Raw genomic sequence first — 144179 nt, 5'->3', positions numbered from 1 at the left:
CTATCTAGGTTTTTACTCTCTGCTCATCACTTAGTATCACCAATGCTATAACATCCCAACCAGTTTTCATAATAAATGTTTTAATTAGAACAAGCCTACTCTTTATATAATAGCAAATAGGAGAAGAATCTGACTATCCACAGTGATATTAGTTTGCAAATTTTTGTATTCTTTTTTCCCTATGGTTGAAAATTTCCTTAATTTTGTTTATACAACTAATAACCATACTGATTATGGGTTTTTCCCCCCCCTTTGGCCTACATTTGTAAGCAGAACTGGAGTCTTATGGAATAACTGCTTAAATGAAGTTTAATGTTTAGGATTCCCATGTAATCTCCACAAGAGAAATACAATTTTGGCTGGAGTATGATGGGGTAAAGGCAGGAAAGAACTTTGTTCAAAAGCGTGCCTATTTTTTTTGTTGCTTAAAATATATAATGCCAGGCATGGTGGCACACGCTTGTAATCCCCGCGCTTGGGAGGCGGAGACAGGAGGATTGCACAGGTTCGAAGCCAGCCTCTCTGGCTTAAGAGACCCTTTTTCCAAATAAGAAATATTAAAAAAATAGGTCTGGGAGTGTAGCCTGGAGATAGAAGGGTTTCCAGAAATCTCAGTACCCCCCCAATATATATATATATATATATATATATATATATATATATATATATACACACATATATAATTTTACTCTAATTATTAGAGCAGAGATTAGGAGGTATATCTTTATATTGGAAGTTTGATAACTATGTTAAATACTTTGAAGCTCACAATCTCCTCTGTTTATACTTTTCAACACCACATCCATTCTCAATTCTCAGGAGGAAAAGAGAAAATCATTGCAGAAATTATTGAGAGATAAATACAGAGATGGAGAAAGAGAAAAGATACATTCAAATGTTGTTTGGTAGAGTTAAAGAAAAAATGCTCACTTGGGAGGCTGACAGGAGGATTGCAGGTTCTAGGCTGGCCTCAGCAATATAGCAAGATTCTCAGCAACCTATCAAGACTCTGGTTTAAAATAAAAAATAAAAAGGGCTCGAGGTGTAGCCTTTGAATTCAATCTCAAGCACGGCATGCGTACACACACACACACACACACACACACACACACACACACACAGAACGGGGGAGGGAGAGAGAGAGTGCTCTTAGTTGTAATACTTTATGAATTCATTTCTTTCATTCATTCTCTTATTCACTCTTCAAATACTTAACGGTCCCTTACTATGGACCTGCTGTGCACCAAAGATAGAACTGGATAAACAGAAACAGATGCCTGTTCTTTGAAAAATAGTGAGAGTTCTTTGGGAAGCATAGGAATTGACATTTTGCATTAGTAAACCTAAAATTATAATTATAGTAGTTTTAAGGAAAAAAAGTACATGAAAACTTATACTCCTAGAACCAATCTACTCTGAAAAGCCAGGAAACTTTTCCATGGAGTCAAACTGTAAAGGAAGTTAGTTTATTGTAGAGACTTTTTTCCTTAAATGCATAGAGATGTTTATTTCCCTATTATAGAAAAAAAGGGTCTGGATATAAAATTCTAATCAATGGGTGAATGTTACATATCCAGTATTGTATTTCCTCAACCCATAAAAGGATCCAGTCAAAGCTCTTTTTTTTTTTTTTTTTTCAGGGGCATTCTACCTCTGAGCTATGTCCCCAGCCCTATTTTTTATTCTTTATTTTGAATCAGGGTCTCATTGAGTTGCAAAGGGCCTCACTAAGTAGTAGCTGAGGCTGTATGCAAACCTTGATCCTCCTGTCTCAGCTTCCCAAATGCTGGGATTACAAGCATGCGCCACCAGGCCTGGCAAAGCTCTGTTTTTTGATAAAGTAATTTTCAATAAGGTAATATTGAGTGAGAAAAGAGAATAAATACTTAGAACAGCAGAGTATTAAACAATACAGTTTAATTTCAGAGAGTGGTTTTCTCAATCCAAAGAGAGGGAAGAAGGGTAAAGATTACCTTTCTAGGAAGAAGGAACAACATGTACATTGCGGGACGAAATAGCAAGCTTGAAGAAGGCACAGGGAGCAGGTGTGGGATGAGGGAGGAGGGAGAGATAACTGGTGAAGCTGAGAATTAACCAGGCCTGGTCACGTAAGAGGAGACACTTGAAGGACACACAGCCCTGATGTTTTATGCCTTTGAACCGTTTCCTCCCATGATTGGATATCATCTCTGGGCAGTCCTGCAGAGGACTCAACACATATGAAAATCTAAGACACTATGCCTGGCACAACAGAAATACTCAAGAAGTTCAAGTTTTCCATGTTATTTTCTTCTTCTTTTAAGTCTTCCTCTCAAATGAACGCATGGCATCTGGTTCTAAAATTCTCACCTTTCGAACTTCTTGGTTTTTTAAATAAGTATTTTCTAGCGTCTTCTTATGATACCAAAACATAACAAAATTGTTTGATAATATAATTTAACCTGCACATATCATTTTGAAAACAAATGTCAGATACTAAGAGTAACACAAATAAAAGCAAGTTATAAGAAGGGTACATTGTAGTATATAAATATTCACACACAACTGTACCAAAAGAAACTGTCAGATACTTGCCCTATGGCTGTTGCATAAGGGGAGAATGATGTCCTTTACTGGAAAATCTAAAGCCATTCTGTTAATGTATGATCTACAAAATGGTGAAGAAAATATATTGTAATTAGATTCTTAAAATCCAGTGTATGTTAAAGCTACTTTCTTGAATTTCAATGTAAAACAGAAAATAGCTATAGGTAAGTCTAAATAAATAAATGAATAATTTTACCTTTCTCATTTCTGACAGGAGGGCTATTTGCCCAAGACATCAAATAAGTTTCCATTGTGAAGGACACATTATAGACATTGTTATTCCCTGACCTTCAATACCAGGGAAACTTTCAATTATTGGAATATATTCCAAGTATCCCTTGCGTGCTGGCACACTAAGCACCACAGATCTGGTTGGAAGGCAAGAAACTGGGAAGGTTAAGCTAACTATGCCAAAAACTTCAGGACCAGTACAGATAAATATCTGTTTATGGATGTTTTTAAAATTTATTTATTTATTTATTTATTTATTATTTATTTTTGGTGAGAATGGGGTTCCTGGAAATCCTTTTACCTCCAGGCTACACTCCCAGACCCATTTTTATATTTTTATTTGGAAACAGAGTCTCTTAAGCCAGCGAGGCTGGCTTCGAACCTGAGCGATCCTCCTGTCTCTGCCTCCCAAGCACGGGGATTACAAGCGTTTGCCACTACACCTGGCTATTTATGGATGTTTTAAACTTATACATACGTGGCAGAGAATTATCAAAGGGATTCAGTCTTACTAATTTTAAATAGCCCACACTGGTCAAAGGTGGAATTCGACATTGCAAGAGTAGAAATGGGTCTTCAGTGATGGCCATCTTAAGGAGAGAAGGCAGAGAAAGAGCAAGGAGAGGTCTCCCAGCTGGAGGTTCACTGGGCTGAGCAGAGGTGAGAAAAGGTGTGATGTGCAAACAGACCTCTGTCTGGAAGCCAGTGATGCAGAACTACAGATGTCCCAGCAGATGTGCCTGCAGGTGTCCCTAATTAGGCTTCCCAGAAAGTGCAGCTGGCTCTGGGAGTCTACTGCTGTTCTCATTTCTCTGTGTGTGTGTGTGTGTGTGTGTGTGTGTGTGTGTGTGTGTGTGTGTGCGCGCGCGTGCTCTGTCTCTCTGTTGCTGCCTTTGTCTCTGTTTCCCTTAATTATAAAAACACAATGTGTATCCAAAACCTTGGCTGACCCTTTTTGAAATTCAGCTCGGGTAGTGAGTGACTATGAACAGGAAAAGTTATCCCTACTGGTGTATTTCTTCGTAATTGATACAACATAGGGTAGTAAAGGAGGTCTATGGTTATGTTAATATTGTTGATGATGGAGACTTTTCCATATTGCTATGGTAAGTTACCTCTAAAGATGGCTATTTGTAAATATTCAGAGCAATGAGAAATAGCTAATCACTTTCAGAAGGTACCTTAAATATTTTGAAGGGTATTTAAAAGACAATTATTCTTACATGTCGTATTAAATATTGGTAATGAAAGACTATGAGACATTTTAAAAACTGAATAATTAAAATAATCAGTACTTTATAACAGATATCTTTCATTTGGTACTGGGGATTGAACCCAGAGGCAGTCTAACCTACAACCCCAGCCCTTTACAAAATTTTTATTTTGAAAATGCATCCACTAAATTGCTAAAGATCTTGCTAAGGGTGGCCTCAAATCTGAGATCCTCCTGTCTCAACTTCCCAAGGAGGGACTACAGACATGTGCCATTGTGCCTGCTTGCTCAAATATCTTTCATTAGTTCCAGCTACTTCCTGTCCCTCTACCTAGCTGCATTATTAGGCATTGTACCAGTAAACATCGGCAAGAATTTTGAATTTACTTGTGTGTATTCTAAAAAATACAATCAACCTAGTATTTTCATGTGTCTGATCTGCTCAAGAGAAAGAGAAAGAGAAGAAATGTATTCATGAGATCTAATGAGATAAGCTTATTAAAAGGACTATAATTTTGTTGTTTTAATTAAGTCATTTTGTCTTCTTTTCCTCATTCCCTAGAATAATTTGTTATAATTACCTAATCTTCTACAGACACTTGCAGAGTAAAAAAAATAATTGCCCAGTATTACACCACAATTTTGAAGAATAGAAGAAAGAGAAAGTATAATAATGTTTGCCCTAAAAAAATCCAGTGATTGGGAGAAGAAAAACCACAGAATTTTTATTTATTTATTTATTTTTTTGTGGTACTGGGCATGGAACCCAGGGGCATTCTACCTCCGAGCTACACTCCCCAGCCCTATTTTTTATCCCTTATTTTGAAACAGGGTCTCATTGAGTTGCAGAGGGCCTCACTAAGTATTTGAGGCTGGCTGCGAACCGCGACCCTCCTGTCTCGGCCTCACAAAAGCTGGAATTATAAGCGTGAGCCACCACGCTTGGCTCAGAAAAAAAGTTCTTAATCTGTATTTCCCTGACTTTATTTTCCTCCCACAAATGCCCATATCTTTTTGGACCTTAAATGGTATTTAAGTTGAACACACACATGCACCCATGTCAAGAATTCAGATTAACACAAGATTCCTAGTCATATTATCTGCTATGCCTTATTAATCTTTCCATTAAGCGCCTGGAATGATGTCCATCCTACAGAAAACTCTCAGCAAACATATTGAATTAACAACACTTATATAATCCTTTATGTAACAACTCAATTGTGAGCTATATAAAATGATTATGGTGCTCATTTCAATAGGTTTTAGAGTAGCTTTAAATGAAATGTCATCAGACTAATAAACTATTGTAATGACTTATCCAATGTAGATTTTGCCCATACTGGTAAAAAATTTACTTAACTCCCTCCAAAGTACTTGGTAAAATGTTTTTGATGGGCATATCTATTTTTTATTGGTACATGTGACATTGTTTTTTTATTAGTGGATTTTCTGTCTGCCTGGAAGCTATTGCCCATACTGCATTAAAATAAATATATTTTAAAGCTCTTGAAAGAACTTATGCTATTTTGTGTTTGAATAATGACTGAGACCTGGTAACCAATTGGAGTAGTGATTCATCATATTTCTAAGAAAATTTTGAAGGAATGTTTGATGAAAATAAAATAAGCAACAAAAAAACACCAAGAAGGTTTTATAGAGCTGAGCTTATAAGCGTGCGCCACCACGTCCAGCCTACTTACTTTAAAAAAATATATATTTTACCATCCCTACCATTACCATGCTTTCATATTGCAACTGGGCATGAATACTGTTCCTGACTTTTTAGATTTTTTTTTTAGAATAAGGGATGGAACCCAGGGGCATTATACCTCTGAGCTACACTCCCAACCCTATTTTATTTCTATTTTGAGACAGGGTTTTGCCAGGTCGATGAAAATCACATTACTTGTGGAGGCTGTCCTTCAACCTGCGATCCTTCTGTCTCAGCTTCCTAAGTACTAGAATTACAGACATGTGTCACATAACTTCTTAGAATTTAATGCTGACAGGAACTGTCATCTAGATTAATCATTGTATTATCCTCAGCAGACAAGTCCATATGTTTTAGCTTGCAAGCAGGGCTCTTCCTCACAGCCTGACTTTCAGTGCAACAGTAGTGGCTACTTGCTGTGGGTTCATCACCTATTTGGAGCTGGGATGTTATATGTATGCTTTTTCCTAATTCACAGTTCTTATAACCATCTTAGATAATAAATCTGTAGGTGAGAAAGTGACTCCAAATGTCTTTTATTTATTTATTTTTTTTGTGGGTCTGGGTCTGGGGATGGAACTCAGGGGCATTCAACCTCCAAGCTACAAACCCTGCTCCCCCTTTTTTTTATTATTCTTTATTTTGAAACCGGGTCTCACTGAGTTGCAGAGGGCCTCACTAAGTAGCTGAGGCTGACAGCGAACCGCGATCCTGCTGTCTCAGCCTCCAGAATGCTGGGATTACAAGCGTGCGCCACCACGCCCAGCTTTCCAAATGTCATTTGTAAACTTATCTTCCACCACAAACATGCTCTGACCATGGCTACATCTGTATTGGATATTTATGGTCCTGGGATTTTGGTTTTACTTTCCTGCCTTTCTCCAATTCTCTGCTCTTTTAGTATCTAATCACTTGCCAGTTTTATTGTCCCAGAACGTCTTATCAGCTAGGAATGAACTTCTGTTAGCACTGTTCATGTAACTTGTGGACTCTGTAAGACGTGAGGTCAGTTTTATATATTTCCTTTTACTAAGGATGGAAAACACTTGGCTCAGGGCCTCGTCCCTCTCCACTTACATTTTCCTCTCTTTATTTGCTTTTAATCATTAACATTCTAGTAGATATCCATCTTTATGGCTTCATTTGATTTATTCATGAATATCTAAATACAATTAGACTTCCTGTGGTCACATTTTAATTTTCTAGTTTAAATATTCATCTTATTTAAAAACACACCGTGCATATTTAACGATGCAGTCTCTAATGCTCATAAATACTGCACCTTTAAGAAGCATCCAGAGTGATTTTTGAAGGCTGTGGAAACAAAGCAGCAAATGAGGCACTGCACAGGGAACAGCAATGGAGTCAAAAGATGACCAAGCAGAAGTGTTGAAATGCAAGAATTGGAAATTAGCAGGAACAGAAGAAAGATGAACATGTAAATCAAGGCATTTTCTGCATTGTTTTGAAGAAAAGATACTATAGATCCCAGATAGCTCAGTCAGGAAGCTGGGGTTTGTACTCTCCCGAATCGAATCTTGGTTTTACTTTCTTGCCTTTAGCCTTGCTCAGATGTTTCCGCTTTTAGGCTCTGCAAATTTCCTTCTCAGGTCTAAATTAGCTCACCTGTCAGGGCCCAACACAAACCCTAACAGTCCATCATTCTCTCAATGTTTTATCCAGGGCAAAATATCCATAAAAGTCACTCTAAGGGGCAGTGTTATCTTATGACAATTTAAATATCCTGCCAGAGGCTGAAATATCCTTATTATGAGCCCAAGTTTCATTTTCTCACTACTACGATTCATTGAAAAATATTTAGCTATATCGTGAAGATCGCTTGATGGTACAAGTGATTATAAGCGCTCCTGACATTTGAGAAGTGCGCAAGGAAGTAAAAAAAGAGTCCTTCGTTTTGTTAGTGTTTTATGTTAAAACCAAAATGCAATGTCTCTCCTTCAGCATCCTCGCAGCCCCACTGGGTCCCACCTGGAGTGAGCCACTTTTCACAAGCATTTTAAAGTGTCCTTTGCCTACCAGTTTCTCCCAGGACTGTTGAAAGTCAGTACCAAATGTCTGGTGATGTTTGAAATTCTTTTTTATATAGAAAGATAAATGCACAAGCACTTTTCCTCCCACTTTCTACCTCCTGGTCTTGTTTAAGCCAGGAAGCTCTCAGGCAGCTCGTCGATGGGGTCTGCTTTACAAGCCCCTGGCTGTGGTTATCTACTTGGTGCTGAATCAGCCCTCTGTTCCTAGGGTGGGACAAACCACCTCTGCTTAAACTCTGCGCCCGTGGGCCTCCCCCACCCCACCCCAGGGCATTCCAGAGCCTGGCTGGTCTGATCAGCGCTGCCTGGGCCACACAGCCCCGCTCCAAGGTCCACTTTCTTTCCAGGTGAGCTTGTGTCCTCCTGGATCTCTGCTCGCCCCAGCCCATGTTTGGGGACTTGGCATGGCCTTGGAGCCTGGCAGGCGGGCGGGAAAGAAAGGCTGTTTTTCTATGTCGTTGGTAGAGGACTGGGTTTTTGAGTTCAGACAGGTTCCAAAGCGACGAGACTTCGGACTTGTTGGTACTCGTCGCTGCGCCCGCCCAGTCTCAGCTCCGCACCTAGTCCCGGGAGGCGCGGTCCGGGCCGAGTACGCTTCCCTGCGCCGACCTGACGCTGCAGGTAACTCCCTCCTCCCTCCTCCCTCCTCCCTCCTCCCTCCCTCCCGGCTCCCCGCTTCCTGGGAGGCGAGCTGGGGCGCGGCGCGGCTGGGCGCTCCCGCAGGTACCAGGGGCCCGGGGATGGGCGGCCCTGGGGCTGGGGTCTGCAGCCCTGCCGGCCGGCCGGGGCCCGCAGGGGCCGGGGTCTCCCCCGGGCCGCCGCGGGATTGGGAATTGGCCGGGATCAGCGCTGGGCTCCTTTGGTCTTCTCCACTTTTCTTAAGCGATCGTGGGAGCGCGCGCGAGTTGGGAAGTTTGGAAAGTCAGCGCGGGGCGCGGGGGCTTTGGGTCTCCCAGGACGGGCGCCGCCCACCGCGGACGCTCGGTTTTCTCTATTCCTCCGCCAGCTGGACCCCGGGAGAGGAAGTGGGAGGAGGAAATGCGGGTGGAAGAGGTAGGGCTGGTGGGGGGGGGGCGCTCGGAAAAAGTGGGGGCGCTTCAGCTGCGGAGCGGAGCGGTAGGTGTTCATTAGACGGCCAGAGTGGAGGTGAACCTGAGAAGGAAGACACGAGTTTTGCCATACAAAATCTCTTTTATTTGTGTGGGATCCCGTTCCTGCCTACAGGTTGGTAGAGACCTGTGCTTTTCCAACTGGAGTTGGTCTGAGCCGGGGTCTTCTCTGGGTCAGCCCTCCAGGTGACTGTGGTACCCCCTCTAGGTGGTGGGGACCTTGAGACCTGCAGCGGTCCTGGTATTGGTACTTGGAGACTTTAGGGCTCTCCTGTGTGGTGTGACCTGTGTAAGGTGAGCAGGGCAGCAGAGAGAAAGCGAGAGAGCGAGAGGAGAGAGAGAGAGGAGAGTGAAGAGTTAGTTGCTGGAGTCTTGGATCTCTGAAGACAATAGAGCTTTAGAGGGAAGAGACCCAGCGGTTGGAGATTGTTGGCCATGCTTGGAATGCTAAGGATATATATAGTTTTAGGGTCTCTGACCCAGAAGTGGAGATGCAGACACAAGCCACCAGGATACCAAGACCAAGGCCTGCCGGGGGAAAAAAAAACAGTCAAAGCTAGATTATAATGCCCACCAGCTCACTTCCAAATTTTCCTTGCTAAATACCTTGCCAGGTTCCTGGCAGGCCCCTCCCTTGGCCCTGTGTCATCCCAGAGCACCAGGCCCCGAGGGAATCTGTGACTGATGCTGAATCAGTGCTGATGGCTGGGCTGGAGGAAAGGAGCTCAGAGGAGAAAGCTGGTCGTTGGCTTTTCAAAACAGCGAAAGAATGAGAACAATGTGAAACTGGACGGAGCCAGGGGTTGGGGGAGGGAGGCCTTTGTGTTTGTTGCTTCCTGTCTTCTCAGAGCATCCAACAGGGTGGAAGTCTCCACACCTCAGACTGCAGACTCTACTCCCTGGCTTTTGGGGTTAGGGTCACGTGGTATATATACCTGTATATCCATTAAAGGTGCTGGCTGCACCCTGCAGAGCCTGCCCGAGGGAATGGGTGGATCTGCCTTTAAAGCTGGCAGGCTCTAGACCGCAGATGCTCAGAATTTATTGTGGGAAGCATCAGCAATTGAACAATTGCTGCTAGGGATTGCATAGCTGGAGATGGACCACACCCCTGGTGCTGACTCAGCGATGGCTTCTGTGATTATGCTCTTGATTTTATAACTTTATAAGTGATAAATTGGGGGGATTAATTAATTTTATTATTCTTTATTTATATCCCATCCGGCTACCTCTGCCCCACATGCAGTCTCCAGAGGAGACTCATTCCCTGAGTACTTTCTTAAGGATGTCACTCACCTACTTGGGTCCCATTCAGTTACATTAAGCGGTATCGAGTTCCCAAGATTTGACACTGCTGTACGTTTGTGTCTGCAGAATCTAGTGGTGACACTTGAGATTCCAGTGGAGCAGGCCTCTTCTCCAAGGTGAATCTGGTTGGAGGAGACCTTCTGAAAAGGCCCCCACTGTGCTTAATTTCACTAATTATTTGTAAAATTACAAGTTGTCCTCGTCTAGCTAGTTAGGTAAGTTTGCAGGTTTGTCCCTTTGCAACTTGCAAAATGCAAGTGTCCCTGGGACATTTCACAATTCAGGTCTGTTAAACACAGCGTTGTTGGTAATGCTAAATCTACTTTTGTTCCTTTCGCTTGTAATCTGGAAGCGCGATGTGTTTTAGAGCTGTGTGGGTTAATTTATCATTTGACAATCAGGGTACATCCCTCCTTCTCGTAGAAACAGAGTTCTAAGCAGAGTCTGGCTTTGAGGATGCTATGGATACAATTTTGTAGCCCTTAAGCTTCCTCAAAATCAAAGCCACCAACATTGCTCTGAGAAGGTGTTCAGAGCCTTTAGAGTGATCTACCTTCCTGCTGAGTTTGGCTTCTGGGCATGGGGGGGGGATCTCAGCCCCCAGAATTAGAGCAGGGTTCCCAAGTAGGTGGTCACTGGCAGCCGTTAGCCGGCCAAGTGCTGTAGTCTCCTGGGACAGGGAAATGGAGGCTCCTGTGGAGAGAATATGTTATCAACAGGGGTAGAGTGAGGACAGTGTGGACAGGTGCAGTGATGTGGGAACAAGTTGACTCCAGATTGGGGAGTAGGGTATGTTAAGAAGTCAGAGGGCTAACCTCTACAGGAGGTAGAGGTGTGGTCCCGGGTAGGGAAGCAAAGATGTTTGCAGTGGCTGTGGCGCTATGGAAGAGGACTCAGGATGAAGAAATGATCCCACTAAAAGGAGTATTTATGGGGCTCCGCTATGTTGTGTTGAGTTATATGATCCTGGATGATATGAGGAAACTTCTCCTCTGGGGGCATCTAATTACTGACCAATTTGTACTTTATTTTTACACTGTCCTTAAAAGTGGGGTCAGACATCCCCTACAGGTACCTGGCATTTATCTTTTGAGCTGTGTGTCCAGCAATTTGTAGATTACCCATTCCTGGGAAAGTTAAAGGTAGCCTCTTTTGAATGCTGGCATGGGGTCAAATGTCATCTCTTTGTGACTGATAGGGTCCTGTTTTAAAGAGTTTGCACAAAAGCTTTGCAATGATGGTACCTGATAGCTATAACTTCTGTTCTTTATAATATCTATTAATTATACATGTTTATTTGCTTTCATGTGCCAAGCAATGTGTTTCCCTCTGGGGACAGGAAAGTAACAAGTTCTATTCCTGGACCTCAAAGAAGCTCCCAGTTTATGGAACTCAAAGTAATTACAAATACATAAAGAAATTGATTGATCAAGTTCATTCGTTTATTATGTCCTTAATATTCTCGGATGGTCCTATCCAATACTGTATATGTTTATTAATCTTTTGTGAGGTTGAACATTAGCTGACCTGGCTTAGTCATGATTTTGGACAAGGCCTTAAATTCTACTGGCCTCTGAGGTTTTTCCACTGTTAGGGTGAACGATTTGGACTATGTGATCACTCCAGTGTCTCAGCCTGCTCTGAAATTCTATTCTCTGTGACCACTTCTTATTAGAATACCATAACATAATCTTAACTAAGGTCTCCCCAACGCCTCGCTGGGAAGCTCGTTATTTCCACCCCCATTGTCAGAGTTTCATTGCAAAGGGTTTTACTTCTCTGTTTAACTGCTTCTCTGATTGTGTAAACATTACTCACTTGGGGGAAGAACAGGCAGTATTCAAACCACGCACCAGTGGCATCTTCCACTCGGATGGTTGTAATGAAAACATTGAACCTGGGGTGTTTGTCTAGGCTGCCATTTTAAATATACATGCCTAGCAGTGGGGACTTTAATTCTTAACAGCACATTACTTCAAATACTTAGTCTCATCTGACTCACTCAGCAGCTATTTCCTGATGTTTTAAAAGAATTGTACTATATATATATATATATATATATATATATATATATATATATACACATTCACATATATGTGTATACATATATATAAATATATATATAAACTCTCAATTATTTGCTAGAAAAGGTGAAAAATACTAAGTTGTTTTTAGACAAACAGTAGACAGTGTCCCCCTGTGACTTTTTTTCAGCCTCAACCCTTTCTTTCTTTTTCTCCTTTATTATCCCTCTCATATTTCTTACCCCTTCTTCTCCTTCTTAGTCATCTTTTTTCCCTATTGATATTCCTTTCCTTGGTTTTCTTCTTTCTGCTTTCCCCCTTTCCTTTCTCTTCATTTTTACCCTTTTTCTCATTTTCTCTTTCTACCCTCTTACTCCTTTTTCCTTCTCTTCCATCTGTCTATTTATCTGTTCACCTGTTTAATTTTAGTTCTTTATTTCTGTCATCTCTATCAGCAAAGTTCTACTTTAATACATTATGTGTTTCTAAAAAATCTTTAAAAATCAAATTATGTGAAAGTCAAATAATAAACATATATCACACAGGGAGGTTTTTTTTTTTTTTTTGTGTGTGTGTGTGTGTGGTACTGGGGATGGAACCCAGGGGCATTTTACTTCTGAGCTACACCCCCAGCACTATTTTTTATTCTTTATTTTGAAAGAGGGTCTTACTGAGTTACAAAGAGCCTCACTAAGTAGTAGCTGAGGCTGTCCTTGAACCGTGCTCCTCCTGTCTCAGCCTCCCAAATGCTGGGATTAGAGGCATGTGCCACCACCCCTGGCACACATAAAGTTTTATTCCCTAATGGCAAACATATATTATAAATAAAACTGGCAGTTATACTCTAGCTGTTAAATACAGCATTCAACAATACATTTGTATATTTCAAATTCCTCTTTGTATGTACAATAGAACATGTATACAGTGATCATTTAATATAAATATAAACAAGATTTGCTTTTTTGACATGTTCAAAGACTTTCATATTTACTTCAGTTATATTCAATATATCAGATAAACATCACTGAAATCGGGGCTTTGATTTTTTTCATTATCCAGGAAACTTGATTATAGTATTCAAATAAGTGTTAAATAAAAAGTAAAAAGGAAACATATTTTTGAAACTACATGACACACGGATAGCCACAGCATGCAGGAAGTTGAACTGTTTGGTACTTGATCGATTAAAGACTAGAATTAGCAAAGGGATGGCATTTTGAATGTATCAGTGTCTGTGTAGGAAACTCTAGGCTGTTCAAAGATCATGAAAACTTAGTATGAATATGCTTGCACTTATAATTGAAACTGTTAAAAAAAAGTGTCAGTAGGAAAACTGTACTGAAGAAAATTGAGATTATAGTTTATGCCTACATTTTCCAGGTCTGTTGGTTTCAAGCAAGAAATATCAATCCATATACATTGAAAATAATGCCAAAAGTGCTTTATTGCAAAATAGCCGATTCATGCAATGCTAGACCAATTCATATACACTCACATTTAACGTAGTCTCAGAAATCAGTCACCTGTGCTTCAACCTCATAGCTATGACTCAGTCCGGTTACTATGATAGGATCCTCAAACTGAAATTCCATATTTTGTTGGTAGAATAAAATTATTGCCATTTATCATGAGTTAAATCTTGGATGTGGAAAACTTAGGATAAGAAATTTTAAAGAAAAAAAGAGTAAAACCTCTTCAATGTCGCTGGATTCAAAATGTGGTTCTAGGAAGTTGAGACAAGAGCCTTGAGCATCCTAAGTAAGTGTGTGGATGTATTGAACATAAATGACTTAATAAAATCACTGATTATTTGAGTTAGAGAAACTAATCAGTATTTTAATTTTAATGTAATAGCATAGTGATGCCATTTTCCCAAAAATGACTCAATTTATTTTGTGTATATTCTGTATGAGTAATTTCCTTGATTTGTATGGTGGATTGTTAAGACTGAGGCAAAAGACAGATTGCTTTAGATAACATAATCAATCATGAAACAATGGGAAAACTGCGAAGGTGTTTCCATTTAAGCATATGCAATGTAGTAGGAATCACTAAGCACCAGCCACATCTCTTTGGCGAGAGCTAAATTGGGAGATAAAGAGAGTGCTTTTAAAATCAGAGCATTGAGCTTCAAAGGAGTGGGAAAGGCTTGGTTTACACACTTGCACACACATACACATTGGGCAGATGGTTCAGAGAGGAAAGTTACCAGTGATGATCACAGTAGTATGTGGCCATATTGTCTCTTCCTCACTATTACACTGACTTAGACCTTAATGACAAATGAAAGTGAAACAGAGGAGCTGCTGGGTACATTCTCTGGTTCAGGCGTGGCTTAGGCATCTGTGACTAGACTCCTGTCAACATCAACTTGGTTTCAGCATTACCATTACCTTACAGCCTCCCAGGTTTGCTCCACTGTCGCGAGCCCAGGTTGCTGGTTCCTTGGGTTCCACGAGACCTAGAACTCCATCTATATTAATTGAGCAGCATTCCACATGTTGAAAAGATATATTTATTTGTCCTTTGTTTACTAACTTCCAAGTATACACGTGGTCTATCAACAAACGAGAGGAGTTTATTTGGAAAAGAATAAAAGGTTTCAGGTAGGAGGGGCTACTTCTTCCATCAGATTTTTGTTAAGAGTTTCTGGGATAGGAGGAAATAAAAAGAAAAACAATTTTCTTTAGTTATGACAGCCACCTCTGCGAGCTTGATTAAAAGTGAGTCCCAAGGGAAATGCCTAACAAAGAACTGATAGACACTGGAGTTACTTTAGATATTCTGATAATTTGCACAGCTCTTTTTACAAGTTAAACTAAAATATTTCCCGGCTAGATATATAAATCACATTTGATATTTTTGGCACTCTCTATAAATTTGTCCTCCCTTATACACTTTCCACAAAATTATTCCTGTTTTTGCACTTCTCATTAATATCTGAAATAATTTTTGCACATATATATATAATCTTTGACTTTTGGTAGAAGTTCTCAACATAACTAAGAAATACATTTTCTGAAGGCATTTTTTTTTTTTTTGTAGACTTTCACTTGTTAAAAGTATTTGGGAATCCATTTTTGGAGTTCGTATTGGAGGATATATTTATTGTTTCCCTATAGCATTTGCGCTATAAATGTCAACACATACCAAGAGTGATGTATTTTCTTAAACAAATTTAAAAGGTGGCACAAGAGTTCACATGACACATACTTAATAGTTAACTCCCTGGGGTGCCTTTGCCTGTGGTGTTTCTGTGTAAATATGTGTTTCTTATAAATTGTACTAAGGTTCTGAAGCTGAGGTTGAAAGATACTTGACCCTGTTAACTGTGACATTTGGGAGTTGTGGGTGGGTGATGTGAAATGAGGAGGGGGAGAGGCCAGGCCAAAATACTTGAGGAGGTAGGTAGATAGGTCTTGCTGCCTCTCCTTCCAGTGAGGGTGGAGCTGAGCCCAACTTGTCAAGTAAGCGAGTCATCCTTATCTGAGACAGATGCAGGAAGGCGCTGAGAAGGCAGAACTTGCCAAAATGGTGGTTTCTAAGGAGTTGCCTTTCTAGCAATGGCAGTAAACAAATGAATGCCTTCACTATTTCACATTGGAAGTACTATCGGTCAAATAAAATAGGGTGAGGGGAACAGACACAGCAGAGAGGGTGAGTGGTCTGGAAGCTCTCCTTGAGCAGATGGCATGAGTGATCCAAGTCAGAAAGGAATGGGAGCACATTGTATTCAGGGGTGGAGGAAGCCAGTGGGTGGTCTTGAGGTGGGAATCAACTGGGAAGGTTAGGCTTAAAGCAGGAAACCATGCTGGGTATCTAGGGCAGGTGTCTGCAAAGCAACTGCCCTGTGGGTCTAGAGTTCAGGGGGACAGAGCAGTCTGGGGATTTAGAGGTATCCGTGGATCTAAGACTGGACGAGCTCCTTCAGGGCCAAGCTCTGGGAGAGAAGGGTGAAGACAGGGCTAAGCAGAGCAGGCACGTCCTTCCACACCCTGACAAGAAGATGAGTTGCTCTAATGACACCTGAGGGAAATCCTTAGACTTTCCTGGAACCCAGCATCTGGATATCTTGGCGATGATTTTTCAGATACCGTGGGCACTAATAATAGTCACCATTTAAAAATCACTTTCCCACCTCTCTAGTGTTTTCAGGAAAAGGATATCTTCATCCTGTTGCAAGTTTTCCTGTTTGGGGGTTGAGAGACAAGGCATTCTTTTTTGAAATGAGAATTGGGTTCATATCTGAATGATTTCTTGGGTAAACTCACATGGCATTGCTGTTTTGTCAGGTTGTAAAATACAGTCTTGTCAACTTCCCAGGAGCTGTAATACTATGTAATACTATGTAATACCCAATGTGTCTTTGTCCTTTTAGAAGCCCTTTACAGATGGTTAATATTTGTTATTATCAAACTACTAGCATCCATTTAATAGAAACACATGTGTGCTCAAACCTCAAAAAGTTTAAGTATTTTAATTTTTAAACATGCGTGTTTCAGCATTTTCTGCTTTCATATCCTCATCAACTCTCATTCTGTTACCTTGAGTGATTAAGGCAGTATGTTATTAGTTTATTATTGAGCAATTATGTACTGAACAAAAACAGTTGTGTGAACTAGGTGCAATCTCTGCCCTTACAGAGCTCATAGTGCATGGAGAAGGTAGAGAAGGACTTATTTATGTCACCCTTGAGAAGTGGTGACCTATGCGGGGCAGTGTCTGCAGCACCAGCCCCTGAGGCTAGGGAGGACACCCTCTTAGCTCTATATCAAGTCCCGGTTAAATGTATTTGGTTTTATTTCTTTTTTCTTTCCTCTATGTCAGTCCCTGTATCCAAATAGCTTTGGTTTCTGGATATTCTATATGTGTTTGTCTGTTACACAGCAACACCATTAAACTGTTTTATATGTAGAGTTTTGATTCACCAGTTTCCATAAGCCTAATGCATTAAGGGAGGTGGCTCTCCCTATTTCAAAATAATACATAATCGTTGATAAGCATGTGTTAAGGATAGACAAGTGCGAAGAAGCTTCAAAAGACCACCTATAAAACCACGACTCAAAGAAAACCACTTTCATTCTGTGTGAGCTTCCCTTTTTGATACATTCTGCCTCTGAGCTATATCCCCAGACCTATTTTATTCTTTCATTTGGAAACAAGTTGCTGAGACATGCTGTGAACCCGCGATTCTCCTGTCTCAGCTTCTCAAGTGCTGGGATTACAAGTGTGTACCACCATGCCTGGTTGATTTTTTTCCTGTTTTAAGTTTGCTCTTTTATAGTACTGTAGCCTGCTTGTTCTCACATAACATAATAACAAGCATTTCCCCATGCTGTTCAAACCACTGGAGGCAGTTTTGATATTATTTTTTATGCTTTTAAACACGGGTGTGTAGAATGTTGTTAATAGAAAGTGAAGTTGATACTTGAGGTTGGGAGCCCACTGACTTGCGGGGAGGATGATGAATGAATGGACGGCATGGAAGCTCTCCGTTCTTCTTGCTCTTCCGTACCTGGCCCTGTGCATCTCTTCCGTTTGTTGTTCCTTAGTCATCATATTTAATTAAAAAAAAATTGGTGAGCAAAATATCAAGCTGATTCTAAGATGTTTATGAAAATGCAAAGGAGCCAGAATATCCTAAGCAATCTTAAAAGTGGAAAACAAAGTGGCTAAATTACATAATGTGACTTTAAGACTCTTAAGCTACAGTAATATTATTGATCGATACCAGCATATGGATCAAAAAAAGATCTATGGAAACAGATAAAACATAGATCTTTTCTTATATAGTCATAGAATTTTCAACAAAGGCATGAAAGCATTTCAGTGGGGAATAGAATGTCATTTTAGTAATAGTCCTGGAACCATAGGGTTTGTATATAAAAAAACCAAATCCTACCTCACACCATATACCAAAATTATTTGAGATTTCTTTTAGACTTAAAATGTAAAAGTTAAGGTTTAATATTCTTTTTTTTTTTTTTTTTTTTTTGCAGGTCTGGGGGTGGAACCCAGGGGCATTCGACCTCCGAGCTACACCCCCTGCCCTATTTTTTATTCTTTATTTTGAAATTGGGTCTCACTGAGTTGCAGAGGGCCTCACTAAGTAGCTGAGGTTGTCCGCGAACCGCAATCCTCCGGTCTCAGTCTCCCGAATGCTGGGATTATGGGATTACAAGCATGCGCCACGCCCGGCTAAGGTTTAATATTCTTAAACAAAGAAATTGTTCATCAAAATGTAAAATTCTGTATGTGTTCACTGTATGTTCAATGCAGACCTCACTAAACTTTGACGCATTACTTGGCTTGTCCTTGATATTCTCCAGGGATTCATGAGGGTATCAAGGTGGTTTGTGTATAGGAAAAAAACTTACATAAGATGAGAGATTAATATTTCATTCTCTGAATTATTAAAATATCCCAGTATAGAAGTGATCTTATCAAAATGTTCATTATTTATAAACTGAGAGGATTTGTCCACAATGTGATTTGAATTCTTTTTGGTTCTAAATGTTCTGTGGATTCATTAACTGATGGAGGAAGTCATTGAATCCTAGGTAAAACATTCAAGTCCCAGAAGAAACGGGCTCAGAATCTAATCTGAGCCACACGTTTTAAGAGGGTGTGCTCCGATCACGTGACCACTGCAGGGTGAGCACAGGGTGACAAAGGAGAAGGTGTAGCCCAGACCTCCAGCAGCTTTGGGTTTGGTTGGGGTGATCCAATACATTCCCTGACCCATAGGTAAGGAACGCCCCTCCCCCCAAGACTGGTTGTAGGAAGAACTCTAAATAGCAGTTAACAGTCCTGATGGACCGCTGTGTTCCTTTGTGTCTGTAGCCCCTGCTGGACCTCAGTTCCTCATCTATAAAACGAGGAGCATTACTTTAGCAGTAAGTGGCTTTTCTTTTTTTATTTTTTTTAACTTACTATATTTATTAAATATCTTTAATTAAATGCAAGAAAAATGAAAGTTAACTTTGAAAGCCAACTCAGGAGAATTTAGGAAGAAGGATAGTAGGCAGCTTTATGTCACACCAGTGTAGGAAATGCTATCCTAACCACCTCCTCCCTCCCAGCTAATGTCTGTGAGCATCGCATATCTTTTTGGCAGGCAAAATAAATATCATCTGCACATGTTGAAGCAAAGAGTGCCCTAGGAACCCAACTTGTCATCTTACCTGTCCAAAACATTATTTTCTGTTTGATTATACACAAGAAGGGAATTGGTCAGAGAAAAAATAGAAGTTGCTCATTCTCTTTTTACAAAGCTTTTTCTTTATTAAATAATACTCTATTCTAGATTAGTACCTACCACATTTTTAGCAGTTTTTTATGGTAGAAATAAAGTTGAAGAGTTATATTTCATTTTGTCTCCATAGAAACCCTTTGGGGCCAATCATTTTTTATCTTACCATATAAACATAACAATATGTGTTTTAATTTTAAGAAGTTGTATCAGCATTTTCTATGATCACAGTCATATTAAAATTATATTACTTTATTTTCTTATTTTAATTACTTTATTTTCTTATTTTAATTTGTTCTTTTTAATTTTTTTTTTTTTTTGGGTGGTACTAGGGTTTCTGGAAACCCTTCTACCTCCAGGCTATACTCCCAGACCTATTTTATATATATTTTTTATTTGGAAACAGGGTCTCTTAAGCCAGAGAGGCTGGCTTTAAACCTGAACGATCCTCTTGTCTCTGCCTCCCAAGCATGGGGATTACAAGCATATGCCACCCCGCCCGGCTGTTCTTTTTAATTTTAATTTCCTGTTTTCTGCTAAGTTTCTGTTCTTTTAATTTTTTTTTCTCTTATTGGTGCATTTTAGTCTCACAGCAAAATGTGAATTATGTTGACACTGACATACTTGCACACAGTATTTGGCTCCCCCTCTGCTTCCCCATTTCCCTCCCTCCCAATACCAGGTACCCAGATTGACAAGGGTATTTTGACATGTATACCCATAGTCTATGGTAATATTTCCATTAGTGGACCTCTTTCTTTCTCTTCCCCAATTCTTCCTCCCTGACTCCATTGAGGTTCTCCCCCATAAATGGGATGACACCAAACTAAAAAAATTTCTGTTCATCAAAGGAAATCGTCAAGAGTTTAAAGAGAAAGGCTACAGAAGGGAGAAAATACTTACCAGCTATCCGTCTGATAAATATTCAGAATATACAAAGCACTTAAAAGACTGTACACGAGAAAAACAAATAACCCAATCAAGAAATGGGTAACTAATTTGACACTTCACAAAAAAAGAGATACAAATGGCAGATAGATACATGAAAAAAATGTTCAATATCATTAGCAATGAAGGAGATGCGAATCAAAACGCCACCGAGGTTCCATCTAATCCTGATCAGAATGGCAATCATAAAGAAGTCAAATAAAAATAAATGTTGGTGAGGATGTGGGAAAATAGGAGATCTACGCTGTTGATGGGAGTGCAAATTAGTTCAGCCTCTATGGAGATCAGTGTGGAGATTCCTTAGAAACCTGGGAATGGATCTACCATATGATACAACTATTCCTCTACTAGATATCTTTGCAAAGGGGTTAAAACCAGAGAACTACAATAATACATGCAGACTCGTGTTCATAGCAGCACAATTCACAACAGTCAAACTATGGAACCAACTTAGGTGTCCATCAACAGATGAATGGATTACAGAATTATGGGAAATATACACAATGGAATTCTACTCGGTAATAAAGAGTAACAAAATTATGTGATTTGCAACAAGATGAAAGGACCTGGAGAATATTATGTTTAGTGAGATTAGCCAAGCACAGAAAGTGAAGGGGCGGATTTTCTCAAATATGCATGAGTTAGAGAGTATTTGGGATACTTTGATATTAATTCAAAATCCTATATTTTTGAAGTTGAGCTTAGCAGTATTTATTACTTCACCCCTTTAACATCATTTTGAGTGTTTATTCTGGCCTGCAACAAATATATTCTAGTTTAGTTCTGTAGATTTTTATTGAGATGTTTCTACAGATTCATCCAGTGATTGTTACACTTGCTGAGGAAGGTCAGCACTTGCACAGCATGATACAACTGTATCCAGGTGGCCATGACCCAATCAGATAGCCTCTGGAGAAATAATACAATAGCATTTAATTCAGGAATAGCTTATATGTTGGTAAAGGAGTATTTGGCATTATGACCTTTTCTTGCATTTGATGCCACACATGGAAAAAAAATCCTCTAAATTTGGTCATTCAGCATAAGCTGTATCAGTAAATGGTGGTTTTTCTCATGCATTTGTTTACAGGAATCACTCAGTATTTGCTTCCAAATAACAGTGAATGAGTGTGTCTTAATGTCATTACCATTTATTTGAAGACTTTCCCCCAAGTGTTTGAAGTTCCTACAATTTAGATTAGGGATGGCAAATGTCTTGAATAACAACCAGTATAAACACACCCTGAAGTTATATTGATATGAAAGTGATATAGCTACTTTATATCTTCTAATTAAGGAAATTAAATAATTAGATATTGATCAAATTGGAATTTCCATTTGGCATTTGTAAAATGAATTGGATGAATTTAGGTTTGGTTTTTTTTCCCCCCATGATCTTAATGAGATGAGGGCTTCCACTGGTGATTCATAGATGGAGGTGTTTGTACCCAGTAACCTGTACTATGTGGGCCAGATGTGTCCCTCCCTGCTGAAGATTTTACCTTATAGTTGACTTATTTTGAGCTCTTGGGCCAGTTTGTCATAAATGTTATTAGGAAGCCAGCTTAGAATCTTAATGAGATTGGATGTCAAAATTTGATATCAACTTATATTTGACAGCTTGAGTATTGCAGCAGATTTTTAATTTAATAATAGCTTTTTTAATGTTTTAATTGTCATCTTAAATTTCTGATAATCAAATCTGAGGACAAACACAATCTTGGCAGCTAATAATTTAAAAAATAGAAGAGATATATGATTTCAACTGTCATGGGCCATAGATTATGATTTCATAAGGCAGATGTTTTGAAAAATCTTTTATGACACATTTCCTCACATTCTGTGTGTAGGCATTTTGATACACATCATGAAGTTGATTAACAACAAAAAGATATTAAAATTTTTGTTAATATTTGAAAGATTGAAAAAATATTCATTGAAGTTATATCAGAGAAATAGTTCTATAACATCTTTTTTTATTTTTTTTGTGGTGCTGTGGATTGAATCCGGAGATATTCTACTGCCAAGCTATACCACCAGCCCTATTTTATTATTCGGAAACAAGGTCTTGCTAAGTTGCTGAGGCTGGCCTCAAACCTGCAATCCTGTTGCAGCCTCTGAAATACTGGGATTACATTGTGTGCTACCATGTCTGTTTTTTTTTAAACATCTTATATGCTAGAAAATACTTGAAAACATTTCTAAATGGTAAATTTAATTTTTGTTTATGAAGTTATTTTCTTTAAATCATTTTAAGTTTAAAAACAAAGGTAATGATGGGGTCCACTGGATGCCTTGCCATTCTCTTTAAAGTGCTCTAGGGGACAGATAATCTGGTCCAGGCCATTCTGTTATCACTGAGGTTGCTGCATCCTTGGCATCCCATCCTCAGCGTCTGTAATCACTTGAATCTCTCCCTGTGTGCCTGTATCTAGGTTTCTTTTCCACTTATAAAGACAAGAGTAATATTGAATTGGGACCCACCTCAATTCCATATGACTTCATCTTAATTTTACCATATCCAGGGAGACCTATTTCCAAATAAGGCCATTTTTGCAGGTAATGAATGATAGAACAAGATCCTGTCTTGTTCCAGGACATAGTTCATCCTGTAATAATCTTCATTAGTTGAAGAAAAATAACATAAGACAAAGATTAGGAAAGGGACTGCAGCAGTATTAGCACCCTTTTCTTCCTTTTGTCCCCCTCTTTGGTATTAGGGATTGAATCTAGGAGCATCCTACCTCCAAATTTTACCTCCAGCCCTTTTAATTTTTTATTTGGAAACAAGGTCTTACTAAATGAATGATGGCCTCACTAAGCTGCTGAGGCTGGCTTAGAGTCTGTGATCCTCCTGTCTTAGTCTTCTAAGTACTGGTACTACAGGCTTGTAGCATCTGCCTGGCTTTCTCATTTTTTAAATTTGTGTGTGTATGTGTGTGCGTGTGTGCGTGTGTGTGTGTGCGTGTGTGCGTGTGTGTGTGTGTGTGTGTGTATAATGCATCACTATAAGCATCATGTTGATGGGGATATACATGCACACAGCACCGGGTGCCTGCCCCCCCCTTCCCTATACAGAGATTGCCATTGGTATTTTCACGTATGTATACATAGCCAATGGTAGTAATGCCTTCAATGGATCTCACTCCCCTTCCCTTAGACCACCTTCCTGGTTTTACTGAGGTTTTTCCTCCATTATGTGGATTCCCTCTGGTATCCCCATGACTCTCTAGCTTCCGCATATTAGAGAACATATATAGCCCTTCAATTTCTGTTACTGGCTGATCTCACTTAACATAATTTTCACCAGGTCCTTCCATTTTCTTGTAAATGGCATGATTTTCTTCTTCGTTATTGCCAAGTAGAATTCCATTGTGTGTATTTCCCATAACTTTATAATCTGTTCTTCTGTTGATGGATGCCTAGGTTGGTTCCATAATTTGGCTATTGCGAATTGTGCTGCACATTGTTTTTATTTTTTCTCTTCAAGGCTTGTGAAATTGCTCATCAGAATATTTTAATTAAACTTAAGAGATAATTGTAGATTTACATACAGTTACAAGAAATAATACAGAAATATTCTTTTTACACATACCCAGTTACCACCAGTAGTACCATCTTGCAAAAGTAGCAACTGGATCACAACCATTACATTTGCATTGATACTGACAAGACATAGAATATTTCTATCTCCAAAGAAATCTTTCTTGTCCCTTTTCTGAAGCCACAAATACCTTTTCCCCCTACTATGCCTCTTTCTTGTTCCCTAGCAACCACGTATTTCTATTGTACACTTCTGTGATTTCAAGATTACAATGTACTCCGTGTATAACTTTTAAGTATTGGTGTGTTTTGTTGTTGTTGTTGTTGTTATTTTCTTAATCATAATTTCCTAGAGATTTAGCCAGGTTGTTGAATGTATCAATAGTCCCATTTTATTGCTGAGTAGTATGTGGTAGTATAGGTGTACCACTGACTAATATTCACCTGTTGAGAGATGTGTGGGTAGTTTCCATTCCAGAGCTGTTACAAATAGAGTTGCTATCAACATTCATGGACGACATTCATGGACAAACTTAGATTTTTTAGTAAACCTAAGTTTTAATTTTTCTTAGATGAATCCCAAGAGTGGGATTGTTATAAATATGTTAGTTTTATAAATGAAACTGCCATTTTCCAGAGCAGCCCATAAACAGAAATATATCCTATGACTTATTTTTATATCCTTTGTATTTATAAAATTTACATTTGGAATTTCTGCTTACCACAAATGACCTTAAAGATTCTGTATCAAATGCAATTTCTAATGTTTTTGAGGCAAGGGTTTTAATGTAATTTATTTATTTTAGTACTGGGGATTGAACTCAGGGACATTCTGCCTTTGAGTTACATCTCCATCCTTTCTTAATTTTTATGGTTGAAACAACATCTTACTAAGTCACTGCGTGCTGGCCTAAAACCTGCAATCATCCTCCTACTTCGGCCTCTAAGGTTTTGGGATTACAGTTGTACATCACCATGCCCCGCTAAAGGAATAGATTTTTAGAGTTTTATTTATCTTTTTCTTGAAATGAGTCACTTTTTTTAGAAGATGAACCCAGTGGTCTACTGTTTTTATATCATAGTAGGGTTTTATTTTTCTTTACTTATTAACTCCATGTCAAAAGAACGTACACTTCCTAGTAGTTTTTAAGTTTTTAATAGTTATTCTAGCTTCCTATGAGTTTTTAAGTTTTTAATAGTTATTAATAAAATGGTACCTTATTTTTATAAGTTTAAAACCACATATGATTAATTTTGTCCCCTAATAAATAAAACTTCCTAAATGTTCAGCAAAACACATGAGAGTGAAATATTAAGTCTGTAAGTACATACAGGTTCTATTTTATTCTGATACATATTTATGCAAGTACTATGACTTTGTTGTTTTCTGTCATAATTTGTCGGTAGATGTTTTATCCACAAATATTTCTTGTACACAGGCCTTGTGATAAATTAGTATTTGTAGACTGTGGCTAGAGCACAGCCGGGACACTAACCAATGTTTTTATTTTTTACTCTTGTACATAATATCTTAACTCATTGCTCATGGCTGTCCTATTTTTCCTAAATTGTATTTTTCTTCACAACATCTGGCATTGATAGATAGATTAGTCCTATACTATTTTACTTGAATTTTTTTTCAACTCAGGTTTTTCTGCATAGTCTACTTTTCATGTGACTTTGTAGCTTTATTTTATTTTTCTTCATAGTCCTTTTGAATTCTATGATTTTACATATTACACACAGTTCAGGAATGAATGTTTTTACAGTTGCAAAAATATTTACTTGCATAAATCACTCAGAAAGGAATAATATTCTAAGGCACAGGATTCATTTTAACGTTCAAATAGGTAACAGGCATTTTATGCCACATATTGCAGGAATTCAAAAGTTAATTTTTTTTGTGTGTGTGATGAGGGGAATGAAACCAAGGTGCATTCTACTTCTGAGCTCCACCCCAGCCCTATTTTTATTCTTTATTTTGAAACATGGTCTCACTGAGTTGCAAAGGGCCTCAGTAAGTAGCTGAGGCTGGCCGTGAACCGCGATCCTCCCGTCTCACCCTCCCAAATGCTGGGATTACAATCGTGTACTACCATGCCTGGCTTCAAAAGTTAAATTTTAAAAATTAAGTGAAGAAATAAGTGCTCAGAAAACTTGGGCTTTTTTTTTTTTTATGAACAACCAGTAGTTGCCTACCTACTGCTTTTAACAAATAGGAGTAGTATATGTAATTTCTCAGGTAACCTCTGGAATAGGCTGGAATTATCAAAGAAAAGCTAGGCCTCACTAAACCTGAGGAAGCTGAACCTAAGCATATGGATTGATTTTTGTCAAGGGAGTAGAGACTTTTGTTTCTTTATTGAAAATGAGCATTGTGTACACAAGAGAACCTCAGTGAGTGCTTGAAAAGGTTCTGATTAGTTTTGTTTTATATCATGTCTTAGTCAACTCATTTTCCATTGCCATCACAAAATATTGGAAATAAGGCAATTTATAATGAAAAGAGATGTCTTAGCTCCCAGTTTGAAAGGGCCACAAACATGGCATTGGCATTAGCTTGGCTCCTGGTGAGGGCTGCATGCTGGGTCAGCTCTTGGAGGGGAAGTGGAAAGGGAAAGCCAGTGAGTCTGGAAGGATAATGTGTGTAGAGAGAGGCAGAGGGGAAGCTTGCCTGGCTTCATCCATCCCATAAGGACCAGCTTACTCCCATGATACGTAATTCATTCGCAAGAGAACCAGCCAGCCCAGTCTCTCAAGAAAGATACTGATCCATCAACCACTCACCTCCACTAAGCCTCACTTCTTAAAGGCCCTCACACCTCTCAATGTCTTTATATCAGGGACCAGAATTCAAGCACAGGAGTCTTTGAGGGCCACACCATCTTCAAGCCATACACACATATATATGAAGTAGCATTTTAGGCCAGAAAATTCCTTTTTGTGGGTGTTTGGCCTGTGCGTTGTGGTGCATTTAGCAGCTTCCCTGGCTCTCACTACACAATAGGTGCCAAAAACTCTGCCCCTGCAAGTGTTTACATTTGAAAATATCTCCAGATACTGTCCTCTGGGGACGTCTTTCCCATTGAAAACCACCACCAAACTTGAACAAAATTTGATTTGGAAAAAGGTGGCACTTCCTACAGTGAGTGAACATGAGCCTAAAAGTTTCAGTGTCTGACCCTGTTAAGTGTCAATAGATGAAGTTAATTTTAATTGTGTAATAAAAATTAAATTTGATCCCTCCGTACCATAGCTTTCACATTAACAGACGAGCTGGGTGTTGCTACCTTTCCTCTCAGAGGAGCATGTTTTTGCAAAGCTCTGTCATGATGCCATTTGTGGTAGGAAGACTGCATTCTCCGAAATTGTGATGTCGCATCCTTGGGCGAGGATCCAGGAAGAGCTGGTTGTTTAGGCTTAGATTAAGATATGATCCTTACGGAGGGCTCTCCAGGAGACAGAAAAGATCAGGTCTTTCGTGACTTCTCTGAATGAATAGTGAGTGAATCTTGTTACATGTTTTGAGCTAAAAAGTGAAAAACAAAAACAAACAAAAAAGCCATGGTAAGGACCTCCTGGTTCACCCTTCCAAATCAGATTTGAATTTTGTAGGTTTGGAACTGAAAAGGACAAGTAAAGTGAAAAGTTTTAAATTAGTGCAGGGCCATTGACCAAGATCTTTCTGGGCAGATAGCTTTCTGGTGCTCAGTAGCACATCAGAGACTCGTATTTTGTTTGATCTTCACAATGAAAATGTGACTTCAAAAGACTGAAAAAGCCCCTTATCTGGCAGAGATTAAGTGCAGCCCAGTATCTCACACAGTGAAGCAGTGATCCCAGGATGGACATTGGAAGGGTGGAGCTTGAATTTGGACAGGCAGATTTTGATGACGGAGAGAAAGCTCTGGATCATCTTTGATGTCTTCAGTTTCTGCGTCACCTGTCTATGGTCAAGTCACCAGACCTCAGTATTTCTTCTCTGAAGCATCTCTTGAATATTCTTGTCACCTCCTCACTGGATGTTGGACTCCTGAACAGCTCCTCCAGCTGAGTATCACTCTTCCAGTCCCCAGCGACTGCCACGCCAATTGCTTTAGAAATACGTTTTGTAGAATCACAGAGATCTCCTGTTCCTCCATACTAGTCTCCATTTTGTCTCTTTAACTTTATTTCCTACTTCGAGTAAAAGATTCTCATGTTCATTCTAGGATACTGATTCCCCCCTTCCCATATTCATGAATGTGCGTGCTCACCTTCTTTTCTGTGCATTAATGAGGTTTTCATTCTTACGTGGAATAAAAACATTTCTTCCTGACACCTAATCATTTCTTATTCATAGCCCTAGGTTCAGCTGAAGTACACCAACTGCACAGACCTAATCATAACTCGTTTCTTTTTTTTTTTTTTTACTTATCTCCACTTCTTTTATTCCTAATGTGCTAAATATAGGCATTAATTAATTAGTAATAATACATATTTATTTTGGCCCTAGTAATGTATGGCTTTGTTCCAGGTGATAACTGTGTGTGTGTGTGTGTGTGTGTGTGTGTATGTGTGTGTGTGTGTGTGTGTGTGTGTTCATTTTTCTACGTACATCAGCTAATTAGCAAATTCCTGGAAGACAAGTGTTTTGTGCTTTGTATATTTAATCTAGGATATTATTATTTGTAAAACAAGTGCTCAGTAGAGACTTATATTAATAACTAGCCAGACACTGACTGGATTATAATTATATTTTAAAATACAACCCCAAAAGCCTTTTGGAAACTGATAGTACCACATACAGCATCAAACTTAAAAATTCCTGGACATCAGAGAAGACAGTTGTGTTGTCTTAGATGACAAACTCAAAGTAGAAATACCTTGAAAAAAGAAAATCAAGCCACAATTTGTTTATTTATTTATTTTGTTATTGGTGCATTGTGGTCTTACATCTTAACGGAGTACAAATGGTACAGGCATATATGCATAAACCACAATTTGTAAGGGAAATGTTTTTAATTGATTTGTGATTAGTATGTAAATTATGGTGCCATTAATGTCATGTTAGATGTGAAATATGGGTCAGTTTCAACTCCTGGTATTATAAGCCAGTGAAGGTCAGCATAGTATTTGGCCGGTATCATAAAACATTTAAATATAGAACTCTAATCTTGATTTCTTTTTTATTTTTTAATCCCCAGATACCTCTTGCCACAGCATAAATGGACATTTGAAAGTGTCAGTGCTGCACTATTGCAAGCATGGAGACCTCGTCAATGCTTTCCTCGCTGAATGATGAGTGTAAATCTGACAACTACATTGAGCCCCACTACAAGGAGTGGTACAGGGTGGCCATCGACACTCTGATTGAGCACGGGTTGGAAGCATACCAAGAATTTCTTGCCAAAGAACGAGTTGCTGACTTCCTAGCTGAGGAAGAAATTAGTTATATTTTGAAAAATGTCCAAAAGGTTGTGCAAAGCACAGCACATGGTACTGAGAATTCCTGTGATGATACCTCATCCTCAGGGACTTACTGGCCCATTGAATCTGATGTGGAAGCTCCAAACCTTGATTTAGGCTGGCCATATGTGATGCCCGGACTCCTAGGGGGAACCCACATTGACCTCCTCTTCCATCCACCAAGAGCACACCTACTTACAATAAAGGAAACTATTCGGAAGATGATAAAGGAAGCGAGAAAGGTAATGCATTTCTATTTTGAGATGGAACATTTGAAACATAAAAATGTATAGAGAGCAGCCGGGCGTGGTGGCGCATGCTTGTAATCTCAGCATCTGGGAGGCTGAGACTGGAGGATCGCAGTTCGCGGACAGCCTCAGCTACATAGCGAGGCCCTCCGCAAATTAGTGAGACCCTGTTTCAAAATAGAGAATGAAAAAAGAGGGCAGGGGATGTAGCTTGGAGGTCAAATGCCCCTGAGTTCCATCCCCAGACCTGCAAAAAAAAAAAAAAAAAAAAAAAAGTACAGAGTAGTATGATGAATATGCATGTTATTAAAAGAATTTCTACATTTATGCACTATGCCTATTATTTTAGGAAATATACCTCTGGATATATAGGACAGTTATACCTCCTATATCTTGCAGATATTTGAGAACATGGCAGAGAACATCCCTGCTAAAGGTGGAGATTTCTTTTTTTTCCTAATATACCCAAGAAACTTTCTGCCCTTAAAGGCTAAGTGGTATAGACTGGGAATAAGATGATTTGATGTGTTTAAAAGTTGAAAGCACTTAAAATTTTCTTAATCTCTGGAAGAAAATATATTGTGGAGCTGGGGACATTTTCTTTGTTGTCAACTGGATTAAGTACAACAGTTCTGCTCTTGATGTGGTTTATGCTATTACATAAACCATAGTTTTATGTATCTGTTTTCTGAGTTACTTGGAAGCAGGATAAAATCGATATACTGTAATATTCTAAAGTAAGGTCCTAAGCATTTTAGGGGCTTAGTGCTCTGTATCAGATATTTATATTGACTTATAAATCTCACAAATCCTATTTTAGAATTCAAGCAGAGGTGCAAAAATACTCTTTTTTGTCAATCAATAAAAGTTAAAGAAGGTGTGTGTGCGTGGTGCGTTTGTGTGTGTGTGTGTGTGTGTGTGTGTGTGTGTTACTGGGGATGGAAACCCAGAGGCCTTTTACCTCTGAGCTACACTCTCATCCTATTTTTTTTTTTTAAATTTATTTTTGAAAGGGTCTCACTAAGTTGCAGACGGGCTCTCTAGGTAGCTGAGGCTGGCCGAGAACCTGCGATCCTCCTGTCCTAGCCTTCAAGTACTGGGATTACAAGCATGTGCCAACACACCTGGCTTAAAGAGGGTTTTTGTTTAATATACTAAGCACCATGGAAAACACTTTGGAGAATACAACAATATTTCGCAAGCCTGCCAGGTGTGATGGTACACTCCTGAAATCCCAGTACTTGAGGAGCAAAAACAGGAGGATTGCAGATTCTAGGCCAGCCTCAGCAGTTTACCAAGATCTTTAGCAATTTAGTAAGACCCTATTTTAAAATAATAAATAAATAAAATAGTACTTGCAATATTGCTCAGAGGTAAAATGCCTCTGGGTCCAACCACCAGTACCACCACACAAAAAAAGAAAAAAAAGAAAAATCTCAAACTCAACCTCGAGTTTTTAAATATTTGGATAAAAATGTATAATTTTTTTTTGTGTGTGTGTATGTAGTACTGGGGATGGAGCCCATGGGCATTCTACTCCTGAGTTACATCCCCAACTCTATTTATTTTTTTATTTTTAATTTTGAAACAGAGTCTCTCTAAATTGTGGAGGCCTCACTAAGTAGCTGAGGCTGATCTTGAACCTGCTATCTCAGACTCCCAAGTACTGGGATTACAAGCATTTGTGGTGGTGCATGGTTGTAATCCCAGTACTTAAAAATGTATGATTTTAACTCTAGAGTATCTATTTGTTACAGGTTGTAGGAACTAAACGGGACCTTCAGAGGCACACATACATGGCATTGCTTTCTCCCATGTTATTGAAACACAAATACTTGGGAACTATACCTTTATGTAGTAGAAAAATGTAAGTTCTCTTGAAATATCTGGTGACATGATAGTTCGTGAGGCAGGCAGCCAATCGTCTTAACAGTCAAGTTAGAGAGATGCAATGTTCTATGATTAATGTCAAATGCAGGCTTTGCAAAAGTAAATTGGTATATTTTTTTGTGTGTTTAGATGTTTGGAAGTCACATAACCTGACTTTATCTGTGTTAGCCACTTGAGTGGTTTTATATTAATGAGAGCACTAATTTATTCCAGTTGTTAAAAATTTTCCATGGAATCAGACATACAGGAAGTGACAGAACCTTTCATTGAGCTGGTTCAATTTTCTGAAATTAACCATGGGTATTTTTAAAACTATACTATTCTGGGTTCTGTGGAATGTATTGTATTTTCTTTTGTATTTTATAAAACAAAAAAAAATTTCAGGAATTCAGATGAGGCTTTCCAAAGGCAGAATAACACATGTTGAATGCTAGCATTTGCTGATTTCTGGTAGGTGACGTCACACACTTTTGAGCCACAGTGATACAGAATTAGGATGCACATAGGTGCATGTGAAGGTACCAGTGTCGTGGCTTGGTCATGCACATACATGGTAGCCTACAGCTGAGCTAGTTTTCTGTAGAGCTTTGCATTTCCCTGATGCAAAATAGACATGATTCAGGAGATAAATGTTTTTAGGTTAGCACTTACTGAAAATTGACCTTTAGTCATTGCCTTTTTTTTGTGTGTGTGTGGGTCTGGTGATGGAACCCAGGGGAATTTGACCTCCAAGCTACATCCCCTGCCCTGTTTTTTTTTTTTTTTATTCTTTATGTTGAAACAGGGTCTCACACTAAGTTGTGGAGGGCCTTACTAAGTAGCTGAGGCTGTCTGTGAACCTCCATCCTCTGATCTTAGCCTCCCAAATACTGGGATTACAAGTATGTGCCACCACACCCGGCTAGTCATAGCCTTTTGATATAACTTTCCTTCCTAATATGACACTATGTATTTAAGAAGTTTCTACAAGTCCTATGCTCTACCTGGTCATTGTCTCTTGAGAACTCTCGCTTGACTTATCTACAGAGGAAATTGTAGTCCCTACTGTCAAACAATGCACTATTCTGTTTCTCTTTCACAAAGTCAGAATGACATAAAATAAGAAAGATAAGTCTACCTTTTTTTGATTCATGTATACATATGTAAGTTGAACTCATAAAAAGAGAATGATTTGGTTTTATTAATTGAGTATATTTTACTTGAATGTAAATCCCAACAAGTAGCTGTTTTTGAAAGCCATGAAAATGTTCTAGTTTACCACCCAGATGGAATAAATATTCTAAGGCCAGTTGGATCTATATGCATGGGAAACTTCTTACTCAAGTATTTTGGAAGTTTCTTCATATAGCACGATGTCTATGAAAAGGTTTTTTATGTGTGTGTATGTGTGTCAGGGAATGGAGTCCTAGGGGTCGAATCCAGGAATGCTCTGCCACCGAAATACTCCCTCTCTTTATTTGCAGGGTTTCATTAAGCTATCCTGCAGTAGCCTCAAACCTGCCACCCTGTTTCAGCCTGTATATATTGGGATTGCAGCCATGTGCACCTGTTACTGATTACATAAAAAAAAAATTTTGAGGGACCAAGTACTCTGAAAAATAAATGTATTGACTAGTTTTTAAGAAGTTACCATTCTAGCCAGGCACGGTGACACACACTTGTAATGCTAGTACTTGAGAGACTGAGACAGGAGGATCACAGATTTGAGGCCAACCTTAGAAACTTAGCAAAACTCGGCAAGTTAGTGAAACTTTGTTTCAAATATAAAAAATAAAATAAAATAGGGTTATGGGGTATACTTCAGCGGTAAAATTCTCCTGTGTTCAATCCTTAGCATGGCGTGCGCGGGCGTGCGCGTGCGTGCGCGTGCACACACACACACACACACACACACACACACACACACATTTAGCCCATAACTAGATCAGATCCTGTGAAAAAATTTAAAACAAAAGCAAATATTATGAAATAAAAGCTTGTTAGAACACGTTGCTTTTTAAAGATTAAGTATGGTTTTCATGACCATCTCTTACTCAGCAGAAAGTCATGTTTTGGTTTCATTCCGCAGAGTCCCTGTTAGTCATCAGAATAAGCTTCCTGTGTTTCACCTTCTTTAGAAGATAAATTCTCTTTACTGGCAACTCAGTGGATTATAATGGCCATATAAAGGGGTGGATCTCTTTTTTTTCATCAAGTGTTTGAGTAATGTAGAGTCTAGTTGATAGAATAAAGTGCCTGGCCTCCCAAGTCCTCAGGAGAGGAGACTCTTGTGGGAGTTGGCTGTGTACAACTGGGCGGAGATGTGGGTTCACACCCAGAGAACTAAGAAGCAGCAAAGCAGATCCTTGGAACTGGGCTCAGAAAAAGAACTTAAATTTCACTAGTTTGTTTGCAGTTGAGATAAGACATTTATAAAAATAAATGCCATATTGTGAAAAAATCCTAAAATTAATGAAAATAATTTAAATGCCATCTGCTTAGAGTTCCACACAACTGAAGCCTGATCATAAGCACCAAGTAAACTTTCTAATCCATTGAGAAAGAAACTTAAAATAATAGTATATCTCGTCTGTTTTTACTAAAAAATGTTTGATTTTCTTTTTCATTGGGATTTAAACCCAGGGCCATGTGCTCTACCACTGAGCTACCTCCAGCCTTGAAATATTTTGATATTTAATTTAATGATTACACTCTTAAGTCTTTTTTAAAATTTTGATGGGGGATTACAGGGGCATTCTTCGTCTGAGCTACACTGCCAGCCTCTATTTTTAATTTTTGTTTTGAAACAGGTTGTTACTATGTTGACAAGAGTCATCACACTATATTGTTGAGGCTGGCCTCTGAGCCTTTGATCCTCCTGTCTCAGCCTCCCAAGTACTAGGATTGCAGGCATGCCCCACCATACTTTGTTTACACTCTTATTATTTCTAGCTTAAGTTATGCAGTCTCTGAATCATATCTTTTAATAAGTCTCAAAATCATATTTTTAATAAGTAGAAATATAGAAATGGTTTTGTAGCATTTTAAAGATCTACATTTTAAAAGTATGTATGCTTTTTTTTTTTTTTTTGTCCAGTTGCCACTTAAGTTGTTTAGAGGATTTTCCTTCTTTCTTTTAGGTACTTATTTAAATAAGAAGTTTTCTTTGGAAAAATCCAATTATAAATACTATATTCCATGTGCCCTAAAGGAACATATTTTAATTTACTGTCTATTTTTTTTAACCCCTTTCTATTTTTCACTTTGTGGTTGACAGCTACATTCGGGTCAGCTTTATAAAGTCTGATCGTGTCTAGCAAGAATTTCCCAGGTAATTACTTGTCTCTCAAGAAGTGTTCCCAAGATGATATATGCATACATTCCTAATTACTGTGACTCCTCTTATGAAAACATCCCCTCTAATTACATTGAAAAGTCATCTTTCATTAAAGTAATCTTTTCTCACCATTCAGTGATACATATTCACAAAGTTGTAACTTAGGATAGTTCTGAATATGTACGTGTTCAACCAGAATGCTGTTTGCATCTCTCTTTCCCAATGCTAGCCCAGCTTCTTTTGAGAGATGTGAATCTTACTCTTGTGAAATATGGAATTGAGAAGACACATTAGCAGAAGTCTAGTGAGAACCAGGGCAGAACAGTACCTGAGGTGCTGTGCACCCATCACTGGGGTTCAGGTCTTGGTTCCTCCCTGACTCACTGTTCTTAGGTGTGTCTGTTTGGCCTGGGGAGTTATTAGTAATAGAGAACAACGTTAACTCTCTAGTTGGCCCCGTAGATGCAAAAGCGAAGGTGATGGGGCTCTTCCTGGAAGTCAGTTGGGCTGGTGTCATGAAATTAGCCCTGAACTAGTAGGGTCATCAAGGCAACAGTAACTAGTGGCACTGACCACGTCATTGAGCTTTTCCAGGTGTCTTCGTTCTTTTAATCAAAGATGAAGCCGGCAGCCAGGCGTGGTGGTGCAGGCCTGCAATCCCAGTCTTTGGGAGGCTGAGACAGGAGGATTGTAGGTTTGAGGATAGCCTCAGCAGCTTAGTGAGACCTTGTTTTAAAGATAAAAAGGGCTGAGAGTGTTGCTTGGAGGTAGAAAGCATCTGAGTTCAATCCTCAGTACTACACACAAAAGAAGAAACAAAACCATTTTGTGTTTTCTAAAATCTAGTATTCCTATCCAAATCTCTAGCTGTGCTTAAAATAATGTGAGACTCCTTGTGAGTCAGTCCTTAATCTGAATGATTTTCCTCCTGACATGATGTTACTTCTGTCTGCACGCCTCAAGTCCTGCCTTACTAAGTAACATTTATGTGTCTATCAGTGGCTTAGAATCATCTCTTTTTCATGCTTTCAGTTTTTATTAAGAATTTCCCCTCTGCCCCGTCCCTATTCCAACTCTTACGGTGAGTCCTCTCATTCTTTGAATTCAAGTCAAAATTTGGTCCTTTCAAGAAATATGTTTTTCTTAGTCAGACTTAATGATATCACTATCGTGTGGCATTAAATTGAACATGTTTTTTTCTGAATAAAGTTCATTATGTATTAATACATATTTATAATATTTGTGTGTGTGTGTGTGTGTGTGTGTGTGTGTGTGTGTGAGAGAGAGAGAGAGAGAGAGAGAGAGAGAGAGAGAGAGAGAGAGAGAGAAAAGAAGTAGCCAGAGGATAGGAAGAGAAAAAGGAGAAGACAGAGGTAGGGAAATGAGATTAGGGAGAGAGGGAGAGAGAGAAAGAGAGAGAGATTTTCTTACAGTTGTACTGACTTCAATGTACCCAGTACTGTTCTCTCCATATGGAATGATCCTTCCGTTGCAAACTCCTGAGCTCTAGGGAGGAAACAGGTCCCCCATTCTCAGTTCATTCATTCCCTGCTGCTGCTGTCACCAGTAGCCCCGAGGATATTAAGTGCAATAATTTTGAAGTAGCTAATGAAGAGAGAGGATAGAAGAAAGAAGATGTTTTAGGGAACATTTTCACTTTATTACTTGACTTGATATCTTTTATGAGGAAAAAGGTATTCATCCTCTCTCTCATTCTCTCTCCTGGGTATTGAACCCAGTGACATTCTACCTGTGAGCCACACGCTCAATCCTATTTTTATTCTTTATTTTGAAACAAGGTCTCAGAGTTGTGGAGGGCCTAAGTAGCTGAGGCTGGCTGCAAACCAAGATCCTCCTGTCTCAGCCTCCCAAGTACTTGGGTTACAAGCATGCCACCATGCCTGGTTCCAAATAATGCACTTTTTAAAAGAGGCCTCATGTTTCAGTACTCAAGCTCAGAATCTTGGAGTCAGCTTAAAGCCTATGGAAACATGGAAACACTAGTATCCTTGGAAGAACTGAATGACATGGCTGACTTTTAAACATGACGCCTACCATCTTCTTTGCATCCTCCATGATTCTAAGAGTCCCTTTTCTCCTCCTCCTATTTCTTTTCTTTCTTCCTCATTCATTCATTCATTCATTCATCTTGGTACTGGGGATTGAACCCAGGGACATTCTACCTCTAATCTTTAACCCCAGCCCCATTTATTTTTATTTTGACATAGAAACTCTCTAGGTTGATAAGAGCGGGTGACCTCCAATCTGTGATCCTCTTACCTCAACCTCCCAAATCCTGAGATTACAGGTGTGTGCCACCATGTCCAGCTCTTTCTTATATTTTGACCACATTATTCATTAATTTTATAAAATAAAAATCCATCAGCTTATTTTTTTGCATTGCTGATTTGGCATTTTTTGAAATGAGAACAACCCTGACCAAGTTCAATATTTAATAAGGCAGTGTCTTACTGGGAGTAGCAGCTAGGATTATTAGCTGTTTGTACCATGAAGATTCCTGAAAAGGTATAAGCACATGTCTGAAGTATCGTAGTGGTTATATGCAGTAAGTAGATTAGTTGCAGGCCAACATGGTATTTTCCAAGTGTTATTGCTTAGAAGTTTCAAACTGGGAAAATAATTGATTCAACCTAAGTATACTTGAAAATAAGACCTATTGTGAAGGCAGTTTAGATATAAGTATTTTAGCTGGGCGTGGTGGCGCACGCTTGTAATCCCAGCTTTTGGGAGGCTGAGACCGGAGGATCGCGGTTCGCGGACAGCCTCAGCTACTTAGCGAGGCCCTCTGCAACTCAGTGAGACCCGGTTTCAAAATAAAGAATAAAAAATAGGGCAGGGGGTGTAGCTCGGAGGTCAAATGCCCCTGGTTTCCAATCCCAGAACCACACACACACACACACACACACACACACACACAAAGATATAAGTATTTTATATTCAGAATGGATGAAGAGACAGCTTCCTAAAAAAGTGGCATTAAAAAAAATGCTAAAACATACTTTTTAATCTAAATATTTGCAGATCTGAAAATTCTGTTGGAAAACTAACAGAGAGAGTAGTGTCTTCTACAGAGCAGGAGAAAAAAATTATCTAGAATTTTTAAAGTGGTAAAATTTACTGGGTTTTTAAATAAAAATATGCAAGGATTATATACTTATGAAAAAGAATAAGAGTTTGTCAATTCTGATATTCCTATTCATTATAGATAGGCATTCTTACTGTCAAAATTTCTCTTAAGTAACCCTCTTCCATAAAGTATTATTACTTACTGAATATTTCTGGTACAGTTCAAAGGGCTATAAAGAATATTACTTATAGTCTGACCTAATTAATCCTCTTACCTTAGAAAAATTCTGCTTCAGTAATAGTAGTTCTATTTTCTGCTTTGTTGAAACAAAATTTTTGAAAGGTATGAAAAAATGAAAATAAAATGGTATAAGATCTTTACCTTGACTGTACATCAAAATCATCAGTCACTTCTGAGTTTTGGATGTTTTATCAGGCAGCACATTATTAAGTAAAATCTAAAGATCCTCCCTGGCTTTTATTTTTAATAGATTGTCATTTAAAAATGGCAACATGAAAGACTTTACATTATTTGCATGTGACAATAAATTTCAGAGATACTTTTCCTTATTATCATTAACTCACAGCTCTATTAATACTTGGAAAAACAATTTAACATTTGAATCAATTATTTAAGAGTGTGTTTGATTTACCTGATTAAGGAAGGGGAATGTTTTTTTTTAAGATCATTTTTCTTCTCTATTATTCTTTGTTTTTTGAAATCTCTTTTCTTCAAAATAAACTATGAGAAACGATTCCTGTGGAGCCTGCACATCGTGCATGCAGTCTTTCTATTGAACTCTGAGGGACTGTTATTAACCATAATACAAAATGTAGCGCTATGGATTATGGGGCCTCTAAAGCAGAATACCTATTTTTTATGATTACTTAACATTTGCTCATTTTCTTTCCTGTCACAGGCTTAAAAAAAAAAACAACCACATAGTTACTTATTAAAATGTGTCATATTTTTTGATAACACCCATAGAGTAGTTTGTTGGAATGGCAAAGCTGATTGTCATCCTAACACTTTATCATAAAATTTTGCTGAGGTGTCTTAATGCCTAAACAATACCTAAATTCTATAGAGATGGAATTTAGCCGTTTTACAAACCAAGGTGCTTTCAGGGCTAAGCCAGAAGGAAAAGATGCCAAGGGGACTATGGCAGGAATTGCTACACCAGGGAGTAAGGTACCATGGGCAGAAGGGGATAACTTGACCTGAGTCTAGGAATTCTAGTTGAAAGATTATAGAGATGATAAGCTTAGGACCTCTGTTACACTCAGAGGCATTTTATCAAAAGTTAACTTTCGTGAGAACTTTCCTCTACTGGTCTGTCCTCTCCATAAAATTTCAGTAAAGAGATTTGCTCTGAAAGTCTTGTTGAGCTGGTGAGTGTTGTAACACCAGACTGACATTTTGCATTTAAAGGATTTGCCTGCTCTTTTAGAGTTGCTACAAAGTTATCCTGCGGTGTGTGTGTTTATAGAAATGACTGGACTCTTACAACTAGTCACTCTTCAAATGATCCTGAAAAGAGTGTGTGTATTCTTCCTCCAAGCTACACCTCTAGACCCTCCTTTTTTATTTTTTATTTTTTTTGCCATGCTGGAGATTGAACCCAGAAGCATTTTACCTCTGAGCAACACCCTCAGCCCTATTTTTTAGTCTTTATTTTGGAACAGGGTCTCACCGAGTTTCAAAGGGCCTCACTAAGTAGCTGAAGCTGTCCGAGAACCATGATCCTCCTGTCTCAGCCTCCCAAATACTGAGATTACAAGTGTGTGCCACCACGCCCAGCTCCCTTCTTCATTTTAATTTTGAAATAGTGTCTTGTTAGTTTGCCGAGAGTCTCACTGAATTGGTGAGGCTGGTCTTGAACCTGTAATCCTCTTGTTTCTGTCTCCCAAGTACTGTGATAACTGGCATGTACCACCACATCCATTGGTCTGGCATCTGATTTTGAGTTAATGGACTTACCTTGTGTGATCTAACAGTAGTAGATAATACTTAATGAGCACTGAGCTAATTAAGCCCTCCACATGCATTACCTGAAATTGACCTTCATAGCAACTCTATGAAATCAACACTTTTATCAAACACATTTTTCTAGCAAGTAGCTTGCTTTCTCCTGATAGTCAGTGGTAGTAGGGCAGAGTGAAACCAAAATGAAAAGGGACAGTGAGCACGCATTCCTAAATGGAGCTGTCAGAAGACCTGGTTGAGAATGCCTTGCACTGAGGCAGCTGGGGACACACACGTGTTAGCTGTGATTTCTATGTGGACCAGTTCAAGGGTTTCCTGGGGTTTTATTATAAGTCAACTGGAACTGACCTGGAACTGAGGTTATGATAAGTAGATGAGGTCAGGGCTAGAATGCAGACAAGATCAGGAGGTGCTGGAAGGAAATGGGTTTTTTGGGTTTCACTATAGGGGGGACTTGAAGAGGGGAGGGAAGGAGAGCTAGAGAGAATGAAGTTGTCCTGCGACTTCCACTGGGTTCACCTTTGAAAGAGACCAGTCTTTGGCCAGACTTAACAGCTTAAAGGAATGACAGAACATTCATTTATTCAGCACGTATTTACTTAGTGCCCACTGTATAGTAGGTACAGTTCTAGGTTGTAGGAATACCTCAGAGGAAAAAAACTATCAAAACAGCTCTCAGATGGAGCCTACGTAGAAATAAGGAAAGATCAATAATGAACATGATAACTGGAGAGTGCCCTGGAGAAAAACCAGACTCAACTGTCACTGGGTAAGGGCAACTGAGAAACATGGTAAGGGCTAAATTGTGATTTTTTTAAACAGGTGCTCAGAGTAGGCCTTAAAAAGTCACATTTTCAGCAAAGATTAGAAGAAAGAGAAAATGAGCCGTGTGTGTGGGCAGAACAGATAAAACATAAGGGGAAGCTTCATGGCAAAAACACAGACTCTTGTTTGTTAGAGGAGGAGCAAAGAAGCCAGTTGGTGGGTCCAACAGAGTGAAGGGGAAATCAGTAGAAGATGAGTTGAGATAAATAACAGGCCAGGCCGTGGAGGCCTCATAGACCATTCTAAGAGCTTTTCTTTTGCCCCGTGGAAACTGGGGATCTGCTGGACAATATTGGGTAAAAGAGAGGCATGATTATTTTCAAATAGGCTGTATTTTAAAAGGATGTTTCTGGCTGTGGTGTTGAAAATTGATTGTAAAGGCATAAATAAAAGCATATGATAGGTTAGTCATAAAACTCAGGTTTGGGATGATAGTGTTACAGATAATAAGGATGGTGTCAGCGAAGAATATATTTTTGGATATATCTTGATGGTAGTGAAATGTGGGATATGAAGTAAGTTTAAGAATACAAGATATCAGAGCAAGGCATGGTCGCACATGCCTGTAATCTCAATATTTGGGAGGCTGAGAGAGGAGGATTGCAGGCTCAAGGCCAACCTCACTCACTTAGCAAGACCCTCACAACTTAATGAGACCCTGTTTTAAAATTAAAAATATTAAATAGGGCTAAGGGTGTATCTTGGAGGTAGAATGCCCTTGGCTTCAATTTCCAGTACCATAAAAAAAAAAAAAAAAAATGAACACAAGATGACTCCAACATTTTTGTCAGGTACAGTTGGGATGATGTCATTGCCATTTGAGGTTGGCCTTAAAGACCTCACAGAGTGGTAGGAAGAAGGCAAGGGGCTGAGTTCTAGGGTCCTTCAAGTTATTATTTTAGCCTGGGGGTCCTTGATCTAGAACCTCAGGCTCTGAGACCTGGTCTGCAGAAACACAGGGGTGCATAGATTGTGGTACACATTAGAATCCAGCGCGACAGGGCTTAAGGATTAGTGCTGACTGCAGGTGCTAGGGAGAGACAGAGCTGGAAGAAGCTTGCCCAAGATTTTGATGCGAAGGAGTAGGTCAACAAAGAGTGTGTGATAAGAACAAGACTGACTAGCTGCTGAACAAGGATCTGATAAAACAGATCATGTGCCCTGCTGAGAAACAAGAACTCCCAACACATAGGGTTTTCAAACAAACAAAACCTCTATATTGGATCAGGGGAGTGAACTACATAAAATAAGAAACTGGGAATGTTTCATATAGGAGGTATTTTTTTTTGTGTGTGGGGGGGGTCTGGGGATGGAACCCAGGGACATTCGACCTCCAAGCTACACCCCCTGCCCTATTTTTATTTTTTTATTTTGAAACAGGGCCTCACTAAGTTTCGGAGACTGTCCGTGAACCTCGATCCTCTGGTCTCAGCCTCCCGAATGCTGGGATTACAAGCGTGCGCCACCAAGCCCGGCTGGAGGTAATTTTTTTTTTTTTTTAATATTCGATTTGGAATGTTTTAAAATTAGTTTTTGGTTATTTTTTATTTTATGATGCTGGGGGTTGAACCCAGGGCCTCATATTGGATAAATATTGGAAAGTAGGAGCTACATGGTGTTGAGCTTGGCATTTTAGACCCCAGGGAACGTGGAAGTAAAATTAACTGGGGAAAAAAGAAAAGGGGAAGGGTTACTGAGAGGTCAATCTAAAACACTATTTCTGTACAAAAGTAATCAACTATAGACACATACTTTAATTCAACATACGCTTGCTGAGTTCCTGCTCTTATGCAAGACATTTTGTTAGATCATACAAATTGGAAAAGAAATACTTGAAGTGGTTCAGAGCCTGACATTAATATGGTAAAAAAAAAAAAAAGTCATGGAAGATACATAAGTGAAATGCTGTGGGGGTTTCAGCATCAGCCAACTGACCTATATGTTTTTAAGGGTCAGGATATTTTTTGTCCTTTTAATCACTAGGTATCAAGGATTACAGAGACACTTTCTGAAAACTCAGAGTAGGAAAGTTATTACATAGATGGAATAACTTCAGAAGTTATTGGTAAGCATACTAGTATGAAAAATGCACACATCTAAGGTTTGTTTTCTTATTATCAGAGTACATGTGTTTCTTTTGGAAGACATAGAAAAGTACAGGAAGCATTCATGAAATATAATGCAATCCTAGACTCTGAGTAGAGCTAACGACTGCTGCTAGTGTCAGACATTGTCTTCTTTATTAGCTAAAGACAAATGGAAGAGTGTGTGTACGAGCACGTGTGTGCCTGTATGAGAATGCTTTATATGAACCACTGAAAAAGAATGTGAAGATGTAGTATGCATGGAATATATGCCCATGGTATAGAATGTAAAAATTGCCTCCTGCCTTTTTTTTCATTTGTGATTTTTCCCATAATTAAACAATTGGTTTCCTGTACTGAAATATGATGACATATCAGGAGGAGGTTGTGGGAGCTGCCTTCTCCAGGTCAGACAGTAAAGGGAGGTTCCCTGTTCTGTAGGGAATTTAAAAACAAAACAATAATATGACCGACCAGGAGGCTATCTGCTTTTTATGGCCGCACATGCTGGGAATGGTAAATATCATCAGAGGTAAGGATACTCCCCTTCTTACTGTGACCTCCACCCAACTCTTACTCATCTCCGTGCCTATGGGTATATACCTGTGCTGATGTGCTGAGTGCATTGCAGCAGGATTCCCTTAGAAATGAAGAAATAAATATTGCTACTAAAATAATTATTGCCACAAAATGATCAGTTGACTTTTGAAATTTTAAAAGCAGAAAAATATAGGGAATCTACATCTTCTAAAACTTTCCCTTAGGCTCTTTTAGTTTATCATTAATAATCACATTTTGATTTTTTTCCCTGTGAATGCAAACACAGGAAATATTTTAAGCAAGTCCATAAATGGGAGAGACAACAGTTTTGCCATTTGGTTAAATACCAATCCAATACATAATACAAAAATCCATAATCCTGAAAAGAACCAGTGTCTGAGTCATACACATATTTAAGCTGCCTCAAGTTCTAGAGCAATTACTGAAAACAAAATAAAAATACAAACAAATAAAAAAACTCTATGGTTTGCCTTCTTACAAATGGGCAGAGAGAAACTAACAAAGGTCCAAAAGTCCAGAGTCACCCAACCAATCAGTAATCTAAGGACTGATAGTATTCAGGCCTCTGGACTTTTCAAAGAATTTATTATATCATGTTGCTTTCCCTTCAGAGGTAAAAACAAACAAACCAACAAACAAAAACACAGAAGAGCTAAGTAATTGATTTTGGGTTTTAGAAGTAGAAAAAGGCAAGTTTGGAATCTGAGCTTGGACATTTCTTTGCTGTGGTGCATTATGTCTGATAGACCACTCAAGGATGGCTCTTGGCCAACCAACTGAATTTTAACAACCACATGCAAGTACATTTGATTTCTGGTTATCTGAGAGAGATATAGATTGCAAGCGTCACTCAGGAGATTGATGAGGAAGCCTTAACCTTTGTGCTTTTATCCCCTTCACTCTTTTCTCTTGGGTTTTTTCTTTGTTTACTTTTGTTTTTCTATTGGTGTTTTCATTTGTTTTTGGCTTTTCTCTTGGTGTGGTGAGTTGGTCAGTCCTCTAACATGCCTGGGAAGATTAGAGTGAATGCTAGATATTTAGTGTGAAAGGCATGGGGAATTTAGAGAGGACTTACTTTTCTTTGGGTTGGCAGGTAGAGTTAGCATACATCACCTTCTCTAGACAGGACCGAGGTTTTACCAAGACTGAGATTAACTCTTTGATAGTGGATTTTATCTAGTTTTCACTTATTCAATGTGTACATAATCTTTCTGGGGTCTTATGAAGCATTGATTGGGGCCCTTCTTTCTGGAAAGAATCTAAAGTCCTATTTTTATCTTTCCAGTGTGATTATCAGAAGCTTTCTTAAAGCCAGGCATGGTGACCCATGCCTATGATCTTAGTATTTGGGAGACTAAGAAAGGAAAATCTAACCCATATTGGAGGGCAGCCTCAGCAACTTAGTGAGACTCTTAGCAACTTAGGAAAACCATGTTTCCAAACAAACACATAAGTGAACTTAAATAATTAAAAGGGCTGGGTGGGTAGCTGGGCGTTAGAATGTCCCTGAGTTGTTCATTTCCTGGTAACACACATACCACAACACACACACACACACACACACACACACACACACACACACGGCTTTCTTAAACTTTTTATCCACTTGATTTCCCTCTGAATTCTTACTCTTTTTTCTTATTGAGCAATTTATGATTTGGCTAATAACTTAAGGGAAAAACTATAGATTCTTGGGTTTCCTTAATTTTGATTCCTCTTTCTCTGTGACTAAGGATCTTCAAGTCCTTTCTTCTTGGTCATTATCCCTTGGTGATTGATAATATACTCCTAACCACAGCTTATTGTGGCTTCAGAGGTTTGCTCTGGGAATTAGCAAATGTGGAATCATGTGAGCTGAAAGAGGGGCAGAAAAAATGGGGCCATATCTGTGATGTTGAGTCCACAATTATGACTCCGTTTATTTTATTTTTAAAAGTTTCCTGACATTATCATTGTTTTCATTGGGAGAGATGGTAGAGTATAAGCTATCATAATCTGAGGCAGGAGATCTTTTCATTTTATTTTGAATGCATTGATATATAATACAAAATCCAAATATGGATTTAAAAATTATACATATCTTAAATATGTATTAAATCAAATATAAAATACAAAGAGGCAATAAACTACCCACATTGAAAGTTTATAAAAAATTTATTTCTAATACTTTAATATAGCTATTGCTCAGTTAAGGGCTACTTTTATTTTAAGCCTCTCCGACAGTTTTTATGGACAGAAACCATCTTGTAATTCATTTTCGTATGTGTGTATGTTTTGCTTTACCAACATTTCTCCATGCAGAGCAAATCATAGAACTTACTATGCAAATACTGTGCATCTAAGCTACATATGATAAGTCACTGGATTTAAAACAATACTAATTAAAACAATATACATACAGGGCTTTGTGCATGTCTAGATAATCATTGTAAGAATGAATGTGCATTTAGATTTATGAATTTTTATGCACATTGTGTATCAGGGACTTAGAATTTTAAACCTCTAATAATTACTTTGTGTATATTTTTAAATGGCATTATAAGTATCACACATCTATGTATAATTCAGTAGTACAGTTTTTGACACATTATAAATTACCTTCTATCAACTTATATTAAATTTATTGTTTTTGTACTAAGAATGGAACTCACAAGCATTTAATCTTTGAGATACAGCCTCAGCTGTTTTGTTTGTTTGTTTCTTGAAACAGGGTCTTGCTTAGTTGCTGAGTGTCCTGCTAGCTTGCTGAGGCTATCCTTGAACCTGCAAGCCTCCTGTATGAGCCTCTCGAGTACTGATATTACAGGTGTGCCACTACACCTGGCATTAAACTTAACTTGGGGGGGTACTGGGAAGGGAACACAGGGGCATTATACCTCTAAGCTACACCCCCATTCCTACTTTTTTATTTTTTATTTTTTGAAACAGAGTCTCACTGAGTTGCAAAGGGCCTCACTAAGTACCTGAGGCTGTCTGTGAACCAGGATCCTCCTGTCTCAGCCTCCCAAATGCTGGCATTACAAGCATACGCCACCATGCCTGGCTCTAAACTTAATTTTTAACACAAAAGTATTCAGTGCTGGGGCCAAATGTGATGGTGAGATGGTGTACACCTGAAATTCCCATGCTTGGGAGGCAGAGACAAGAGCATCTAGGGTTCCAAGCCAGGTTCAGCAATTTAGTGAGGCTCTTTCTCATCAATCTAGTGAGAGCCTGTTTCAAAATAAAAAGTAAAATAGCCTGAGGATGTAGCTTGGAGGTAGAATACCTCTGAGTTCAATACATAGCACCACAAAACAAATGAATAAAAAAATTCAATGCCGAGCTGGGCATGGTGGCATATGCTTGTAATCCCAGCATATGAGAGGCTGAGACAGGAGTATCGCTGTTTTCGGACAGCCTCAGCTACTTAGTGAAGGCCTTTGCAACTCAGTGAGACCCTGTTTCAAAATAAAAAACAAAAATATAGGGCTTGGGGTGTAGTTCGGTGGTAGAATGCCCCTGGGTTCAATCCCCAGTACTGTGGAAAAAAAAAATATATATATATATATATTCAATGCCATAATCTTTTAAAATTAAGATGAAAAATGAACTGTCATAAATGAAGCCAAATGCAAGAATGTTAAAGGATTATACTCATTATGGTTATTTTAGAAAATAATTTCATTCTAAACAGATTTGGGAACGTGTTATAAAGTGTTATAAAGTATTTTATAGTGTGTATTCATTTAATCTTTTTTTCAAAATAATTTATCATATTGAAACAATAAAGATGTTCCTTGAGTCAAGAACATTAATGTCTTTTTGTAAGACACATTTTCAGATGGTTGATATCAGTTGTTAATAACCTCATTTGAAAAACCATGCAGCTCCATTCTTCAAATAAAATATTAGCTGCTCTGCTGCCTTTTTATATTTTTGCAAAAGTAGAGACATTTGTATTCAATCAGTGGAGTTTTTAGGGTTTATTTACATAGTTTCACAACAGCAAGATCCCTGGAGCTCAAAGTCACAGATTTCCCAGGGCTTAGTTTCATGTTAATGCATATGTCCACACTATTTTATTTTGGGGGGTGAGATCAAAGAAACTCAGAGCCCAAATAATTATTTAAAAATAACACTGTGGAAAATGTGACCCAAAGAATACCTGCATCAGTTCCACATGCAAAGATTCTCCCTTCAACTCTAGAAACAGAAGATGCCCAGTGGTTTTCCTGGTTATTGAAGAAATTTCTAAGAAGCAGAAACAGTGATGGGAAGTTTAAAAGTTATGTGTTTATAGCCAGGTGCAGGGGCAGGCATACTTCTTTAATCCCAGTACTTGGGAGGCTGAGATAGAAGGATTGAAATTCTGAGGCTAGCATGTGGTCACTTAGCCAGACCTTGTTTCAAACTAAGAAATGAAATAGGGCTAGGATGTAGATCAGAGTTAGAACATGCCTCGGTTTATCATGTGGTGGAATATAAGAAACAAACCTTCTTAATCTTCTTTCCTGATGCTTCCTAATTGAGAAAACTCAGGGTGGTGGTGGTATCCTTTAAATGTCCCATCTTTCTTCTTCAGAAGCCTAATTTCAGACTCTCTCTTTCTCTTTCACCTATTCTATTTCTTCATTGACCAAAAAAATAAAAAAAATTAAAAAGCAGAATCTGTGATCACCTGCCACCTGCAATTTTATTACTTTCATCTTTATATGTGTAGTTCGTGTTTATGGTCACTGCTTTCCAACATGACATGCCTCTAGAGTTAGCGGCTTGTTCCTTTCATGCAACCCTTTTGTATTTATTACTTTTTAACTATTATATATGTTTAAGAAGAGTTTCCATCAAGTACTCCTCTCTTTCCTCCAACCCTACAGTTTGAATTTCATTTCTTTTCTCTCCTATCTTGGCATCTCATGGACCACTGGTGTGCACCTGATTAAGACATGCTCCCATCCACCTTCTAATTCATCTTCGTCTCTTCTACGTCTATAAAGAGCATCTGCCTTTGGCTCTCTTATTTTTGGTTTCTATGCTTTTCTCTCTTCTTCTCCCAACTATTGCTGCATCATCTCCTTTGCTGACTCATCCCCCTAGAGTGAATATTTCAAGCCTTATCTGGAGATCTGTTTCTTCTACCTTCTATTCCTTGATTCCGTCTTCTACTTTCAGCCACCACTGTTATTTACAACCCCGGTGTGGCCTGTTTTCTTAATGTCAGCCTATAATTCTACCTGATGGTCCAACATTTTGACTTATGTGGCCCAGTGGCCTCTCAAATACATGTCTAGTGCAGTAGCTAGGGGCTTATGGTGCTCACTCAGCTGTTTCTCATTTTGTCTCTTTCTATTAAAGGCATCACATTTTCAGACACCAAAACTGCCATACCTTGAAATCACATAAAAGTCATCCCTCCCCCTGGCCCTCATTTATGTCATCAGAGACTGGGTTTTGGATTTTTGTCATGTGTACCTCCTAGTGTTTTTTTTTTTTTTTTTTTTTTTTTTTTTTGGCCACCACCCATGGCATGTCCTGTACTTTTCACAATTAATTGCAATGGTCCCTTCGGCTCAACTTCTTGCACAACCACTCTGTCTTCTCCAGTATTTCCATAGCAACTTGCTGTAATAATTAGTGACTGTGCCATCCTTTCCTAATTATTGACTTCTGGATCTTCCCACGATACAGGCACCAACCTCATTCCACTTTCTAGATCTTATGTGCCACTCTATTTCATCTTTGAATCTTTATTGTCCCCCTTTTCCCTTCCAGAAATACCCTGTATTTCCACCTAGTAGTATTGTATATCTTTTAGAGCACCGTGTTTAAATGTTGCATGTGATGATTTTACAATATGTCCACAACTCTTCAACAGTCTTCCTTCCAAAAGGCGGGGCCAATTCCCTTCCCCTTGAGTGTGGCCTGAGCTTGGTGACTTCTTCTAACAACTAGAAGTCACAAGTGATAGCACAGTTAGGGAATAAAGGCATCTTTCTTCCCTCTTGCTCTTTTTTGGATTACTCACTCTGGACAAAGCAGGTGAGTACAACATGAGGTCACTCAGCAGCTTGGGATGAGGAGCTGAGACCTCCCACCAACAACCATGTGAATAAACCATCTTGAACCTGACAGTCCTTTCTGTCAACTTCACATCGCTGAAACCTTGATGTATAAAAGACCCTGAGTTATCGCCAGTGAGCTCAGCTTCTCCTGAACTCCTCAAGCACATTAGCTATGAGATAATAGATGTTTATTAAGTTAGTCAGTTTAGGGAGTTATTTGTTGTGCAGCAGTAGATGATAATACAGTATATGTTTCAGGAGTTGTGATCTTTATTAGTGAAATATTACTCCTGAGAATTCTTAGTTTGTATATATAAAGTCTTAAATTATAAGCCAAATTTTTTCTAAAAGTTCAGTCAGAATCTTAATACTTCATATTTGGGAGATTTCTAGATCTCTACCATCTAGAGGATTAAGAAAAAACTCCCAGCATCATAATTTCACATTTCTCTTATGATATATATCCACACACTTGAATTCCCTAACGCTAAATTAGAGCATCATGATTCTTCTAAATTAAGTTACAAGCAAAAATAGTTTCTAAATTAAATCTAGGATCATTACATGAACCAAATTGAAAGAAAGTAATTCTTTTTATATAGGAAAATCAGAAATTTAGTACCATGGAGTCTCCTTTCATAAAATGTTTACACAGTTAACTATAAAAGAAGCCTTTACAGCACACACATGTATATGTTTTAAGTCTCATTGGTCTTGCTATGTGCTGGGGGTCTAGCTCAGTGGTATAGTGCTTGCTTATCACATGTAAGGCTCTGGGTTCGATCCCCAGCACTGCAAAAATATATCTCCATTCAATTTCTCTCTGTTTTAGAAGTAATTTGACATTCTAATCACTTTAAGTGTTATAAATACCAAAAATTAATTGTTTTTTTTTGTCACCTTTTACTGGTGGTCAAAGAAAGAATGGTATTCTCTAAGCTGTGTTCTTTTCCATTTTATCATGTCTATTTATCCATCGAAGATTAAAGGTTATGGAGAAGGGTGTTCAGGGGTTATGCTTAACAGATTGTCGTTTGTGCTTTAATCCCATCAATGCCATGATGTGGCTTGTTCTTCACTGAATCCCTAGTGCCCATTCATTTAAGTGGCTCTCCCAAGTGTTCTCATCTGAACACAAGAAGCAAGAATCTGTCAAGAATTTGTAAATATACGTTCTAGAAGCCCTTTTATCTCCCAATAGAACATGGTCAGATATTACCTGTATTATATTTGGATTCTGATGAATCTCTTGATTTTGTTTAAAATGATGCCATCATTGGTAAATTAGGAAAATCCGATCTACTTTTTGTAATTTAACATATGTTTTGTCATGTCTGCCAAGAAAATTCATGCATATGCCATACAAAATGTACAAACATAATGTAGGCTATGCAGGTGTCTCATACGGGAGAAAATATACTTGAGGAGATTTTAATTAAGAATATGTGTCATCTTAGGGAACCTAAGAAATAGAACTCCACAGGGGTTTGTCCTCATCCATCTGGTGCTTAAGGTAACACTTTTGTTGTTTTTTTTTTTTACTAGAGTTGAATATGAAGCCCATTTCTAATGTTTTTTTTTTTGTTTGTTTAACAAATGAAAGGGTAACAGGCCCTTGGAATTCAGATTTCACAAAGAGAATGGTTTCATTTTGGACAGACAGACATTAGAAATAAGCAAACACAGATCTAATGGTGTACCCTTTCAATGTAAAATGTATGTTTTGAGGTAGGTCCATGCCTGTGAACGTGACTATAGATCCAGACAACCTGGCTTTGTGTCTCAGCTCTGCCACTTAGCTTTTCTATGTGCTAGGCATGGTACAACTGGCTTAAAAAAGTATTTAAGTTGATCCTTAAAAGTATTTGAGGGGTCAGTATTATTTTTCTTTTCTTTTTCTGATAAAAAAATTAAGTTACACAAGTTAATTAATTCAGCCAAGATCAACAGTATCCAAGATTGGAAACTAGGTCTCTGACTTCAAGGCCTAGGTATTAAGTCATTTATAACCAGAAAGTTTAAAAATATATATATATAGTGGTGCATGCCTGTACTCCCACTACTTGGGAGACTGAGACAAGAGGATCTGAGGTTTGAGGCCAGCCTCAGCAACTTTGCAAGGCCCTCCACAACATAGTGAGATCCTGTTTCCAAATTAAAAAAAAAATAAAAGAAAGCTAAGGCTGGGGTGTAGCTCAATGGTAGAGAACTCTTGGGATCAATCTTTAGTACCACAAAATAAGTAACTAAAATATGAATATCATGTAGACTTTGTGACTCAGAAGGGATATGGAAAAACAGCAATAACATTTGTATATTGGCTCAGTGAAAAGAAACATAAAGAGATGTTGAAGAAATCATTACTACTGAGCCCGGAGAAGATGAGGGCTGTTTAGCTTGAATGGCTACGCTCTCGGTACAGTAGAAGCATGGACTGAACGCCATTTCAAGGTCTCTTCCGTCTTTATCATTTAGCGTTGCATAAAGCCCTATTATACTTTCTATTCTTCTTTGAAACACATACATTTGTTTTTATAATATGTGTGTCTTCTTTTTTATGTCCTCAGATGGATATGCCAGTTTATGGTTCTGGCTTTCACTTTTATAACATTTTTTAACCTCTACAAGCAGTATGTGTTTAAGCACAGTTGTTCCATTGGAGAATTTTAGCACACATTCATGTATCAAGACATCACAAATTCTTAAACAGGTGAAGTTCACGTTCATAGTTTTTTCTCTTTTTCTCTAGTGTATGTGTTGCAACAAAATTAGATTATTTTTGTTTAGTGCTTTTTGATAAGTCAAGGGAAAATAGTCTTTGTTTTAGAGTATTTTCTATTTAAAATTTGATAGAAATGGCCAAGGTATTTTGGTACTTCAAGTCATATTTCTGTAACTATTAGGGAAACTTGCCTGTTTTGAATTTATATATGTTAGCCAGAATTTTTGGTAGGAATTTGTGTAATGAAGCTCAATTATATTTGTGGAAACTTAAACATAGTTGGGTATTATCATCAAGTCTAGCTTCTCAGAAGCCATACTAAAACACCAGGAATGCAAAACAGAATGAAAGCATAGTCGCTGCTGTCTCAGCATTTAGCTAAAAGTTATATCTGTGTTTACTTTGCCAGGATCTTCTTTTGGTTGTGGTCACTGTGATCTTCCTTCCCATGTCTTTTCTCTGAAGCCCTTTAGGCCACGCACTACTGTCCTGTAGAGCCGAGGGAGGGCAGCTTTACCAACTAATACTGCTGCTATTCTTGTATGGCATTAGCCTGTGATGTGACTAATAGGGAAAAAAAAATACCATCTGGAGAGTGAGGAAACCACAGATGGGAGACAGTCATCATAGGTACCATGATTAATATCCACTAACATTTGCAATCTCTCTGCTGATAAGAAAAACCTTGATTGCACTGTTGTATGTTGTAGGAGTTTAAATGTTAAAAGTAGGAAAGCCTTTAAATGAAATAAAATTTTCTATCATTTATTTATATTTCTTATTCTCTAAAAATAGATTCTAGGAATAGAGTGAGGGTTCAGAACATTTGCTTCGAGTTTTTGACAGAAATCCTAACAAGTTCCATCTGGAAAATTCTGCAGATGTCAGAACAAAGGCAAAACACCACAGAACCCGGACAGTTAAGTTATCTGTCAAATCAGGTCAAAGAGTTTAATCTCTCATCTGGTGGATCTGCAATGGAGTTTCTTAGTCACTCTCTTTATTTTTGTCTGAGCTGGTAGGATAATAAAACAGTAGCAAGAAATGTAAGCAACACTAAGATATCCAGCAGAGGAATGACACAGCTCACATACCAGTTCACAGCCAGTCTTCCTTCTGGAAAGTAGGAAGGGATTCATTAAGTATAAACTAGAAATAGTACCTGAACTATTCTCTAATCATCAACCCTAAGATTTAAAGGACTTTGGTGTTGTAGTTAAAGCCCAATCAAATGAAACAATTCTCTGAATCAAAAAGAAGATCTGAATAAATAAGGAAAATACATAAAATAATATCATATTTTAACAAGTATCATTAAAAATTTCAAAGACTATATATCATTTATGTTCCTTGCTTGTATGTAACTAACACATTTTTTCCTCATCTAGATTGCCTATTTGGAGTGACTAATGTTATGTTCTTCCTTTCCCTTGGGGTGGTTTTAGGTTTAAATAAGGTTTACAAGGATCCAACATTGCTTCTTCTGTGATTCCCTTTAGAATTAACAACTGAGAGAAGGCAGGAACATCTGTCACTTTTTTTGAGGGTCTGGGGAAGGAACCCAGGGGCACTCAGCCTCTGAGCTACAGCCCTGCCCTATTTTTTATTCTTTATTTTGAAACAGGGTCTCACTGAGTTGCAGAGGGCCTCACTAAGTAGCTGAGGCTGTCCGCGAACCGCGATCCTCGGGTCTCAGCCTCCTGAATGCTGGGATTACAAGTGTGTGCCACCTGTCACTCTTGAACTATCCCTGGGTTCCATCCCCAGATGGAACTCCCTACTGCTACTCTGTCCCAAATTGGACATTGTATTTATATTTTCCTACTAGAATAATGATATTACCAGCTAACCACTCTTCAAAATAGTAACTTTAAAGTCCTAAGTCCTAGCTGGGCTTGGTGGCGCACGCTTATAATCCCAGCATTTGGGAGACTGAGACTGGAGGATCATGGTTCGTGGACAGCCTCAGCTACTTAGTGAGGCCCTTTGCAACTCAGTGAGACCCTGTTTCAAAATAAAGAATTAAAAAATTGGGCAGGGGATGCAGCTCGGAGGTCAAATGCCTCTGGGTTCCATCCCCAGACCCCCCCCACACACAAAAATAAATAAATAAATAAATAAATAAATAAATAAATAAAGTCCTAAATCCTTCCTCTCCCTATATCTTTTCCTAATTCCATGCAAATTTTTGTCTAGATTTACTGATTCTATTTCCAAAATAAGTCAACTAGTTCTGTCTTCTCTGACTGGAGTGTCACTTGTTTCACGTTAGGCATGGGTGGTCTTCTGCTGGACTGTTCTGGAACCCTTTTAATCCACCCAAGGTTCCCTTTCAGTATTCCTGGCGTCTTTTTCAAGTTAAGAATTCCTTAAACTTTTCCAGCTTGTTCAATATCAACTCCCATGCTCTCTATGCACATTTCCTGCGGTATTCATCACGCAGTAATTCAGATCTTTGTTTCTGCCTCTCTCTCCAACAAAACTTAAAAGTGCTTAGAGATAGGAACTTTATCTTCTACATGTTAAAATTCCTAGCACTTAGTAAATGTTCAGTACATTTCTTAAAAATAAGAAAGAGCAGATGATAATTTTTTGTGGAATCTAAAATTAGTGGTATAGATTGATAAAGTACAAATTGTGTGAATAGAAAAATAATCCAAGTACTTGGGAGGCTAAGACAGGGGTTCGGGGCCAGCCTCAGCAACTTGGCCTAGGCCCTCAGCAACTTAGTGAGACCCTGTGTCAAAGAATGGGAATGGATTTACCATATGACCCAACTAGACCACTCAATCTCTAGAGGATTACTATACTACTATATTAATGCATTCGCATCTATGTTTATAGCACCAAAATCCACAATAGACAAATTAGAGAATCATACTAGACTAGATGTCTACCAACAGATGAAACGATTACAAAATTATGGGTTATATGCACAATGGAATTCTGCTCAGCCATAAAGAAGAACAAAATTATGTCATTTGCAGGAAGATGGATGGAACTAGAAAATCTTGTGCGAAGTGAGATGGTGGATGTTAGAGAGAAGTTGATAAACAAAAAGTATGCTAGGTAAAGGAGGAAGAGCCCTAGGTGGTGGAGGGGGTCTGCGGGCTCATGGACAGCCTCAGCTACTTAGTGAGACCCTCTGCAACTCAGTGAGACCCTGTTTCAAAATAAAGAATAAAAATTGGGCAGGGGGTGTGGCTTGGAGGTCAAATGCCTCTGGGTTCCATCCCCAGACCCGCAAAAAAAAAAAAAAAAATAGGGCTGGAGTATAGCTTGGAGGTAGAACGCCCCTGGGTTCAAGACCTAGTATCACAAAAAAGTAAAAGAAAAAGAAAAAAGAAAGAAAAGAAAGAGAGGGGGGAGAGAGAAAAGAGAAGCTTTTGGTTTTCCAAACTGTTTAAGGGCTGCTAGTCTAGTGGTAGAGTGCTTGTCTAGTATGTATGAAGCCGTAAGTTTAATTCCGGCAAAACACACACACACACACACACACACACACACACACACACACACACACACACACTAAAACCACAAGCAAGGACAATTTTGCCTTGAGATTTTCATATTCTTTAATTGTAGTAATTGTGGCAACTCCAGACCTGACTCAAAATAGACACTTGATCTTTTTTTTTTTTTTTTGGTATCTAATCACTTCAGTGTTCTTTTTAACTTGGTTGTATCTTAGTATGAACAGGTAGCTATCACAATATACCACAGAAACCTACTTCTCACAGCTGTGGAACCTGGGAAGTGCAAGACACGGGCTTGTGTGGTGTGTGGTGAGGACCCATTCCTGCTTCACAGTCAGCCCTCTCCTTGCTGTGCCCTCCTGAGGTGGAAGTGGAGAACAAGCTCTCTGAGGTCTCGTTTCTAAGGGTGCTGGACCCACTTACGAAGGCTCTTTCATCATGGCCCAGTTACCTCCAAAGGCCCACGTTCTAATGCTCTCATCTTGAATGGTGGATTCCAACATATAAATTTGGGGACAGGTGCATGAAAATGAAGGTGACCCCGGTAGTCCATGTTGTGTTTAGTGGCTTAGTGCATACGGCCGAACGCAGTGCAGCTCCAGTGTCCATTCTCAGGTTCTGGTGACTGAGCTTACATCCAGCTTCTGGGGGTAAACATGATGTAGATCATATATCTTAATCCTAATTAAATGATTCTTGTTATAGCATACTCAAATAAAACCTGATAGATGAAACAAGTTCTAATAATTCACTATCTATCATAGTTTATAGATGATTGCAAAAGATAGCACTGTTTAGTAGCTAAGATTTTGCTAAAATTCACTTTGGATATTTTTGATGTGATTATGTATATGAAATCATTAATACAAATCATTACTACAGCATACCTACACTAACTGATGTTTTACTATCTTTGTATTTATACAAGTTCCTGATATGAAGTGCAGAACAGAGTCCTTTTCAGGTCTACTTTTGGGTTGCTGCCTTCCAGTGGGGTGTGGTGATGGGGAAGAGTGAGACCCTCCCAGCCCCACCCCACCAGGTCCCAGCATGAGGACTCTCTGAGGGGCCTTTCCAAATGGCTCCTTCTCCTTGTGCCCAGTCAGAAGGACCAGGGGTGATGTGAGCTTTCACTTGACAGGGCTGTGCTGTTCCTGAAGAATACTGAGGCTGAACAAATGGGTGCTGTTGAAAGACAAAGTCCATAGTTGATGCGATTTCCGTTTCATAGTTCCAACATATCAAAAAATAAAATGACTTCTCTATTTTAATAGTCACAAGGAAGCACTCCTTAGAAATAACTCTGGTGCCAAAGAACCTATCTTTGTTGTTACTTGTTGATGACCAGTGAGTACAAAAGCAAGACCAGCTGAAGGTTTAAGCACACGCCAGAAGCAGAATGCATATAACCAAGTAAATAGGCAGAAGATATCCAGTGCTCTACCTAGAAAGGCAGTTGACGCCACAGCTCCTAGCTCGGTAGTGGCATGCCTCAAGTGATTTTGTTTTATAAGAAAGTGAGAAAAGTCAAAACTAAAGACTGTGATAGACCTTCCCTGCTACTTGGTAAGAAAGGCCAAGGTATGTGGTTACAGAAACACCAAGACTGCCCACATGGGAAGCTCTAATAAGTAAGAGGTGTTAGGCTCATCATGTATCAAAGCAAGTGTAATAGTCTGTGCAGACACTAAAGGTACAAATTTAGTTTTCTCAGTAGAACATAACTGCTCTTTGCCACGGAGAACTTTGCTGAGTTGCTAGACACACAAAATATTGTCGACATGGTACGGAAGGAGCTTGGCACCTATTTCACTGGCAAAACTAAGATTTCTTGAATAGTCTAACAAAGCCAGATGGCTAAATATAAGTACCTTAGAATATATACTTTAAATGGACTTGACTTCTAGGCTATTGCCTTTGAGTACAGTTTCTCTCCTCTTAATACACTGACCATGTGTTCCTATCCTATAAACATCTATAAAACAGGAATTTGAGAAACACCCAGTTCACTATAGAATATCAGCAAGTAAAATTGTATCAGGCTTACAATGTTTCTTATGATTATAAACATTGTTTATTGTTATCCTCTTGAACAGATGTGGTGAAATCCTGCTGTAATAAGGCTAATAAAAGTTTTAATCTTATCCCCTGAACTCACTGTGTTAAAGAATTTGCTGCCATAAGAAAGAATATATAAGTCACATATTTACTGAAATAAGACTTTTAAAATGTTGTGACACAGCATTACTGTGATATACAAATCTAATAAAAATAACTTTTGGAGGATCTTATTAAAATAGCATTGCTTCCTTTATTCATTCCTTTAATATTGAAACATTTTAAAAAAGAAACAAAAATTGAAATTATGCTTCAGTGATCCTAAGTTCTTCCTTGTGATAACCTTGAAAATAATTTAGTATTTAGTGTACAGATCACTTTTATTAACCAGATGTATAGAGAAGTAATTTAAGATAATTAATCACTTTAAGTCTGACAGGTGGATGCTATTTAGTGACAGCTATAATATTTGTATGACAGGTAACTAATTTGAAGACTCTATTTCCTTCCTGCAGACCCTGCTTTGCCTCCTTTTCAAGCTATTAGAAGTCAGCTGTCTTCCCATCTCTGAGTCTTTCTTATTTATGGATGAAGACTGAATTCATATTCATTCATAAAATGTGAATTTGCTCTCATGCTCCTGAATCATTTTTAGCAGTTATTTCTTATGTCATCTAACTCAAAGCAAAGGGATTGACTTTCCGGGTTGAATATTATTTCCTATGCTTCAGTGTTTTGTTTCTGACACTGAAATCAATATGCAGGGTTTCCAGTAATGGCAATCCATGATGTCAACATGGGAAAATAAGGCCCTGTCCCCAATGTCCCAAGATCCATTTAAGAGGCACCTGCAAATCTATAAATAGTGAGCTCATTTTTAGTCATCATGTATCATATTTCCATTGTTTTAACTCCACTAACTTCTTCAGGTAGATTTTTTAAAAGTCTATTATCTACTATATAGAATTTCTTCTTGTTATGGGATTTATTATTACCTATTATCCAGGTTTCATGATTTCAGACTTCCACTCTGTTGTGATCAAGCTATTCTACGAGTACTGATCAATTTGTGTGTGTGTGTGTGTGTGTGTGTGTGTGTGTGTGTGTGTGTGGCACTGGGAATTGAACCCAGAGGCATTGTACCTCTGAGCTAAACCCCAAGCCCGATTTTATTTATTTGGAAACAGAGTCTCTCTAAGTTGCAGAGGGCCTTGCTAAGATGTCGAAGCTGTCTTTGAACCTGTGATCCTCCTGTCTCAGCTTCCCAAGTACTGGGATTACAAGCATGTGCGACCACACCCAGCTTGATTTTCTTATTTTTTAGGGGGGGGAGGGGGGAAGCTATAACACATGCCCTTCTTGATTGCCGTTCACTATTTTTAAATTTTCTCACAATTTTGTTTTTGTCTTAAAATAATAGGCCGATAGAATACCAGAAAAATAATCTCTTTAATAACTAGGTTTATATTTAATATACTTTTTTGAAGCTGGTTGTTTTTATAACAAGTTTCCATTATATGAGTGGTGTACAGAACTATAGTGCCCTGCTATTTATTGGACATGTAAGTCTTACAAACACATGTAGTTGTAGAGTGAGCAGTAGTTAACATGTACCTACATGCATCTTTATATACTTGAGTAAGGTTCCTCCCCTGGGTAAGTCCAGTGAATTGGACAGGTATGATCGCAGGGCATGATTTGCTGGATTAAACCCTACAATCCTCTGAGCCTCTCACTAACAAGGCTTGCGCCACCACACTGGGCTGTTTGTTCTTTAGGGTGATAGACAAAGCAGGATGGTTTGATTTGAAATTTTCTGCTAGGTCTTATACTTTTTTATTATGTTTAATGGCCACATGGATTTGCCCTAAGCATTTTTCTACTGGAGCATTAGTCTTCTTGTCTCCTAAATTCATGAATGTAATACTCCATTTTTCTTCACCACTCTAAAATCATCCTTTCAAAAAGTGTCTTAAGTTATTTATTCCTTCCTTCCTTTTTGATTTTTGTACATTGTTTTCTACGGATTTATCTATATATGCTGGTAATAGAATATTTTCTTCTAGCCTTATACTTTTCAGTATGGTTTTCTCTGGACTTTTCTATATGTTCACACATTTATCTTATCAAGCAAATATCAGGATCATTGCTCTGAATGTTTATATACCACACAGACACAGGCAAATTCTTCTGTCACTTCCCAGCTAGAAATTACCATGGTCACCTCATATTCAGTGTGTCTACAGGAAGTTTCTTTGTTAGACTTAAAACTCTCCCATTTATCCTCGGTTGTTTTCATCTCACTCTGTTAGGCTAAGATAAAATGTTGCTAACATTAAGTTTTTTCTTATTCATCCCAAATAACTTGAAGACTTTGCTTAGATATTGTTCAGTGTCTGATTAAGAAATGAGTGAATTTAAAAAAAAATACAATGAAAGACTATTTCTGTCTTCAAAGTATTCTGAAAAGTTCTTGGTCTTCACAGATATTTAATGGTCTTAGAGAGCGATGATCAGAACCTATGCAGACTTGTCGGCAGATATCAACAAGTTTACCTGAGTAGCCGGGTGTGGTGGTACACACCCGTAGCCCCAGTACTGGAGGCTAAGTCAAGAGGATCATGGGTTTCAGGCCAGCCTCAGCAACTTTGTGAGACCTTCAGCAACTTAGGGAGAACCTATTTCAAAATAAAAGGGGCTGAGGTGTAATTTAGAGGTTGAATGCCCCTGGGTTCAGTTTCCAGTACACACACACAAAAAAAAAAAAATCAGTGAGTACCTTTATCCCCAAGAGTCCAAAAATCCTAGGGTACACTGCTGAATGAACCCAGGCTGCCATCTCTGTCTAGAGAAATATCCATTGTCCTGATATTGGATATTTTTCTACTGGAGGTCACTGCTGCCCCACCTCTTTCTGAGATAACATCATGCAAACCCTTCTCCATATGCCCTGCCCTCTCCCCAGCCAGATTGAATACTTGTCACAGTGTTTGGAGAAAGTGCAAGCTTGGTGCGTGCTATTTGAAGGAGTGGATGTGGCCCCACCGTCGCCTCTCCTTCCCCATGACTGCTTGTTCTGAGTGCACCAAAGTGATTCTGACCATTAAGACACTAGACCTAGAGTCAGAGATGGAGGTCAGCAGATGACCTTGTGCTACCACTGTGAGGTCAAGACCCAGGGCTAACCAGGCTGGCAATGGCTGTGAACCTCATGCAAACAGAGATGGGCAGGTAGGAGCATCCAGGAGAGCAAGAAAGGGAAAGAGAGACCCAGAGAGAAATGACAGGCAAGGAAAAGAAAAGGGAACAGTGGGAACACAGAGAGGGAAGAAGGGGGAGAAAGAGAGAGAGAGTGAATATGGGGCATCAATTATCTGTAAGGAAAAGGAAAGCTATTCTGGCCAGGGCATGGAAACGGTTCCCAGAGGCAGTAGCAGTGGTGGGTGAGGCTAGAATGGAGAAGGCAGACAGGTGAGTATCAGCAGGGGGCTTGAGAATGGCAGGCTACAGTCAAGCCTTCTCTGCCTCCATTCAAAGAGGAAGAGATGGAGAACAGGACCCCGGGGACACAGGAAGCATTTATGCTAAGGAAGAAATTAAAACTGTTGGGCAATTTGGAGATGTTGTTGACTCTTGCTGTGCCTCTTTTAGTAGCTTTCATGTTGAACAGGTGCCAGGAATGCATTCTTCAGGAAGCCAGTTTCCTCCCTGTGATTGTGCTGTCAGCTCTGAATGAAAAGCCCGAGACTTAAGTTTTTAAATTAACAATAAAAAATGCATACATGTATAAGGTACAGCATGATGGTTTACTATATGGATACATCAGATACATCGCACGGTGATTAAGTAAATCTAATGAACATATCCATCACCACACGCATTCTTAGAAATTTTTCGTGGTGAGAAATTTTAAAAGAAGGACAAAGAAGAAGAAGGAGAGAGAAAAATAATCACCAGGATTGAGAGGAATTCGAAAAAGAAATATAAATATCTATTTAAAAGGACATTTTTGCTTGCTTCTTCACTATTTAGAAATAACCATATTTGGTGCTTTGGAGAAACAATAGATGATTTAATACGTGTTATTATTGCATTTTAAAATTGGATGGAACACAAAACTGACCAAGTGTACTCCCACTCTCGAGCAGTTGATTACCCCTAAGAATGCACTGAGTTGAGCCACAAGACTAAATGACATAAACACCACACTGAAGTATAAATGCACGGTAGCCAGAGCATACGGTAGGATGAAATCAATTTAGGTTCATGCAATTGACAAAAATCTGTGTGTGTGTGTGTGTGTGTGTGTGTGTATGTGTGTGTGTGTGTGTGAGAGAGAGAGAGAGAGAGAGAGAGAGAGAGAGAGAGAGAGAGAGAGAGAGAGAGAGAGAGAGAGGCAGGCAAGCAGGCTATGTCTTTAAAGATAAGTTGGACTTTCATTGAAAAAGAAAAGATGGGGATTTATAACAAAAGAAACCAGCATAAGCACCTTATTTTGAACGCATTTGCTCATAGAACAGAATGCCTCCAATCTGCAGTGAGTCATCCAACTAAGAAGACAAGGCTGTGAGATGTGACAGGTGCTGAACACAATGGTAGAGAGCTTTCATTGGTTTCTCTAAGTTCTTTTTACATAGCTTATCAGGAAGGTAGAAGACATCGGTGCCAGACTCTGCTAGCCAGCTGGCCATGACAATGTTTACCTGTGTCATAGACAACGCCACTTGAGCGGAGCCAAGCTCATCCCACTCTTGCTAGTCTTCAGTCTGTGTTTGTCAGTGAGAGCATCAGTCCCTAGCTACCCAGTGCAGAAATCTGGACGTCATCTGCAAGTACTTTCTCTTCATGGAGTTCACCTATTCTCTTGACCATCAGACCTGAATTTTGCCATCTAGTTCCTAGAAAATATCTCCTATTTTAGTACCTTGGAGCAGGTTGTCTCTCTTCTCCACATACCAGTTGTATGTCTCACCCATGTCTGCCCTTCCTTGGTTTTCTAGGCTGATGCCCTCATGAGCACCCACAAGGCTTCCGTGGAGATGGTACTGCCTAGTGGGAGGCACAGTGAGGGAATGAACATTGGGGGAGAGAATTTCATTGTATCTTAGGTTAGATGCTCCTCTCTGGACTTTTGCAGCAGATCTTGACCAATCTTTCTGTTCACAGATTATATTCCTTATATGGTTTTGGAGAGGTATCTTTTCCAAATGTCATATTAACAATGGTTTATAATAATAGGAAAATTCTATTTTACAATTTTTTTGTATGGTACTGGGGATTGAAGCCAGAGGTGTTCTATCTCTGAGCTACACCCCTAGACGTATTTTATTTTATTTTATTGAAACAGGTCCTCCCTAAATTGCCAAAGCTAATCTCAGACCTTCAATCTTCCTTACTCCCAAGTAATAGGATTACAGGCTTTTGCCAACATACTCCGCTCTTATTCTATAATTTTAAACAACATGCATTACATAAATATGTAATCTCAATTTTGTAAAAATATGTGTATATACCAAAATGAAAGGGAAAATAACTCTTATTCTTAATTTGAAATTAATACTTTTTAGGTATTGAGGACTAAATCTAAGGGATTTTTTTTTTCTTTGAGCTACCCCTAACTTACCTACCTTCCTCTCTCTTTCTTTCTCTCTCTCCCTCTCTCTCTCTCTCTCCCTCTCTCTCTCTCTCTCTCTCTCTCTCTCTCTCTCTCTCTCTCTCTTTTATTTTACTTTTGAAACAGGGTCTCACTACATTGCTGAGGCTGGCTTAGAACCTGCAATCCTTCTGTCTTAGCCTCCCAAGGACTGGGATTACAGGTGTGAGCCAACATGCCCAGTTAGTGCTAGTGCTATTGTTTTTTTTTTAGTCTTTTTTTTCTATATTATTCCTTGAGATTAGAGAGACCAGGAATGAGAAAGGAAGACAGAGAGTCTAGCTGTGTGTGTGTGTGTGTGTGTGTGTGTGTGTGTGTGTGTGTGTGTGTGTGTGTGTGTAATAAAAAGATTTAAAATTTTTCCATGTCTTAGTAATGGTACTAGCTACTTTTTTTTTTTTTACCTAGATGTTAGACTCAAAGAAATGCCCTATATTTACTTAACTTTGAATCCAATGTTAACAAAAAAAAAAAAAACAAAAACAACTCAGTCTGATATCATCTAACAAAAAAAAACCAAGGAGATGATCTTTTTAAGTGGAATATCAATGAGAAGGATTTCTTAAGAATTGAGGTTGGACTCTCTTTTAGAAGTTTATTCATTGTAATTTATTTAAAATTGAATAAACTTACCAAAGCATTTTCGTGATGCTTTTCTTCTTCACTCCTAGAGCACAGATTACTTTCAGCACGTTATCCTGAAAATATTGGATCCACTCAATAGTGAAAGCTAAAGGTTAGGTTTCTTCTTGAATTGTTTCACATCTTAATTATTTGTATAATTCTTTCTCTACCGTCACTCATCTGAGTATTTTAATGCCCAGCTATATAACTTTCTTATGCAGTTTAATTTGTTTCCAAAAATGAAGTCTCAAGGAATCTACATTGTGGACCGACTTAAATTTTCTCAAAAATTGAAATTCCAAATTGAATTTTGCTCGTCAGATTTTGAATGTACCTTTTTAATATTATTTGTGGCCTTGCATATGAAACCACAAAGTTATTTAGCCTTTGGAAGTGCTTGGAGTTTAATCTATAAAATGTCATTCTGTGTTTTTTTACAGTAACCGAAATGTAATTAATTGTTCCAGGGGAATTGCTGTAGGGGTTTTCTTTCATTTTTGTCTTTCTCATTTTCTCCTTTTCCTCTCCCCTAATCATTAATATGTATTTCATCTATGTTTATAGTTTAACTATTGGCTCAAGGATACATTTTTATAGGACATAGTTTCATTTTATTTATTTTTTATTTATCTATTTTTGGTGGTACTGGGGTTCCTGGAAGCCCTTCTACCTCCGGGCTACACTCCCAGACCTATTTTTTATATTTTTTAATTTAGAAACAGAGTCTCTTACGCTGGCTTCGAACCTGCACAATCCTCCTGTCTCCGCTTCCCAAGCGCGGGGATTACAAGCGTGCGCCACCGTGCCCGGCCATAGTTTTTTTTTAAATAACACATTTGTTTAGAATATATCAATGAAGGGTAATACCCATGAACATAGACATGCCTTAATTTTACAAATTAAACAGTTTTATTTAATTCAATGAAACTGTTTGTAGTGAATACAGTTATTTCAGGTTTTGATAGAGGCAATCTCAATTTTGATAAGATGTCAACTTTTAGGTATAAAACCTATAATAAACATAAAACAACCTTTCAGCCCAAAACACTAAGTTTTGTTTTATGAATCTGCTATGGGAAAATAAATAAATTATATTTTATAATTTTCCCAGCAGAAAAATAAATAAGATTTTTGACAATGAAATTTTAATCATACTATTGAACACTGGAGAATAGATACTACTAATAAAATACACTATAACTTTTGATCCAACTGAAAAAACATTCACTAAGATTCATGTCTATTTTAGTTATTTGCATGAAGTAACTATTACTAAGTATTCATGATACCAAAGAATCCTGAAGCATTTGTGCGTATGTTGGGGAGGAGATGGAGGTTATTCAGTTACTATAAGCAACATGGCTGAAGTTGTTCAGTTTAATTTGATGGTATCCTGAAAATTATTTTCGCTCCTATTTTTTTAGATTTTAAGAGAGTTGCTTCCCACCGTGAAAAGTCTCCTTTTTTTCAAGTTTTAGGCCACAGAGTAGAAAACTAATACATAAACCATACAAGATGCTGGTGTGAAAATAATCCAAGAGGGAAAGAGGAATGTTAGAATGAAATGAAGAGCTTAAGTACATATAAGTTGACTATTGAGTACATGCATGAATTGATTACATTAAATATAAAGCTGCTATCGTGGATTTTTGGCTTTATATATTTATTTGTATGGTTCTGGAGATGGAGCGCAGGGCATTGTTCATGTTGGGCAAGCACTGCGCTATTCCCTTAGCTCAATATTTCTTGACTTTCATGAAACTCCTTTATATATGTTTCTTATTCAAATGGAAATTAATATAAAGTAAATAGTACTATTATTTTTGCCATGTGTTATGTTGGATTTTTTTTAAATGTCAAGTTGGTGAATTGTTTAGAGTTGACATCAGAATGAATCAATTATTGCCCAAGTAAAGGATACAGCCTCTTAACAAGAGAATAGAAAGTTTTGTTTTATTTTTTAATTGTTGAGATAATACTTGATTAAGTTCATCATATACTAAAAAATACCATCTAGTGGTCAGCGTTGCTCCTTGCATTTCTCCCTCCCTTGCTGAAAGCGGATTTCTCACATTAGATCATTTTGTTTCATCTGACCTATTTCAATATTACTGTCTGTTAAAAAGGGATTTTTATTTATTAAAAATTGTTGTGGTACAAGGGATTGAACCCAGGGACATTTTACCTCTGAGCTATACTCCCAGCCCTATTTTATTTTATTTTTTTATTTTGAAACAGGGTCTCATCAAGTTGCTAAGGGCCTCGTCAAGTTGCTGAAGCTAGCCTTGAAACCCTGATCCTCTTGTCTCAGCCTCCAAAGTACTGGGATTATAGTATAGGCATGCACTATCATACCTGCCTAAAATGGGCTTTTTAGAAACATAATCCATATGTAATTATCAAACCTAAAACCAACAAGAAGACATTAATTAATATTATCATAGAATAAATCAATGTTAAAATTTCCCTGATTGTTACACAAATGTCTTTTATATTCATTTTGCTGAAGTCCATACAAGATCCAGTCCTCACTTGGTTAATATGTCCTTTAATTGCCTTTTAATCTTTTTTCTCTGTATGAGTGGTACTAGGTATTGAAGTTAGGGGCATTCTAGGTTCCACCTCAGCCATCATCATCATCATCATCATCATCATCATCATCATCATCATCATAATTATTATTATTATTTTAAAATGGTCTCGCTAGATTACTGGGGGTCTTATTTCTTCCTGAAGTTGTCTTCAAACCTAGGATCCTCCTGTCTTGACCTCCCTGATATTGAAATTAGTGTGCCATCACACCTGGATTTCCCATCTTTTCTTAAGTATGGTTGGGGATTCATTTATGGAACATTTTCTGGTTGTCTTCTAAGTGGAAGAGACCTGTTGTTGTGTTCCTATTAACAAAGTGATATGAGAAGTTAGAATGGATTCATAAGGTATATGTCATAAAGCATTGCTATAGGAAGGGCAAACTCTAAGTTTATTTTGAATAATATAAAGCCCAAGCTTCTTAATAAAAAATTATCTACTTATATCTTGAACCCAGTATTTACAGTCTGCCTCACTCTGGTCTTTTTCCACCTCATCCAATCAACTGATGGGTCTCTGTGGATGCTGCCTCGCCACTGATGTCAGCACACACTTCTCTCTCAACCTGAAGAACCTTGAATCCTGACTCAACCCCATTAGCAGCTTCTTTGCTTCCACTCCAGGGTTGTTAAGTATTACCGGAAAATGTTTCTAAAACTTGGTAAAATAGCCACTTCCCATTTATACTTCTTAACCTTGGCTGGCCTCTGATTATTAACTCGGCCTGACTCTTTTAATGGCTCATTGACTTCTCGAGGGTCTTCCTCAGAGCAGCCCTTCCAGGTCTCTTTCATTCATATGCAGGCCCACCATCTGAGCCCTCACAGTGCGCTCAGAAGGAACTTCACTTCCTGCCTGGAGGTGTAAGAACATCAAGTGACAGTCCTTTAATCTGTCTCCCTTTCCTCTTTTTACTCTTCCCATTATCACATATTTCTTCTCACTGTAGTCTTGGCAATTACTATACCCTAATTCTAAAGCAAACTCTTCCTCCTCTGCTTACCCCATCCTGTTCTGATACCACTGACATCTTCCATCAAATGAATCACCTCTTTCCCACTTCATTTTTTTTTATGTCTACTCACCTTTTCCTCACTGCCTAGAAATGCTTACATTGCAGTAATTAATAGAAATATACACATTTAGAACAGTAGATGCATGGGTGGATGGATCATTGATAGGTAGAAAGAAAGGAAAAGCAACCCAACTTTGTAATTATATTTTTACCTAGTCTGATGTCTTACCTTCTATGCAAAAACAAACTGCTAAGTTTGAAGTTTAGGCTTTCCTATCACGTTGGGCTAATTTGTTATGTAATGTAGGTCCCTAGGCGCTAGAGAGCCCCGCCTTGTTTTCCTCTGTTGTTCAGTCAGCCAATGAGGCTTGGCTAATTATCGTTTACAACTTTTTTCCATTCCCTTTATTCCTGCTACCACATCCATACTGCGATTTTAGGCTAGATTAGAACTAAAATCCCCCAGTTCCTCTGACTGCCATTAGCTATTCTAATTCATTCCACGTTTACAAATATATTAATCTTCTTAAGAATTGTTCTAATCATATAATTCTTCGGCTATAAAATTTTAAATAGTTTTCTGTTGCACCTTTGGGGATTCGTAGTGTGGCATTAAAAGGCTTTCTTCGACAATCTGGATTTGCTTTTGCAATCATTCTTTCCTTATTGCTGACTCCTCCGTGATATAATCTCATTTCCCAACAAAAGAAGGCCATTAGCTGGAGTGCCTCTGCCTCTGAGCCTTCCTAATGCTTCTGCTCTGATTACCCAAACACCTACTTCTCCTCATGTACAATTTTGCTAACAATCTGAGTCCTTCTCAGATTGAGATCTTCTTAACAATCTCCTCCTCCTCCTTTTTCTTCTTTTACTCTTTCTCTCCTTCCTCTACCTGTAGTGTCCTTCACTTCTTTCCTCATAACAGAGACTCCTTAATATCACTAAAGATCAAATAAAATAAAATGTATCCCAGGTCCATGAATGATTTTGTTACCAAGAAAAGGCTACCTTCCAAGAGATCTCTGAATAAACAAAATATCCGAGTCAGTGTGCCAGGATCTGGATTCTGGAGCATAGAATTAAAAGTAAATCCATAAATCCATATCGACTAAGCTTGGAACACTGACATCTGACAACAGAAGGCCATTTTACAGTGCCAGCTGTAAGGGCTCAGTGTCCTAATAGATCTGTGTTATCCAGCTGGCTCCTTTTCTCTTTGGAGGAACACACACACACACACACACACACGCACACACACACACACACACACACAGTTTGCCCAAATATACTTCAAGGCCATGAAATCAGAACATGAAGGACTAAGAAGTTGTTTAAAATGGATCTGGCTGAGATGCCATTTGTAAACCATGGATACTTGGCCAGTATTATAGATGCATGACTTTGGATCCCATCTTCCCTTCCAGGCAGTACTTAGATGAACATGGGAACTATTTGTATCTGTGATACTAGATATTTCCATGGCTCACCAACCAACTTCTGGAATATCTACTTTTGTGAATGTGCTACTCATTCATTTGGCTGTTGTCTCAACTTGCACACTCCATTCTCTTGGCTAAGGGCCTCTATGCCTGTGACTTGATCTGTCATCTATTAATATTTAATTCTTTGGAAGGCAGCCTCATGTCTCTTATTAGTAAAATCCAAAGGGATGTGTTATTCTCCAGGTACTAATGACACATAGTTCCTGGAAATAATTCTTACTTTAGAGTAATTGAGTCATAATTTTTCTATAACCAGTGTCACATTGACTTATAGTTCTGTGAAAGAACCCCACAACATTATATGTCTTCTGAGAACAGGCAACATGTAAACACTGCATACCAACCAAGCATTATTGAATATCTGACAGATGTCAATTATATTTACCCCAGAAGCTAGGAATAACACAGGAAAACACATTCACATTATGGGAAGTTATCTAACTTACACAATGATTACAAAACACACATTCTGCCATATCAAAAATGTTTTTATCTAACACTCAGGTTTTTTAAATAACTCTAAAATTATTTTTTAAAGTTACCACTTCTAGATATTTTCTCCCCAATGGCTTTTCCTATATTTGAATTAATTCTTTGTTTCTCTTTTTTAATGCCATATAGTTGATAATGAAAATTAAAAAGTAAGAGAAAATAGTATAAGAATGATCTGATTTTTGCTATTTTTTACCTACTTGGAGAGAATGCTGTTTATTAGGACATTTTTTTTACTATTTTTCCTTGGTTCAAATTAATAACTTAAGCCAGACATGGTGGCACACGCTTGTAATCATAGTACTTGGGAGCTGAGACATGAGGATCATGTCTCAGGATCCCTGCCAGCCTCAGCTACTTAGTGAGACACTTTACAACTTAGACCCTGTTTCAAAGCTAAAAAAAAAATAAGGCTGGGGAGCTCAGAAATAGAATGCCCCTGGGTTCAATCCTCAGTACCACCAAAATAATAATAATAATTAATAATTTAAGCCAGGCATAGTGGTGTACAACTGTTATCTCAGTACTTGGGAGGCTGAGACAGGAAAATCACAGGAAAATCACAGGTTAAAGATGAGATTCAGCAACTTAGCAAGACTCTCAACAACCTTGCAACACCCTGCTTCAAAACAGAATAAAAAGGGCTGAGGGTATAGCTCAGAAATAGAATGCCTCTGGGTTTGATCCCCAGTACCACACACACACACACACACACACACACACACACACACACACACACAATAATTTAAAACAAAAGTTATACTACATTTATTAATAGCAAGTTTTTTTTAGATATCAATAATAGAAATACCAATTACACATTTAATTACAGTGCAGAATTCAAAGGTGACTAGCAAGCTATTAAGAAATTAAGTAGAAAAATGTTTATTTTGATGAGTAGTCTCTAAAAAGAATTAAAGGTTTTAGCAAGTTGCCTTATACTCTGCTCATAACCTTGGTTGAAAATTTAACCCTCTTCAAACTTATCTCAGTTTTTACTGGACAAAATTTTAATATTTAAAAATATTGATGATGGGTTATACATGCTTGGATTGTTCTTTGAATTTTTCTGTAGACTTAGAAATTTTAATAACAACACTGAACATGAAGTCAAATAGTCATATGTAGCTATTGCGTCTCGATACTTCTTTCCTAGTAAGGTAGTGCTTCCCTGTGTCTATCTACTGTGTGTATATATACTGTTAAATGTTAAAGTCCTAGAGCATGTACTTTGTCTTTGAAAACTTACGAATGCATCAAGGTTTTCTAGTAAAGCCTATGATTACTTTTGAATGGACGTATAAACTTAACTTTTTCTTGTTTCTACAAATGTTGCTATAATTTGACTAAAATGTGATCCTGATTCTTTATCAGGAGCATTTCAGAAAATAGTAGAAAATAGTAGCATTTCTTCTTCTATAATGTTATACCAACAATCTCTATTTTTAAATTTTAAGTTAAATTTTCTGTGTGTGTGAGAGTGTGTGTGTGTGTGTGTGTGTGTGTGTGTGTGTGTTACTGGGGATTAAACTCAAGACTTCATACATTGAGTTATACTCCCAGATCTATTTATTTTATTTTATTTTTTTATGACAGTCTTACTAAGTTGTGGAGGGCCTTGCTAAGTTCCTGAGGTTGATCTCAAACCTGCGATCCTCCTTTCTCAGCTTCCCAAGTACTGAGATTACAGGCATGCGCCACCATGCCTGGCAAATTGATTCTTTAATTATGATATAAAATATTGTGCATATTGATGGAGTACCATGTGGTATTTTATGACTTGTATACAAAGTATAGTCAGATTAAAGTTATCTCTTTGACTATTTGTCACTTATTTATGGATACAATACTCAAAATTACTTTTCTAGTTTTTGAAATGCATAGCACACGTTCCCTATCTACGCTCCCACTCTGCAGTAGGACACTGTAAGTCCCTACTTCCATCTAACTACAACATAGATGCCCTTGGCCATCCCGTCCCATCCTTACTCCCTTCCTCTTATACTCCTAGATCCAGTTGTGCACTAAGGTAGAGACATTTGAACTTAACATAATATGAGTTAATACTCTTATATTCTCATATTGTTATATTTTTCTTATATATTTTAACTTAATAGAATATGAGTTCATATTCTTATATTCTCATATTCTGATATATATGTTCTTATATTCTCATATTCTAGGATATCCTAGAATATGAGAATATGAGTTGATGTCTCCCTTGTCTCTCTTCTAGCCTCTCAAACAATACAGCTCCCCACCACGCTCCCTCTTCGGCTCTGGAGGTGACCTGTCTGCTGTTTTCTTAGCTGTGTGTTCACATATTCAAATACGAGGAAAGCTAGGGAGTATTGAGCCCAGTTTTATCCACCGCAACCTAGTGTTCCTATTTCCTCTAACACCTTGGCTTTTGGAGCTTATCCTAGGGACATTTGTTAAACCAAGTTTCAGAAAAAGTCACTTCGAGGAAAGTTCTGGGAAAGCAAGAACGTGTAAGATGACTGAATTGTTGAAACTCGTCAAGGAGTTCTGACTCCTCTCGCAGTTTCATTTAGGCCCACTTCTCTTTGTCCTTTCTCCTATTTCCTTTCATCATTCTTCACTAGACGCAAAATTATTTTCAAAAGTAAAGATGCCTATTCCCACAGAGCTGATATGTTTGCTTACATAGAATAAAAGTGAAAGCAGAATTCATGTTTATGGTGACTATTTTTGATCACATGATGTCATGCAAAGAATGTGGAAAGTAGCTTATCACTTTCTCTTCTGAGTTGCCATACACAAGTATTAGTTCCATAAACTAGTTCTGTTGACTAACACAACTCAAAATTCCCCTTCATATCTTCTATTGACTTTTATTATAGTATGCTCAATTTTTTTCCCCACTTTCCCCAAAGAGTGATTGGTCAAATTTCAAGCTATGTATACTGTACCTTGCACCATGGTACACTGTATATGTAAAATGAGTGAAATCCAGTTATATACATATCCTAGATAGTTTGAATTATAGGTATCAAGACTTGGTCATACCCTCCTAGTAATGTATTAATTAAATTTTGAATTATAAATCCCTAATACCTTCAGAGTAGCTCAATTTTCAGAGTTTCACATATAAAAATTAAGCTTTCTCATATACTTTAATGATACAGCTTGAAATCTGTATTTATTCATATTATTATTGTGTGTGTGTGTGTGTGTGTGTGTGTGTGTGTGTGTGTGGAACTGAGATGAAACCCAGAGGCTTTCTACCTCCAGGCTCTACCCCCAGACCTGTTTTATATTTTATTTGGAAACAGGGTCTCACTAAGTTGCTGAGAGCCTCACTAAGTAGCCGAGGCTGGCTTCGAACCTGTGCGATCCTCCTGTCTCAGCCTCCCTAGCACGGGAATTACAAGCATGCGCCACCAAGCCTGGCTTATTCATATTATTTTAACCATCAGAATCAGTAACGAATGAATAGTTATTACAACATAGAGTTTTCTGGTACATGCAAGACCTTTGGTGTAATTGATTTTTTATATTTACAGAGCCATTTCAGGGACTTCCCCGAGATCACTTAATTTATGGCAGACCAATCATTTTGATATATAGTTACAGCTATTAGTTCTTACTTAGGCTGCATAAGAATTAGAGCCAAAGACACTTATTCTTCATATCAGCCTCTTTTTAAAAAAAATCCATTTAGCACATTACTTTGGACAGGTTTTTACAGACTTAGAAATATATATTTCTTAAGCAATCATTTCCATTTATTTCCATTACTCAATTCTTAAAAGTTTTTTAGTTGTGTTAATTTTTATTATAAATATAGTTATTATAGTGCCACATTAATCTTTTTTTTTTAAATTTATACTCCCTATTGGTTTTTAAAGTAATGGAAACAAAATCTTCCTGTCTCTACTCAGACAATTTTACCAAGGAAGTCTGAATGTCTTCAAATGAAGCATAAAAGGTATAATATTGCATTTTGAGGGTAATAATGACAGTTGTGTGACTGCAGAACAGCATCCAAGGGTCACCTACATTTCAGTAAGTATCTAGGTCATATCGAAGCCTGTCACTAATAGCTTCATATCCTGATAGATTACAAAGCACACAAAAAAACTGATTCTAAAACAAAATCCTATATATAATAAAGCATGTTTCTAAGGAAACGTAAATATTTACAATCCACACCGTAATGAACATTGCTGTCAAATCTCATCAAGTTTCAGGTTTTAATTTTTCACTTCTCTTTTCTGGTGCTGGGGATGAAACTCAGGGCCTACCCTTGACTTTTCTTATCACTGGTTTCTACCACACATTGCTTATTTTCACTGTACTTAGAAAATGAGCCTTACAATAAAAGTCATAAGAAAGATGTCACAATCATTTTTTTCATATGAGTCAGTAGAACTTAGATATTTTCGATATACATATTATTATCACACAGATTTTCTCAAGACACCATTTTGACCAGATATTCTTCCCTAGATCAAATATAAACATATATTCTTCCTTGGATCAAATCTAAGCATATATCAGATTGCTAAGATCCCTCATAACATACATATGTATGAATATATAAATATGTTGATGTACAATCTATTTTATGTTCACAAGCACAATGGTATTTGCGTTGGCCATTAGGTGAATTCAATACACATTTGTTAAAATTTTATCATTATCTTCATTCTGATCTTTGTCTCTGTCTTTTTATCACTCAGATGTCTTCCTGCTTAGATGGCTAAAAATAATCCTCATTTATTATTTAAGGCTTACCCTGGAAACCCTGTTGTCTTTTTCATCCTCCTGCATACCCAACCCCTAACAACCAAATATATAGACTCGTTATTTTTTACTGTTGCAGTGCACTATTTTCGACGTGATTATGTCCTCTCCCGAATGGCCTCAAATTGTGTCATGCATATAAATTTACCGATATTTATTGCCAGTGTTTATATCATTTTAATTCAACGTAAACCCCATTGTCTGGTCCACTTTGGGAAAATTGAGTAGATTAGTATGAGAAAAGAAAAGTCCAATGCCTTTATGTCTGGTTCTCTCTGACACTACTAAAAGACATGACGTCTCATGTAATTTTAAAAAGGGCTCAGAGCCAGGCATAGTGGCCCACACCTATAATCCTAGTACTTGGGAGACTGAGACAGGAGGATTGCAGGCTTAAGGTCAGCCTCATAACTTAGTAAAACCCTCCAAAACTTAGTAAGACACTGTTTCAAAATAAAACATAGAAAGGGCCAGGGTGGGATATACCTCAGAGGGAGAAAGGCCCTGGTTCAATTAAAAAAAAAAAAAAGACTCAGACCCAGGATATCTTTGTGTGTGTGTATATATATATAAGAATGTGTGTGTATGTTGCTGAGGATTGAACCCAGAGGCATTCTACTTTGCAGCTACACTCCGAGCCCTTTTTTATTTTTTTTGTTTGGAAACAGGGTCTTGCTAGGTTGCTGAGAGTGTTGCTAATTTACCACGACTGGTCTTGACCCTGTGATCCTCCTGTCTCAGCCTCCCAAGTACTGGGATTACAGGTGGGCACCATCGTGCCCACCTGGAATATCCTCATTTCTAATGATTACTATTCCCAGAATGTAATCCAACATAAAAAAAAAACTCACTTTTATCTTGTCTTTTGTTGGCATAGCTGAAACCTTCTGTAGATTTTTTAGAACTCTGCAACACATTCAACAAGGGTACAGTAGACAAGGCCTGAGACGCAGCCTGACTTGGTTACATGAGATAAACTTGGTGAAGTTGTAGAATCTGGTGCCCTGAATCTTGACTCAGTATATTACCTGTCATGCAAGAAAGACTGTCAATTGTTGTACCATGATGTGATAAAAATCATCTATTGGATGAGCGACTTCAATTGCTTTTTCCAAACAAAAACCTTCATGTATTCTGGTAATATGCTTTTGTTCATTTCCAAAATCTAAAGTAATTTGTTACATGAGACTAACTGGTAAGTTAAAAGGGAATTCTTATAAAATCCTAGAATATCATGTTGTATAGTAATGTTTCTTTATTTGAAAAAAAAAATCTTTCTAGTTCAAAAGGAATCAGTGTCAAACGATACCAGGGACATATTTTGATAAGTTAGTTTGTAAAATAAATTTATTACATGGATATTTACTTTATGTTAATGCCCATATGTTATCATTTCACTCAGTAAATAGTAAATGTATTAAATTAACAATCCACAATGTGCTTTGAAGGGATTTTTATCTATTGGGGACCATGAAGAATATTCTTAAGAGGTCGGTGAGGTTGTTTTCATTAGCTTCTCCCTTCTTCTGGTACTTTGTACAAATTTATAAATAAGAAAATAATGAGAGATGTCACTGAGATGATAGAGATTGTTCTTTTCTTTCTTTCTTTCTTTCTTTCTTTCTTTCTTTCTTTCTTTCTTTCTTTTTTTCTTTTTTTTTTTTTCATGGTACTGGGGTAGAACCCAGGGGCTTTCTACCTCCGGGCTATACTCCCAGACCTATTTTCTATTTTGTTTGGAAACAGGGTCTCACTAAGTTGCTGAGAGCCTCACTAAGTAGCTGAGGCTGGCTTCAAACCTGTGTGATCCTCCTGTCTCAGCCTGAAAAACACTGGAATTACAAACGTGCGCCACCACACCCAGCTAGAGATTGTTCTTCTCCCAGACAATCTGATTAAAGTAGGTGTCAGAGGTAATTTGAATAATGCCATCAACTGATATGAGTATAATCCAATATGTGTTTAAAATATTAAAGTAAATAAAAGTTATTTCATATTATATACGACTTAGCCCTCTTCCAACGTATCCCTGATGTATCCATTTCATCATCCCGCTGTGCTGCCATGTAATCCCAGATCATTCCCATGCCTTCTCATCTTTGACAGTTTAGGACACTGCTATCTATTATGCTTTCCAATGTTAATTTTGTCTCAATTCCTGGCCATTTAAATATATGTGTGTAAGGATCACAGTGAGGCCCTCAGCAACTTAGAGAGACTCTGTTTCACAATAAAAAAAAATAAAAAGAACTGGAAACATAGCTCAGAGGAAGAATGTCCGTGAATTTAATCTTCAGGACCAATAAATAAATAAATTAGTAAATTATTAATTAATTAGTTAATATGCCTGTGGGAGACCTTTTTAAAGGTGAATTCTGTGTCCTCTGCTATTTTCTCCTTTTTTTTTTTTTTTTTTTAGTTCTGGGTATCAAGCCCAAGAGCATTTACCACTGACTTATACCCCCAGCCTTTTAAGCACCTTCCTCTGATGCTCCTCTGAGGTTTTAGGATGCCACCCTCTCTCTTCTTCCTTGTCTCCTTTGCTCATACTTACTCTTGTGTGAGACTTTTTAACTTTGGGGCATCCTAAGACTTATTCCTTATTTTTCTGTTTATTTTTTTTATTATTTAGATTTAGTTGTCTCTACAGGACTGACACCTAATTTCCATTTCTGGCCCAGACTTCTCTATTCTAGCATTCTACTTGAATATCTAGGCCTCTCAAACTAAACCTAAGATTGCACCTAAAATTTACTGCACCTGACATTGTCCTAGGGTCAGTGAGGCAAACAGTCCTGGAGTCGGCCTCCTCTCCTCTTTCCCCCTCACACCCCACATGTGAGTCCTCTTGGCTCTATGCTATCCAGCGTCTGCCCATTTCTCTCAGTCACTGACCCGCCACCCTGGTCCTGCCCTCCACCTCCCTCTGGAGTCGCCCCAGTAGTTCTGCCTGGCCTCTCTCTTCCCAACTTTGCTCCCACTCTCAAGTCTGTAGCCAAAACAATTCTTTCCAGATACAGTCAGGTCATATTGTTATTACATCGGAACACCCTTTAACAACTTCCAATCGTATTCAGAAGAAGCACACAAAGGAACACCCACAGCATCAAAATGCTTCTGTGATATTGTGATCGCTTTCCCTGTCTCACTTCGTCCTCCCCCTCCCCTTGATGTTTCTATTTTAAAATCATTTTATGGGTGCATTATAATCATACAACGTAGAGTCAAAGTGATGCGTTTATACACGCACACCTCGCTCCTCTGTTTCCCTCCAGAGCCCGCCTGCCCCCTCCCTCCCTCTACATGTTAGTGAGGTTAGTGGTGATGCCTTTGTATAAGTGCTCTGGCAGACCCCCTGGTTCCCTCCAGCTGGACCACTCTTCCTGGATGTCCAAAAGGGTAGCTTCAGTTTCTTGAAACAGAAACAGTCAATGGAGACTTGTCCTGAAATGCCCGCATTCCTCCTTCTCTATCTCTTCTTCTTATTCCCTTTATCCTTCTCTGTCCCCCTCCAAAAAAAAAAAAAGGCCCCTTACATTTATAACCCATTGTATAGTTATTTTATTTGTGTTTTCCTCACTCTCTCTCTCCCCTAGGAGACTATAAGCTTTACAAGGGCAGGATTTTTTTTTCTTTATTAGAAGTCATCAATAATTGTGTCTTCAAGCGTGTTCCTTAGGGACCTTCCCCTCTTAATCATATCAACTTTTTTCATCCTTTCACTGATTTGGTCTGCTAATTTAGACACATATACTAAATTTTCTTATACCTTTCCTTTCTCCGTCTTTTATTCTTTCTTTGATGTATATCTATTTCTAGAAATTATTTCTCTGTGTTCCAGGTAACTGAAACCTTCATTCTTAAAATCTAATTCCAGAAATCTAGTTGGAAGTGTCTCCCAAGAAAAATCATAAAACTGTCTTCTTTGTTGATCTCATAGACAACCTTGTAATCTATACTTCGAATTTTTCCTTCTCTCAGAATCCTACCAAAATATGGGTTCTTTCCAACTTAAAGCTACTACAGAAATTACTTAGTGTTACAAATCCGCATTCATGCTTGTGTGTGTGTGTGTGTGTGTACGTGTGTGTGTATGTGTGTGTGTACGTGTGCATGTGTGTATAAAAGGAGAGAGAGAGAGAGAGAGAGAGAGAGAGAGAGAGAGAGAGAAATAGGAGATATAGATTAGATAGATGACAGATAGATAGACAGACAGACAGACAGACAGACAGACAGACAGACAGGCAGGGAATTAAGACCAGAAGTATTCTACCCCTAACCTTTTTTGGTTTTTGTTTTGAAGGAGGGTCTCACTACGTTGCTGAGAATCTCACTTACAGAGCTGAAACTGCCCTTGAAACTGCGATATTCCAGACTCAGCCTTCCAAGTTCTGGGATGGCAGACGTGCAGCAGCATGCCTGGCTGCTTTTGCTGATTTTTAGTATATATTTATTTTCTATTTTAGAAAATGGCATGGATATTTTCCTATGTATTACTATACTTGTTTTCTATTTTGTCCAGTTCTTACCTAAATAAGAAATTTCTTAATGTTTATTAGTATCTAAATTGTTTCATATTCTTATCTTTAACAGGTTATTGCATTAGTGATGGATATATTTACAGATGTGGACATTTTCAAGGAAATAGTGGAGGCATCAACTCGAGGGATATCTGTATACATTTTACTTGATGAGTTCAATTTTAATCATTTTCTAAGTATGACTGAAAAGCAGGGCTGTCAAATTCAACGTCTCAGGGTAAGAATTCTATTTTTACTCAACTATTTCTGTGCACTGTCCTCACCTTACATTTAAGGCATGTTAAATTACTCCAAAAGTAAAAAAAAAAAAAAAATACATATGTATTTAACGTGGCATTGTGGCTGATCACAGAGATGTCCCCTTGTTCTTTTGCGAATGTGACTGAAAACATCCTCTGATCACCCTTTTCTTTTTTTTTTAATTTTATTGGTACATTATATTCATACATTATATTGGGGTAAAAAATTTGTGTGTACATACATGTACACATCACCGATTTAACCCCTACCCAATTCCCATCCCATTCCCTCCCCATCCTTCCTTCCCTTGTTTGGCTTAGTGGTTGACTTTGATATGTTTAAGTACATTGTGTGTTTTAGAGAATTTCCTCTTCCCCCTCCCATCTCCTCATTTAGGTTGTCTTGTTTGCTCCTCTATAGGATTTCCTTTTTCATCTAGAGTTCCTCCTGTGAACCATTTCTCCCTAGTTCTCACATATTAGGGAAAGGATTCGATTTCTTATTTTTTGTGACTGACTAATCTCACTTAGCATAATGTCCTCCAGTTCCATCCATTTCCCTGAAATTGATGTAATTGAGTTTTTTTTTAATGGCTGAGTAAAATTCCATTGTGTGCATATCTCACAGTTTTGTAATCCATTCATCTGTTGATGGACATCTTGGCTGGTTCCATAGTTTGGCTATGGTGAATTGTGCAGCTATGAACATAGATACACATGCATTAGTTTAGTAGTTTGGTTTCTTTTCTTTTGGGTAGATACCCAGAAGTGGTATTGCTGGATCAAATGGTAGATTTTTTCCCATTCTTCTGAGGATTCTCCATGCTGTTTTTCAAAGTGGTTGCACTAAATTGCAATCCCACCAAGACTTGGAAATCAAACCAAAGACCTTGAAGCTCCTTGAAGAGGGCATAGGTCCAACACTGCAACACATAGGCGCAGATAAACCCTTTTCTGAGTTAACTCTGTTGCCAGAAGTATTTAATGTTTCAGTTTTGCATGTATAACCTTGAAACCTCTTGGTGGTGTAGTGACATGATTCAGCACATGTTGCTTGTCAAAATTATTTGACAGAATCTTTTCAATTACATTTGACTTTTGAAAAGAAGACAGATTTTAATTTTTGTTATTTTGTAATGATAAGGTTATAATTCATAGGATTTCTCACAGCAGAATCCCAAATGACTTATGAAAGCCGTCTTATATAAATGTGAAGTAATAGCTCTGATTTGAGTTATGTTAAAATATGAATTGGAAGTAGATATTTTTCTTGACTATTGAAATTTTTGGAGATTTTTTTGAAAACATTTTATGAGTTTTAAAAGTTTGCTTTAAGTAAGTGCTTTTGATATTAAAATTTATATCGATATATATCTTATTTTTTAAAATCTCCTTTCTAACCATAATTTTTACTTCATATTTATGTATAATTCTAGAATATCCGAGTGCGAACAGTAAAAGGCCAAGATTACCTTTCAAAAACGGGGGCAAAATTCTATGGAAAAATGGAACAGAAATTTTTGTTAGTTGACTGCCAGAAAGTGATGTATGGTTCTTACAGGTAAGAGCATTGAGTTTATTTTTAGCCTTATGAATCATTTAAAGACTTTACTACTTTCAACTTTTAATACAATCAGCTTATCTCTTTCTTAAAAACAAGAGAGGACCACCTGTGCGTGAGCCTGGTGGCCCAGGTTTTAGTGATTACTCCGCCTCTAAAGAACACTGAGATAATAGGCAGATCATATAAGTTCCTTAAGCTTCAGGTTTTTATGTAAAGGAGGTTGACTAATATCTAAGGTTCCTTACAGCTCTGTGATGCTAAAAGTACTTTTTTTTATCTCCTGTGAAAACACTATGTGGTATTTAATGACAATTGCCGATAAAAATAAAAGTTGTTAAGTCGGGCGTGGTGGCGCACGCTTGTAATGCCCGCGCTTGGGAGATGAGACAGGAGGATCGCGCAGGTTCGGTGCCAGCCTCCCCGGCTTAAGAGACCCTGTTTCCAAAAATAAAAAAGTATAAAATAGGTCTGGGAGTGTAGCCTGGAGGTAGAAGGGCTTCCAGGAACCCCAGTACCACCAAAAAATAATAATAATAATAATAATAAAATAAATAAAATCTGTCCACTACTCTGAGGAGCCTACTGAATCGATTTTTATTATTTCAGTATTATCCAGAATCTGATCAAACCAGACCTGCAGCCCAGTCCAGGTCAGGCTGCTCCAGAGCAACCTTACCCTGCCTTATATGTTCCTGGCATTGGTCCCAAGTGAGACACCTAGTGAGACTGAGTAGGCAGATAAAAACACTGGGAACATCTGTGTAGTGGCAGATCACGGAGGCAGCATAGAGTCATTAAAGAGAAGGAAGTCTCCAGGAGGGATTTGGCTGAGAACTGCAGGGTGAAACAGGACTCCTTTGTATCTCTTCTTCAACACTCAAAATGTTCACGTGGAGACACCACAGCAAGACTTTGAGCAAGTCACTTAATTGGGCTACACTTTCATTTCTCCAGCTGTATAATGAAGTTACTCATAGAACCTGCTCACACATCATTGTTATCAGGATTTAATGAGTTAATACATCCTAAACCCCTAATTTTGGCTATTATTTGAGGTCTTTGTTTTAACCATTAGTTTTTTTCTAGCGTTCCTTTTAAGCTCAAGGACCTTCCTAAAAGAAAAAAGAATGCTGTTTAGAGTTCCAAGTAAAAACTTGTTAAGAGCAGAAATTACAACTAGTGCTTGTAATTAATGAGTCTTTTAAAAGTTATTATATGCGTATATATTTGTTCAGACCCACTTAGTTTTACAGGGTTTTTAATTGAAAATTTAATTAAGAGTGAGAGTTTATTTGACTCATTGGTGTTTCTTCTTTCAGCTCATCATAATTAGTGCCTTCCATTTTTATTACTTGAGTTTAAAGATTGTTTTCAATAGTTCATTCACCTTAACTTTGCTCTGCTACCACCAAGTATTAAAAGGTGCTAAGTGTTGTAGTGACTGCAGCTGAGTTACTTGAAGTCAATAGTGGGTGAAAAACAAACAATATCTGTCAAAAATTAGATAACAATGGAAGTCTGTGTCTATCTATAACATAGGTCAGAGACATAATTGGAAGTGAATATGGAGTTCTTAGAAACACAAATTATAACAATTCATCAGAACTCTTTTCTAACATCTCGATTCTCTTTATTATTCCAAGTTCATTACAAATATATTTCTTTAAAAAGGGCTGGTTGTCAACTCTTCTTATTTTTGTTTTCCTTCAAACTGATTATCATAGACTTTTGTCTGCTGCAAACAATATTCTCATGGGATCTATTGGAATAGATATAAACCAGTCTGGTTAAATATATATTTCCTTTTTGTTAAAAGCAGCCTTAGTTTCTCATAATTGAGAACTGCCATTTTTTTTTCCCTCATGGGCAAGTTGAAAATGCCTTCGTTAATTCAAAATTATTTTTAAAGGTTTACACATTGAAGCCATATGAGATGCATTAGATACCAAACTCCCAATATTTCTGGAAAGGCCTGGAATTTTTATTCACCCCAAGTATACATTGTATGACAGCTCACACATCATGATGACAGTTATATCAGGAAAGCGCAGGAGTTTTGCTGTAACATGATACTAACTTTGATGAAATAAAGCACTTATAACACTTAAGTATGTTTTAATCAGTGTGTATAAATAATATCTTGAATTTTATAACCCCATCTGAAACTGACATATAAAAGTCTGGAAGATATTTAGTAAAGCATTTCCCACAAATTGCACTAAGGAAGAATTTTATAAGCTTCTATTTTTTTGATCTTAAGATCTCTGTAAGTTAACTTTCCAAAGACTTTCACTAAAGTTGCTGCCTCTCTAGTGCCATTTGTTATCACAGAGGAAGATTATCACAGTGGAGATTCATGTTTTAACCAAATACTGATACCCCATGAATTTTGTTTTTATCCTTATCAGGAACCCAGAGTTTTTTTAAGCCACCTTTGATATGTGAATTCATAATCACACTCCCAACTTCAGGAGTCATATGTGCCAGTACCTTTTTTTAAAATAAGTTTTTATTGGTACATTGTAATCAAACATCACAATGGAATACAAGACTTGTGTGGCTATCCAAGCACACATCATCCAATTAGCCTTTGACCAATCCCCATCCCATTCCCTCCCGCTCCCTCAATCCCACGCTTGATTTAGTGTTTAACATTGATGTATTTTTTTATGTACATCTTATGTTTTAATGAGATTCCATCTTACCCCTTTCCATTCCCTCTGATTGGTCATCTTAGTTGGCCAGTATATGTTTTGGAGGAGGGGTAATTTTTGGACCAAATTGCATCTTTACATATTTTAAAAATTAAATATTTCTGAAGGGCGTGCCGTACAAAACAGTCATTCTTGTGCCCCATCTGGGAACACTCTTGGTGCTGGTCTCCAGATAGAGTTATTCAGTTCTTTTAGCTGGTTCTTCTGGTCCTTATTCCTTTCTCTTAAATAATGTGATTAATATTGATTCATTTCAGTTGTTGTCTCCTGGCTTTTCATTATGGTAACTGAAGAATTCTATTTTCCACGCATCCGCATCCAATTTTCTTTCTTGTTTCTGGTCTCCCAGTGTAGTTTCATCATGGCTTTTTGCTAAATAACAAGTTCAGGTTTACGCATTGAAACTGTAAAAACTCATTACTGGTGAGCCATGGTGAGCCATGGAGTGACTTATGTATGATATGTCTCCTAACATAGAAATAGCCATTTTATCTTGTTATTATTCATTGATCCTGCTTTCTATTTATTTATTGATACTTTTTTTTTAACAGTTGACCACAAAAATTTTGCAGCAAATGATTTTTCAAATGCTAAGTTACTGACAACGGACTGAAATGCTTAGTCTTCCTGGGTGCTTAGATTGGTGATTTTTTTTTTTTTTCCTGTGGGTCTGGGGATGCAACCCAGGAGCATTCGACCTCCAAGCTACACCCTTTGCCCTATTTTTTATTCTATATTTTGAAACAGGGTCTCACTAAATAGCAGAGGATCTCACTAAGTAGCTGAGGCTGTCCACAAACCACAATCCTCCAGCCTCAGCCTTCTGAATGCTGGGATTACAAGCGTGCGCCACCACGCCCGGCAGGACTGGTGATTTCTTAACTACTATTTTCTTTGTTTTTATTTTATCTTTCTGCTTTTCTCTTTAGTTTTCTCAAGAATATTTTAAGTCCAAAAATGTATAATTTGAGATCTAGACCGAACTTTTAGACAAATAATTTTCCTCTGGATTTGGAAGGTATTTTTCCCTGTAATCAAAATCAGCATTGAGCAGTCTCAATATTTTCATTTGTTTCATGTAAGTCTTTCATGAAGCGTTTGGCCTTCTCCACTTGTTCTCCTTTTTCTGGTTTGTTGAGGTGTAAAGTTAGGTTGCGGTTTGAGGTCTTTCAGCTTTTTAATGTAAACATCTATAGCTCTAACTTCCTTCTTGGCTGCGTTCTCTCTGCATCCCATAAATTTTACTTTGTTGTGCTTCCATTTTCATTTGTCTCAAGGTATTTTCTGATCTCTCTGCAACTTATTTGACCCATTGATTGCTCAAAAATATGTTACTTAATTTCCAAAGAGATGTGAATTTTTCACTTTTCTTCTGCTATTGATTTTGAGTTTCATCCTGTTATAATCAGAAATTATAACTTTGCATGATTCAGATCTTCCTTATACTGTTCAGACGTATTTTCAGTTTACACATGGTCTATCTTGGAGAATATTCTAGGTACACTTAGAGAGTACATTTTGCTTCTGTTGAGTGTTTAAATATATCTGTGAGGCCCTTCTACCTCCGGCTACACTCCCACGGGCTACACTCCCAGACCTATTTTATACTTTTTTTATTTGGAAACAGAGTCTCTTAAGCCAGAGAGGCTGGCTTCCAACCTCCGCGATCCTCCTGTCTCCACCTCCCAAGCCCGGGGATTACAAGCGTGCCCACCACGCCTGGCTTAGTTCTATTCATTTTTGAAAGTGGCTACTAATAATATGTTGTTGCTTCTTTTTTTCTCTTCAATTTTGTCAAAGTTGCTTCGCATATTTTCCTGCTCTGAGGTCTGGTACCTATCTCAGTCAATATTCTCACCTCAATATTCCCAAACAAGTAGCCACTCAACTGAGAGGAAGGAAGGTTTATTATCTTACAATTTCTCTGGGATTCTGGGCTCAGTGCATGTGAGGCCAGGATATGGAGCTCAGCACCTAGCTATGGGAAGCAGAGGGAGGGAGAAAGCAAGAGCTCTGCTCTCACATCATGGAGGCTGGAATCAAGAGACATCAAGCAAACAAGGGATTCAGAGACAAAAGCACAGTCCCTACAGCCACGGTCCAGGGACTCACCTACTCCAGACACATCCCATCAGCCTAGGTTACCACCAGAAATACTCTAATAAATGTATCTGCTTATGGTATTACAGCGCTCATGACCTGTGTCAATCCTGAGCATTAATAAATGAGATTTTCAGGAGACAATCTATTTCTACCTATAACAGCACCTAAATATTCATAATTATTATATCTTATTTGTACATCAATCCTTTTATCATGATATAATATTCTTTACCTCTTAGAATAGCTTTTATTTAAAGTCTGCTTTTTCTGATACCGGGGATGATGGCACATTGTTATAATCTCAGTACTTGGGAAGATGAGAGAGGAGGATAGCGGGTTCATGGCCAACTTAAGCAACTTAGCAAGGTCTTCACCAGCTCAGTGAGTCCTTGTTTAAAAATTAAAATAAAATAAAATAAATGGAACCAGGGGCATAGCTCAGAGGTAGAATGTCCCTGGGTTTAATACTTTTTAAAAAAGTGGGTCTCTTGAAGATAACATAGTTGGATCTAGATATTTTATCCATTAATCAGTTAATTTCTTTTTATGTGTATGTGGGACTTGGGACTGAAGCCAGGAACATTCTGCCTCTGAGCTGACCCCCCTCCCCAACCACTTTTACTTTTTTTTTTTTTTTTTGGTGGCACTGGGGTTCCTGGAAACCCTTCTACTTCTGGGCTACACTCCCAGACCTATTTTTGTACTTTTTTATTTGGAAACAGAGTCTCTTAAGCCATCGCAGCTGGCTTTGAACCAGCAGGGTCCTCCTGTCTCCGCCTCCCAAGTGCGGGGATTACAAGCGTGCACCACTACGCCCGGCCCACTTTTACTTTTGAAAAAGGACCTATCTAGGTTAATCTATGCTAGCCTTAAACCTCTGATCCTCCTGTATCAGCCTCCAAAGTACTAAAATTATTGTTTGATTGAAGTTTACCTTAAAAGTATCTATTGATACAGAAAAACTTACTATTGCAATTGTGGGTTTTTTTCCGTATCTTGGAGCTATTTTGTCGCTCATTTCCTCTCCCTCCTTTGTGTTTTACTGATTTATCATTGTGATGTGCTTTGATTCCATTCTCATTTTCTTTTTGTATATACTATAGCTATTTTTGTTTACTACTGAAATTAAATTGTGCTTTTTTAAAGTTATAGCATTATGGTTAATGTTATTTGTTTGTTTTTCTTATTTATTTTATTGTGGTGCTGAGGATTTAATCCAGGGCCAAGTACATGCTAAGCATGTGTTCCACCACTACCCCAGCCACTTAACATTCTGGCTTAAATTGATAACAAAAAAATAAATGGATAACATCAATCACTTATGAAACTATCGCCTTTGTAGTGTGGTACCTTATGTTATTGATGTCTCAGATTTTATTTTTCTATATTATATACAAGTTACACAAAGTTAGTTATTTTTCATTTGTTTTATCATTTAAGCTCTGTGCACCAAAATTACAACGGCACAGATCACTATATTTGTCAACATTATTTACCTGTACTGGATAACCTTATAAATCTATATGTCATTGTGTTGCTGTCTACCTTCCCTTCATTTTCACTTAAAGAATTCCCTTAAATATTTCTTGCCAAGTAGGATGACAAGTAATGAACTCTCTCAGCTTTTGTCTATCTCAGAAAATCCTTGGTTTTTAAAGGACAGTTTTGCTGGATACAATATTCTTGGCCAGCAGGGTTTGTTGTTGTTGTTGTTTTAAATAGCTCTTTGACGATGTCATCTCACTTCCTTCTGGTCTGTAAACTTTCCTCCACTGAAAATGACACTGATAATCCCTCGAGGCTCCCTCGTATGTGACAAATTACTTTTCTCTTGGCATTTTCAAAAGTCTCTCTGACATTAGATGGTTTGATGATAAAATGTCTTGATTCGATTCTCTTTGGATTGATTCTAATTGAGGTCCTTTGAGTGTCTTGAATCTGAATGTCAGTTTCTTCCTTCAGAGTTTGAAAGTCTCAACCATTATTTGTTCACTTAAGCTATCTGTCTTTTCCTCTTTCTCCTCCTAAGATCTCCACAATACACATATTAATCAGCTGGATAGCCCAGGAGTATTTTAATGTTACTTCTCTTTATTTTTTTCCATTGCTCCTCTGACTCAGTGATTTCAAGTGACCTATCTTTAAGTTTCCTGATTTTCCTCTGCCTGATTCTACTATTGAGCATTTCTAATGAACTGCTCAGTTTCAGTATTATGCTTTAGTTCCAGAATTTGTATTTTTCATAGTTTCCCTTTGTTGATATTCTCATTTTGTTGGTGTATCATTTTCCCAATTTTACATAGTTGTCTGTGTTCTTTTCTAGCCATTGAACATTTTTATGACAATTATTTTAGCTTGTCAGGCAACAGATTTATATTTCTTTAAGGTCAGTTTCTGGATTTTAATTTTATTTCTCTGATTAGGCTGAGTTTTATTGTTTCTGCACATGGCTTATGCTATTTTGCTAATATTTTGGAATTTTTTATATTGTTCATTTTAATTGGTATATTATAATTTAAGTAATAATGAGGTCCAGACTAATAGAAATATATATGCATAACTAGGTGTGGTGGCTCATGCCTGTGCCTAGTATTTGGGAATTTGAGGATGGAGTATCACAGGTTTGCAGTCTGTGCAGTGTGAATGTCATTCTCTTCTCTTTTTTTTTCTCTTTCTCTCTTTCTTTTCTCTTTGTGGTACTGGGTATTGAACCCAAGGGCATTCTACCTCTGAGCTATACCCCCAGCCCTATATTATTTTTTATTCTATATTTTGAAACAGGGTCTCACTAAATTATAGAGAGCCTTACTCCGGGCTCAGCCTCCTGAATGCTAGGATTACAAGTGTGTGCCACCGTGCCCAGCTTATATATGTGTGTGTGTGTGTGTGTGTGTGTGTGTGTGTGTGTGTGTGTGTGTGTATGTGTGTTTAATAAGTATTCTAATTGTGATTTTTTTCCCTGTTTCTTTTAGGTAGCTTCTTCTGATTTGTTTTGAACTCTGTTTTGCATCAAAGATTTAAGCTTTCTATCTTTCTCCATATGTCTGTAGAGCCTTTTCTGTGTATTGATATTTAAGACTTAGGGACTGTAAAGCTGATTAGAAATTGGATGAGAATTTCATATAAACAGTTGAACTTTCAATAAGGAGATTGGCTGGGGCCTGGTAAATTTCAGAAAGATCCCATGTGTCGACATAAGCAGCTCTTTTGTCTGGGGCTCTTCAGTATTTCCTGAGAATTATCTCTTGCCCTAACAGATTAATATAAGGGAACTAATTTGCAGGTGTTAGGATCAAAGTTCCTGAGTTAAGATCTCTCTGGATTGTTTGCTACTAAAAGAAATCTTAAGATTCCTAAAAAGGATGTAAAAAAAAAATGCCAAAAGGAAAAGGAAGAGAAGGGACGCTGTAAGTCCCAACCATTGCAGGGAATTTTCAATCAACTCTTCCCACACTGCCTCCAATTTTTCTGTTTTTGTGTCTCAATATGTTTTATGTTGCTATATCTGAACACCACAGACTGAGTAATTTGTTAAGAAAATAAATTAATTTTATACAGTCTTGGAGGGAGTCCTAAGGCAGTGCACAGCATCATATGGTGTGAGGCTGGAGAGCTCGTGTCTTTCTTCCTCTTCTTATGAACCAATAGTTGCATCACAGAAGCCCCACCACTTTCATGACCTTTTCTAATCCTGATTACCTCTTAAAGGTTCTGCCTCCAGACATCATTAACATATGACTTTGGGGGTTAAGTTTTGAACATTCAAATTCTGTTTCTAACTCACTCAGATCATAGCAATAACCCACCATCTTTGGTACCCTTGTTTTCAAATATTGAATTCATCAATTTTGTACAGGGTCTAAAGAACTTATTTTCATTGGTTTTAACTTATATACATTACTTCTTCATCTGATTTTTCTCTTCTAAAAATATGTTGATTTTTTTTTTTACCTGCTAATTATCTTTTTTTTTTTTTTTTTTTTTGGTGGTGGTACTGGGGTTCCTGGAAGTCCTTCTACCTCTGGGCTACACTTCCAGACCTATTTTATCTATTTTATATTTTTGAAACAGGGTCTCTTAAGCCAGCACAGCTGGCTTCGAACCTGCGCTATCCTCCTGTCTCTGCCTCCCAAGTGCGGGGATTACAAGTGTGCGCCGCCACGCCCGGCGTGCTAATTATCTTTTCTTTGCTCTCTTTCCAGTAGTGTATGGGGGGGGGGGGGATCAGCGTGCATGATAACCCAGATTTCATTTAAATCATTAAACTTTTCCACCAACATAGCATCCCTGCCTTTTAAACTTCTTTGACATTGAAAATAATAATTCATTTATATTATCATTTATTTATTCACAACAGATATTTTTAAGTGACTACAACATGCCAAGTGCCCTTTGTAGTGCTGGGAATATAGTCTTACAAGCTATACAACAAGGTCACGGCACTGAAGGAATTCTGACTTTAGTGAGTAGAGGAGACAAATGACTAACAAAGAGAGAATACACGATGCAATATCAGATAGTAATATGGGATATTGGAAGAATTAGACTGGCAAACATGATACAGCAGGAGCAGATGAGTACTTTGAACACAGTGGTCACAAATTTCTAGAAAGAAGTTGGTCAGTGATTATCAGAGGGAAGAAACTGAAACAGAAACCCTGGAGCATACCTGGCAGACAGAGAAAAGACAAGGCGCAAGCTGGCTGAAATAGACTCGGGAAGCAGGCAGCAAAGGTGTTTTATCAGGCCAGGGAAGGAGTTTGAATTTTATATCAAATTAAATGGAAAGTTTTGTGTAGGAGTATGACATGGCCCAACATATATTTGGCAAAGATCATTTCTGCTGCTTTGTTCACTGAAAATAAGCAAATGAAGAAGCTTAGAGTCAAATTAGCAGAGAACAGTTCAGACTGGGGTGATGAGAGCGTTAAGGACGGATTTGTAAGACGTTTTAGAATCAGAGCCACCAGGACCTTGATATTCCTGTTGGCTCCCGGAAAGAGAACATTTAGAGGCAGCTCTTTTTTTTTTTTTTTTTTTTGTTCTAATTAGCTGAAAATGATGGACCATTGACATTTGTTTGTTTGTTGTTTATTTATTTATGTGTGGTACAGGGGATTCAACCCAGGGTTATTGTGCTTATGAGCTATACCACCAGCCCTATATTTTAAATTTTGAAATAGGGTTTCATTAAGTTTCTGAGGGTCTCACTAAATTACTGAGGCTGGTCTCGAACCATTGATTTTCCTGCCTCAGACTCTGAGGATTACAGATGTGTGTCACCACACCTGGCCTGGCCACTGACATTAGAAACCTAAGACTAGGGAGGAAACGGATTGGGGGAGTGTTGGATAAAGATTGGCAATATATTAGGTTTGTAAAGCCCATTAAAACTGCAAGTAGAGGTTGGATATTGGTTGCAGAAATAAGGAGGAGGCCAGCACTAACAATACAGACCTGGCAGCTATTGCCATTTAGATGACAAAATTGTCTAAAGACAGAAGAAGAACACAGGAATTCATCCCCAAACCCTGAGGAAAGTCCAGATTCTTAGATTTACTTATTGAATATATTCAACTGAATGTCTTCCTGTTTCCTAAAATTTTATTACATATTCAATTTTACCAAAGCATGTTTCCTGAATTCATATCTGGATGTTATTTTCATTCTCAACCTGTAAACATCTTTTATGGCATGAAGATTTTCTGAGCCTTTCTTCTTGCTCCCGACTGGACATTTTATTCATTTCCCTAATTTCTACTGACATTGGGGCTTTTTTTCTACTCTTTATTAGGGTGAATAAAGAGACACTGAGTTCTTTGTCTTCTAACTACTCTTCATAGTAAATTCAGCCTCCCATCTTTCAAGTCCATACTAAAAACCAGAAAAAAATCAGTCCTCAAACACCGCTTTCAACTATAATTTATCCAAGTTTGAAAACAAATCCTAAACAGTAAAACTTTCTGCTTCACTTTCAAGATTTTCTCCATTAGTTCACAAATCCCTTATACTGCTTTATTACTCTAGCTAAAATAATCTGCTTTCTGTGTTTCACTAGATCATACCCATGACTACTTCTTTTTCTTTTCTATGTTTCTTCTTTTACACAAATTTTCTTCCTATCTCTTCCTTGTCCAAACTTCTGAACATTTAGTCTGTTAATATTTTTATTAAGCTCCCACTGTCTCTGGGAATTCCCACATCATTGCTAAGTGAATATTTATAACATTAATTGATTTTTCTAATATTTTGAATTCATATCATCAGTTGAATTGAAATTTCTTTTATTCTTTTGTACCATTTCTCTTTAGTCATTCTGGTGGTTCACACATTCACATAAAGATTGCCAAGTAAATATTCTTCCCAAACCATATATTCAAATAACATACCATATTACATTCAATAACAAAACAATAAATGTAAGCATATCTGTATAAAAGGATTCTCAAGTCCTACATTCTTGTTTAGGATATTTTATGCATTTTTGTTACTCTGCACACTTTAAAACCTTTATATTTGTTATCGATTCCCCTCTATAGAGAGTAAGATTTTTTTAATGTAGAGACTATCTCGTTTTTCTTTTGTATAAACTTCATTGCGTCATAGTATTATTTGATGCATAGCATATTAACAATTTTTTTCTAGCTCAGTGGCTCTTTGTGTTACATCATTTAAGATTTTCAAAACTAGATTTAAGGTTTGATATGAGATTTAAGATAGCTGCCTCTAAGCTGTAGGAAAGGAATTGAAAGTTCTATAAAGGACTGTAAAGTTGGCATAAACCTTAATTTTCTAGAAATTGTATTCTCTATTAAAAGATTCTGAATGGGACAAGGTCTGGTGGTACACAACTATAATCTCAGTACTTGGGAGACTGAAATAGGAGGATTGTGGGTTTGAGACCAGTGTAGCAACTTTAGCAAGACCTTGTTTCAAAATAAAAAATAAATGGCTAGGGGTATAACTTAGAAGTAGAAATATATATATATATATATATATATGTATGTATGTATATGTATATGTATATGTATATGTATATGTATATGTATATGTATATGTATACACACACACACATACTGATTGGCATTTTGAATGGCATGGTTTATGTGGCCACAGTTACCAGTCCTGTGTATATGCTGAGTGCAGTGAGGAGTTAGTGGTTGAGGCAGCTGCCCCTGAAGCCTCTGTTTACAGCTCCCTGCAACCCAAATTACACTGACTGAGTCAGCCACAGAGATAACAGTCTGGAAGTCTGTGAGACCTTCAAGATGCATGCGTTAGCACAGACCTATCTTGTGTTACTACGTGTTAGAACTGTAAGATACCGTGCCTATTATGTTTTCTGTGTCCGCCTTTGGACATGAAGAAAGTAAGACCCAAGCTCATGAGGCCGTGACTCTGCAGAAGCCAGGCCTTTCTGAGTTTCCTCCAATGCCACTTTGTCTGTACCCTGCCAGGATGGTATATGTGCAATATAATATCACTGTTTACTCCATAAAATCTTGGTAGGCACAGATGAAAAATGCACAGCAAGATTTTCTTTGGGCTTCTTGAAAGTAATGTAAGGAATTATGAGTAGATTTAAGACTGGAACTTGAGTTTTTTATTTTAAATATGAATAGAAGGATGAGGGTTACAAGCTTGTCATAACTTAAAGTATTCAAAGATTTCAGAGCCAAGAGCAAAACAAAGATATGATTCTTCTCCTCATATAAAAATGCATCTTAGTAGAACCACATAGCATCATCAGTCTTTTAACTAGGCAAAATTAAAATGTCTTATTCTTCATATTTTCACAGCTACATGTGGTCATTTGAAAAAGCACATCTCAGCATGGTGCAGATCATCACAGGACAACTCGTTGAGTCCTTTGATGAAGAATTCAGAACTCTCTATGCCAGATCCTGCGTCCCCAGTTCATTTGCACAGGAAGAGTCAGTCAGGGTGAAGCACGGCAGAGCACTCTGGGAGAATGGCTCGTACCAGCGATCACTTTCTTCCTTAGCTTCGATTTCCAGCCAGAGAAACCTCTTTGGGAGACAAGAGCAGATTCATAAACTAGATTCTAATTACTTCAAAAACAGAGCGATGTATACTCTAAATGAACATGACAAGTACAGCATGAGAAATCACGGATACAAACCTCATTTTGTTCCCAACTTCAATGGTCCAAATGCAATCCGTCATCTTCAGCCCAGTCAGAAAAATGAAAACTGGAAGAGGCATAGTTATGCTGGGGAACAGCCTGAAACAGCGCCCTACCTGCTGCTCAACAGGGCTCTGAATAGAACCAATAATCCACCTGGTGGTTGGAAAAGGCCTTCGGATAGCCTCAGCGTAGCATCCTCATCTCGGGGCGGTTACACGGGCCACCAAAACACACCTGCCCAGAGTTTTGCCGATCGGCTTGCCCAGAGGAAAACGACAAATCTCGCGGAAAGGAATTCAAATGTGCGGAGGTCTTTTAACGGGACAGATAACCATATTCGCTATTTACAACAACGGATGCCGACCCTGGAGCACACCACGAAGTCATTCCTGCGCAACTGGAGAATTGAATCCTACTTAAATGATAATTCAGAAGCACCACCTGATTCAAATGGCTCAGCTTTAGGGGACCGATTTGAGGGCTATGAAACTCCAGAGAATCTGAAAGCCAATGCCCTTTACACTCATTCTCGGCTTCGTTCCTCTTTTGTGTTTAAACCAACTTTACCCGAGCAGCAAGAAGTTAACAGTTGTACAACCGGCTCCTCGAATTCAACTATCATTGGTTCCCAGGGAAGTGACACACCTAAAGAGGTTCCAGATACCCCCATATCAATACAGCAAATGGCAGAAAAGCCCCTGCCCGAATCAATCCCCAAGATCCCCACACAGCCAGAGGTGCAACAGGTGCACGCCTTACAGGATCCTGAAAACCAATCACCAGCCTTAAGCCAAACTACAAATGGCCACACAGAGGCAAACAGCTACATATATACAACCCTGTGTGTAAATAAGCCCACGGAAAATCTAAAGAGCCAGCAAAATGAGAATCTGCTTAAAAGGAGAAGTTTCCCATTCTTTGACCACTCAAAACCCACCTTAGACCATGGAAATAGCAAGCATTATGTGTATAGTACACTTACCAGGAATCGAGTTAAACAGCCAGAAAAACCCAAAGAGGACTTGCTGAAAGGTTCTAAAAGTATGCACAACATGGCCCACAGCATGGAGGAGGAGGAGGAGGAGGAGGAAGTTATCAAGAGAGACCTTCCCTGTGGCACAGCCACCAAGTCCATTTCCATCGCTGCTTTACTTGATGTGAATAAAGAAGAAGCTAACAAAGAACTCGCTTCAAAGAAGGAAGTGAAGGGCTCCCCGAGCTTTTTGAAAAAAGGATCTCAGAAATTAAGGTCATTGCTTAGCCTCACTCCAGAAAAGAAAGAAAACCTATCCAAAAATAAAGCACCTGCGTTCTACAGAATGTGTAGTAGCTCTGACACATTAGTATCCGAAGGTGAGGAGAACCAGAAACCAAAGAAATCCGAGCCAAAAGTTGATTCATCTCCCAGGAGAAAGCGTTCTTCCTCATCAAACTCTCAAGGCAGCCTCCATAAGAGCAAGGAAGATGTAGCAGTTAGCTCATCTCAAGGGAGAAATTCTCCATCTGACGAAAGCAGTAAAGTCATACCTTCTCCAGGACCAGTGGAAAGGAAATTCTTGGAGAGGGCAGGAGATGCCTCTGCCCCAAGATTTAACACCGAACAGATCCAATACCGTGATCCAAAGGAGATCAGCACACGTGTTGCTCCAGAGAGAAGAGGAACCTCTTCGCCAAGGCCAAAGCCCAACGAAATTCTAAGATCTCATTCAACCGACCGGCGTGTTTACAGCCGTTTCGAGCCATTTTGTAGGATAGAGAGCTCTCTTCAGCCAACAGGAAACATTCAAAATACCAGTGTAAACCGTCCAGAAATAAAACCCACAACAATGGGCACCAGTTATGGCAGGTCTAGCCCAATGCTTAATTACAATGCTGGTGTTTATCACTCGTATCAACCAAATGAAAACAAGTTTCGAGGATTTATGCAAAAGTTTGGAAACTTTATACACAAGAACAAATGAAATCTTTAGATTCAAGTAACTACTAAAATGTGGCTGTAACCGTTTTTCCAAAGAACCCTCTCTGCAGTTTTTGTAACATGCTGGTATATTTCTCTGTGTGCAGAATTGCAGGTGTGATGTCTATGTTCACCTGTGAGGTTGTGTAGAGCAGAGGTATTGTTCTGTATAAAGTTGTTCTTGTAGATGAATTACCATATAGATTGACTTTCTCTGTAAAAACATGGTTTTTAAATGGAAATGGTAAAGAAAGAGAAAAAAGATGTAAGTAAATTGTTTTCTTCAAAGTCTTAAATGTTTAATTAGAAACTTTGCAAAGAGATGGTGTGTGGATTTTTACCATTCCAAAGTCTTTCCTTTAAATAAATGGCCTTACTACTACTAGTGATGCTTTATAATATGTCTATGATATTCTCATATCTTCAAAACTATAATAAAATGGGCCAAAACCTTTTTTGTTAACCTTTTCATAGGATAATTTGCTATATTTCACTAATATTTTATTAGTTTTGCTGTGGAGCCTTGTACAACTGGGAAAAAGTAGTATCATTTAAACTCTAAAGTACAGCATTTTTTTTTTTTTTGCCTGAAGTGTTTTGCAAAGTATCAGCTTCCTGTTTATAGTTACACTCATAGGACTTTACCTTCTCTTCTCTCTCTCTCTCTCTCTCTCTCTCTATCTATCTATCTATCTACCTCCCTCCCTCCCTCCCTCCCTCCCTCCCTCCCTCCCTCCCTTTCCCCTCTCCCCTCTCCTCTCTCCTCTCCTCTCTCCTCTCTTCTCTCCTCTCTCCTCTCCTCTCTCCTCTCCCTTCTCTCCTCTCCCCTCCCCTCTCCCCTCTCTTCTCTCTTCTCTTCCCTCCCCTCCCCTCCCCTCCTCTCCTCTCCTCTCCTCTCCTCTCCTCTCCTCTCCTCTCCTCTCTCCTCTTCTCTTCTCTTCTCTTCTCTTCTCTTCTCTTCTCTTCTCTCTCTCTCTCATACTGGGAATTTAACCCAGGTGAATTCTACCTCTGACCTACACCCCCAGCCCTATTTTATTTTATTTTGAGGCAGAGTCTTGCTAGGTTGACGAGCATCTCACTACTTACTGGGGCTGTCTTCCAACCTGCGATCCTCCCATCTCATCCTTAGAGGTGTGCACCACCACGTTCAGCTTATTTTCTCATCTCTTGAAAACCATCCAGGACATGCTTCTTTGCAGCTCCGACCCATGGAGCCTGAGTTCCACTCTCCCTTAAGCTGCTCATCTTTTATAGTCATTCTGCAAATTTGTGGCGAGCCAGCAGGAACTTGGCAACCTGAACTATTTCTCCTCCATTTTCTAATCTATAAAAAAATTTAGAAATGTACATTTCTACCTAATTTTTTATGTTAGAATAATATAACAGTGCTGAAATCCTTTGCCTGCAAATTTCTTTGCTTTTTAAAAATTTGAGCCAAATATTGTATGACAGCACAGTGCTTCCATCAGGGGACCATGCTGAAAATAAGAATGAGGCCTATGTTTCTGTTGTGACATGTCCTGGCTGGTTTTAAATCCCTCTATATTGTAATCTGATGAAGATATCCATTTATAGGATCCCCTTTTCTTAGAGTAAGGAAGTAAAAGCTTCAGATCCATTACAAACCCTTTAACTCTTTTTTGCATTATGCACAGTAAATAGAATTTAAGAAGCATTGGATCTTGTCAAAAGTGTGAAGTGCTTTTATAACACTCTATGCATACCATTTAACATCTTATATTTTTGTTTTAAAATTGCAAGATATCCATCAAGAATTAATATCTGCAGGATCAAAATAACTTTCCATAGTATTTAAACACCATCTAAAGAAACATGACAGAAGAAAGTTTAACAGTAAGGGAAAAGGAAATGCAACATTATTAAGCACTTAACTATAGACTAGGTCATAAGCTAGAAATTCAAGTTGCCACAACAATGCTTTATGGGCAACATTATCCCAGTTATTTATGACTGATTGAGATAATAATTGTGACATTGAGACTCTAAGAGATAATGTTCCAAGTCACATAACTAATAAGTAATGGCTCTAAATTGCCTGTAACATTCAGTGACATTATATTACCTCTCACTTCTATGCCTGCCTTGCCCAATTTGGGAGGATTAAAGAAAGTCTTTATTTCCTGACTCAACATCAATCAACCAGGAAAAAAGTTGAATTTCAGCAGACAACAAGGACACCTAGGGTTTACATTAAGTATACTAGGTGTAGTTAGAGGATTAAAATGAGATTAAGTCCTGAATATAGTCTAGATGGGCCATTTTTATTTTTAATTAAAAAAAAATGTTTGACAAGTCTGGAGATGGAACCCAGGGGCATTTGTCCTCTGAAGCTGCACCCCCTGCCCTATTTTTTTATTCTTTATTTTGAAACAGGGTCTCACTAAGTTGTGAACGGCATCACCAAGTAGCTGAGTCTGTCCGTGAACCATGATCCTCCTGTCTCAGCCTCTCAAATTCTGGGATTACAAGCATGTGCCACCATGCCTGGATAGATGAGCCATTTTTAATTGCAGCCTCTTTGATGTCCTTCTGGTTGACCTGTCACAATGACAGTCAGGAAAAGGTGCCCAAACTGAATAGAAACGATTGGGCACTGGGCGAGAGAACTTGCAGTCAGGACAGATGGTCCGCATGGAGCACAGTGTTAAACACGTTATCTCATTAGGTATTTATAACAACCCTAGGAAGTAAATATTTCTTTTACACAAAACAAAACTGAGTCCTAGAGAAGTTACCTAACTTTTTAAGAGTCACATAGCACTGGATGGGCAGAGCTGGAGTTTGAGCACAAAGCCTTATTTTTTTTATTTTTATTTTATGCGTGTGGCACTGGGATTGAACCCAAGGGCATTCTACCTCTGAGCCCTATTTTATTGATTTAATTTTTAGTTTGAAACAGGGTCTCACTAAGTTGCTGAGGGTCTTGGTAAATTTTGGAGGTTGGCTGAGAACCTGTGATCCTCCTGTCTCAACTTCTCACTTCCCAAGTCTGGGATTATAGGGTAGCACTAGCAACCTTGTTTTGTTTGTTTGTTTGTTTGTTTGTTTGTTTTGGTTTTGATTTTGTTTGTTTATGTATGTGTGTGGTGCCGGGGATTGAACCCTGAGGCATTATTCCTCTGATCTATATTTCCTGCCCTGTTTATTTTTATTTTAAAGAAAGGTCTTGATATGTTGCCAACAGTTTCCCTAAATTGCTGAGGTTTGTTTTGAACTTGTGATCCCCCTACCTAAGCCTCCCAAGTACTGGAATTACAGATGTGCACTACCACGCCCAGCTTTGTATTTTTAATAATATACCACACCATACCCTGATGCCTTCATTTCTAATATGAACCAGCTTTGAAATTCTCTATCTCTACAGATTGTAGAAATACGCCAATAACTGTACAGAAATTAAATTTTGTGAATACAAATTCAGCATATATACTCAGCAAAGTTTTAAAGCATGCATGACAACAAACAAAATTCCTAGGTACTGCAACATGAGAATGTATTTTTTTGGGAAAATGAGTTATAATCAATTTTAAAATTCTCACCTTCCCTAATCAATTAATAGCATAAAAATTAAACACTGAGGGAAAGCTGTCATTTATCACAGGAAAATAACCAGTTATATTTGTAGAAAATTTGATTTAAAATAACCATGAGAATACATATTTCACTATCACTAATCAAGGAATTCAATTGTAATAAACTATTAGTGGGTTAAATTTTTACAGCTATCTTGAGATTTTATGACCTCCATGGATTATTATCAGATTATTCAAAAGCATATTCAAAAGCAGTGAATAACAGAGATTACTCCTTTTGCTATTAGTAGAATTCACTTCAGAATTTGGGGCTATAGTTCTTTACCCATGTTCCCAAGTACAGAACTCACAGTTGCCCAAACTACATTGCCTTTAGTATTACCCGTCTTCATTGGTATTGGATTGAGAATCTATTATCACGAAGAGGACAAGGAGCCAATAGGCACGAGGTAGCTCTAAAATGGAAAGCCTTGAGGTTTAGTGTGGTGTACCATTAAAACTGAAATTCTATAATGACCAAAACTTTAATTATGTTTAGTACAATCAACACTCTGTTGCCATTGTCTACAGCAACTCACAAAATGTCTAGCAACACATCTGCCCTGTAGACACAGCCTTTCAAATAGCTGCTGAGCTTTAGTGGATTTGAGGAATATATGATCCTTTTATTTTATCCACCTTTGACAGGTAATTTAGGCTTTTGCACAACAGATTTATTCTCCTTTGCCTTTTTTCTTTGATTGCTTTTCTTCTATATTTTTCACCCCAAAATACTTATATGCAAGAATCTGTGTATAATAATATTCTAAAGTTTCTGCTCAGATAAATTCCCAGGGTTAAGATAGAGCAGATACCAAATGCTTCAACAAAATTCACCCATGTTTCCGTTTCCAACAGATACTGCCAAAGATTGTGGATGTAAATAATTCCAACCGGTGTATTTTCTCTCTTTCTCCCCATATCCCTCTTGGTACAAAGATAATGTCATTTAGAGGTACATTAGAAGTACATGGATATTCAAGTTCGGCAATGCATTACATCAGTTTAGGAGTAGAAACTCATGAAAATGGGTCTGATTTAAAGTAATTCTTGGCAGATGGCTTCACAACAATGTGATGGCCCTGTATCCTGAACACATTTATGTCCTCTTGTAATGATTGAGATTAGCCACGATGACAAGACATATTGAGGTATAGGCACATGGTGTCAGTCTACATTTATGGAAGGAAGTCTTCTGTTTGTTCAGCCAAGATAATGTCTAGTGTGACCTAGATGAACAAAAAAAAAAAAAAAAAACAGGTTGAATCGTGAATGCATTTAACTTGAACATTATTCAAGATCTATCTTTATTTAACTATTATTCCAGATATTTATGTTTGGTGATGTTCTGTTGTTGCTCTGGCTAAGGGATATTAAGTAAAATCTTTGTTCTATGTTAGCCTATTTTAACTACACTTGTGACTTAGGTGTGATGTTGTTTAAAAAGTTACCAGGTTGTTCAATTTGGTTCCACATTACTTAAGAAAGATGAAAAGATAAACCAAAGAGTCAACTTGTTAACATTTTGTATATGTACAATATTACAAAGAAATATTCTTTCAAATGAAATTTAGATTTTGGATCAATAAATGAATTTTAAATAATTTTGTACAAATACCAATATACTGTAAGTCTTTTTTTTAAATCTTTACACCCTGGGTTTCTCCATTCATGTCCACTAATAAACTTAGTAATTATAATCAGTAGCTAAGATTATTATACATTTTAAAATATTTTTCCATGAGTCTTTAAAATATTCTCTAAAACACTTTCTTGTGATACTGGGGATGGGTAGCTCATTCTACCTACAAGCTACACCTCCAGCCCTATTTTTCATTCTTTATTTTTTGAAACAGGGTCTCACTGAATTGTAAAAGGCTTCACTAAGTGGCTGAGGCTGTCTAAACCACGATCCTCCTGTCTCAGCCTCCCAATCGAAAACACTTTTATTTTGATAAGCTATTATGTTTTTTGTAAGAACATATCTATACTTTATATTCAGTGACAGTAGTCTTCTCAACTATATTATATGACACATAACAATGTTGAGTTAACAACAGACTCTGTGTGACAGTGATCCCAAAAGATTATAATGAAGCTGAAAATTTCTATTTTCTGGTAGTTTTACTGTACCTTTCCATGTTTAGGTATGTTTAGGTACATGAACACTGTATTACAAATGTACGCAGTACCCAATACAGTAGCACATTGTGCAGATAGGTGGTCTCTTAGACCTAAACCACCTAGCCTAGGTGTGTAGAAGTTCACATCATCTAGGTTTGTTTAAGTTCACTCTGTAATGTTCACACAAAGATGAAATCATCTAACAACATATTTCTCAGAATGTATTCCCAGACATGGTGAAAGCTGATGCAGGAAGATTGCAGTTTCAAGGTCAACCGCAGCAACTTAGTGTTCCTACTATCTTAGCGCACACAGGGCACACAGAGGAGATGCCTAAGACATAGTTCATGTGTAAATCCAGTCATTTCATTGATGTTGGTTAGGAATAGATACAGTTTATTGACATCTACGTGTTAAATATACCTTTATTGATTATCCAAATAGCTATTTTTTGAAAGGTCTAGATAAGTACGGGAAGGTGTCTAGTCTAAATTTTGGCCTCCTTAACCTTAAAGTCAGGGCATCTCTAAAGATCCTACAGGGCTGTACTTTCCAGGATATAGTTTTATGAAGGGAAGAAAACTGATTAATGCACTCTAAAGGAAAAGGAAATGGAACTCTAAAATTAAGTTTAAAGGCAACTGACACAGAAGGGAAGGGGTGTGACAATCTTTTAAATAATCAACTAACATAGTTTGGTAGCGTGAAACTGCAGCTGAAGAATGGAACCTCTAAAGTGTCCTTGGTGGGGAGGTTCTCAGTTTGGAATGACAGCAGCGAGCATCTTCACTGTTTGCAGCGAGCATCATCCTGTTTGCAACAGCAGCCTCTACAGTGGTGAAACACTGTGGCCACAATTGCAGGGTTTTTTCTGGCAATAGTTAGGCACATCTGCTGCTGTGGTGCAGTCAGAGCAGGAAAGATTAGACCTCACAAGGCTTCCAGAAAGTAGGTGCGTCTCCCTGGGGACTCCTGGCATAGTTTCTGTAGGAAATTAAAGGGATACAAAAGTGCCAACCAAATATCAAAGATGGGAACTGATTCATCCTTTACTTGTGTCAAACCAGGATAGCCCAGGAATTGTAAGTCATATTTATAAGATATAAGCCCAAAATACGACTGACAGGATTACCTACTGCACTTTCATAGAAAAAGTTAAATGCAATTAAATAAAAGTAAAAATACCAATAAGAGCCTCTTATCAAGGACCTATTTTAGAAAACAGGATTTAGTGTACATCTTCATCATAAGACAACTTTAATTAGGCTTAGTAGCCTATATTTTACATTTATTTATTTATTTATTTGGTGGTACTGGGGATGGAACCCTTCTACCTCCGGGCTACACTCCCAGACCTATTTTATATTTTTATTTGGAAACAGGGTCTCTTAAGCAAGCAAGGCTGGCTACGAATTTGTGGGATCTTCCTGTCTCCGCCTCCCAAGCGTGGGAATTACAAGCGTGCGCCACCACACCCTGCGTAGTAGCCTACATTTTATTTTTTATTTATTTATTTATTTATTTATTTATCTTTAATATATTTTTATTGGTGCATTGTAGTCAAACATCACATTGGAATACAAGACTTGTGAGGGTATACAAGCACATATCATCCAATTAGCCCTTATCCCATCCCTGTCCCATTCCCTTTCCCTCCTTCAATTCCAAGCTTGATTTGGTGATTAACTTTGATACATTTGTTTATGTACATCATAAAAAGAAAGATTTTTTGTTTGTATATTTTTGGTTGGTTTGTTTGTTGGTTTATTTTTATAACCTACTGATATTTAATTTAATTAACCTGCCAAAGCTAAGTTGGATATTTATTACATTAAAATAAGCATTCTAATCAATAAACTTATCTCATAATATCTCAAAATTAGATGTTTCCATAAATGGAAACTCTAAAATATTTGGTTTGATTTCTCGTTTCTTCTCCCCCAGGAAAAATAACTCCCTTTAAAAAAAATCCTCTTCTTAAAAAACAAGAAAATACAATTATTTATTTCACTAATCTATATGTGAAAATAAGTATTTAGTCTTACAAAGCACTTTAAAAAATATTTTTCATATGATACAAAACTAGCATTCATTCCTCCAAGAGCCTTCATCTTGCTTGACCCAGGGAAAGGACTGAATAAGTGTTGATCGTATTTGATTTCCAGAAGGAAAATCTGAGATATGTTTTATATTCTAATCACGATAAGGTGAAAAAAAATTAAAATAAAATTAGATAAAAATAGAAGAGCACAAAGCAGGGGAAAGCTGAATGTTGCTTCTATCTTCTGACAAATCACTTTTTGACACCAGACTTCTTTGTGCCTGGCTTCCTTTCTATTAAAAAAAAATGATACTATTTTATTTCATAGGCATATGCAAATACTAAAGACATCTACTTTGTAATATGAGTCCCCTTGAAAAAAGGGCACAAGGTAATTATTAGCAGAGTGGGATTGTCATCCCCACTGGCATTACCTTTTTGTTTTTTACTTAGATAAATATAGTAATCATTTTTAAATTCTTGGTAGTTCTCTCCAGTGAACTCCAAAAAGGTTGACTTCCAGATGCTGGGAAATTAAAACTTTCAGTATTTGAGAGTAAAACACAGTTTTAAATGTCATCAAGCTTAAAATGTTTTTGTAAGATATCCAAGACATGTAGAGCCAGAAGTGACCGATGGCTGGAAAAGAGCAACTCGGAGGCCCATCGTGGTGGTCACCGATGCGGCACCCAGTGCCACCTCGACTGCAAGCCTTCTGTTACAGGAACCCTGTGACAAACAGGGAGTGACAAGCACCACATCAGCCGTGCTGAAAGACCCACTTCCACTCGGTGGAATTCTAAACACAGTGGTTTAAGCAATTGTAAGATGTATCAGAGTTTAAGAAACTTGAGAAGTTATTTTTCAAGTTCCTTTATCTCATGTCAGGGAATCAGAATGCTTGGAACTCAGATCATCTACTGCAAGAATTAAACACCTCAGTTAGTGGCAAAATGCCTTTCTAATGTGTGGTAACCTGGCTTTGTCAGGAGTGGTGGCTTACCCCTGTAATCCCAGCACTTGGGAGGCTGAGACAGGAGGGTTGCAAGTTCAAATTCAACTGCAGCAACTTAGCAAGACTCTGTCCTAAATAAAAAATAAAATAGGGCTGGGGGCTATAGCTTTGAGGTAGAATGTCCCTGGGTTCAGTCCTCAGCAACACACACACACACACACACACACACACACACACACACACACACACTAAAAATACAACAAAATAGCACTAGGGGTATAACTCAGAGGTAGAATGCCCCTGAATTTAATCCTCAGTGCCAGAAAGAAGAAAGAAAGAAAGAAAGAAAGAAAGAAAGAAAGAAAGAAAGAAAGAAAGAAAGAGAAAAGAAGGAAGGAAGGAAGGAAGGAAGGAAGGAAGGAAGGAAGGAAGGAAGGAAGGAAGGAAGAAAAAGAGAGAAAGAAAGAAAAAAAGGGAAGCCTGGCTTAATTATTATTCTTACTATATTATAGATTTTTAGATGAGTTGCAAACATTTCCATCTTAGGCTCAATATTGACTGGTCCAAGTTTATTCAAAGTTACTTTATCCTATAATATTACTCAATCTATAATCAAGAATCATTTATAGGTCAATTATTTTTAAGTCTTTACCCAATTATTTTCTAAGTAAGCCTAGAAATTAGCTTGTCTTATGTCTCCATGTGTCGGAGTAATATATTGGGAGTGTAATTCAATAGGCCTAATATTAAATTACAAGGCCTAGCTAGCTGGGTATGGTGACACACACCTGTAAACCCAATACTTATAAAGCTAAAAAGGCAGGCTCTCAAGCTCAAGGTCAGTCTCAGAAATTTAATGAGGTCCTCAGCAATTTAGCAAGACTCTGTTTCAAAGTAAAAAGCGTAAGCACCGACAGGGTGTAGCTCAGAAGTATAACACAAAATTACACGACATATGAAGCACTATCTTCAATACTGTGGGGTATGGTCCTCAAGTCCCTTAAAATATACCTGTTTAAATAATGAAAACATTTATAATTAAAACATTTAACAGCACAGAAGATGAAAACAATATATATGCTTATGCATTTCTTTTTATTAAGTTTTTAGATTCTTAAATATAGTTATGTAGCACATGCTTGTAATCCCCGCGCTTGGGAGGCAGAGACAGGAGGATCGTGCAAGATTGAAGCCAGCTATGCTGGTTTAAGAGAGCAAACAAGACAACCTAAATGAAGGGATGTGAGAGGGGAAGAAGGAAAATCTCTAAAACACACAATGTACTTAAACATATTGAAGTCAACCACTAAGCTGAGCAAGGGAAAGAGGGATGGAGAGGGAATGGGGTAGGAATTGGGTAGGGGTTAAATCAGTGATGTGTACATGTATGTACACACAAGTTTTTTTACCCCAATATGATCTATGAATATAATGCACCAATAAAAAAATAAAAAAGAGACCCTGTTTCCAAATAAAAATATAAAAAAATAGGTCTGGGAGTGTAGCCCAGAGGTAGAAGGGCTTCCAGGAACCCCAGTACCACCAAATATATATATAGTTATGTGAATGAATATCTACAAAATCATTGGAATTCTGTTTGTTATGTTTGTCACTACTTATGTGTTTATATGATTTGTGTATAGCAAGAGCTTAGTGGTACTTGATATTTTATTATTTAGTACATTAATTTGATCAGTTAAACTAGACTTGAGGCTCCAACCAAGTGGAAAGTGACAATAAAAAATGGCGGCTCAGTGGGACTGCATAGTATTCAACTTCATCACTAAGCAGAATATAAAAAGTATTTTGACTTCGTAGATGGCACCATCCTAGCAGACCTTGCTCGTGCCTTAGAAAATAAAATGACCTTGGTAAACAGAAACATATTTGAAAATGCAGACTGACATTCAATAAGAAATAGACTGTGACTGAAAGCTGAAGGGTGATTTGGGATGTCTACAGAATCTATGGAACTGTAAGTTCCTCTGTGCTTGCAAATCTAAAGAATAATCAAAATGTAATACTAGAAGCACTAGGAAAATAAAGAGAATTGCAGGTGATTAGACACAGAACAAAGGAAGAATGTACATTCTGGAAGGCTTTCTTTTTTCTTGTACAGTATCAAGTTTAAATAAAGGATGCAACTTAATCGTCTGGGACTACAGACGATTTTTTTTTTTTTCTTCAGAGTGATTTTTCTGTTCAAATACAGAGTCAGGAAAGCAATTGTATAACCTCAAATCTTTTCCTTCTTAGACTGGTTTAGCTTTATCCATGGCCTGCTTTAATTTTTAGAGGCCCACAGTAATCCCAGAAAACACTTCAATGGCATGCAAGGGTGTTGTATGTCACAATTAAAGCAACATTCAGGAGGTAGTTATAAGTCTCTTCAAACTAAAAAGTTTCTTCTAATCAAAGGAAACCATCAAGAACCTAAAGAGGAAGCCTACAGAATGGGAGAAGATCTTTACCAGCCACCACTCTGATAGGGGGCTAATATCCAGAATATACAAAGAACTCAAAAGACTCTATAAGAAAACAAATAACTCAATCAAGAAATGGGCAACTGAAATGAATAGACATTTCACAAAAGAAGAGATACAAATGGCCAACAGATACATGAAAAGATGTTCAACATCACTAGCCATCAGGGAGATGCAAATCAAAACTACGCTGAGATTCCATCTAATACCAATCAGAGTGGCAAACATAAAGAAATCAAACAACAACAATTGCTGGTAAGGATGTGGGGAAAGAGAAACTCTTTTCCACTGTTGGTGGGAGTGCAACATAGTTTAGCCACTATGGAGATCAGTATGGAGATTCCTTAGAAAACTGGGAATAGATCCACCATTTGATCTGGCTATTCCACTCCTGGGTATATTTCCAAAGGGGTTGAAATCAGAGAACTACGTTAACATATGCATACCCATGTTCATAGCAGCACAGTTTGTAATAGCAACAATATGGAACCAACCTAGATCTCCATCAACAGATGAATGGATTGCAAAATTATGGGAAATACACACAATGGAATTCTATTCAGCTATAAAGAAAAATAAAATAATAGCATTTGCAAGAAGATGGAAGGAACTTGAGAACATTATGTTAAGTGAGATTAGTCAAGCACAGAAAGAGAAGGGACATATGCTTTCTCTAATACGCCCAAGCTAGGGAGTAGTGGTAATACCAGAGGGACTCCAGATGATAGGGGGAAATCTCAGCAAAGCTCGAATGGAAGGATAGGAGAGGAAGAAAGCTGAGGTTGTTCAATGGAGGAGCTACATACGAATATGTGTAATAGTATAAATACAACATGGTTAACCTGGACACTCTCTATTGGGGGAGGAGAAAGAAAAGGAGGGGGAAGGGCATGAAGCACAATGTAAATGTACACCACTCTCAATATGTTCCACTTTTAAAAAATAAAAATTAAAAAAAAATTAAAAATTAAAAACAAAACAATAAATAAATAAATAAATAAATAATGCTACTTAATCGCCTGGGACTACATCTTTTTCTTCAGAGTGATTTTTCTGTTCAAATACAGAGTCAGGAAAGCAATTGTATAACTTCAGATCTTTTCCTTCCTAGACTGGTTTAGCTTTATCCATGGCCTGCTTTAATTTTTAGAGGCCCACAGTAATCCCAGAAAACACTTCAATGGCATGCAAGGGTGTTGTATGTCACAATTAGAGCAACATTCGGTAGGTAGTTATAAGTCCAGAGCACTGGGAGAAGGTTAATCTTTAATACAAATTATAGAACGTTTCTAGAGTGGGCTTTTGACAAGTCAGAATAATACATGAAGAATTATTCCATTTTTAGCATATGGTTTGTCAGACTGAAACAAACTTATTGATTCATCATTAGGACTTTCAAAGACAGTAAAAGTGAATAAGATAAAAAAAAACACAAAACATTAAAAGTAGCAAGAACAAGTTTTTTTGTTTGTTTGTTTTGGGGTTTTTTTGGTGGCACTGGGGCTTTTCTACCTCCAGGATATACTCCCAGACCTATTTTATACTTTATTTGGAAACAGGGTCTCACTAAGTGGCTGAGGCTGGCTTCGCTGCATGATCCTCCTGTCTGAGCTTCCCAAGAGCAGGGATTACAAGCATGTGCCACCTCGTCCAGCTAAGAACAAGTATTTTATTTTATTTTATTTTATTTATTTTATTTTTTTGGTGGTACTGGGGGTGGAACCCAGAGGCTTTCTACCTCTGGGCTGTACTCCCAGACCTTTTTTATATTTTATTTGGAAACAGGGTCTCACTAAGTTGCTGAAAGCCTCATTAAAGTAGCTGAGGCTGGCTTCAAACCTGTGTGATCCTCCTGTCTCAGCCTCCCAAGCGTGGGGATTACAAGCGTGCGCCACTACGCCCGGCTATTTTATTTTATTTTATTGTGGGTCTGGTGATGGAACCCAGGGACATTTGACCTCCGAGCTACACCCCTGCCCTATTTTTAATTCTCTATTTTGAAACCGGGTAGACATTGGTTATGAAGAAAATATGTTTGTAAAACTTGATTATAAAGAATTTTTAAAATTTACAAAAGCAGACATATCTTACTGAGTACCCATTATAAACTATAAATTCATTGATACACCTGCCTTGACCACATTTTTTATATTGGGGAGTGGACCCAGGGGCATTCTATCTTTGAGCTTCATCCCAGCCCCAGCATTTTTACTTTTGGAAATAGAGTCTTATTAAGTTCCTGATGCTGGTCTCCAGCCTAAGAGCCTCAGCCTCCCAGATACTGAGATTGTAGGCATGCATAGCAATGCCAGATTCACATTCTTAATTCTCTGTCATTTCACAAGTGTGTGTGTGTGTGTGTGTGTGTGTGTGTGTGTGTGTTACTGGGGATTAAACCCAGTTGCATTCTACCTAAAAGCTACTCCCCAACACTTTTTTATTTTAATTTTATGTGCTGTAATTGGTGCATTATAGCTTCACATTACAATATAAATCATATTGATACATGCACACAGCACTTGGTAGGCCCCCCACTTTCCCATTTCCCGCCTTCTCAATACAGAATACTGAGATTGATATTGGCATATTCACATACATACACATAGTCGATGGCAGTATTTCCATTAATGAAACTCAGTCTTCCTTCTCCCCTTCCTGTAAACCTTCTCCCTGGATTATTATCTGGAGTCCCTCTTATATCTCAATTGCCTTGCACATATGAGAAAAAATATATGACCCTTCACTTTCTGTGACTGACTAATATCACTTAAACATAGTGTTCTTCAAGTCCTTCCATTTTCTTGCAAATGACATAATTTTGTTCATTATTGCTGAGTAGAATTTCATTGTGTGTATTTCCTAAAATTTTATAATCCATTCATCTGTTGATGGACACCTGGGTTGGTTCCATAATTTGGCAATTGTGAATTCTGCTGCTATGAACAGGGGTATGCATATATTATTGTAGTTATCTGCTTTCAATCTCTTTGGAAAGACACCTGGGAGTGATATAGCCAAGTCACATAATGAATGTATTCCCAGTTTTTCAAGGAATCTCCACACTGATCTTCATAGCTGCTGAACTACTTTATAATACCACTAAGAATGCAGAGGAGTTCCTATTTCCCCAATTCCTCACCATCCACATAGAAGGAGTTTGGAAGAATTCTATCCCTCTTTCAATTTCATGAAGTAACTTGTAAAGTATTTGGTTTAGTTCTTCGGTAAAGTTGTTATAGAATTCAGCTGGGAGTATAGCCTGGAGGTAGAAAGCCTCTGGGTTCCACCCCCAGTAACACACACACATACACACACACACACACTCACACACACACACACACACACACACAGAAATATGTTTTTTTTGTTTGCTGCCTTCTACTTTCTGTTTTATGTAGTGTTGTATCACTTTTGCTTAGTTTACCATATGCTGAAGTTTGCCTCATCTCTGATTCTGAAATTTACTTCCTTCTTTTTTATGATTATTTTTAAGTATTTTCTCTAGTGTTGGCTTGGAAGTCATGATTTTTTTTAAGTTTCTACTTGTCTTAGAGCCCTTTGATTTCTCCTTCAATTTTGAATGATATAATTGCTGGATAGAGCAGTCTTGCTTGAAAGCTGTTTTCTTCCAGGGTCTGAAGTACATCATGCCAGTTCCTTTTGGCATTTATGACTTAGATTGAGAAGTCTGGAGTGATTTTTAGTGTTTTGCCCCTGAATGTCACCCATTCATTTGTTCTCAGTATTTTTAAGATTCTTTCCTTGGCTTCTATGTTAGTCATTTTAATTACTTGATGTGGAAAGCTCCTTTTTTATCTTGTCTTAATGGTCTTCTGTATGTCTTCTGTACTTAGATATCCAAGTTTTTCTCCATGTTTGAAAATTTTTCTAAAATTATTTCTCTGAAGAGGTTCTGTTGAATGGTAACCAGTCAAGAATAACTGTCCAAAGCCAGTTGTCTGTCCGAAAAGTCACACTTTATTGCAGGTTTGAACCTGGACCCAAGCACCTCTGGCACAGCAGAAATGCAAGGGCCCAGAGCTCCATTCAGGAGCCAAATTTATACCATTTACATTAAACTGCAAGTCATGTTTTACATAAATGATGACACTTTTTAAATTTCCCGCTCTACATTTCCCACTTTATAATTCCCGCGTAACTTGTACGGACATTTTTTTAAGATAATGGGGGGTAGGTGCAGAGGGCCTCTTATCTAGGTTTACAGCCCTGATAGGGGCGGATGCTCTTAGCCAGGGTGGATACCCTACACTTTTAGCTTTTCTAGAAATTTGCCCGTTGATTTTGGCCATTAGAGCTTGCTTATAATTAACACCCAATACTATTGAACTATTGTCCAATACTACTGATCATAATACTATTGATTGTTATTACTTAATAATATTACTGTCATAATTATTAATCTTATTTTAGTCACAGCAAACTTATAAAACTTAAACCAATTCCTAAAGCATCTAACTTTAAACTAGGCATAGGCAGGGGCTTCTTATCTGAGACACACAGGAGGGCCAGGCCTGGGAAGTTGCTTTTGGGTGTTTCCCAATTAGCTGCTCTCTACCTGTCAGTTTAAAACTTTTAAACAAAGCTCATAAATGTAGATCTATATATATATGACATTAAGAACTTATTACTTAACTGATTATTAAACACCACACAGAACTAAATTAATTACCTATTATGGTTTATTAACTTTAATTAACACAACACACAACACTGCACTCATGAATTTAAAGATACACTATAACAGTTCATGATGCCCTTGGTTTGTGCTTCTAAACCTTCTTTAATATTTTTTATCCGTAAGTTAGGACATTTTATATTGTCCCATAATTGTTAAATGTTTAGGTTGTGTTGTATTGTCTCCTGTATATTGTTGACTGTGCTTTCAGTTTTAAATGAACTGTTTTCCAAGAGTGATATCCTGTTTTCCATGTAGTCTAGCCTGCCAGAGTTAATTTCTATTGCAATCCTAAACTCATTTATTGACTCTTTTATTTTATTCAAAGCCTCTTTTTGGTTCTTTTTAAAGCCTTAATTTCCTTCTTCTTTTCTTGTACACTCTTTTTGAGGCCTTTCATCATATTGGAGATCAAATTTGGAATTCTTCTTACATCTCCTGCAGAAGAATATTTGCAATTTCCTGTGTTGTTGAGTTGTGGGAGTTTATTATTTCCTCACTGTTCCTCATTCTCATATTTTTGAAGCTCTCAGTTTTGGGTTTTTTATTGCATTGGCATCTTCTTTTTGTTTGTGAGTCCTGTGTTTATTTGTTATACCTTTATAATTAGGTTTATGCTGGGGATATATATTTGCCTATACCAATCTGACTCATATCATCAAACTTTTGAGTTTGTCCTCTAGAGCATCTTTAACTAGATTTAGCTCTTAGTGCAATCAAACAGAAGACTCTGATTGGCTGCAGGTTGCTGTGCTTTCCAGAACCAAATTCTTCAGGGCTATAGACTATGATGTTCTGCTTAGAGACCCTACAAGGGCTTGAAAAAACTTCAGACTGAAGGTTCTTTCTTTCTTTCTTTCTTTCTTTCTTTCTTTCTTTCTTTCTTTCTGGAATGTCTCTAGGGACTCTCTGCTAATTCATGATTTTGCTGTGTCTGATGGTTGTCACCACTCCCGCCTCTGCAGCGGTGATTTGCAAAGTTTCAGATCCACATGAGTCTGTTTCCTTGCCAAGGAAGTCCCTGTGGCTGCCAAGGGCAGTCTCCCACTGGGAAAAATTGTTAAGTTACAATCTTGGTGGGCACTGTTCCTGATCACTGCTGGATGATATGGGTTCAGCTGCAGCCACAGGGTCCAGCTGGATCATCTGGTCTACCAGGCCCTGTCCAGTGTAGAGTGATAACTGCTTGTGATGATGGTCTGTAGTCACAGGCCTCACAACAATTCACAGTTTCTTCCTGGGGTTCTCTGGAATTTGTGGTGCTGTCAATTGCCAGCTCTGGTATGGCCTGGGCAAGAGGGCTCAGCAACTGTTGCCCAGGTCTCTGTTCACCAGGTGAAATGAGTGGAGCTCTTTACAGTCCTCCGCTCTTTCTTCCAGTTCTAATTTTGCCACTTTTCAACTTTCCTTTTTTTGTTGTTGAGTTTTTGTTGCTTTTCTTTCCTTGCCAAGAAGCAGTCTTCCTAGCGAGTGAGTTCCGAGAATCAGCACACCTGAATCTTGCTGTCTCTTGATAATTCACCATCTTCCTTTCTCCCTGCCCCACAATTTTTTTTTTGGTGGTACTGGGTCTCTTAAGCCATCGAGGCTGGCTTTGAACCTGCATGATCCTCCTGTCTCTGCCTCCCAAGCACAGGGATTACAAGCATGCGCCACCATGCCCAGCTCTTCCTCCCCTTTTTAAATTTTCATTTGTGAAATAAGGTCTTGGTACATCACTAAGAGTATTGCTAGGTTGCTGATGTTAAGCCTGCCACCTCCCTCTCACACACACGCCCAAGTACTGAAATTACAGGCATAAACCACCACACCCTGCCATTTCAAATTATTTTGAAGAAAATGCTAGAAGACAAATCTGTGTTTTCATTATGTACTTAAAAAGTTTAAACTTTGTTCTGTAGCTGTAACTAAACTATTGCCAATAACGTCTTAATATCATCAATGATCTAAATTTATTGGTGCAAACCATGGTTGTCATCAACATTTCATTTGTAAATGATGTCTTTTATATTACACATAGGAGACTGACTTGATATGAGATCTGCATGTTTCTGAAAAAAAGTTCAAAGTGGCTTTTGAAAGAAATATAAAATAACAATATGATCTACTGTAAGTACAAAGACAAATTTTCTGCCACACTTTAAATTAGTAAAAAGAAAAATGGCATCTTTCTAGATTTTTTTGTATGTACTCAAATGTGTATATCCTGAATAATTTACTACTCACTGGTTTATCATCTTGATCCTAACATCACTAAACTCCTTCTGTATAATTATTTTATATGTTGCCTTGTATTCATTTTTTATTCACTTTCTGAAATTAAACATCTATTTTATAATGTGCTCATCAACACTTTCAGGAGCACAGTCCCAAACAAACAACGAATATGCCCTGAGTGGTCATAGTGAAGATGCTATATGACACCATGACGAAGACTTTATATTCCACCACAGTTAAGATGCTATATGGTACCAAAGTGAAGATGTTCTGTGCACCATAGAGAAGATGCTATATGTCATCACAAGGAAGATGTTATATGCACCATAGAGAAGATGCTATGTATCACCATAATGAAGATGTTGTATGCACCATAGAGAAGATGCTATATATCAACGTAGTGAAGTTGTTATATGCACAGTAGTGAAGATGCTTTATGACACCCTTGTGAAGATGCTATATGTAACCATAGTGTAGATGCTAAATGCCAGTATGAGAAAGTAAAGATATTTTAGGCAGAAGGAAGCTATATTCAAAGAAAGAAACATATAGAAAGCATTTTTCTACAATAATGCTTGTGTAGTTTGCTCTTAGCATTTATGCAAAGAAAAATCAGTAAATGTTAGAAAAGAGGTTTTAAAGCCAAAATATAAGGGATCTTATATGTCAAGCCAAAGTTTATCTTGTCTTGGAAGCAGTGAGGAATCTTGAATGCATGTAAATATGGAATGGCCTTTAAATTTTGTTATACGTAAAAATAAACCTCAGGAAGTGATACCAAAGATGGTTTGGGAAGAAACAGATAGTTGGAGAGACCAACTAGAGAGTTAATGCAGTAACAAAAAAAAAATGTGAAATGGATGAATTAGTAGCATATAAGATAAATAGAGGAAATTATAAGATAATTATATAAATAAATAGAGGCATTATAAGATAAATAGAAGAAATGAGAAATATTTTAGAATTATGATAAACAAAAATGAAACGTTATTTTTGGCTTTTTTACTTTTTTATTGATGCATAATAATTGTGCATATTGATGGGCCAAGATGTGATGTTTTGATTGTGTAATGACGTTTTGATACATCATTATATAATATAATATATTACATTATATTTGCCCTGATCATTGTGTAATGTAATACATTGTAAATTATTTATGTTGAAGAAAAGGGACTGTTAGCTTGGAAAACTGCATAGTCTCCTTAACGTAGGTAAGACACACAAAAGGATAGTAAATTTGATGTGTGTGTGTGTGTGTGTGTGTGTGTGTGTGTAAGGAGTGGGCAAAGGTTAAGGAATCATTTGTAGTTGAATTTTATTTCAGATCCTCAGAAGACACCCAGCTGTAGGTAGCCATCAATTGTATGTATCTGGGTCTCAGGGTAAAAGAATAAGATAGATGTTGAAATCTCTGTTGAAGAAGATAATTGACATGGATAATTACACTGAGTAACAGGGTCCAGGGAAAGATAGAAAGAGGAAAGAAAAAAATAAAAAGACGAGAAAGGAAAGAAAAGTAAGTGGCAGGCTTTTAAGCCTTTTTTCCCCACGAATACCCACAAAATAAATGAGTCTTGTCTGTTGAAAATTTATTATATGTTTTAAATAGTCAGAGATCTCTTCTTAAATCTTTGCTTGGAAACACCTGATTAAATCCAAGAACCTGGCTAAGCTCCTTAAATACTATTTTTACACTCATGATAAAGTTATAAATGTATAACAAAATTTCTTAAAATGACAAGCACTTCTAGGTGTGATGGAACATTCCTGTAATCTCTGTTCTTAGGAAGATGAGACAGGAGGATTGTGGTTTGGAGATCAGTCTCAGTAACACAACAAGACCTTCAGCAACTTGTTAAATCTTTGTCTTTTTTATAATACTACTCCTACTACCACTACTCTACTACTACTGATTCTAATAATAATAATAATAATAATAATAATAATAATAATAATAATACTAAGCCTGGGAATGTAGCTTGGCAGTAGAACACCCCCCGGGTTCAACTACATACCCCCCGCCATACAACTACATTAGAGGCAACAACCATGGGAAGTTTTAATAACTTTCTTTGTATATCAGCAACTGAATTGCTCTTTATTTGGGTACCTTTCATGATAGAAACTCACACTCAGTGGTGCAACATTTTAAAAGGTTTCTTCTAGCCTGGTGTTATGTTCAAAGTAATATGTAACATTTCACAATAGGGTCAGGCTTGAGAAGAGCAATCCATAATTGTAAAGAAAGATCTAATATCTATAGCTATAGCTAGAATCATTTGTAATGGGTTCTGGGGAGCGTGTCAATTGTTTTTGTTGTTTTATTTTGTTTTTTTTTCTCCCCATTTGAGATGATGAGAGGATAGCAGAACTTAGGATATTGGAAATATAACAGGAGACCACAAGAGATGTTCAAAACAAAATCCAACATTTGGAAGTATCAACACAGAGTAAGACGGACCCTCAGAGATTGGCAAGAGGAACATGTAAGCTTCTGGTTCATCTCAGATCAGTTGGCACATAGTTTGGCTGGCCACAGGGACCACTCCTTACTCCTCCTGCCTGCTGAGATTCTCTGATAAAAAAATAAGGTCCCTGGTATACTGACAGTCATTCCCTACAACTTTCAAGACATGCCTGACAGGCAGTGCTAAGCTTAATAATCAATCCACCCAGGTAGAATAGTAAGGTGATGAAATGTATAGGTTGAGTGGATATTTAATCCTTCAGGGCAAGAAATGGGAATATGAAAAGGAGGCATATATGTTTTATTCTTTTCTAAAAGTAGGAACTTAGCCAGGGTTCGTAGTGCAGACTTATAGTCCCAGTATTTGGGAGGCTGAGACAGGAGGATCACAGTTTGCAGACAGCCTCAGCTACTTAGTGAGGCCCTTTGCAACTCAGTGAGACCCTGTTTCAAAGACTAAAGACTAAAAAGTAGTGCTGGGGGTATAGCTTGGAGGAATAATGCCCCTGAGTCCCATCACCAGTACTGAAAAAAAAAAAGTAGGAACTTGGCTTGATAACTAGAAATAATGTATAACAAGCCAATAATATGAGTCAGGTTACCAAAATATGTCAAAGCATTGAGCTCCAAATTATTGATCTAGAGTTACACAGAATGTCACTGAATAGCCCAAGATCATTTTTAGATACCAAAATGAGACCAAACTTGAATTTGTGAGAGCTAAAGTGGAACAAGTATGTCACTATACAAATTGTTCTAATTTAGTGAAATAAGTAAAATAAATAGACATGTTCTCCCCAAATCTGGAGAATGCATTTGTGGCCAACTTCCTACTTAATTAATAATTTCATTTGTCTTTTTCTGGATTTCTTGTCAAATGCCAAATTTCTCCTTTTTGTGAGAAATTGATTTAGACCAGAGGCCCTCAAACTTTTTCATGCATCTAAATTTATTGGAAAGCTCATTAAATACTGATTTCTGGACCTCACCCTCATAGTCATTCTTAAGTGAATCACCCTTCTGAGTCAGTAGGTCTGGAGTAGAGTCCAATGACTTATATTTCCATTAAGTCCCTAGATGATGCTTTCACATCCAGCCTGCAGAACCACACTTTGAGAGTCAGAGTGTTAAATTTTCTAGTGATGCTAAGAAAATTCTTAAACCTTCATAATTTCAGAAAAGTTTGCACTATTAGAATTTAATGTTGAAATCATAACAGTGAACTGAAATAGAGTCTAGAAAGACAAATTATTAAAACTTGTTTCTTTAAGAATTATTTGTCTCCTTTACAATACCCTTCAAATCCTTCACATAATAGTATTTGGGAGGCTGAGACGGGACGATTGCGGGTTCAAGGCCAGCCTCAGGAATTTAGCGAGGTCCTTTGTGACTTAGACCCCGTTTCAAAATAAAAAAAAAAAAGACTGGGGGTGTAGTTTAGAGGTAGAACGTCCCTGGGTCTAATCCCTGGAACCACAATAAATAAATAAATAAATAAATAAATAAATAAATAAATAAAACCTTCATATATGTTTGATGAATTTTAGTTAATTTAAATTAGTAAAAAGATGTTATATATTCCTCTTCTCTACTTATTATACATAGACACATGGACATTTCCTAGCCCATATATTTGACCAACAAAGATTATCTTGGAGAGAAAGTGTGCTTCCTTCATCTTTAAGCTTACAAATATTGTCTCGTTTAAAATGCTACCGCTTTAATTTGTACAAAGTTAATTTGTCTGCCTAATCACAATTTGGAGATTTATTCACTTAGAAGATGATTGGCAGAAGCAGCGCCATTCCTACTGTACGACAGGGTTACAGCTGGGAAGAGAATTCCGCAGGGCTGGAAGACTCTGGCAAAACTGAAGCCATTATCCCTCTTGATTTTAGTTATAATAACGATAATATTAATGAAATTTGAACATTGCTTTGATTGAGTATTGCTGTTTCATAACAATCTGAAAATTGATGTCAATATGACTGGAAAATGCCCTAAGATTTGTGCTGGGAATATGTCTATGGGAGAACTTTCAAGAAGCTACATAGAAAAGAGCGCTTTGCTCCTCTGCTTACACCACCTGACTCACTTAAGGTGAGGAAAGGAAGGGAAGGCTATGAAAGGAAAAAGTTACATTTAAGGCTATGAAAGGAAAAAATTAACTTTAGGCAAATTATACGTACTTGCAAGGCCCTCCATATGTTAGGGAATTGACTGTAGTATCCCCTTCAGGGAGCTAGCACAAATTAGAATATTTTCCCATCTCCAACCATCCTCCACTTTCCTGTACAGGGGTATATAATGATTGGAAAACACAGAGTTAATGTTACTGGAAAATGGCTTGATGTCAGGACTCCGCCATTCCTACAGAGGGTTGTTGAGCAGGCAGGGAGCTCCTTGGTGCCTGCTCACTAAGGCAAAAGAGTTCACTTGGTAAACAACTTAATAGGTATTATAGAAAATTAGATGTAGGCATTGTATGTTAGAGAAATAGAATACATTTAGTATAAATTTGGTGTTTGGGTCAAAATAAGTTACTAGAATACTAGTAGTCAAAAATAACAGATAAAATTCGCAGGTAATTTTAGAAGTAGAAAAGGTAAGTTTAGCATTTAGTAGTTAAGGATAAGTTTAGTTAAAGTTTATTATGTGTGATGGAGAGATAGGCTAGGCAGAGCCTTCCCTGTTTTTGTATTTTCTGATCAAAGATCATAAGAATTTAAGAAAATAAATTGTACATTTAGCATTTTAAAATATGAAATATAAAAGTAAAATGTTTTGTGCCCCTTAAAGAGCTCTTAAAATCTTTGTGTTCCTCCAATGGAAAAGCCCTTGTTTTCTGTACTTTCAGTTTAGCTTTAGGTTTGAATGTGCTTTGCAGAGTTCCATTGTTAGTTAGGTTAATAATTAGAATAAAATTGATCTTTGTGGCTAGGTAACCAGAATGATTTGTATGATGTTAATTTGGATAATTTTGGGTGGTATTTTCAACCACAGTATTGAGATATGAGCTCATTGGGGCACGTTGAATTGTTCCAGATAGAGCGCAAAATGTACCTAGGTGTACTGAAAACATGTTTTGCTAAAAGTTGTTTATATCCAGGTGTACTGAGGACGTGTTTTGTCAAAAGTTGTTAATATCAAATATGTCCGTGTAAAAGCATATAAAAATAAAGCATTGGCTCTGTACAGCAGAGTCACGCCTCCAAAGAAGGCTGTCTCTCATTCCCTCAAGTCACCGACTCCTCATCACCTTCAAGAAACCTGAAATTAATTGGCCAGAGCTGGTCTTCTGTAGATGATGTGTGTATTAGAAACGGAGAGGGTTTTTATCTATAATAGATTGGCTTTGAGACCAATGTTAATTATCACTGTGCTAGGGTATATATTTTTTTTGTTGTTGTTCTTTTTGGTGGTACTGGGAATACTTCCAGGGATATACTCCCATACTTATTTTATATTTTATTTGGAAACAGGGTCTCACTAAGTTGCTGAGAGCCTCTCTAAGTAGCTGAGGCTGGCTTTGAACCTGTGTGATCCTGCTTTCTCAGCCTCCCAAGCATGGGGATTACAAGCGTGCGCCACCACGCCCGGGTGTATATTGTTTCAAATAAATAGTATTTAATTTTGCATTAGAAATTAAATACTTTATATCATTGTTAATGATTAAAATACAATTTAATTTGCTGTTTGAGAGTGGAATCTTATTTTCTCTGAAGGGCTGATCATATTCAGTGACGAGGGTGCTCATTTGCTTTTGCTCTATGGCTCCATAATGCTACCATTTTGATCTGACTACCTTACATGAAGAAAGACATCATCAAATGCCATGAACTTTAAATGATAATCCTTAATTTTGTAGACATTTCTAGCAAAACCATCATATTAAAATAATTAAATAATTTTAAATACTAAGTTTGTGTAGAGGTCAATAAAGTACAACTCATATGAACCTCATTTTTATAAATAATATTAGAATTAACCATTTTAGTCAATTGCTAGTCTGCCCCTCACTTCTTGAATCAATGTCATATAATTACAGTAAAGTAATATTGAATAATTGTTTGGACACTAACCTAAAAATTAATATGCTAGATCTGTGTTTTTCAAACATACAGTTAGTTTATGTATTCTGATCAAATTAATTTTAAATAACTAGTCAATTATAAGAGATACTTGAGTACTATTTAACACTAGGTTAAAATTAAAATAAATATTGAAAAGTAATCTGGATTGGTGATGGTATGTTTTATAAAATGTGGAGAAATATTCAAGATTCATAGTGTTGAAAGAGTTCTCTTTTTATGAAGTACCCTAAGTGGATAAGTACTTGTTTATTGAAATCAATTAATAAATGTGAACTTTAGTAGCATTAATTATATTATCCACTCAAAAGTGTCTGCCCTACAGGAAAAAATGTAATAGGGAGAGATATCTTGATCTAAGTACAATAGTATTAATAGCTAGTATTTGGTAAGTTCCTGTAATGCTTGGTGTATTTTAAATTGATTATTTTAGTCAATCCTCATAGAATTCTATTAACTTTCTGCTACTGATATTCTCATTTATCCAGTAAGAAAACTGAAGCTTATAACTTAATTATTTTACAGGAAAAGAAGCTAGTAATGCTAAAATCAGAAGACAGAGAAACAAGTCCACACACTTTCAGCCAATTGATTTTTGACAACGGGGCCAAAAACATACACTGGAAAAAAGATAGCCTCTTCAACAAATGGTGTTGGCAAAACTGGTTAACCATATGCAGAAAATTGGAAATTAATCCCACTTTCTCACCCTGCACAAAAATCAACTCAAGATGGATCAAAGACTTGGAAATCAAACCAGAGACCTTGAAGCTCCTTGAAGAGGGCATAGGTCCAACACTGCAACACATAGGCATAGATAAACACTTTCTCAACAAGACCCCAAAGGCACAATAAATTAAAAGGCGACTCAATACATGGGATTGCATGAAACTAAAGAGCTTCTGTTCAGCAAAGGAAACTATGAAGAACCTCAATTGAGAGCCAACAGAATGGGAGATTTTTGCCACCTACCCCTCCGATAGAGGACTAATATCTAGAATATATGGAGAACTCAAGAAACTCAACACTAGGAAAACAAAGCATCCAATAACAAAATGGGCAAGGGAACTAAATACACATCACAAAAGAAGAAATTCAAATGGCCAATAAATGCATGAAAAAATGCTCAACATCACTGGCAATCAGAGAGATGCAAATCAAAACTACCCTGAGATTTCACCTAACTCCAACTAAAATGGCAATCATTCAAAACACAAACAACAATAGATGCTGGCGAGGAAGTGGGACATTGTTGGTGGGATTGCAAATTAGTGCAACCACTTTGGAAAACAGTATGGAGAATCCTCAGAAGAATGGGAACAAATCTACCATTTGATTGAGCAATACCACTGTTGGGTATCTACCCAAAAGAAAAGAAACCAAACTACCAAACTAATGCATGTGTATCTATGTTCATAGATGCACAATTCACCATAGCCAAACTATGGAACCAGCCAAGATGTCCATCAACCGATGAATGGATTACAAAACTGTGGGATATGTACACAATGGAATTTTACTCAGCCATCAGAAAAACTCAATTGCATCATTTTCATGGAAATGGATGGAACTGGAGGACATTATGCTAAGTGAGATTAGTCAGTCACAAAAAATAAGAAATCAGATGCTTTCCCTAATATTTGAGAGTTAGGGATAAACAGGTCATAGGAGGAACTATAGATGAAAAAGGAAATCCTATGGAGGAGCAAACAAGACAACCTAAAGGAGGAGAAAGGAGGGGGGAAGAGGAAAATCTCTAAAACACACAATGTACTTAAACATATCGAAGTCAACCACTAAGGCAAGCAAGGGAGGGAGGGATGAGAAGGGAGTGGGGTGGGAATCGGGTAGGGGTTAAATCAGTGATGTGTACATGTCTGTACACATGAGTATTTTACACCAATATGATGTATGAATATAATTCACCAATAAAAATTTAAAAAAAGAATTTGAACTGAGAAAATTTAAAGCCAATGCCAAAAATAAAGAAAAAACTGTTTTAAAACTGATTCATCTTTCATTTGATTAATTGACTATGGTTCAAAACACATTATATGCCCATTAGTATCTTAAACAAAGTCTATTCAATAATTTCTGATTTATCGTCATAAATTAGGGTATAGAATTATATTTCTCTATCTACCTATTATAGTTTAGATCTGAAATGTCCCCAAAATCTTATCTGTTTAAGACTTTGTTCCCAAAGCAGCAATTTTCAGAAGCAGAGGCTCCAGATGTCATCAATGAATTAATATCTCAGTGGAGTAACAATTTAACAGATTATTGGGAGATGATAGAAACTTTAGGATGTGGTATCCAAATGAAGGATGCAGGTCAGTTGGGCCATGTCTCCTTTCAAAGGTAGAGCTCATTTCCAGCTTCTATTGGTTTATTGTCCTCCCCCTCTTCTCTCTCTCTCTCTCTCTCTCTCTCTCTCTCTCTCTCTCTCTCTCTCTCTCTCTCTCTCTCTCTCTCTCTCCTCTCTTCTCTCTCCTGGTTGTCATGAGTTGAACAGGTTTGCTTCACTCTAATTTCTCTACCATGATGTTCTGCCCCATATCAGGTTCATAAACAATGAAGTCAAGTGTCCATGCCCTGGAACCCCTGAATCCATGAGCCAAAATAAATTTTCATTCTTTTAAGTTAATTGTCTTAGGTATTTTGTCATAGTGATGGAAAACTAACATACTACCTCACCGAAGTTGATTCGAGACATTCAGAATATGAAATAAAGATATGGCTTCTAGCACCATGATCTGCATATAATAATGTTTCATAAATATTCAAGACAAGAGAAAATTTTCTTTAATATTCATTAAAATATTTATTACATTTGGTTGCTCTCATTGTATTTGGAAGGGAGATAAAACTGACAGCTGTGTTCAGGATGGGCTTCTTCCCATCGTTTCTAATATTATATCTTACCTTTTCCTTGCCTTAAGAATTACAAGGTTTTTTTTTTTTATCTAAAAAGATACTAAAAAAAAGAAATAACAAAATAAAATAAATAACTTAGAAATTTGATTTACTTTCATTTTAATCAAGAAATTTACCCTGTCCAATTTCTGATAAATATTTTACTTCTTCTCATCTAAAACTATGAAAATCCTTACTACCTTTTACTCCACTAGAAGTGAATATGAGTCTAGCAAAAGCAGTACTCTTCTGAGCTGTGCCATTTGTCTCTACTGCCACCATAGCAATAATTGGAAGATAAAGCTTTCAAAAATAGGAAGTCATGAAATCAATGCAAATCAAGTGTTTCAGTGGAAAGATCCAGATAGTATTGACAATGTGGATAATATGCAATGCTGAGTGTTAGGGTTGGCGTTTAGAATGTGCCTGTAAAGGCTCATGTATTGAAAGCATGGTCTCCAATGCAGGAAATTCAGTGTCAGGGCCTAACTGGAGGCAGTGGGTCACTGGAACTGTGGTTTGGGGATTGTATATGCCCCTGGTTCCCCTTCCTACTCTTTCTGCTTACTCTTTCTCCACCAGGCCTCCTACTGCTGTAGTTCCTGTCTCAGAGCCTGCTCACCATGGACTTAACCTTCAAAATCATGAATAAGTAACCTTTCCTCCTCTAAGCTGCATTTGTCAGATGTTTTGGTCACAGTGATGGAAAAGCTAACTAAAACACTAAATTATGTATTGGCTAATTCATAAGTTAATGTGTAATCACAATATTAATGATTAGTTTGTTAGTATGCAGCTATGTCTTTGCATCTCTTCAAAGAGTTAAGAGATATCTCTTTAACCTTTATATTACTGGTCGTGTGCCCTAACATATTATAAAATAGAGGACTCTATATTTCTGGTTGTGAACCTTAACATACAGTAAAATTTCATCCTCAATTATTAGTATTATATCATAGTAGCAAAAAAAAACCCCAAAAAACCCAACTATATAGTTGTTATAAGCTATTATTCTAAAATTTAAAATTGTCAAGGTGAAACTTAATATGATATATGCATTTAATAGTGGAACTTGGAGTTGGGTATGGTGGCCAGTGCTTATAATCCCAGTATGTGGGAGTCTGAGACAAAAGGATCACAGGTTTGAGGTTAGCCTCATCAACTTAGCAAGACCCTGTTTCAAAATAAAAAAAGGTGGTGTAGCTCAGAGGTATAATGCCCCTGGGTTCAATCACCAATATCAAAAAATAAGTGGACCTTAGATATAAAATGCTGCTTTGAGATAATGATTCTGACCATGTAATTTTTTCACTCATTTAATAGACTGAATCTTGTTGCCACTATTTCTGGCCTTCTGAAACCAGGAAGGGATTATTTTTTTTCTTTACTAGCAATTAACTGAATGTATAATTTTGAATAATCATTTGTAATTATTTCTTGGACATGGTCCCCATACCTTTCATCCAACTCCAAAAGCCTAGCATATGGGCTGTGCTTTGAAGTTAGGTTAGAAGAGTTTATAATATGGGGGTTGGCAACTATTCCACTTGAAACAGGACCAGAATTTCCTTGCGCCATGCAGATGTCAGCTACACAAAATGCTCTCTTTCTAAATTCTGCAGCATGCCATCCTACAGAAGTGGTAGCACTCACCTTCTCCCCAGCCTTTTTGCAATGGTCACAATAGAAAAGAAGACTAGAGAATCACTAAGATGTGGTTTACCGGCCATGTTGGAGATCCACTGACTTCTTCTTGGCTCCAATCAACTACAGCAACACTGCAGAGATCTTGTGAATGGGATGCCTTGGAACAGCCAGTCTTGGATTTTATCTACTCACCATCAATCGTGGGGTACTCTTGGGAAGGTCAAGGATTATCTGAGTTTTAGCATCATCACCTGTAAACAGAATCAGCAAAAATTTCCATAAAAGGTCATATAAATATTTTAGGTCTGCAGGCCCTAGACTTTATATGGCAACTACTCATTTCTCTTGTGAAGCGAAATCAGCCTTAGGCAATATATAAACAAATGAACATGGCTGTGTCCTTACAAAACCTCATTTATAAATGGTACAAGTTTAATTTCATTTATCCTCCGTGTAAAAAAAAATTATTCTTTCTTTGATTTAGTTCCAACAACTTAAAAGTGCATAAATCAAGCTTAGTTCATGTAACATCAAATAAAGGAGTGGGTAATCTAGACCCATGGGCTGTAGTTTGCCCAAAACCGATCTATAAAATGATCATAATAAAATGGCTGCTGGAACTGTTATAGGGTTCTTATGAAGGGTAAGAGAGTAGAGGCAAGTAAAGTCCTTAGCATTCTTTTGGCCTTTATACTTTTTATTCAGTAAGTATGGTTTTTATAGACTAGCCATTCCAGGATCTAGTACATATTTTTTCATCTGTGCTATTTTTTAGAATGCCTTTGTGTGCCTTTTGGGGAAATGGCTTGAGACTGCATCAGACTCTCCTTCTTGCTGAGAACTTGGAAGCAGGAGGCAATAGCAAAGAGAAGGAAGCATGTGGGTAAAATCCTATGCCTTAGCTTGCAACCAGCCCCTAGTGCTGTAGGATTTAGGTAATTCAAGGTTTCAGACAGGCCAGCAACACAGCTGAAGGAAATTCAATTCTGTGGGTTTAGCAAGGCAGCAGGGGTCACATCAGTAAGTCCTCAGCACAAAGCATCCTCCTGATAAGTAAATTCAGAATTAGTCAAGTGGGCAGAGACTTTCTGCAAGGATTCAGTCCACTGAGGATCTGCCATGCTAAGCATGAAAATACATTATCAAACTGAGAGAACAGAGATTGACATTGGCTGTGACTTGGTGCCTATTTGAATTTTCAGTGCTCTACAGGGTCCCTGACTTGCCAAGATTATAGCAGTAAAACTATTCTACTGATGGGAAATACTGGTCTCAATTAGTCATGGAGAAATGGTAGATATTTAACATTAAAAATACATAGGCCAATAGCTGCACTATCATCTGTATATACAATATTTTATTTAGTCTCTACTCAATAGTCTACAATATATATTACTGAAGTTTTATAAAATAGTATGTGGGAGAGCTAGACATGATCCATTTGGAGACAAAGCCCATTATGACTTATAACAGTAATGTGGATATAATATGTTTCTCATTTATTTCCCTATTTTGTCCTCTGCTTTGATAATCTAGGAGAGAGTTGGCTAACAAGACTCAGTAGAAGAATCCAAGTTGTGTAGGATAAAATAGTGCTGGTATTCAGACTTATATGAATTTTCTAATAAGCCATTTCCCTGGCTAGAAAATCTCTATCATTAGGTAACCCATGGCCATTACTTACTATAGTCTAACTTCTCTATACATGTAATGTATTGCTGTCAAAGATAGCTTTATTAGGAGGCTAATGAAACATGACCAGAAGTCTTCTCCATGGTCTGTGTGAAGAACAGCTGGGAATGTGGTATGGTGTCCATTTGAGTGTCACCCTGTGTTCACTGTTGGTAGCACAGGGCTGAAGACTAGCCTGTAGGCTGCCAGCTTTACCTCCAATTGTTAGATCTGTGCCAGGTAAACTGCATCATTCACCTGGACCCCAATTTTGACCTAAAGATAAAGTAATTCAAGGTCTGTTTCACTCACTGCTTCCCACCCAGAAGTTACAATGACCAAGTCTCATAGCTACATCATGCTCTGCAAACCCATGGCCTGGTGAGGGCTGGCATGGAGGGGCCAGAGCCCAGGAAGGATATGGTCAAACTGGACCAGTTGCTGTCCTTGCAATTTTAAGATTACTTGTCCTTTGACAAAAAGCATTGTCTGAGCAGAGGTGGCATTATCAGTAGAGAAATGTCACAGCGAAAGACACTTTTGAATCAATACTTTTAGAAAGGATAGCGGAGTTTCCATCAAGCATGCTAGAAGAGACACTGAATATTTCTTTTCTCTTTTTGGAAAACTACATTACAAAGCTGTCACAGGAAACGGCAGTGACAGTGTATGTACTGAAAACTATAGGACATAAAGCTTTAGACAGGTATATCAGGTTGCTAGTAGATAAAAATATCTTCTTTTCTGCATTTTGCAATACTTGTAGTACTTGTTGATTTAGATTTTTTAAGTTGTTGAGGTTTCTTTTCTCATTCCTAATATATATGTGCACTTCCATTTTAATATTTATTTTCATTTTTATAATCTTTTCCTTAAAGGGTAAGCCCCCAAATAAAATATGCTTCAGGCACAATAAAACTTGAATCAGCCTGAGTCCATGATTGAGATCCTATCTCTCTTTTACTTTTTAAATTTTTTATTGGTACATTATATTCATACATAATATTGGGGTAAAAAACTTGTGTGGACACACATGTACACATCGCCCATTCAGCATCTCTCTTTTGGTTTGCAATGATGTCCAATCCAATCCTGCTTCTGTGATGTACAGCTGGGAGATCATGTCTTTTGGATTGAAAACTCTGTTGATTTTCCCAAAATGATCCTCTCTTACTCTCTGTGTTGCTAATATTGTGTCTGTGTCACATATCCATCTCTTCCCTGCCTTGTTCAGAAATGACTTGGAGATGAGAAAGTCACACTTGTGTAGGGAGATCATTTTATTAGCTATGGCCATAACATGAGATGTCTCAATATCTCATTTAAAACATTATTATAACCTGGCGTGGTGGTACACATTTGCAATCCCAGTATTTGGGAGGATGAAACAGGAGGACTGCAGCTTCATGTCCCACCTCAGCTACTTAGCGAGGCTCTCCACAACTGACACCCTTTTTCAAAAAATATTAAGAATAAAAAGTAGGGCTGGAGGTATAGCTCAGAGATAGAATTCCCCTTGGTTCAATCTCCAGTACTACACAAACACACAAATATTCTATGTGAATGTTAATATTTCCTGTTCCATAGAATTGAGATGAGCATTACATGAAATTATGCAAATAAAGGGCTTAGGACACCTTCTGGCTTATGGGATTTTTTAAGCAAAATAATAGCTAATAATGTTTATGAACAGTATTTTTGTTTAATTCTAAGAATGTTTCTTATTGTTAGAATACTTACAATGCTGACAAAGTCTTCACCATTGGGAATAATTTGATAAAAGGAAACAAGAGAAGCAATAAAGATAAGTTGGAGTTGTGTTTGATGGCAGACAAGTGTGCTCAGAGTGATGGGTGGTGCTAACATGGTCCTTAACCTGCCTCTAAAGGCAACACGACACTTCATCCAAGAAAACACTAAATACCTTCAGTGCAGAACCAACTTCACAGAAGATTGAGCCTTTCAACTTGACTGCTTTGACAAAGCTCCTCAAACACAAGACAGAATGCCTACATTTCACTGTGTTCATGACTTAGCCAGACTCACACAGCTCTACTTGGTTCTGCCCAACTCCATCCATTAGAAGGCAGGAGGGGATGGTATTCATTCTTCTAAGCACATCTTGGTGCCTAAAAGAACACAACAAAGACTGGCAGCCAGACAAGCATCTTGTAAGAATAAATGCAAGTAATTTTGAGTTCCTGGGATGAAAACTATTTTATAAATTCAAGGCAGCCTTATATCTAACTTCCCTACCAATGCTTTGTTAAAATTGGGCTGAGAGTATAAAAGAACAAAGAATTCCAGTCCTGCATTGTATACAGAGGAAGTCGCATTTAATTAAATTGCATTTTGTTTAAAATTATGTCTGAGTTCATAGTTAATGACAAAGGAAAAATAAGTTATATTCATAGGGTTGAAAAAATATCAAGTGGCATTAATACCTAAAAACCAAACATCTTAGTGTGAATGGTGATGCGTAGATTTTTCTTTTTTGTATGTGGTACTGTGGATTAAACCTAGAGGCATTCTACCTCTGAGCTATAGCCCCAGCCCTTTTGAATTATTTTGTTGTTTTGTTTTGAAACAGATTCTTGCTACATTGCTGAGAGTAGTGCTAAATTGCTGAGGATGGTCTCAAACCTGTGATCCTCCTGAATCAGCCTCCAAAGTATTGGGGTTCAAAGTATGCACCACCACACCTGGCTATTATTTGTTTGAATGCTCTTTTTAGGCAGTATAACTAGTAGTTAAGATATATTTCAGTATATGCTGGGCGTGGTGGCGCACGCTTGTAATCCCCGCGCTTGGGAGGCGGGGACAGGAGGATCGCGCAGGTTCGAAGCCAGCAGCGCTGGCGTAAGAGACCCTGTTTCAAAAATATAAAATAGGTCTGGGAGCGTAGCCCGGAGGTAGAAGGGCTTCCAGGAACCCCAGTACCACCAAAAAAAAAAAAAAAAGATATATTTCAGTATATCAAATGAGCATATCAATGTGTTTTAGGAATTATGTATCTTCTAGCAGATATATCAATTACATGCATTTTCTTAGTAAATTAAAAGACAGCTTTCACATTTTTAATGACATAAATGTTCATATAAAACAATTGCACAATATTTCATTATTACTATACATTGAAAACTCTCTACTCATCGGACGTTTTTTGTGTTGCTTTTAACAAAAAGCAATTCAATTTCCAAAGACAAAGAACTGTTTTATGAAATACATAATTTAAAGCTATAGCATACCATTTAAATAATTTTTATAATTTCTTCCTGTACATATTTTAAATTTGATATTCATAACCAAGCCTCTTTAAATCAATGAGAAAACTATCCCACATAAGGTAATTTTCTAAATTAAATAAACCTGTAAATCTCAAACTGTGGTGTGATTCAAAGTAGAGGGATCATCAGGTGATTCCCAAGAAACTAAATTATGAGAAACTTTCGTACTGTGGTAACTGCCAGAGTTCAGCAGCTGCCTACCATAATTTCTTTTTTCCTATTTTATTGGACAATAGAAAGTATTTGTCCCAATAGATTTACATCTATGTCACTTATGTTTATCGACATTGTCGCAATCATTGGAAAATTATAAAGCAGGCACAATTTTCTAAGAGATTAATGACACTTACTTCAACATTTCTCAAAATCCTCCTTTACATAACAATGTTCCACAATACATGGCAGTTTCTTGGATTTGTTGCTTACAGACTTTCCTCTCTCTAAAAACATAACTACATAAGAATAAAACGAACTCAGAATGATTGTGGTAGAAGTTATCATATGCTGGCATGAGTAAATATATTGAATGGAATGAGACATCTAGGAAAAACATTGGATTTAGAACCTTTCTCTTTTATCACACTTACACATGAAGAGCCTATTGCAACAGTTGGTCCAAGTTTAGGTCTCTGAATATTGTATCCCCTGGGATTCTCAGAAAAAAATATTTTTTTCTCAATGATGCCAATAACCTGGTCTCAGTGGGCTCAGATTGATGGAGCCCCAGCCAGAATACCCAGCCCTACAATCCAGCAGAAATCAGGAGTCAGAGAACCATTGGGAGAAAAGAAGACTAAGTTGAACTGATCATGGCACATTGTCATGATTTAGATTTGGAGTGTCCCCAGGAAAGCTCATGTGGTAGCCACACAGAAAGGTCAGAGTTGGGCATGGCTGGGGGAGGTGGATTGCTGGGGGCAAGACTTTGGAGACTCTGTCAGCCTCTGTCCCCTTTTCTGTTCTGAGCAGTTTTTCTCTGCCATCCTCAGTTGCCATGATGTATCTGCCTTGGAGCCAGCTGACTATGGACCCAACCTCTGAAATTATGAGCTAAAATACACAATTCCTTCTCTAAGTTGTTCTTGTCAAGTATTTTTGTCATATCAACAAAAAAGTTAATCAATACAGATGGGTAGTTTTTAACCCTGCTTTTAGCCATGATTTGGTCTGTCTGGCTCACCAAACTGCCAAGTTCCTTTTACTCTCCTTAGCCATATTTTCCCAATATTTTTTGTTCCCTTTAACTTCAATTTCTACTTCATACTCCCAGCTCTCTTTCCCTTTACAGTCTCGTTTCTTATTGCAGTCTCGGGACCACTAGGCTCAGTTCCAACTTCAATGATGCTTGATGCTGCCCAAGTGCTGTGTCCTGTGTGCTTCATAGAAATTTGCCAAGGGTGACAAAGACAAGACAAATGAATTGGGTGCTGGGGATTTGGATCACCATCAATAATTTTCTATACTGGCATTGAACTGCTGTAGTTGACAAATCAGGCCCTTTAGCGATGGGCCAGATTAAGCCTTGGTCCCATGTGAACTTTACATGCTATAATTTTATTCTTGGACATTGGCTTAACCAGAGTTGGCTGTCAGTTTTCTAAGGGAGTTGACCAGCTCCTTAGCCTTATCAGTTGAAATTAAACATATGAACTATATTGATCACATAAACATTATATAAAAGATCTTGGGCAAATACCTGGCCTTTCTGCCTTTACAATTTCTCAGAAGCCTATGAGAAAGACCATAAGTTGGTCTCAAAACTCCCTCTAAGCCTGATATAGCCTTAAAGCACTTCTTAACTAAGCGTTTCAGAAAACTCCTACCAATAAATCAGAAGAGGAAAAAGACTTGAACCTTAAAAACCTGTTTTCCACATGAAGAAACTTTTATCCAAAGAGCTCCTTAAGGAGCTTGTAGTCCCTTCTCATATCATCTGGAAAAAATGCCACAGGGATTAGAAAAGCTAGAATGGATCATGAACAGACTTTCAATAAAGTGATGCAATTGAGGGCAATGCAATGATTAAAAGACTCAGTAAGAATCAGAACACCAAGTCCTTCTTTCAGAAAATTAAAGGAAGTCCCTTCTCTGAGGTTGAGAATAAAGGAGGGGTGACTGCCAGAAAAAATAGAGACATAGATTGGCCAAAAGGGATATCTTGTTCTTTAATTCACTATTAAATATGGTGCCAGTTAATATGAGACTCCCACTAGCACTGCTCCCGGCTCTGGCCTGGCTTGGCAGCAGTTACTCATCCCCTCAGTTCTGATCCTGAGGCTAACGCTGTTCCTGCAGGAATTGGAAAGGAACACAGAGAAGTAGTTGGGTTTACAGATGTCTGGTCGCCAAGGTTGACCTGTGTATGGGGCCAGTGGGATCTCTTTCAGAAATATGAATGCCCCCTGAGCTCTTTCATTCCTTCATTTGGCAGATACTGAAGACTTCTGATTATTCTTCAGACTTAACTCCCTTAACTTATACTACTGAGGATCAAGTTACCTTCTAATACTGATATAAAAACTTAATAGTCTAGCAAATACAAACTTTAGAAGATGGAGACAGATTATAAGAGTGGAACTTATATAATAGCATCCCTTGTTTTCAATACTATCTATATCTTGAAAGGGGTATTAGAAGACTCTTTCCCGAGCACAGAAGTTTAAAATCTTTAGCTCCTTGCACTCTAGAAGAGAAGACCATTACATGGTAGACACCTCAACGCCCATTGATATGTTTTATGAGGCTGTTGCATAATAACTACCTTCACTCCAAGAAGAAATGCTTCTTGCTCCAGGATTAGGCCCAGTTCTTATGGAGCAATACTTCTGTCCATATCTATAGTTTCAAATACCAAGACACATCTACCTATGCTATATCAAGTAGCTTGGGAGGAAGGATTCCAGCATCAGTCATGTAGTGGATAGAACAATGTTTCTGCATAGCAGCAAGGGAGCTTGGGTCATATGTCCCTCTCCAACAGAGTTTTTTTCCTCAGGTACTCTGGACTCAGTTCATGGGAGTGACATCCATGATTCTGAAGACTTGGGTTTCAAAAAGAAGTCTATGTTTCACTCCCAATCTTTTCAGGTGTCTTTTTTATCCCTAAGTAAATCCCGGGGGAAAAGATGTCCAACAAGCAAGGCTTTGCATTAACAACAATGCACCCAACACTGGCACCTAAAATGGAAGTCTTTGCCATAACCAAATGTACCGAAAACGGAAGTCTTTGCCATAACCAAATATATCGTCTACTTGTGATGTATTTGCTTTGCATTAGGATAACTGGGGATGATATTCTGGTAAAATGTACAAAATTAGTGCTTGAGAGCTTTACAGAGAGAGAGGGGGGTGGGAAATATCATTTAAAGAACTTTTCTTTCAAGTAAAAATAAAATCCTGTACTCTTCTTACCCCAATTACCAATAAGTACTGAGAAATTCAAGCTAGGAAAGTAGTTAATGTATAATGACAATTACCCCCCCAAAAAAAACATCTTGGAGAAACTTGGACCTATAGACAAGCAGATTTCTTATTGATTTACTGATGTAATTTAGACATTACACCAAACTCATGCTTTTGGAAACTCGCAGCATTTATCTGAATTCAGTACCATAACTTCTAAGGCATATATTTAGTAGAAAAGGAAAACAAAAATAAAACAATGAAGAGGGTGAATAATGCAGGATTAATGATTATCTCACAGCCTTACTGACTATATGCATGTAAACTTCAGAGATCATCTATTTGGAATACCAATTTTTCTTAGATTACACTTAGATCTAAGATTTTTTGATATTACTTCTTAATTTCTCTCAGAATAAATCAAATACAAAAAATAATGGTTTAACACAATCTAGACTTGACTCTAATAAAAATACTTAGATTTGTTTATAAGAACTTTCAAGCATTGGGAAGAGCAGGGCTATTTACACAGGCTGGACACAGGTCTTTAATTTGGGACTAGCTGTGAATAATGGTCACTGGGTCACCACCATGCATTCTGCTACAGTGAGCCTGAATGGACACGGGCAAAAAAATCACTGCCCCTAACAGAAATAGTATTTTCTCGCAGTATGGTGTCACAAAGTCGTGCCGAGGTAATGGTTTGGACTGATTTGTCAAGAAAGCTGCCTCTGGAATTGGTTCCTGCAAGTCGTCTGCCTGTAGATACGAGACCACGTGACAAGTACATTTTAAATGTGGGAATAAACTAGGACAAATTCCCATGCACTTTAGTATATAGATCTAAATAATATGCACTGAGACTGGGTCCAAAGTAACTTTAAGATCAAAAGTCTCTTGGAATATAATTTGTAATGCATGCCAGAAGCCACTTTTATTATGGCTACCAAAGGAACAGGAGTTTAAGAGACTAAAAATGAGTAGTTCAGTGATCCCCGATTTCCCACTTAATGTCTTCAAAATTAAAGATATGCTTTGAAGGTTAAATCTGTAACTCCTTAAGTGAATTAATAATGCTTAGTATCTCCTGAGTACTTCATTGATACTTTATCTTCAAAATCTCCAAGGCCACCTAAATGATTATATTTATTATGTATTTTTTTATATTTTGAATGCAGAGAAATTAAAGAAATGGACTCTAGTTTCATGCTATTATTTCCTATTTCAAAACTCTTGCTACTGTTTCCAAGAGTGGTTTCTCTAAGCAAAACACCACAATATGAAATTAAGAAAGAAATAAAAAGTGCCCCAAGCCATATAATCCAACATAATATTTCTGCTATTTCTCAAAGATCATAAATCCCTTCTTTCTTAGTTGCCTGTAGTGAGCCAGATTGGTAACGTGTTGGTTGTGTTTTGCTTGTATGGGGTGAAATTGTCACTTCTTTATTATATGATTAGACTGAGGGTGTTGAAAAGTAAGTAGTCTTTCAGTCTCTCACTACTGTCTGAGCACATTTAGTTAACTCTATCTTAAACCAAGCCCCTTCCTATAAGAAAATGCCCAACTAATTGAAAAAAAAAACACTTAACAGCAATAACATATAAATTCAGTACTTTTTGATAACTGACAGGGTTCAGAGGGATTTTTGGAATCAGCAGATAATTTCTTTGCAGATTGAAATAGAAATATCATTCACATTTTAACAAGAATCTCGTTGGCTTTATAGATTACTTGGAGTAGTATGAATATGTTAACAATGTTGATTAATCTTATCCAGGACATCAGGATTTCCTTTCATTTCTGTGTGTCTTCTTCAATGCCTTTCATAAATATTTTACTATTTATATTGTAGAGATCTTTCACTTATTTGATTAAATTTATTCCTACCATTTTTATTTTTATGCTTTGTGTAGCTATTGCAAATGGGACTGCTTTTTATTTCTATTTCAAATATTTCAGTATTGGCATACAACAACACTACTGCTTTTTGTATGCTGATGTGGAGTCCTGTGAATATGCTTATTATTTCTAATAGCTTTTGGTGGTATCTTTCTACATAGAAGATGATGTCATCTGAAAACTGACAATTTGACTTTTTTTTTTTCCAATTTGGATGTTTTCCCCTTTTTCTTCTTTCCCTTGCTTCATTTCTTTGGCTAGTACCTTTATTGAATAAAAGTGATAAAATTGAACATTTATATATTTCTCCAGATCTTAGGAAACTTTCAGTTTATCTTCATTCAGTGAAATGTTAGATGTTTGATTATTATAAGTGGACTTCATGAGACTAAGTACATTCTTTAAATACTTAAGTTATTCAGCATTTTTATCATAAAGAGATAATAAATTTTACCCAATACTTTTTCCACATCTACTGAGATGAATATGTCTTCTGTCTTTCATTTTGTGATATGAATCAATGTGGTATGTCACATTGATTTATTTGCACATATTGAACCATCCTTGCACCTCAGGGATGAATTCCATTGATCATCGTAAATAATTGTTTTAATGTACTAACGGATTCAGGTTACTAATAATTTGGTGGGAATTTTTGCAAAGATATTGGCCTAGCCCACTCTGCCTTCTTTCCTTCTTTCCTTCCTATCTGTCTTTCTTTTTCTTCTTCTTTTATTATTTATTTACCTAATTTATTTTGCATGTCCTTATCAACTTTTAGTAGCAGGTAATGCTGGCCCTAAAGAATGTGTTTGAGAAAATTGCTCCATATTTTACTTTGGAGAATAATTTAAGAAAAATTGATATTAGCTCTTCAAATTTTTGGTAGAACTCAGGAGTGAAGCCATCTGGTGTTAGGATTTTTTTTTTATGAGAAACTTTTTGTTACTGATTTAATCTTGTTTCTCAATATTAATCTGTTCAGGTTATCTATTTCTCATGATACAATCTTGTTAAATGTTTGTAAACTCAAAAGTGTGTCTATCATTTCTAACTCTTTCTTTCTTTCTTTCTTTCTTTCTTTCTTTCTTTTGTTTTGTTTTTGTGGGTCTGGGGATGGAACCCAGGGGCCTTTGACCTCCCATCTACACCCCCTGCCCTATTTTTTTTTTATTCTTTATTTTGAAACAGGGTCTCACTAAGTTGCGGAGGGCCTCACTAAGTAGCCGAGGCTGTCCATGAACCACGATCCTCCTGTCTCAGCCTCCCGATTGCTGGGATTGCAAGCGTGTGCCACCAGGCCCGCCTTATCATTTCTAAGCTTTTAAATTCATTAGATTAGAAAGTTCATCATAATGCCTAATGATCCTTTGTATTTCTGTGTTGTCAGCTGTAATGTCTTCTTTTTTTTAATCTCTGATTTTATTTATTCCAATCTTCTCTTTCTCAGAGCCCAGTTCAAGTTTGTCGACTTAATCTCTTTGAAGAAACAGCTCTTTGTTTTGTTGATCTTTTTTATTGCTTTTTAGTCTATTTCATTTATTTCTTCTCTGATTCTTATTATTTTTCCTCTTACTCATTTGGGGTTTGGTGTGATCTTCCTTGTCTAGTTCCTTGAGATACAGCAATCGGTGTTTATCTGAGCTCTTTCTGCTATTTTGATTTGAGCACCGAGTTCTTTAAACTTGCCTCTTTGCACTACTTTTGCTCTACCCCATAGGTTTTAGCATGTTCCATCTCTGTTTTCATTTGTTTCTATAAATTTTAAACTTTTTAAAAAATTTTTCTTCCTTAATCCACTGATTGTTCAAAACTAAGTTGTTTAATTTTCATGTGTTTGCATAGTTTCCAAAGTTTTCCTCATTTTTAAATTTTAGATATTTTGCATTATGATAAGAAAAGATTTGATATGATTTCAGGATTTTTTAAATTTTTAAGACTTGTTTTGTGGCCCATCACATGACTTAGTCAGCCCACCAGGACTAGCACAGTACTGGGGGAGGACAAAGGCCCACGGTGCCACAAGTTACCTTTTGCCGAGGCGGACTAATGGCCTGAGACTGCTATATTAGCCCAGTTGTTGCTAGTCTTCTAGAAGGAACCCTGAGCATCATGGCTGTTTGAGAGGTTCCATCCACAGCCAAGTGTAAGGATGGGGGTCTTGAGTATCTGCCCAAAGCTGGGATTCACCAGCCCAGCACTAAATTCCACAGGTAGTATGCACACTATCCTGTGCTGTCCCCAGTGAAGGCGTCTCGTTCCACAAAAGCTACATGAGGTGGGGATAGTATTGGTGAAAAGTCCCTTGGGTACATAGGCTGACATAGCTCTGTCATGTCTCAATCTACAGTAATAATGATGTGCACAGTCTGAAAGGCATAGCAAGGATGATGCCACAGTTAGTGGTGATGCGGGCTGAAACACTTGTCCATCCCCCCCAGAGCACATGCCTGAGCTAGGGCATGTCTTTTGCTCATCCGTGAGCACTGACCTGAGGATGGCTGTACTGCCTGAGGTTGGGGGACAGGGTTGAAGATAGCCCCTTGCCTATGGAGGCTGATTCTGCGCCATGTTGCACCTGAGTCTCATGGCTACAAGGAACAAGAGCATCTCAGGGTTGGAGGGAAATGTGCACTGGTCCAAGTCTAAGGCTGGCATCAATTCAGGCCAGGACTTGAGTCTGTCCCTGAGTGTGGCTTTCCACTGTATGCTGGTACAAGTCTAGAGGCTTTCTGAGTTCTAGCCTGTGTACATGCTCCTTGGTTTCTACCCAGTGCTGGGTCTGACCATGGTGAGCCTGGCATGGAGTTCCAAGAGAATAATCCTTTACTAACCTTTGTTCCTCCCTAACACACACACACACATACTTGCTACTCGAGCTTGCAGGAGTGAGGTGCTATCAGTCCCCTGGCTGCCTGGCTGTTGCAGCTCCTCTGGCCCAGGTCCCAAGTATTGGCTTAGTGTTAGTGGTGATGGGTGCTCTATCCAGCACCTGGTTTCTCCATGGCATGTCTAGTACTGGGTTTCAACTCGAAGGCCTAGGTTTGATTTCCTTCTTTCCCCCGCTGTGCAAATGGAAGGCATCTTGTTGCAAAGAGTTGGGGGAAAGGTATAACTTGCAAGTTTCTCCTCCTGCTTTCTCTGACGTGTCTCCTTTTTTGTTATACTTAATGCAAGAACTATGGTCTTTCAATTGGTTTCCTTAGCTCTAGGGAAGTTGTTTTGGTACATGAATAGCTGTTCAATCTAGTGTTCAACCTGGGAAGGTGGCTAGAGAATTTTACCCCGCCCAAATTGTGTTTCATTCTTTCAGTTTTTAATTACATTTTTTTTTTACTATTAATGTTGTATTTAGTTTGTATTTTGTCATCTAAGTTCTCAGTTAGTACATTTTTTCTATTCATTTATTGGTAGCTTATTATTTAATTGTCTTCAGGTTTATAGGATGTTTATGTCATGCCCATTTCAAATTTCTCCCATATTTTACTTCAACAGTTCATTTTATATGAAGTAGATTTATTATGCCTTTTTGTGAAAATGTCATATGTAAAGCAAATTTTATTTGTAACTTCTTCAGATGGTTTTAATATGTTGTTTCAGGATGATTTTAAGATGATTGGTTGAGTATAGATAGTTGGTTGAGTACATATAGGTGAATATATATATATATATATATATATATGTATATTGACATACATACATAAAACATACCACAATTATACATATTCATGGGTTGTGTTGTGATATTTTTATATATAAAAACATTATATAATGCCCCAATCAGGGTCAACATATCTATCCCCTCAAATGTTTTTATCTCTTTGTGTTGAAAACATTGAAAATCTTCTCTTCTAGCTTTTTTTGAAATATGCAATACATTATCATCATCTATAGTTACCCTACTGTGGAATAGAACGCCATAACTTATTTCTTCAATTTAAGTACTGACTATATATTTCTAAGAAGCTAGAACAAAACTAGAAATAGAAAAGTCACCCTTCCTGTGGACCAGAAATGAATCACCGGAAGGTGGCAGACAGTGAAATCAGATTAAAGGAGAGAATCACAGCTCAAAAGCTCTATACGAGAAAACTTCTGATAGAAAAAATAAGATGATGTGTGGGACAGGGGAAGGAGCTGTTCCAAGCTTAGGTGCGATACATGTGCTAAGGGAGAAGGGACCATGAGCCAACAAGCACAGTCCTGGGGAGGTGGCGCTGCCCAGAAAAGTCAGACCACCCTCTTTTGTGCTAAGGCCAAATACAGGTGTTCATGGTCAGCCATGAGGATAAGATTGGTCAGGTGGACCAGAGAGTTCTTGTCGATGTACTGGAAAGATGGATACACCCAGGAGAAAATGGAACACTGTGACCCCAAATGAAATCCTTATGAAGTCCTTCTTACGGCATTCTTCTCCTCACGAGTAAGAGGAACACACAGGGAAAAGTCTCTAGGCTTGTAAGAAAAACACATCCATGAAAAGAGGTCAGAAATATCCAGGAACAGAAGTAACACCTTATGGATTTCCTGTACTGTCACTTCATAGCATTGACTCAGGGGCAGCACTCTGTAACTATTGCTAGCAAATACTTTCTGTTTATGGGCTGGCACAACCTTCCTGTGCTTACAAAGGAGAGCCCTGCAGCATCACCCTTAGATGCCATTTTAAACATTGAAATCACCAAAAATAAATAAATAAAAAGTAAAAAGGAGGGGACATAAATGTGAAAATGTGGCAGTAAACTGACTGTGAAAGAAATACTCATTTACCATATGAAATCTGAAGGAAGCCTCATGTGGAAATGCACACGTGGGGTGACAGTTTTCAGTGCCTACACTTATGTGCAAATGAACACACAAGAGTGAGGAGTATTGATTCTAGAATAACACATACATTGTTGTGCATAGGTCTATAATTTACAAGCTCTCTGACCAGAACAAATTATTCACATGGATCTTACTTTTTTTTTTTTTATAACAAGGACTCTCTATGTCTGTTGACTGGCTGCTGTCAGCTTTCAAGACTCATCACTCCTTATCCTCCTCATGTCCCAGCTGGAAAAAGAGGGAATGTGACTAGGAAATATGGATTCTTCATCCTTTGAATGGGATGGAAAGCTCAAACCACTTATAAGGATGCTTAACCCACAACAAACCCTTGACCACCTCAGAAATCAAACCAGTCTTTTTTTTCCACTTTCAAGTCACTGGGATTTACCTAAAAGCCTGCCGTTTTCTCCACAGAAAGCTCATTAAGTGAAGGATGAACATATTCCTATCCTCTGTGCATGTTAGCAGTATCATTCTCAACAACTGAATCAAATATTGAGTGAGGAGACTTCATTCAGACTCTCTGGGGTTGTCTACAATATTTCATTTGTGAAATGGTTTAAGTAACAGAATAAACACCATTAAAACATCATCTACGTATCTACGTATGTGTTAAGTGTGTGTATATGTGTGTGTGTGTGTGTGTGTATATATATATATATATATATATCATTAAAATATATATATATACACCATTATAACATCATCTACCTATGTGTTAAGTGTGTGTGTGTGTGTGTATATATATATATATATATATATATATATATATATATATATATTGATGATCTGATAGCTTGTTTATCCTGCAAGCCATCATTTATTTTACAAAAAACTTATATAACATTGTATAGTATAGCAAAAAAATTATGGTCCTTTTGAGAAGAAAGTAATATGTATAGTACCTACTTTATGCACTGTAAGCTAATTTGGAAGCCAGCTGTTTTAAGTGATTTTCTAAATCAAAGAAAATGAACTATACTTATTACAATTTGAATTGATGTGCTTTTAATCTTTTAATAACATTATATAACTATATATTAAACCCCCTTCTTTCTGGGTTTGAAAGTTATAGAATGCTCTCACAAATACTTTTCTTCATTTTAGTGGGAAAGAAATAACATTTAAAAATGGACTAGTACCAAAGTATGTGTTCTTTTTAACGAGCTTATACGGTTTATTTATTTGTGGAGCTCTGTTCAGCTTCCAATGTAATATATCTACAAGACTGTAGGACGAAAAAAAATAGAATACTGATTTAGAAGATTGTGTGGTACTGTATCCCATTTAACAAAATTTTCTGTTTTTTTTCTTGTGTGTGCGTGTGTGTGTGTGTTAAATCTGTGTAACTGTTCAGTCATTCCTGTAACTGAAAGCCTGAGAAACCAAAAAGTCCGTGAAACCAAAAGCCAAGGAATCCATTTCCCCTTGCTTCCAAAAAGATGAAGCATTTCTTTGTGATTGGTTACTTTAAAATTACAAAATTGCTCTATGAATTCTTGCTTCTGTTCCTATCTTATGCTGTATTGGGGACTATGAGCTGATGCCTATCTTGGAAAATGGCAGCCACCACATGCAGCTAATTAAAGTCTCTGGCTTTAATTCTTTGGAGGTCTTGATTCCTTTGTTCTGCACTTATGGTATAACAATTGAAAAATTTTATAGTAGTTTTGAGGTAGGATAGAAGAAATAAAATATTAGGTGTTACGGATTGGGAGAATATGGTTTGGGGAAGCCATTCCCCGGGAACCCCTCCTAGGGCCCCAGACATACTTATCCCCAACACATAACAAAACCTCAAACAACCCCAAACAGAAGAAAAACAATTGTGGATTCTTGTCCTAAGCTAAGAATAAATATGCATAGCTTGGACCGTTGCTGAAGATTTAAAGAAGTTTATTAGAAAGATAGAAACACAGAAAATAGAAATACAGCCCCATGCCAAAATGGCATGAGGGGATGACTCGAATGAGTACACCAAAGGGTTTACACGTGTACTTGGCCTTTTATACCCATGACCTCCATCTTGTTTGCGTGACTCTGACGTAGTGAATGTCCCTGTAAGTTACCTCCCCTAGCAAGGTATGGTGAGGTGTCTCCTTTCATGAAGGTCAACCCCTCCTACCATCTTAGCAATCTCTAACTCCATCCTGTAGGGTGTATTTTGTCTTTGGCAGAAGCCTCAATGAGCCACACCCTTAATCACAATGGCTCCTCTTAGCACTTGAGATTCCCGAGATGCTTAGTAAGCAAAGGGTCCTTTAGGAGGACAAAGGTGGGACACCAGCCATCCACTACATCTCCTCACTGCTGATAAGTTGGGTCCTGCACTCATGTGACTTTGTGTCACATGACCTCTGCAGGGCAAGGGAGGGGCCGAACCCCCCCGCCCCCGCGAGAATTGGGCGTTCCAGCGAGTAAACCCCCATCTCGCGAGATGCATACCTTGAAAAGGAGAGCCCGCGTCCTCAAGCTTCGGACAGGCGCGTGGGCCCCACGGTGCCTCGCCCTGATCCCCGGGAGAGCCGTGCCATTAAAACTTTACATGCCATGTGTACCGGACCTCTCTCGTGTTTTTCACACTCCGCCGTACTCACTTATTTTTATTTTACTCGCATTAATTTTTTATTTTACTTACCAACTGCCAGGGGAACCTGAAGAGTAAGAGGAATTCTAGACCTTCACTGTGGGATCCCACTCACCCTCTTTTGGGGGTTCTATAAAAGAACTGAAAAAGCCACAAAAACTCTCTTGCTCCGATGCTCCCCACCACTTAAGATGGGCCACCTTTCTTCCTTGAATTCCTCGCTTTCCTAAATAAAACCTTTGTCTATTCTTTAACTAGAGCATGCTGAAATTCTTTTCTGCCCAGTTAGCCAAGAATCCTACAGAATTGTCATGTTTTCCCATGACAGCTTTATTTATAGTTGCCCAAACTTGAAGGCAATCAAGATGTTCTTCAACAGGGGAATAGATAATTAAATAGTGGTACATCTATGCAACAGAAATTATTTTGTGATAAAATAAAAAAGTACTCTTAAGCCAAAAAAAGACATGGAGAAGCCTTGAATGTATATTGCAAAGTGAAAGAATACAGTTTGAAAACACTGTAGGTTGTATGGTTCCAACCACATAATATTCTGATATTCTGGAAATGTTAACAAGCATGGACAAAATACAAGATCTGTGCTTGCCTGGGGTTCAGAGAAGAGGTGGTAAGGATGAACGGATGATAGACATTTTAGGTCAGGGAAGCTATTCCCACGATACTGTAATAGTGGATACATGTCAGTATATACTGATAAATAAAAAGTTGTATCCTAATTATTAATAGACTTTAGAGTTACAGTTTTGAGAGAAAATGTTAGGATTTTGGAAATTGTCCCCGGGAACCCCTGTTAAGCTCCCAGACACAATTTCCCTCAAAATACACACACACACACACACACACACACACACACAAAAAAAACCCACCCACACACACACACACACACACAAAGTGCGGGTTCTTGTCCTGAGCTAAGGATAAATATGCAATAGCCCAGACTCTTGCTGAAGATTTAAAGAAGCTTATTAAAAATATAGAAATACAGAAGACAGTTACAGCCTCATGTTACCCCACGGTAACAGGTAACATGAGGGGGTGCTTCAAAAGAAATCACCAAAGTCCAAAACACGGAACAGGCTTTTTATACACATGACCTCCATCTTGTTCACATAATTCTGATGTAGTAAAAGTCCCTGTAAGGTTCTTCCCGCGCCAAGGTCTCTCCTTTTATGAAGAAGGTAGAACCCCTCCTCTCATCCTAGCTATATTAGCCAATTATTAGGTAAACCTATCTTTAGAACAAGGATGACAAAGTCCTAATTCCCCTGTCCTATAGACTTGCTAGTTACTTTTAGCTAAGTCAATGTAAGTTTCAATAGCTGTTTATTTCCTGACAGAAACCGAAACCAAGTCTTTCCCCAGGTCTGCCATTTTTACCCAACTATTTTTGAAATATATTAATAATCAGAGCTTTCTCAAATCTTCCTAGGCCATTCCAAATACTGGTACATTTAGTGAAAAATAAATACATCAATATTGATTCATAACAAAATACAGCACTGACTTAAAATATTAATAATGGAAAATCTAGAAAAAATTGAGGAAATTTTTAAAAACCTTTCAAACTTTCTGCTCATTTTTGTGTAAACGTACAATTGATCAAAATAA

General features: G+C 37.6%; 1 protein-coding gene across 1 annotated transcript; it reads left to right on the top strand.

The window, feature by feature from the left end:
* Positions 1-29222: 29222 nt before the first annotated feature.
* FAM83B (family with sequence similarity 83 member B) lies at positions 29223-95638 on the top strand (the record flags this gene model as incomplete). The annotated part of the gene is made up of 4 exons (XM_080700182.1): positions 29223-29666; positions 78961-79125; positions 80584-80708; positions 93328-95638. The coding sequence occupies 4 exons, from the start codon at positions 29223-29225 to the stop codon at positions 95636-95638; spliced, it is 3045 nt and encodes a 1014-aa protein (XP_080556308.1).
* Between the last annotated feature and the right edge of the window lie 48541 nt (positions 95639-144179).

Source organism: Muscardinus avellanarius, assembly GCF_963383645.1.
Source record: "Muscardinus avellanarius genome assembly, chromosome: 8".
NCBI classification, from domain to species: domain Eukaryota; kingdom Metazoa; phylum Chordata; class Mammalia; order Rodentia; family Gliridae; genus Muscardinus; species Muscardinus avellanarius.
Note: the sequence above shows the minus strand (reverse complement) of the source record. Positions and strands in the feature narration are given on the sequence as shown.